Source organism: Saccoglossus kowalevskii, chromosome 3, assembly GCF_978046115.1.
Source record: "Saccoglossus kowalevskii chromosome 3, keSacKowa6.1, whole genome shotgun sequence".
Lineage (NCBI taxonomy): Eukaryota > Metazoa > Hemichordata > Enteropneusta > Harrimaniidae > Saccoglossus > Saccoglossus kowalevskii.
Window position 1 is genome coordinate 24,214,032 of NC_140643.1, and position 119,160 is coordinate 24,333,191.

At 34.3% G+C, this 119,160-nt stretch overlaps 7 protein-coding genes, 1 long non-coding RNA gene and 1 pseudogene across 8 annotated transcripts in view; 4 read left to right on the forward strand and 5 right to left on the reverse strand.

The window, feature by feature from the left end:
• Positions 1 to 1,152: 1,152 nt before the first annotated feature.
• On the reverse strand, positions 1,153 to 29,813 carry LOC146747581 (uncharacterized). The gene is made up of 3 exons (XM_085496527.1): positions 28,477 to 29,813; positions 2,922 to 3,197; positions 1,153 to 1,448 (listed from the first exon to the last, which is right to left on the reverse strand). The coding sequence occupies exons 1-2, from the start codon at positions 29,744 to 29,746 to the stop codon at positions 3,139 to 3,141; spliced, it is 1,329 nt and encodes a 442-aa protein (XP_085352653.1). The 5' UTR covers positions 29,747 to 29,813; the 3' UTR covers positions 1,153 to 1,448; positions 2,922 to 3,138.
• Positions 29,814 to 30,178: 365 nt separating this feature from the next.
• On the forward strand, positions 30,179 to 34,265 carry LOC102802738 (uncharacterized). Its single transcript, XM_006814732.3, has 2 exons — positions 30,179 to 30,470; positions 33,488 to 34,265. The coding sequence occupies exons 1-2, from the start codon at positions 30,464 to 30,466 to the stop codon at positions 34,210 to 34,212; spliced, it is 732 nt and encodes a 243-aa protein (XP_006814795.1). The 5' UTR covers positions 30,179 to 30,463; the 3' UTR covers positions 34,213 to 34,265.
• A 653-nt stretch (positions 34,266 to 34,918) lies between these two features.
• On the forward strand, positions 34,919 to 37,504 carry LOC144349495 (uncharacterized). The gene is made up of 2 exons (XR_013419976.2): positions 34,919 to 35,120; positions 35,348 to 37,504. It is a non-coding gene; the product is annotated as an uncharacterized LOC144349495 (long non-coding RNA).
• Positions 37,505 to 42,072: 4,568 nt separating this feature from the next.
• On the reverse strand, positions 42,073 to 47,552 carry LOC102802619 (monocarboxylate transporter 13-like). Its single transcript, XM_085497378.1, has 5 exons — positions 47,519 to 47,552; positions 44,897 to 45,141; positions 44,496 to 44,646; positions 43,279 to 44,160; positions 42,073 to 42,236 (listed from the first exon to the last, which is right to left on the reverse strand). The coding sequence occupies exons 1-5, from the start codon at positions 47,550 to 47,552 to the stop codon at positions 42,073 to 42,075; spliced, it is 1,476 nt and encodes a 491-aa protein (XP_085353504.1).
• A 2,100-nt stretch (positions 47,553 to 49,652) lies between these two features.
• Positions 49,653 to 58,775, reverse strand: Imp4 (U3 small nucleolar ribonucleoprotein protein IMP4). The gene is given in 9 exon segments (NM_001184929.1): positions 49,653 to 50,475; positions 51,648 to 51,724; positions 52,747 to 52,841; positions 53,284 to 53,438; positions 53,984 to 54,116; positions 54,267 to 54,373; positions 54,596 to 54,682; positions 54,827 to 54,935; positions 58,759 to 58,775. Coding segments are annotated over 9 exon segments (879 nt in total). The 5' UTR covers positions 58,762 to 58,775; the 3' UTR covers positions 49,653 to 50,362.
• Positions 58,776 to 58,884: 109 nt separating this feature from the next.
• Positions 58,885 to 71,627, forward strand: LOC100366433 (pre-mRNA-splicing factor ISY1 homolog). The gene is made up of 9 exons (XM_085496953.1): positions 58,885 to 58,987; positions 65,798 to 65,820; positions 68,311 to 68,471; positions 68,601 to 68,713; positions 68,954 to 69,071; positions 70,110 to 70,232; positions 70,362 to 70,483; positions 70,861 to 70,947; positions 71,376 to 71,627. Exons 1-9 carry the CDS (start codon positions 58,985 to 58,987, stop codon positions 71,481 to 71,483), a joined length of 858 nt encoding a protein of 285 aa, XP_085353079.1. The 5' UTR covers positions 58,885 to 58,984; the 3' UTR covers positions 71,484 to 71,627.
• Positions 71,628 to 81,589: 9,962 nt separating this feature from the next.
• On the reverse strand, positions 81,590 to 84,337 carry LOC146747582 (uncharacterized; annotated as a pseudogene).
• Positions 84,338 to 87,749: 3,412 nt separating this feature from the next.
• Positions 87,750 to 102,334, forward strand: LOC100366580 (haloacid dehalogenase-like hydrolase domain-containing 5). The gene is made up of 8 exons (XM_085496954.1): positions 87,750 to 87,941; positions 88,995 to 89,231; positions 95,973 to 96,085; positions 98,231 to 98,321; positions 98,781 to 98,992; positions 99,563 to 99,608; positions 99,795 to 99,937; positions 100,088 to 102,334. Exons 1-8 carry the CDS (start codon positions 87,825 to 87,827, stop codon positions 100,470 to 100,472), a joined length of 1,344 nt encoding a protein of 447 aa, XP_085353080.1. The 5' UTR covers positions 87,750 to 87,824; the 3' UTR covers positions 100,473 to 102,334.
• A 3,552-nt stretch (positions 102,335 to 105,886) lies between these two features.
• Positions 105,887 to 119,160, reverse strand: part of LOC100366735 (ras-related protein Rab-43-like) — a 20,309-nt gene continuing 7,035 nt past the window's right edge. The window contains exon 3 of the mRNA XM_002730394.4: positions 105,887 to 113,173. Coding sequence (XP_002730440.1) covers positions 112,917 to 113,173 — 257 coding nt within the window. The 3' untranslated portion in view covers positions 105,887 to 112,916. The remainder of the gene's footprint in view (positions 113,174 to 119,160) is intronic.

Here is a 119,160-nt window from a genome sequence, read left to right on the forward strand (position 1 = left end):
GTTCATGTGTTTTGAGTTATCTGCATGAGCTTATTTCTCATGATATAGTTTTTAAATAAAACAATTAAACAAAATATGTTTTAACATTTTCTTCTTTGCTATCGATAAAGAGCCATTGCTCGAAACGTCTAGCTATTTTTAATAGTTATTTAGGACTACGATTACCAAATATTATCTTCTATATATCATATTTATCAGTCCGAGCAGCATTTATTTATTTATATTCAAAATATGCGCTACCTGCAAAGAATTTGATGATGTGTGCTAACATTTTATTGCAAGCATTGTGGTAAAATTGAATTTGGCGCCCTCAATGCAGTTAATGATGGTCTTGCCACTGTGGGGTAGATTAATGGTATTTTGTGACAAACTTTTTGTGCAAATTATTCCCCTAAATGTAAAAATTGTCTGGCCAAAATATGTACCCTTACCTTTTTCTTTTTTAACTGACAAGTGTGTTTCTTTTTAAACATAGCATTATTTTTTTTACTTGTAATGTCTGTAATGTGATACCATGTTTGTATTTTATGTTATGGTATGTACCGCACGAAGACAGTACAGCGGGAGTATCGGCTAACGCGCAGGGCACAACGGTGTACTGTCTGAGTGCATACTTTGAGGTATACTCGTAATAACCTTATTATTATACATCTTTTCCATCCAAGGATAAATCATGAGAATGCCGAAATTCAAAATGTTTAGAACAGAATCAGCGAACTTCTTTGTGTGGAGTTCGGGCACACCCTGGTGGCAGCCATGTTTGTTTTTATTATTAGAGAACGCTTATGCGCGTAATCATTCCATATTTGAAATTTGCATTTCCAAATATGGTAGGATGAAAATATCCTGTAAAATACGGCCAAATTACAGCATGCTGTAACTTATGGGGTTATAGTGACAGATGTATAATACAGTATGTAAACTGAGAACAGACTTCTCAAGGTAGAGTGAACCAAGTGAGTATTGGTCACCAGATCCGGGAGGAGAATAACACACTGGAGAGGAGTACTTGTAGCCAAGGTGTTTATTGCTCAACTGCTAGGCCTGGAACTGAGTCTAAATAATCACGAGATGTTCCAAACAATGTATCAATATCATTATGCAAATAACTAAACTAAACGTCATAGCCTCAAATCATTACACAGTGTAATATTTAATATAGAATTACTTTAATGCAGCTATGAACAGTAAATAATTTACACTTTCACAATCTTAGCAATAAAATGCAGCAAAACTTTCAGCTTCTGTTTATTTCTGAATTCAGCAAAAATAATTTTATTTTTTCTGATATCTTTGTTTACATGTAAATAAGACAAAAAAATGACACTATTCATCTTTGAATTCAATTTCAATTTTGACCATCTTCTGTTTTGCCGTATTGGATGAATGGACAGGAATCCCTTGTTTGATTAAGTAATTGCATGCTAGCAACTACAACCCATCATCACCTAGGGAAGAAAAAAAGAAAGGAAAAATTATGTAAAATCACAAGTAATTGAGTACTCATCTACTGGTACAATAGTATACACAACTAAAACGAGTCGGCCATTTGGAATCAGAATTTCGTAAGGAATACAATTTGATATATAACACACATGTACATGCATGTTTAAAATTGATTGCAATTAGTCAATGTCATGTTCAATGTATGTACAAGGTCTGAATTTAATCTGTCCATGCCCGACTAAGTTCTGGTTCTAGAATGATAGAAATGCTTGATTTTTAAGCATTTTTTGGAACTAAAATGGCCACCATCCAGCAATCTTGAACAGTATCTTAAAACAAATGAATGAGCATATGTATCCCAAGATGTATGATGTATGTCAGATGTTTGAACTTGAATTAAGTCACGTTCAAGATACAGCACAGAAAGAGGTGAACCTATATTTCCTCATTTTCTAAATGAGGAGAGAGGAGGAGGAGACTGATAAAAACACAAACGTAATTACATCAACAGTTTTAGTGAAACTGTCTTTAGCACCAACAAAATTAAATATTTTAAACATATATTCAAGGTAAAGTGGTGATAGCTGTGATTCTGAACAGATTTTGTTATACAAGTATAACCACATAAAGATGTAATAAACAAAATATTGCATCAGCAAATGATCCTACACAATGCAAATATAACAGAAAATGTGATGAGAAAACTGAAGGTCGAGTATTCACTATTTTTTTGAAATCAATCATGTGTTGGAAACCAAAGAAAATTACGACACAAAACGCACACTATAGGAAGTAACACATAAAATCATCAGTGAGAAGCCGTAAGAGAGAGGCTTGTTGTAAATTGTCTTCTTGTACTGTAATCCCTCAGGTTCACTTGTGTGGATTTTCAATAGATGGTGCCTCAGCAGGCCTAGACACAACCCTGCGAACATCTTTTTTTCAATGGTTTACCGATAATGTACAATAACGTAATAGAGTGTATATGCACAAAAAATTGTATTTATTTAAAATAAAAATTGAAGAAAACGGATTAAGCTATGTATTCCTGAAAACGAGGATGACAAGTTCTACAACATGCTGTAAAAGGGTAGTCTTTACTGCAGAGAACACCTTTCTCTGCCTGCCATCACTTTGACACAAATTCATGTGTTTCTCGCATAGACCATATCACAATTCCACATTTTAGTGTATTACGGATCGTTAGGTCAGACTGCACAAATAGCCATACTTTGTGATCGGTGGAGTTGTGTTTGATCAGGGTTTAAAACAATCCCACAATTCACTATGATTTTAGATTGCTTTATGGTCTGTGCACGTTCATCATACTGTGCCAGCTCAAAGTTTAGTGGTCACATGAACAAATTCACAGAATAATTAAGTTATTTACAACTTGTATCACTAAGACTGTTTCCACGCCTAAAACTAAACTTCAGTTTGAAAAAAAAAATTGAAAGTTGAATAATAAAACTTACTTGTTCAATCATTTTTCAGCGTCTTCAATACATGTACATATCCCTCTTGAAGTTTTTAGTGTCTCTATCATCTCGATATTGTCATGGCAACAATATGAATGGCAGTGATTGGATGTTTTCCACACATCTATAGGATGTCATCATAGACCTTATCAGTTTACATGTCGCATCGTGACTGGCAGTGATCGGCTCGCTGATTATTCTGAGAAAACAGAATTCACTTCAGATCAAGTGATGGCAGGATTTCATCTTCATCATCGAAACAGTCGTCAAAATCTGTCAAAACAGAAAAAAAGTCTTATTTCATAAAATTAACCTGCATAATTTTGTTCATATTTGTCTTCAAGTAGAAAATTCTTATTGTTGATCAAAACAATATCACGAATGTGAGTGGGCTCAAAGTAAACATGCAAAGTTTTCACAAAAGAACATTCCATTGCTAATTTAACTGTTTCAACTGTCTGTATCTCCTGTAGTTTAAACATGACACATTGTTTTACTATCTTGAGTTTCAACAAAATTGAATGCGTAATGTTTTACTTGTCCTTCATGTATTAACCATTATTATGTAACATGTTATTTCAAAAATAGTGCATGACCCTAATTTTTGTTTTCACCAATGAATAATCTATTCACATGCATCAGCATACTCCAAAAATGTCATGAAACTGTACTAATCAACCTTAACAAAAAAAAAATCATGGTGTTAATAGTGGTGACAATAATCTTAAATGGCGCCCTCACAGAAGTGAAACAACAACAAAAAATGTTTGTGTCCATTACTGTGCACCACCCTGGCAGCAAAATTAATTATATCCATTTCAAAAATGACAGTGATAGATTCATAACCATTATGTATATATGAGTGAAATCACAAACCACTCAATAAATGACACAAAGCCCTTTAGGTATAGCAGTAATACACCAACTAAGCAATTAAGTAATGAGAATATGTTTTTATTTTATTTTTTCAGAATTATTTGTTGATATTTTTTAACAACATTAAATAAGGCAGTTCAATACTGGATGGAGACTGAATTTCGATCTGACGATATATCACTACGTCGCACATCCATACACACTTCAGATATGTTACCGGTATATGTCAATCAGAAAATCTGACTATACAAGTACGTCTTAAGGCTTGCAGGAGACTTTTAAAAGGAATATCAGATTTCATTACTAATAATTTTATTTTCATAGATTCTTTATATTATTACTTTTACACAACATGTATTCTCATATAGTTGACAACACAAACTGAAATATCAAGATGGCGAGATAACATTTCAGACCACCATTATTGCGAACGATATTCAGTAACCTTCAATGATTTTATTTTTGTATACAAATACTAGTTAAAAGATGATGGTGTGTCATTCACTCAATATGCATTGAGTATTTCTAATTATATTTGCCAAAATATTAATTATATTTCACACAATAAAAAAAATGGTTTTAACAGAGAGATACATCAGGAATGATAATTCACCCTTTATTGAAATTAAATTGGTGGAACACAAGAATAGATTGTCTGGAGGTCTGGAGTATGAAATATAATAGAAATCATATTTGTGCTATAATTTCGGCATTGACGAAAAAAAAAAAAAAAAATTTGATTAAAATTAATGAAAAAAGTAATGTAATCGATCTATTGAATTGGGGTAGGAAGGATTATTAAATTTGATTTTAATAGATATAATGATTTATTATCATTTTCATGGATGTTTGAGACATTTTTTCATATGACAAATGACTTGATTTGTTTTTTTTTTGAATACAACATAAAAGAAAACCTTCTTAATGTGATTTTCATCATCAGACATTCGATGCAAAATTTTTCACATTTTATATAATTTCTTCACTACATTTATGGAACTAAATAATTTTTCCATTGCATACTGATCCACTTCTGTCCCTATAAAAAAATTTGAAATCAACCTAATTTTCTGAAATTTGATCAAGAATTGTAGCCAGTAGGGAATTATATCCATTCGAACCAAAATTCTCAAAAAAAAAAAGAATAATACATGAACATTTTGGCACTTGAAAGATTAAAGAATTTGAAGGAACTATGCTTCAAGAAAACAATATGGTCGCCTTTTACAAAATAAACCCATGTACATAACCCACAGAAAATAGATAATGAATTTTTCTACCAAATTTAAACAAATCGCAAGCATCATCCCATGCGACTTAAACAACATATGTATAACATTCAATGATGTGTTATGCGACAGTGGCGTTTCAAACCCTTAACCGTCATAAACCATACTTTGCATCATTGGGGTCAAATCTCTTGAAATTTTACATATAAAATAAAATAATTACAAAATTGATTAGAAATGCTTGTTTTGCATGTGATACTGTCAGAAAAGCAATATTAATTTTATTAACACATAACAACCCTCGTAAGAAAAGAAAAGGGTTACAATAAAGAAGAATAAAAATAAAAGTACACAAAACGCAGTTTAAAAAACAAAAAATATGACCGATAAAGTACGTGTTGCTGTCTAAGCCGCATACATACAGTAGTAATCATAGATTATGTTTTACATTTTGTAATAAAACTGATAAAAGTGAATTATCCTCCTCCCCTCCATATGATAAAATATTTAATTTAAAATGATAGGAAGAGTCTATAGAGGATATTCTCTTTTGTTAACATTCAAAATACAGAAAGATAACAATATCTACAGTATTCCCAATATGGAAGTGGAAACAAGGGATTTGTATACTAATATATGTAGTAATAGGGAGTTAGGAGATTAAAACATTCATCATTCTCTGATATATCCCCCTTGTGAGTTGGTAATAGTTTCCTGTCATTGAAGTGGTATTGGAAACCAAACGTGTTATAACCTTGTAAAAAGATGCCTGAAGCAATAACTGCAAAGATTCACGAAGGTCAATACAAGATTATTATTTTATTATTTTTAATTTGATCGAAACTGCTTTTTGAACACCCATCAAGTGAACGTGCTCATGTCTGGCTTTTTGTGATTATATATTTGTTATTTTCATACAAAATGATGACATACTGTTTCATAATGTACCATGGTTTTGAGCCTAGTTAAACCTTATTCAGAGACATGGCCATGCAAAGGCATTGGCAAAAATACAATATTTTAAACAATATATACAGATCTAAAACAGTAATATCAGAATCATCGGGCTTTTGTGGTCAAGATTTTATACTTGTCAAAATATCAGATTTGAAAAAAAAACTTTAAATTGAAAGGTACCGATAGTAGCGGAAATGAGTATATTATACTAGAGAAACCATAAATGATCATATCCTTTTCATCAACCAGATAACTTATTCAAGAAATGTCGAATATATAACCATCTTGAGAGGCTAAGCTTTTCTCTGAAGGTGTTATTTACCATAATAGTGTGCCTCCGGCACCCTAATTTTCTGTGGTCCCCATCACATAAGATTTCAACAAAATGGCGACTATGTGACATGTGTAAGGTCACTTTGCCCATACAATTGTGTCTAAAACAATATTTCAGTAAGATGTGTTCATCTTTATGTGGTTTATATTTAAACAAGAAAATGTTCAAAATCATAGCTAATGCCGCTCTAAGCAATGCATCACAATCATAGTTGAGTTGTTTTACATGAGGTGTGTACAAGTAAAAAGTTTAGTCATGGCAAACTCCAGGAATATTAAACAAAAGGAAAAAATGCCATCGTACATCTGTGGTTTATCCCAGAGCACCTATGTATCAAGTTTAATTTAAATCTGATGAGTGGTTATTGTGAGATTAAAAAATTTACTAATTTAAGCAAATTAGATTATTAATATACCTGTACACGAATTTTAACCTAAAATCCATCAGGTCTGTGGATTATATAAGAACCTGTATAATAAGTTTGTTTTTATTTAATTTTTTCAGAATAATTTGTTTCTATTCTCATTCTAAAGATATCATGTTAATATGCAACAACATTAAATAAGGCAATACTGGATGGAGACAGAATTTCGGCCTGACGATATATCACTACGTCGCACATCAATACACACCTCAGATATGTTACCGGTATATGTCAATCAGAAAATCTGACTATACAAGTACGTCTTAAGGCTTGCAGGAGACTTTATATTTAAAAAGGAATATCAGATTTCATTACTAATAATTTTATTTTCATATATTCTTTATATTTTTACTATTTTACACAACATGCATTCTCATATAGTTGACAACACAAACTGAAAAATCAAGATGGCGAGATAACATTTCAGACCACCATTATTGCAAATGGTATTCAGTAACCTTCAATGATTTTATTTTTGTATACAAATACTAGTTATAAGATGATGGTGTGTCATTCACTCAATATGCAATACCCCAGTAAATATTTCTAATTATATAAGTTTGATAGAAATTAGATGAGTGGATCTTGAGAAATCTGTATAAGTTGAAAAATAGCATTTTTATGCTAATTAAAATTGTTTACCATTTACCGATATCAGCACTGTCTTGTCTTTGAACAAAATCAGTCAAGGTATATCTGAGAAATGGTTAAGAACCGAAACGCACATTTTTCATGTAATTTTCAATAATATTCTTGTTATAATAATTTTGGACCAACTACAATTTTCCAGTGGTTGCAGATTAAGATAATTTTTTTTTTAAATCATTAAAATATCTTACTGGTTAATTTTTTAAGAAAAGTTGATAGACTGAGGTATTCAAAGGATTGTTCACAGTGTTTGTATATATATATTTTGTGTTGCATGTAATATCTGTCATATTTAAGAGTGATCTTAGTATTTCAAACGATCACAGAATGGCAATTCAAAACACCAGTTAACCATTTTGAATCAAATTACAAAACAAACTGACATGCATCAATAACCAATCCATCATGTGTGATGTTCATACCAAGTTTAAATGCAATCGTATACCCGAGAAACGGTTGATATGATACAAAATGACCTGTATCAATAACCCAAGATATGAGTGATGTTGATATAAAATTTGAATAAAGTCGTCTCAGACATGCACTGAAAAATGAGTTGATGACATGTTCAAATGTAAATTTTTGGTGTTTTGTTTGACAAAAATGGTACACACGTATATCAAATCAATTGGAGTAGCGGTTTTTAAGAAAAAGTCAAAAATGGCATTTTCATCAAAAATATTCTTCAAAAATAGAGATTATTGAAGATATCGCACAAAATAAACAAATCTGACAGAGGTCAACCAAAGGTATCCAAGCAAACAGCAAAAGCAGGTATAATGAGTTTTTTAATGGAAATAGTCGTGAATCCTTTACGTAAAACAAATTATCAAAATAAGTATAATTACCGGTATGAAATTTTCAGATTTCTAAAGTGGCACAGCTGTGGTGTGATCAGAGTAGGCAATGGGTTGACCCCATGACACGCGCCGCGTGAAATTTGAACACGCAATGCTGTAGGCATGAGTCTGAAAACAGAATTAAGAAACAGACACCTCATTTGAAACAAACATGTCAATATCAGGTGACAATTACAGAAACAGTTTGGTCAGCTGCTGAAGTGTTTAACACTTAAATATCCGCTATACGGACATGTATACAACACTAATTGAATCTGCAATATTTTACTCCATTTACTATTATTATTACCGGTAGATATTTTTTTTTAATATTTTTTTTGTGCCAGGCGACAGTTCTGGACATTGAGTGTCACTGTTGTCTCTCCTGACTTTTTTATTTTGTATGTGCATATTGCAAGTACTGAAACATAGTGCATTTTATCATACCGGTATTCATGTTATTTGGGACTACATGACAGGGCTGTGTGTCCATCTCTCTGTCAAATGCAAGGAATTGGCCTTCCCATTGAGTCTGTGGCACACTCACCCAGGGTAGGGGTCGACCGACCCTTTGATGTTCAGCCCAAGGTAGGATTTGAACTTGGGTCTACCGGTCATGAGTCTGATGCGACAACCACTATGCTACCAGTGACCGTGTATTATTATTAGATATTAAAACAGGACTAAAAATAGATTTTTTTTTTAAATAAACAACAACAATGTCACGTTCCATGAATTGAAAAGTAAAACTCTGCAGATTTTCTGTAAATTGAAATTTGCTATTTATAAATATCTCCAATTTATGAATGTAGGTGTGACCTCAATGTTTTGTTTCATTGTCCACATACTTAAAATAAATAGAAAATAGTGTGGGAAACTAGGAGCAGCTAACATACTCACAGTTAAAAATGCTCAATACTGTGCGATACCATACTACTTGCTCAATCAGAGATGCATGCGCTTATGGAAATTACAAAGCTATTTCTGTGGTCAAATAAGTAGTATTTTAATGACTAGGTGATTAAAACAAATCAATATTTTGCTTAAATGTGCTTCTATTAAAGGAGCAAATATTGATGTAGTACAAGAATACAGTCGCTAAAGAACTCAGATATACTACCATAGATTTAGTAAATCATTGATTTGATTCATAATTCATATCTTGCAATTGAATAATTTAATACATAAGTTTAGAAGGGCAGAAAAGTTAAAGTTTGATAAAATTTCACGTTTAGGGGCTTTAGAGGCACATACACACACGTAATCCAAAGTCACAATGCAATTTAATCATAAGCTGAAATCGTGTAGTAACTAGGGTCCTGTTCCTTTTACTTCTTGCGTAGCAGCGTACTTCATTGACCGGGCAACAGCTATGAGACAATAATAGCAAGACACATCAAGTCTCCAGGCCATTCATTACGTATTTACCGACGGTATCCTACTTGGTCCAAACATGGAGGTAAAAAATAGCGCACCCTTGTAAGTTACCTATTGATATGCTAATTATGGTATATTTATCTACCGATTGTCTCTGAACTATGCTATCATTGATTATTTTTTTCACTGCCCAGCCCAACGCAACTTTTTCACACCTATGGTGGAAATGAACAGATAAATGTACCCCAAACCTGTGGGGGGATTAAGTTTTATATGGAACAAGTAGTATATCGTCAAGGTGGTTATAATGAAAGTCATACAAGTAATATATTGCACAAAAGGAATATTTAATTGCAGAAATATATTATTTGTTAAAGTTATCGCATACAAGTTGTTATAGATCAATTCATCATAGTAGTTAAATTTTTTTATTAAATGTTTTACCAAATGGAGAACAATTACAGTGCTATGGTTGATTATAATACTCAGTGACATAGGTAGCCCTGTTCTTTATCACTTCAATATGGCTGCGGCCACAGCAGAACATCTCCCCAAACAAAAGAAGAAAGTAATTAGTATACACCCACCAACATACCAATGTCATCAAACAAATGGTTGCCTAGCAACCTTTGTCTCTTATGTTGAATTTGGGTCGGTTGTACAATGAGGACACCAAAAATGAATGATTGAAAAAGTTGATAATTTATTCTTTAGGTTTTTATTTTAAAATCGGGTTGTTTATAATTCACCAATCCAGGCCATATCGCACAGAGCCTTGCGTTATGGAGAAAACTCCAGCCAAGCAGAGGTAATGCTATAAAAAAACTGTATGTCACATAGCCAATAATTAACCACCCCACCTCCCACCCCCTCCATAGAATATTCATGTTCCTGGGCAGCACATACCGGTATATCAATACGAATGTGAGCATTTATTAGATTTTCAGATGAAAAGACAAATTAAATTTTCATTAAGAATCATAATTAAAAAAAAGTTGTGTTTTATGACATTTTAAATGGAGAGCGTACTGTCTTCACTGATCTTGGGAAACAGAAACAATTTTTTTTCAGTCATTATATTTTATATGCTAAACCAGTACTGGATGTACCGAGTGAAACCCTGCAGTGTCTGAAGAACAGTTAACAAAAAATGAAAGAGAAGTGTTCCCAACAATCTTAATTAATGTCATTACCCAACTATAGTCTATTTATAATAAAACAACTTGAAGCTTGAAAAAACCCCAAAATTTGTGGTTTTGTTAAATAAAAAAAAAATTGTTGTATTGATGTTATGAACACAACTGATGTTGGAATCAATATAAAAATGAAGCCTAATGTTTCATCCAGTAGATAACAAATTATCGGAATAAATTGTATGTCGTGATAACATAAATAGTGTTTATTTGACATTTTACGCATGTTTCAGTAGATAGAGATATCAGAATCAAAATATATATATTTCAAGATGGCCATGCAGTATCGTAATATACGACCATAAAAGGTTTAAAAGATAGCAATTCTGTACAAATTCATGTCACATGACATCTGATATTGATTGGTTGTTATCTCGCGTGATGCATCGTTTGAACGCTTATCTGATTATGACCTTATAAACTCTTTTTGAACTTTGAGAAAGCACAAATAAAAATTAAATTTCCCTGAAGTATGAAATCTGGTATGCAGTGAGGAATTTATACGCATTAAAAGAATGAAAAATATTACATGAAAAGAATTTCATCAGTTGAAATTATATTCTGCATAAAAGAAAAAAAAAGATTTAAAATTCAATCGGCCATGCATGAATGCATGTGCATTGAAATTAAAATTGATGTCTCATTGCTATAACTCATTACCTCCAGATTTCCCAAGACTAGACAGTCTCCGTTTACTGAACAGTTTAGCATGTACAAAAACTCATAGCTGTTGACATAGAAAATAAACCTGAGTGGCTAAGTGGAAGTGGCAAGGTAGAAGGTAGCTGTAAACTGCTATATCTATGTATAAACTACTTGTAATAGAATCTATCCCATATATCATGATAGTTCAGTGTAATAAAGTTGTGTAATAATTTTCTAAAATAAAACTTGCTCAACACATGATTTATTTTTGACTTTCAACTATAATTGGCAAATCTATACCGAGAATGTCAGGATAAAAAAACATTTTCACAAATTTCATTTCTCCAGGGAAAATTGTGAATCTATTTATAATTTTACTGTGATTCTAATTAGAACAGGGAATCACAGTGAGTTGTTTAATTATGTGGTTCTCAGGAAAATAACTCCTTGTGAATGCCTGCGCAAATGGCTAGTGACGAAAATTTTATTTTGATGAAATTTTGCACATGTTTAGGTATTTTTCTTTAATATTCTTTTATTTTTAAAATCTTAAATTTTAATCAGCAAAAAGATTGTTCACAGTGTTTGTATATATATATTTTGAGTTGCATGTGATATCTGTCATATTTATGAGTGATCTTAGTATTTAAACCAATCACAAAGCAGCAAGTCAAATGACCAATATCATGACGCAAGTTGTCATGGAATGACCTCTTAATCTTACATGGTTTTATGATCAATATGCGCAGTGGGACGAAAAACAGACGATATTCCACAACAAATTTTGTTTTGAATTAGATGCTAGGGCCGCACGCATACAGCGAACACACAGACACAAGCGGTCATTGTCGAAGTTTGTGAAACACTACATAGTTGATGGCGGTACCATGTTATTGTAGATGCTCAATATAAAAGCCAAGTAATTTTGTTGATCGTGCTTATAACATTTATAAATATAATTTTTTTTACATTTTGGAAAAGTTTATGGAAGTAATGGAAGGTCTAGGTGAAAATGGATACAAAGTTGTAACAGTACGCTACATTTGATGCAGTAGTTTGCACTGCGCAATTTTCAACTTCTGCAAACTGTCGTCATTCTTGTTTGATCACTCGTGATTTCTCAACAGTGGGGTGGCACTAGCTTGAACATACATAAATGCACAAAATATACAGGTGTCAGCCAGTTGTAATTAGTTGTAGAAGCAACATTGTTACACAACGTGGTCAAGTTGTTAACGTGCATAGTTATAACAAATAAATAGCTTAGGCTGCAAAGTAAAAATATTTTGTGTATATATGTTGAGTCTTAAAATACAGGATCAGATATTTTACTTACTGTGGAATACTTTATTTTCGCTGGAATTAATTTTCGCTGAAGAGGCTTTTTGGGCGTTTTGTATAGAATTTATTTTCACTGATTTTTGATAAGTTTTATGTGAAATATGGAAAAAAAAGTATATTCGCTGGATTATATTTTCACGGAATCATACCTTCAGCGAAAATAGAGAAAATAAATTCCAAGCGAAAATAAAGTATTCTACAGTATAGGATCAACAGAAATGCACGTTCCATGAATGATAATATAAAATCAGAGGAGGAAATAGGGACATGTATGAACATTAGGGAAATATATTTCTCAGAAACGCAAGATGAGAGACCCCTGTGGGGATGCAAATGAGGCCATTATTGTATGGAGTACGAACCAAAGTATTATGTCACTAATCATGTCTCTTCTGCCTGTTGGTCTTTGTCACAGAGTCCTCGCTTTCACATTTTTTTTACAAAGAAAGCAACACATAATGGTGGTAAAAGGATCCTTCATGGCGCATTTGTTCGGCTAGCTTTAATGCATACGCATTCCTACCAGTAAGTCAGGAATTAGGGCTTGATATCTATACCTATACTCGTATAGCCATTAAAGAAATCAATCAAGGTATCAGTGTCCAAGTATGCAATTATTTCTCCATTTTAAAATCATTCACTTTACTAATTGATTCATGAATATTCATAAACTCATGCATGGTTAGAACATTGTTTCAGTTACGGTAGTAATTGTTTTTTTATTGTAGTAGCTATACGAGTTAAGTCTACCCACAATGCATCAGTCCATTTCTAAGCTGATTTTGTCAATTTGAGGAGGTTTGATTACAGTTCCACAGAATGTTCTTATTTTGTTGTATGCTAGGAGATTATTCTATTATAAGCTATTAGGAATAATAAAAAACCTCATTTTTGAAAAAAATTGTATGTTTATATAACACTGTAAAAAACACACACGCTATAAAGAAAAAATTAATATTAGCGGTTCAAATATACAAAAAAACAAAAACATTGTACATGTAATTTTTTCTAGACACAGGATATTGAGTAGGTTTCTGAAAAACATTTTCTAGAAATGAAAATATTGGGTCACCGAACTTTTTTGAATGATAAATACCGGTAATTCACAGCTAATACGTGTGCGATAAAACGGTTTCTCACATGAAACACTTCTGCAGCCATTTGAAAAAATAATGACCATACTCAAGTATATTCAAAGTATAGGTAAGATAATGTTTCCTGGATACATTGAGACGTTTTATCATTTTGCAAGTTATAGCTACCGGTAATAAACATGAGTAAAAAAAAATCCCAACAAATGAAATATTCTTGAGACATAAAACGGCATTATTCTTAAAGCGAGAGGGTCGTCACATGCGCACGCGTGGGAATTGAGTCCTAAGCGACGATAACAAAACACGCTAAAAATGCAAAGGCTCATGGATAGAAGCTTGTTTGTAAACAACGACACGCTATGCCCATCTGATGCATGCGCAGGTGACGACTCCCCCGCTTTAAATTCGTACAAGGCAGTCGAACTAGCTGCCTCCGTGCACATATCACAAAAATGAAAGTGTATCTAACGTGCAATTAACAATACGTTCATAATGCATCCCGGGAGGTGATGTGTATGCAGATTACAGCATATTGGCATTAAAAAAAATATTTGAGTGATGGATAGTATATGGAAGAGGGGGGGGGGAACCTAGATAACCATGGAATTGTTAATGATAAGGATTTCCATTATCAGTTGCCATGGTGAAATGTATCAGCTTACTCATTGCTTTGTTGGATGCTATAGAAAGCATATGTAAAGTCTACTGGGCTATCTTAGATTAAAAGATCTAATATTTATAAGGGTGTATTCCCACGGTAACAATAGAAATTGTTTGTTTGAGACATTAATATATGCAATGATGCAGTATTTATGTCAAGTGTAACAAAACTAATCAACTTTTACTGCGAGAAAGTTCATTTTCAGTTCAAATCACTCAATAAAATACGATGCACTATATATCATGTAATTGTTTGTTTCATTGCGCACGCATCATATTTTGATCTTTTACATGTTTTATTCATCCGGTTATGCTGTCAAGCGAATAAAGACGAATTTGCAGCACATTTTTCTGTTTTCTTTGTAAATTGTACTGAAAGAATACTTTGAATGGCAAACTAGCTGAATAATAGTCACGCTCATAGGCAGAACACTTAAATCAGCTTAAAACTGGAACTGATGCATTGTGGGTAGACTTAACTTCGATAGCTACCAAATTGTAAAACAATTACTACTTGAAAAAATGTGTAAGAGTTTATGAATATTCATGAAGTAAGTGAATGATTTCAAAATGGAGAAATAATGGCATGCTTGTACACTGATACCTTGATTGATTTCTATACGAGTATAGGTATACCGGTAGATATCAAGTCCTAATTCCCGACTTACCGGTGGTATATAGGGATGTAAATGTGTTAAAGCTAGCTGAACAAATGCCGACATTAGAACCCTTTTACCGGTATTATGTATTGCTTACTTTGTAAAAAAAACATGGAAGCGAGGAGCGTGACAAAGACCAACCGGCAGGAAGGAGATGGTTAGTGACAAACTATTTCGGCCTCCCTATTTCGAACAGCTATGCTTTTAGTGGGTAGTTGAAAATGCAAAATAATTCTGGGAAGCGATCTATCGAATTGCGATCTAGAAAAAATATTACAGTTATTTCCCCTAAAAATACAGCAACAAGGGTAGATAAAAAGATAAGGGTTTATGCCTTCACAATGTGTAAGATTCTATGTGATGAAAGATCTCACTGAAATCAAACAATATCATGTTCTCTGTGATGGTATGAAATTCTTACCTCTGCAGCATTATCAATCACACTCGTTTTGACCAATAGCATAATTAGAGATCGTCATGGACGCTCATCTGCAGCCATGGAAACCCAATATCATAATGCAAGCAAATAAGTGATGTTATCAGACATATTGTAACCAAATACTGTAGAATACTTTATTTTCGCTTGGAATTTATTTTCGCTATTTTCGCTGAAGGGATGATTCCGTGAAAATAAAATCCAGCGAATATACTTTTTTTCCTATATTTCACATTAAATTCATAAAAAATCAGTGAAAATAAATTCCAAGCAAAACGCCCAAAAAGCCTTTTCAGCGAAAATTAATTCCAGTGAAAATAAAGTATTCCACAGTAGATGTTTATAGTACTTGTGCATATGTAATGATGCTTGATAACAAAAAGCGACAAATGCAATCACCCTATTGCGAATCGTTTCACAAGCATAGCACACTGTATTTGTTATGGGTCCCATGCGATGTATATACGTTGTACACATCACGATTGTTGGGTTTCGATAAATCCGATCTCGCAATTTCTCATGATCAGCAAGACCTTTATATGTCACCCTAGTTACAAACCCTTATCTATTTATCTGCCCTTCCTATCGTAAACTAATACGTCAATACGTCAAAGGTTGAGGTGCCGGAGTATAATTGCTTCCTGTCAAGAAATTATAATACCGATTTAACAAAAGCTTTACGATGAAAATTCCGTCCAGTGAAAATGAAAGAGCGAGTTTAACATGAATTAATTTATTTTAACCATTGTCCTATTTTGGGGCAATTCCACTTCATGAGGACTTTTTGTCAATTACAGAAAGAGAGGTACGATAAACATAAATTGAAACTAAGGGCTGCGTATATATTTAAGTGGGAACAAATACACAAGAGCAGAGATCAGACTTAGGCCCATTAATTAAACAATCTCGGGTAAGAAAATAAAAAGACAAGTGAAAAGATATAATATACAGCAGTGGATCGTAAAGCATGCCGTTAGCAATCGTCTGAATTTCATGTAAACAATGTATGTAGAGTAAGGGATCGATGCTAAAGTGAAACAAGCATTACGTAAGTTTGTATTCAAATTTTATGTAAACAATGTATTATATATGCGTTGTAGACATATATCAAATATATGTGCAAATATGTGTGAAGATTGTGATGTTTTAAGGTAGCGAGAAGGGTTTGATGACGTTTTTGATTAAAGCATTCTCTGTCTATTGTCTCATTCAGAACCGTAATTTAGCATATATATTTCAAAAGCCTAAGTATAGAGGGACAAGTTCGCACAAACTGGAGAGTCAATGTTTACGTAATTACCACGTGACCACAAAAATGGCAAAACCTTGTAAAAAAGACTAAGTCCGCGATTGCGAGAGCGGAATGTGGAATTTCTGGGTGAAATTTGCGCAAGGCATTGTCTGTAATCAAGTCAATAAATGCCCAGAATGAATTCACGAATAATTCAGAATCTTTATATCCCTGTTAGTAATTCAGTACTATTTATCGATGTGGCAACGTAATCAGAGATGAATTAAGAACTATTTATTGACGTGGCAACGTAATCAGAGATGAATTAAGAACTATTTATTGACGTGGCAACGTAATCAGAGATGAATTAAGAACTATTTACCACTTTTCGTACAAGTCCTCCACAAATAATTTGTATGAGAATTTCATAAATTTTTGAAGAAAGACAAATTTTGTACTTTTAATATGTGTTTAATTGTTTTTTTTTAATTTTCTTTATTTTTGCCAAAATACATCGTACATTGAAGATTAGTTTATTCAGAGGCACATATAAATGTAGCGTTGAGGATAAATAATTTCTGCTATAACTGAGTTTTGTTGGGGGAGGGGCGTAAGGGGTTCAAGATATCTTTTATTTTGTTCTGAGCCATACTCAAAACAAAGCTCAAGACCGTATATTCTGGTAATGATGGGATGGGATGGAGTAGAGGACCATCAAAACCTATGATGTACTTTTTAATTCCTATAATTTCTGAACAAATTATGTAAAATACATTTTCAATAGAAGAGTTTTGAATTCTGCTGTTATGTTAGAAACTTGTACGCTTTGTTGTTAAAAACATTCCAAATTCATATACGTAGTTCATTTTGCATTGTAAAAATTCGATAACTCGTCAGAACGCCAGGAACCAAGGAAATCAGCAAATAAATATATATATGCATCTAATAATTATGCAAATTAGGATATATATATACTAGAAGTAGTAAAGTAGTTGATGTATAATGATGTGGATTATTGCTATTTTGGGTCAAATACAATTAATTATTCATACTCTTAAATTAAAATCTCCAAAATACAAACCCTTATTATATTTTGTTCTCACATTCCATTTGTGAATTACTGTAATGTACATATACCGGTAGTACATACAATCATTGTGAATACTGTAATGTACATATACCGGTAGTACATACAATCATTGTGAATACTGTAATGTACATATACCGGTAGTACATACAATCATTGTGAATACTGTAATGTATATATACCGGTAGTACATACAATCATTGTGAATACTGTAATGTACATATACCGGTAGTACATACAATCATTGTGAATACTGTAATGTACATATACCGGTAGTACATACAATCATTGTGAATACTGTAATGTACATATACCGGTAGTACATACAATCATTGTGAATACTGTAATGTACATATACCGGTAGTACATACAATCATTGTGAATACTGTAATGTACATATACCGGTAGTACATACAATCATTGTGAATACTGTAATGTACATATACCGGTAGTACATACAATCATTGTGAATACTGTAATGTACATATACCGGTAGTACATACAATCATTGTGATTACTGTAATGTACATATACCGGTAGTACATACAATCATTGTGAATACTGTAATGTACATATACCGGTAGTACATACAATCATTGCGAATACTGTAATGTACATATACCGGTAGTACATACAATCATTGTGAATACTGTAATGTACATATACCGGTAGTACATACAATCATTGTGAATACTGTAATGTACATATACCGGTAGTACATACAATCATTGTGAATACTGTAATGTACATATACCGGTAGTACAAACAATCATTGTGAATACTGTAATGTACATATACCGGTAGTACAAACAATCATTGTGAATACTGTAATGTACATATACCGGTAGTACATACAATCATTGTGAATACTGTAATGTACATATACCGGTAGTACATACAATCATTGTGAATACTGTAATGTACATATACCGGTAGTACATACAATCATTGTGAATACTGTAATGTACATATACCGGTAGTACATACAATCATTGTGAATACTGTAATGTACATATACCGGTAGTACATACAATCATTGTGAATACTGTAATGTACATATACCGGTAGTACATACAATCATTGTGAATACTGTAATGTACATATACCGGTAGTACATACAATCATTGTGAATACTGTAATGTACATATACCGGTAGTACATACAATCATTGTGAATACTGTAATGTACATATACCGGTAGTACATACAATCATTGTGAATACTGTAATGTACATATACCGGTAGTACATACAATCATTGTGAATACTGTAGCATAAATTTCACAAATAAAAAATAACCCAAGAAACCATAGTTACCACAATAACACGATAGAAGTCCCTAAGGCAAGTAATATTATTATAGTAATAATGTTACACATAATTTCATCAACTTGGCCATTAAATTATTATGTCACTTTCGACTTAGTTCAGAGGAAATTTAATTGTCATATCACTAATGGTTAATTATATGGCTAATTATAGGTATAATTGTCATATTACTCGTACCTATTGTTATGCATGATTATGTAATTATATAAACCCTGGATTATTCTTCAATTGATAGGTTTCTTTCTTGGTAATATGATTTTGTAAGTCATGAACAGAACAAAACAGTTGGTTTCGCAAACTAGCATTCATCTTCTAACCAAAAATATCTCTTATGTTTTTACTAACCTGAGATACCCTGGGAACCAAGCTAGAATTCAAACAGCAGCCTATCGGCTGAGATAGCTCCGCTGTTAGCAATGCACATTTCAATTAAAGAACTGAAGACATCATTAGAAAATGAACAATATGTATAGTATCAAAGCAATCGGACTTACACTTTTTAACAAGAAGTCGAAAATATCACTTTTTACCAAAAATGACAAAAATATTCACCAAAATTAGAGAATTGAAGATATCATCACAAAATGAACAAATCTGAGAGAGGTCCACATGTAGTACCTATATATGTAATATCAAAGCAATCAGACTATTGGTTTTTTACAAGAAGTCGAAAATATCACTTTTTACCAAAAATGACAAAAATATTCACCAAAATTAGAGAATCGAAGATATCATCACGAAAAGAACAAATCTGAAAAAGGTCTACATGTAGTATCTAAATATGTAATATCAAAGCAATTGAACTTTTGGTTTTTAACAAGAAGTCGAAAATATCACTTTTTACCAAAAATTACAAAAATATTCACCAAAATTAGAGAATTGAAGATACCATCACAAAATGAACAAATCTGAGAGAGGTCCACATGTAGTACCTGTATATGTAATATCAAAGCAATCAGACTATTGGTTTTTTACAAGAAGTCGAAAATATCACTTTTTACCAAAAATGACAAAAATATTCACCAAAATTATAGAATCGAAGATATCATCACGAAATGAACAAATCTGAGAAAGGTCCAAATGTAGTATCTAAATATGTAATATCAAAGCAATTGAACAATTGGTTTTTAACAAGAAGTCGAAAATATCACTTTTTACCAAAAATTACAAAAATATTCACCAAAATTAGAGAATTGAAGACATCATCACAAAATGAACAAATCTGAGAGAGGTCCACATGTAGTACCTATATATGTAATATCAAAGCAATCGGACTTGTGGTTTTTAACAAGAAGGCGAAAATATCACTTTTTACCAAAAATTACAAAAATATTCACCAAAATTAGAGAATTGAAGATATCATCACGAAATGAACAAATCTGAGAGAGGTTCACATGTAGTACCTATATATGTAGTATCAAAGCAATTGGACTTGCGGTTTTTAACAAGAAGTCAAAAATATCACTTTTTACCAAAAATGATAAAAATATTCACCAAAATTAGAGAATTAAAGATATCATTACAAAATGAACAAATCTGAGAGAGGTCCACATGTAGTACCTATATATGTAATATCAAAGCAATTGTACTTGCGGTTTTTAACAAGAAGTCGAAAATATCACTTTTTACCAAAAATGACAAAAATATTCACCAAAATTAGAGAATTGAAGATATCAACATGAAATGAACAAACCTAAGAGAGGTCTACCCAAGGAACATATACACCAAGTATCAAAGCATTCAGGCTTGTAGTTTTCAAGAAGAAGTCAAAAAGTAAAACATTGACACGGACGACGACGACGACGACGGACAATCACTCATATGATAAGCTCCGCTCGACAAAGTCGACAGCGGAGCTAAAAATAAGTATATACATTGAAGATTGCACGAGAAGCGAACTTGCGCACTTTGCGAACACTTGAAAGATAATGCGATTGTGTGTTCCTCATTTGAATGTATTTTTAACCATTAGCATCACAGGACTCAGTGGGTGTTAGGAAAGATTTGATTGCATAAAGTCCATAAACAAAAATGAAGACAAATTTATCACTGAATTTGAAAATGCCAAATGCATGTGTTAATTGTTTTTTGTATCATTACAAAAAAAACGATCTGAGATAAACACTAACCATTTCTATCGTAGACACTTGTATTTTTTAGAAATGTCTGTTCGTCTTGCATTTTTGTGATCATCTCGCAATAGGTGGTTTTCTGTTCACTGTGGGATCTTCAAATTGAAAGTCTGTTCCAAAAAATGGAATGATTTAATTTTCAACATTAATTTTTTTTGCTACAGCTCAATATAGAAATGTTGATCTTTGAGAGGGGAATATGGCATTGAGATACCCTTACTTTTTTCAAAACTGACCATCATCAAATGTGTCTATTATTAAGCGTGGAAATATCCCCAAAATACTTTCGCATTTGTCAAATCTCATGCGATGCTCTGACATCACTATGACCTTTGTTAGTCTTGTTTGTATGTTCGATTTCACGCATAACGCAGGATTCCACAGTGAAAGAAAAATGCTTTACGAAGCAATTTAGTCAATGAAAATAACTGCTGCTTTGAGAATATTGCCAGAGTTAATTAACAAACATGTAAAAAATATTAAATGTTTCATCAGACTATTCAAACAGCGTTGCCATGACATAGACATTCAAAATTGGAAAACTGAATTGAGGTTGAAATAAATATTGAACTGAGTATATACTAACAATTTAAGAATGTATTTGAACCTGAACCATAACCTTCATATAATACTATATATGAGGTATACTAGGCCAAAAACAAAACTGGAACACAGAATCTGCACAAGATGTGACAATAACTCAGTTGAGGATGAGTACCATTACATTATGGACTGCCCACAGCACAATAAAATGAGGCAGATACTTTTTACAGACTTACATAAGGATAATCCTAATTTTACATCAATGGATCATTCTGATAAATTTATTTACATTAAGACAAACTGCCACATTAAGCTTGGTGTGTTTATAATGCAAACAGGTGTGTATTAATAAAACACCTGATTCTGTACTACCTTGTAATTGCCTTTTAATTAATCTGTTATTTTAATTTTTTGATTATCCTCTTTACTTTTCTTTTATTTTACTTGACTATGTTCATCTTCTATAGAAAGAATAATGTCAATAAAGTTATTTTATCTTGTATCTTATCTTATAATATTAAAAAAATTGTATAGACAAGTATTTAGTTTAGAACGATATCCTCCCACAATTTAAAGGGCAGTGGTTGTCACACTGCACATGTGCAACATTTGTGTTGATAAACATTGATTTACCCACAATCCAATGCGCTCTTATAATGAAAATCACAAGTATGAGGTTTGACCTGGGCGTGACTTGCACTAATTACCACCGGTGACTCCTTCGATACCTTCCAATTACCTAATTAAGGCTTGGTAATGTCTCAGTTTGTACTCATTGATCTGCGCAACGGTCAAAGTCGCCATATTTGTTTATATGAGACCCATATATCTTGCGCATGCGTGGCACGACGACTACCACCCTTTAAGAATCAACAGTGAACTGACAGAATAACTGCGAAGTGTGTTTCGTGATCAATACTAACAATCTGGAAGATTAATATCATTTTAGTATTTTCTGTTTATTTGTGAAGTATATTCCTGTATATTATTGAACATTTGTCTCACTCAACATATTTTCTTTTAATAAAATCACAGTACTGTTATTTTGTGCAACTTTTCTGAATTTATTTTCCCCAAGTCCAAAAGTATATAGAGAAAATGAACAGATCATTGAAAGTGTGCCCTCAGAAACCTGTAATGTGTATACCTGGAGGCTGGTAGCCTAAATTGTTAGCATTGCATGGTTCTTTACTGAAAACATATGAAACACTGTAAGTAGCAATACTTTCATTATCGATAATGATTATGTGTATTCATAATACAAAATGACTAACAATGGCAAGGTTGCAGAAAAAATGAATATTATTTCTGGATTCAGAGCTGCAAACTGTGTCCTATTGTTATTATTTGACCAAAGGTAAAAAAATAACACAAGATGGATCAAATATCATAAAATATTGCCTGCAGCCAAAACAATAGAACACGGTGGATATCACAGTTACTTATATGATATTAAAATGTTATTGTTATCACTCTCGCTAATCTTGGGAAACAATTTCATTATGTCACTCTTTTCCATTGTAGTGTATAATTCAATTGTTATGTCATGCCTGTCCATTGTTGTGTATAATTCAATTGTTATGTCACTCATGTCCATTGTTGTGTATAATTCAATTGTTATTCCTGTCCATTGCTGTGTATAATTCAATTGTTATGTCACTCCTGTCCATTGTTGTGTATAATTCAATTGTTATGTCACTCATGTCCATTGTTGTGTATAATTCAATTGTTATGTCACTCCTGTCCATTGCTGTGTATAATTCAATTGTTATGTCACTCCTGTCCATTGTTGTGTATAATTCAATTGTTATGTCACTCATGTCCATTGTTGTGTATAATTCAATTGTTATGTCACTCATGTCCATTGTTGTGTATAATTCAATTGTTATGTCACTCATGTCCATTGTTGTGTATAATTCAATTGTTATGTCACTCCTGTCCATTGTTGTGTATAATTCAATTGTTATGTCACTCCTGTCCATTGTTGTGTATAATTCAATTGTTATGTCACTCCTGTCCATTGTTGTGTATAATTCAATTGTTATGTCACTCCTGTCCATTGTTGTGTATAACTCAATTGTTATGTCATGCCTGTCCATTGTTGTGTATAATTCAATTGTTATGTCACTCCTGTCCATTGTTGTGTATAATTCAATTGTTATGTCACTCATGTCCATTGTTGTGTATAATTCAATTGTTATGTCACTCATGTCCATTGTTGTGTATAATTCAATTGTTATGTCACTCCTGTCCATTGTTGTGTATAATTCAATTGTTATGTCACTCCTGTCCATTGTTGTGTATAACTCAATTGTTATGTCACTCCTGTCCATTGTTGTGTATAATTCAATTGTTATGTCACTCCTGTCCATTGTTGTGTATAATTCAATTGTTATGTCACTCCTGTCCATTGCTGTGTATAATTCAATTGTTATTTCTGTCCATTGTTGTGTATAACTCAATTGTTATGTCACTCCTGTCCATTGTTGTGTATAATTCAATTGTTATGTCACTCCTGTCCATTGTTGTGTATAATTCAATTGTTATGTCACTCCTGTCCATTGTTGTGTATAATTCAATTGTTATGTCACTCCTGTCCATTGTTGTGTATAATTCAATTGTTATGTCACTCCTGTCCATTGTTGTGTATAATTCAATTGTTATGTCACTCCTGTCCATTGCTGTGTATAATTCAATTGTTATTTCTGTCCATTGCTGTGTATAATTCAATTCAATGATTATTAAACACAAGCTCAGAACTAGGACGCAAACCTGTGTAAGTCATTCCTTTCATAACGCAAACTGTGTGAGCCTTTCAATCATAAAAGCATTCTTTTCACATGGTTTTAATTTCACATTTTAACATCTGAGTCATTGTATACACTTTGAGATATTATCACTGCATCTTCTGGGAGGAAATTAAAAAGATATCAAGCACATTGAGGTCAGGGTTCATATGATTACAGTTTGTACTACATTTTCATTATTACCATATTTTGCATCATCGGCTGACAAACAGCACGTGGTCTCTCTTCTTCGCTGCATGTTTTCGAATAATGTATAGAACATACTGGTCTCTTATGTGAAATTAATTAAACAAGTGGGGGGGGGGGGCATTTGTTGAATTGTTTAATCAGCTAATTCCTCATTTAGAAAGTCAGTCTATGCCATCCATCAGTTAGAATTGGAATCTTTCATAACATCATTTTTTTTTTAATGATAATTGACCCAAAATGTCCTAAGGTTTTGACTCGTATTCCTTTCCCTGCATGATGGGTTTGTAATGTTTATTAAAAAACATAGTGTAACTATTACAACCTTGCCCATTGCGATTCAAGATATTAAAGAATGAACAAGATGCACTTGCATGTTAGATATATAACTAAAAAATCAACCATATCATTTCACGCATAACACAAGATCTTATCTTGGTATTGATAGACATTTTAGGCCAGGAAAAAAAAATTCTCTGTTTCTCGTTTCATGGAAATTTTAAAATGAGGTGGCGAGGCGATTTTTTCTTTTTTTTTTTGAATACTGAGCTAAAATGGGGGAAATTTGAGACAAGTGCGAGTACAAGAGAAGGGAAAAAAACGTTTAAGGCGCATAGTTCAAAATGATGCGCACGGAAACGAGAAACAGAGATATTTTTTTCTCAGCCTTATTATGATTGATTAGATATTCAAGTTTTAAGATGATCACTTTAAAATTGTTTGGGTTATTGCAACCACGATTTTAAGTGAAATTTCACCAATATCTTGAAAAATATACGTACAACCATATTAAAATTTCACCAATATCTTGAAAAATATACGTACAACCCATATTAAAATTTCACCAATATCTTGAAAAATATATGTACAACCCATATTAAAATTTCACCAATATCTTGAAAAATATACGTACAACCCATACTAAAATTTCACCAATATCTTGAAAAATATACGTACAACCCATATTAAAATTTCACCAATATCTTGAAAAATATACGTACAACCCATATTAAAATTTCACCAATATCTTGAAAAATATACGTACAACCCATACTAAAATTTCACCAATATCTTGAAAAATATACGTACAACCCATACTAAAATTTCACCAATATCTTGAAAAATATACGTACAACCTATACTAAAATTTCACCAATATCTTGAAAAATATACGTACAACCCATACTAAAATTTCACCAATATCTTGAAAAATATACATACAACCCATACTAAAATGTCACCAATATCTTGAAAAATATACGTACAACCCATACTAAAATTTCACCAATATCTTGAAAAATATACGTACAACCCATACTAAAATTTCACCAATATCTTGAAAAATATACGTACAACCCATATTAAAATTTCACCAATATCTTGAAAAATATACGTACAACCCATACTAAAATTTCACCAATATCTTGAAAAATATACGTACAACCCATACTAAAATTTCACCAATATCTTGAAAAATATACATACAACCCATACTAAAATGTCACCAATATCTTGAAAAATATACGTACAACCCATATTAAAATTTCACCAATATCTTGAAAAATATACGTACAACCCATACTAAAATTTCACCAATATCTTGAAAAATATACGTACAACCCATACTAAAATTTCACCAATATCTTGAAAAATATACATACAACCCATACTAAAATGTCACCAATATCTTGAAAAATATACGTACAACCCATACTAAAATTTCACCAATATCTTGAAAAATATACGTACAACCCATACTAAAATTGAACTTGGCCAAGAGGGAATACTTGTGAATAAAATACCCAAAAAATATTTGAGTTATTGTAACCACAAGTTTACACGCGGGATGGACAAGCGCAAGCAGGCTTTTTCGACATATATACTTTTTCCATTCTAGCTAAGTAAAAAGTAATATTTTCTGGTATTATTGAGGATGGATATGATAAGAATTTAAAATCACTTTTTAATATTTTGTTCAACTCTATAGATGACAAAGAGCAAGTAAAAAGAGGCCAGAGGATACCCAAACTTGTTTCAATGGAACTACCGTAAAATCTCTATTAGAAGCCGCATCTCTAATAGAAGTCGCACCCATTTTTTTTTAACAATTGGGAACCAAAAATTCATTATTTCTCATATGTGTATATGCTCTAATAGAAGCCGCATCCCCTCTGTTGAATTGCACCCTTTTAATAGAAGCCGCAGCTTCAAATACAGATTTTACAGTAATGACTTTATTTTCTTCCCATAGCGTTAAAATCTATTCATTTTGAATTTAAAAGTTCATAACTCAAAAACAAGTCTGGGAAACCCAAAAGTTTAAGATTTGTTCAATTCATATACATGCTGCCAGATATGGTTTGTAAGGATTCTGCTTTATCTAGGCTTCTTCTATTACAATTTTGTAATTATTTTTACTTTGTACTATGAAATCATAGACGATTTGAGGAAAATAAAATCAGAAATATATTCCTCTTGGCTTACTAGCAGATGTGAGACAATCTTGTATCAAGGGTCAAAACACACCTTTCTATTTATTGAATTAAAATGAAAGGTCATCCCTGGAAAAGCCCTACAGTGAAATTTATTACAAATAAATGTTTTCTTGCAGTACTAACGAGTATCTGCACTCTACCAACAAGATGTGGGCGGTATTCTATTGTACAGCTGGTACCTCGAATTCGCTGTACTGCTGAGTAACATTTAACAATCGCTGTGGTTCGTATAACGCTCTTTTACGACACCATGCAGGAGTCAACCGAGTAACTTCATTTAGCTTGAAAAAAAATATCTAATTGTGTCAGGTGATTGAGTTCAGTACGGTCATATATCAGGTAACGTGCTGTTAGGGAATGTGCCATTAAATAGATCACACAATAACAATAAGGTACCTTCTGCGAAGCACTGTTTAAGTATAACCCTCAACGTTTAACTTCTAGAGACTTTAAAGAGGGCAATTTTATATTATAATAACTATGCTCATCTGTTCAACAATTTAAATGAAAAGGCACATTCATGTACTAATAGAAAGAACGGTATCTGTCCAACTGACCAATTATGACATGAAACTGACAATTCTATCTCTACAACGCCCACAGTCTTTTTTTATCTTATTCAAACAGGCAGTCAGCTTGGCGACGTTTTTTTTGTATAAACTGATAGATATCAAACGCAGTCCCTCTGTAGTCTATACAGGGACTGTGTCATAAACAATGAGTCTAAGTTTGAGTTGGATTTCCTGCTGAGCGCGCTCGCAGCTGAGTTAACACATCATGGTAGAAATATTATGTAACAAAACTTGTAGAATCACATTACAGTAACCAAGAATTTCAACAACAAAAATAGACAACACGACATAACGCGGTTTACTGCATTTTTGTTTTAATTTTCATCTGGGGAATGAATCTGTGGGACTAAAATCTAGTGAAGATAAAATTTCCCTATTATTGATTCAGGCGTCTGTGAAAATAAATTACATGCAACGCAAAGTACTTGTTGTTTGACAGTTACTGATAAAAGAAACTTACCATTGTAAAAATCCTGATGTACATGTACAACAACCAATCCAGGCCACAGTTCATCATCTATTAAATCATTATCAATGTGTTGGTGCTCAATAGAAGATGTTGTTGCCTTGGCAACTGGACCAAATGCTTCTTCATCTGCTACATCAGTAATCACCATAGCAGGAGAGGATTTTGCTACATTGTTTGTCATGACAACATCTTTGGCAGTTTCATAGATGATATTGTGTTCAACAGGATTAGAAATCATTTTCCCAACTTCTATTATTTGTTCTAAAGTATTAATGCCAATTGTCTGTTTTGGGCATTTACATAACGAGGACCTTCTCTCACTATCTATCGCCTGTACCCCGTTGCCACGAATGTCACCTGATGTGAGAGAATCCGCATCCTTTTCAAGATCACTCTGTACTTCGATTCCGGAGTCTTTATGAATGTAGCTTTTGGAAAATGTTACATTTGGTTTGGGTTTCATATTTTCTGGAGAGTTTGGTTCAGAGTCCGAGAAGAAAACTCCGTTTTGATTGTTTATGTTACGATGAACGTCGTCCTTAGATGGTTTGTAGTGACGGTCATTGTCACAAGTCATTGTCTTGCAATCATGGTCACCGTGGAGTTTTGGTAACCCCATTTCATCATTATCACATGCAATATCTTTTTCTGAAGCCAGTTTACTAGCGGTGTCGAGCGGTTGAAACCCGCTATCTAATGAATCTCTATCGTTGCACTTATCAACATACCCGCAAGTTCCACTGTCAGTCGAATTATTACAGGTCAAAATCGAAGATGAGAGCAAATCGTCGTTGTCAGATGACTGTGAATGTGAACTCTGTTTCGCATTCACAACTCCAACCTTTAATAATACAGCGTCATTTTTATGAAGATTTGTTCCGGTGTGCCTCACGGTTTCACCGGGAAGCTCCACTACCCTGTCTTCGTGTCTTCCCGAAGAAGACACACTACTGGCAGGAACAGATTGTCTTCGCGAAGGCGCTTCATTTCCAGGCTTGCTGGATAACGGCATAAAGGGAACAGCTGTTGCTGGCCCAACGGCGCTCGTGCTGGCAACTTCGTCAGATAAATTTTGTACCTTTCGTGAGTAAAACAACGACCCAATCGACCTAGTTCGGCGATTGCTACTCGTAGTTTTCGTATTGCTGAAGCGGGCATCGTCGCCTTCCGTCTCGCACAAGAATTCATGCTGGGTACTGTGTTCCGTAACGCTGACGGAAGGTCTCGCTCGTTTCAGGCGAGCGCTCATACCACATCCCATTGTAAATCCAAGTGTGGTAAATGACGATCTAGCGGATAATCTAAGTTCAGCATTCAGTAAACACTTGAAGACGTGACAGACTAGCAAAGAAAACACAGCAGACACACATCTACGGTGAACCGGAAGACGGTTGTTTCGTAACGAGCAGAAGAGTTTGGACTGAACCATTTTGGCATGGGGGTGATAATTATCTTGTTCAGAATAATGTTCCACATAATGCATACAGTCTTTGTGAACATTTTTTCTTCTACAGGATTACAATTTGTGTTTAAAACCTATGCTCTTCGGGACACTATCACATGTCACAGCCATTGCTTTAATTATAAATTTACGTCCATCACTATTATTCAGTAAATGAATTTCTTCTTTGCAGCTGTATGAGAATAATAAGTATTAGAATAAATGAGCTGACCCTCCATGTGTTTGTTTCCCGCGGTAAAAATATACCTTGTTGATCCCAGTGTCTTGGTAACCACGAAGCAAAACAAAGACCTCCCTTCATGAATAGTAAACATGACGTTGCAGCTAGGAGGTAAAGGTGAAACCTACTCAACCCTGCTCGTCTGTGGACGAACCAAGTCGTCGACAACGGTCTTCGGGAAGGGTTTTTTAGTCAAGCCGCCCACTAACTGGATTTTCCGGAGCGCCAATACACTGACTTATACCTCTGTGCGTCTACACACGGTTCGCTAGTATATTATTACAAGCATTGACCCAATGGACGGTTAGTACTTGCAAAATTACAATTCATTCCGCATTTAATTATTTAAAGTTTACGACAGTGACCATATGTTTATACGTACACTCGAGACCGACTCCTACATGTGCCATGGTTTCTTGTGACGAACCAATTAAACATTATCACGTTAAATTTCTATTTGGTGCGCTGACATTAACTCAATCTAATCTCATTGATTGAATTTAACCGGCATCTGTTATGTTGGAATAGTTAGCACTGTTTTAAAATATAAACATAATCCAAACTGCGAGAGTGAACGATTACGCAATACTATTGTTTCACACTTCGCTTGGTGCCGACATGCGTATTTGTCGCTGGTATTCACGGTGCCTCGATACGTGATCATTTTCATCGTAAATCGGGTCAGCGCATTTGATGCAGACTGTTTTGATAGCATTATTTATAACGCGTGCTACAGGCAATTGTCGTAAACGTGATGAACGAGACGATTTTTGGAGTCAGTGACGTTCAAAAGTCGAAATGTATTTGGAAGTTTTTAAATGCCATCATTGTTCCATATGTTCCGAGGAACCTAAGCTCACAACTTTATCATACGTGGGGAGGGGGCAACAAATTTACGATGTTTAGTTTGGACTTGTTTACTTTTTCAGGTTGCTTTACAACGGCTTCTAAAATCAACATTAAGTAGATGAGTTTTGATGGCATTGAATTTAAACATATGCTTGATTGCAGTGCTAAAGATGAATATAAAAGCAAATAGATTTTGTTGTCATATATCTATACACAGAGACTTGACATTGTTCGACATGCCATACTTTAGTGAAGCGGCGAGTAAGCGTCAAATTTTACAGAAAATGAATCCTTAATTTACATAATTATATGGAATATTTTACAACATAACAAATAATAATAGTCTTATAAATTCACAAAAACAAAAACTAAAAGATTCAGATTTTGTTGTACGTCTGTTGAAAACTTTAATTAATATATACTTAAAATAATTGGATTTATTATATTATTAAAGGTATGCATGTTTGTTATCACAGTGAATTATTTGTTATCAACTAAAAAGTGCATTTACATTAAATGGAAATAATCTACATCTTGGCACGGAGTGATGTTTAAAGTATTTAATTGAAATTTTATGTTTTATTCTGTTCAACGTAACTGTAGAATGCTTTATCTTTATGTGAAATTTAACTTTTGCTAATTTTGTGTAACAGGCAGTAAATCAGTGATATTGAATATCTGTAAAAATGACCCCTCCCCCCATGGTTGGCACATATTTTACTTTCAACCCAGTTTACAGTTTTCAGCCCAATTTACAATTTTCAAACCAATTCACAGTTTTCAGCCCAATTTATGGTTCTCAACACAATTAACATTTTTCAGACCAAATTACAATTCTCAACCCAGTTTTCAAACTAATTAACAGTTTTCACCCCAAATTGCAAAAACTGAGAAATAGACAACGTCTGTGTTTGTTTAGTGCCAAGAATACACCGTTACCTAAGTTTTTTTTCCTTTGACTATAATTGAAAATGGAATGTACCTACAGTAATTATTAAGTTATGTTAGACAAGTCAAGTAACCACACCATGGATCTGTTGTTCACTCACAAATATTTCTTTGCAGTTAAACATTAACAAACCGCTGTGGAAATACCTGCCGTTGTTGGGTATAACCTGATATTATTTCACATTGTACTAAAGTTACTGTAGGTATGAATGGGAGATAAAATGGTGTGAAAAAAAATATATATGCTTCCATGAACTATAATGCAATGAAATGCTTTTTGTTTATTAATTTTTTTTTTTTTATGTGAAATTCTTTTCTTTTTTTTAATAAATTTTACAATATTTTGGCATCCCCCAAATATGTTTTATATTAGATGATTAATTTCTTATTTTATTTTCTTGTACTGGATATGTGAATTGGCTTTGATTTTGGTGCAAAATGTGTGTGTTTGACCACAATTGGTTAAGAATATTATGATATAAGTGTTGGTAGTGATTAATAATGAAGCAATATTGACCTCTTATGGAGGGGTTATGAATTCATGCAGTCTCCCCCGCCAAATATGACTTAATTATTAAACAGCATAAATTTGAGTACATTCTTCCCAGACATGAGGTATTCTCTTTGTGGAAGTGGGTCTTATAAGATGAAGATGATAACAATTGTCAGTGCATGTAGTCGTGGCAACCACAGGCAATCAATAAAGTTCCCATACTGCTCACAGGCAATGTGTATATGTGCCTGCCGGTCAAATGTGTTGTGTATTCACACAAAAGTTGAACACATTCAACACATGTTGTTACGGCGACCAATCGCCCTTTAGGCAGTTTCTTATCAGTGTTATTCAATAATGAAACAAGTTGTCCTCTCTAATTGTTCTCTCATTGCTGATTTCTTAAATGAACATCTTGCAAAGCTTTCATTGTCACAGCAATTTATTGATAAACTTTGAAATAGTAAAAAAAATTCAATATTAATTTGCAATTCCAGTGATTTACTTCGTCTTCTTTAAATGTTATGCAGAAAGTTGGATTACATAATGTTATTAATAGGACAATTAAAAACTATTGTTTCATGTCAAAAATATTGAGCTTTCAAAACTACAGTCACTAGTGAAAACATGAAGAATTTCAAACAATCAAATTACAGAAAGTTGTACCTTACCTCATGAACATACTTATAGTCGTTTGTAAATACCAATCCTCAGCTTTCATTCAAATTTAAATATTGAATAATGATTGGCTCATGAAATTCAAATTGTCTACACTGATGATGTATGCACAAGCCTTAAAGTGACATAACAACTGTGACCACCCACTTATTCAAAATGAAGGACACGCTGATTGGATGATGTTGACTTTAAGTTAATATTAATATTAATTAGAACTTGCTATGATGTCACCATATCATTTCTGGATTGGTCAATTAGAATTCTGCCAGTCATTTTGATTTATAAAAAATTATGCTTTATGCCTTTCACTGTCTTTTTTCACTAAATTTTTATAAATTGTTTCCATAACCAGATACTAATATGCGCGGAGTTGCTGAAGACATGACTTTGGATGAAGCAGAGAAAATTAAAGAAAAAGAGGAATCTACGAAAGAAGATTCTGAGAAAACAGATGGTGACAAATTGAAAAAAAAGTATTCAAAGTTGAAGAAAAAATATGACCAATCAAAAAAAGAATTTGATACGCTAAAAGAAAAACACAGCATGGTACAGTCTGAACTCGAGGCACAGTCAGGAAAAATCACTGATCTGAACGTCACCATACAGAGACTGAAAGAGCAAATTGACGGAGGTGCATCAAAGTCAAGCAGTGGAACAGATTTGCGAGAGAAGGCGAAGCAAACAGACGGACTACAAATACAAGCAGAGTTTCTGACTCGACAGGTAGTTGACACACGGGAGAATGAAAGGTATCTACGGGAGCAGGTTTCTGAGGCGATGGAGGCTCGAGAAGAAAGCGAAAGGAAGATGAAGGATTTACAAGTTAGACTGAAACGATTTATCAAGGATGATCAGACAAAAGATGAGAGAATACTCAGGATGGAACTGGAGTTGAAAGAAATCACTCAACAAGTTGATGAACTTGAGAAATATGTTGACCAGGAACAACTGAAAAGGATACGGTCAGGCAGCCCAGTGTCCAATGGAGGACAAAAGTCAACTACATCTGAGAAGTCAAAAGAATTGAGTGAGAAACCATCTAGTTCTCAGCAATCCAAATCCTGCGAGATTCTGTAAATATGTAAAATTATATTTTATAAATAGATTTATTTTACACTACATTTCATGAACGTTATATAATTTATTATCTCTATAAATCTATGTTTCCAATCAACCATTCATGATTTTTAAAAAAAGCGCAGAGACGGTAAGGCAGGTGTGGTACCAATAACTTATTTTTGGCCAAATGTAAAAAAAATGGTGTGATATCAAACAAGAATCAAACTGACTCTAATATCCGTAATTTGTTAACAACATAAGGAAGACTGAAAACATCATTTAACGAAGTTTTGTTAACTGATCTGCTTGAAGCTAGATCAAAGAAAGTGATGTCTCATAAAGGGAAAAATATTAAAAATCTAACTTATCCTACCTTTTTTTAAAAGTACTATGCAATTTTTTTCTTTGGCCATATTGGCGTTATCAAAGGGCTTTTCTAGCCAATAATAACATTATTATTGGATTTAAATATAATGCCAAGGGTAAATATTTATAACTTGCTATGTTTATGAAAAGTATAGTATGAAGTTTAAAATCAATTTATTTACAGGAAGGAATGGCCGAATTTGTTGACAGAATATCAGGTACTTATAATGATAATACCATATCCACAGCTGGTGTACTACAAATAAGAAAAAAAAATGCCTTGTTTGAAATTGATCTTAAGAGCTGATGAATGTCTTGTTGGATAATTATCTAAAGCAGTCTTTGACGGGGGGGGGGGGGGGGGGGGGGGTCTGATGTACATTTCATGTAGTTGCCAAGGTTTAATAATATACATATTGAGAACTTTGATGTATGACTTTGAAATGACCATCTATTGATTGTACTGTTCAAAACTGGGTATGTTCAGGTCCTAATGTCTACGTCTACTTGGAGTTGTGGATCATTAGTGAATATATAATGACCAATTAAATGTATACAAGGTAAGGGGTGTTCTCAAATTGGCAAAATTTTGAAAAAAATAAGGAAAGGTTATTTCATGTTCGATGATATACCCCTACAACCAAAGTGAAATATTTTTGATGGACTGAAAACGCAAAATTTTTTTTCAACTACAGAAAAAATGATGGTCGCCAGCTGGGCAAAATAGCCCCCTACAAATGGAATACCTTTTTTTTTTTCGCAAACTTTTGAGAACACCCCTAAGAAGGTAAGATAATTTGATCAGCATGAATGATTACTTTGTGCCAAAGTGGTTCATGAAGGTGCATAAAGACCTGAAAAATACTTTTCATGAGGTTTCCATGGAAACAAACAATGTAGTATAATGACGAATAAGAAAAAAAATAATGCTCACTATGGAAGTTGAAAATTATTTGCAAAAACTTAAAAGGATGATCAATAACAACATCTGTTGGCTGATTATTTTCATTTATTGTGACCTTTTAGGTCAATGTACTTGAATCATGTTCCAATGCGTACGAAAATTCTCTATGTGATTACTGTGCTGCAATTAATTCAGATTGACGATGAATAATGACATATATCCTGCTATGTGCTGATAATCATCTTCTCAGACATGATATATTCTAATTAACATGACAAATCTAATTACAATTTCTTCAGAGAGCAATAAAATCACAGTTTAATACCTAGTATTAGGCATGTTGTATTAAAAAGTGAGATTTCATTATATACGTAATTAATATCTATGTACTTGAATACAGTGCACAAGTCTGGTTTGGATTGTTAATAAAAACACAAAAAAGCCAAAGATAGTCCAATACATGTTTTGCTGCTTACCTATATAGTTGATTTACGCATTCCAAGGCTGTATGTGTAGTATGATTTATCTACCAAATATAATTCTTTGTGACAAAAATCTTCTGTCGAGTTGACTTTATCTTTATAAAAAATGGTTTAGCTACAATACAGTGTAATTATTAAAGACATCTTTGAAATATTACAAATTATACATAAAATATGCAAGATTTGATTATTAATGTTTGAACAAGGTTTTTAAATTGTAAATTTATTCTTGCCATAACTGTGTGGTTGTTGAATCTTATTAAAACCTGACTAGCAACATTTTTATACTCAAAATATTTGATATCCTGCAACAAATTGTGACATGAATTGCGCGCCCTTACTTTAATCTACTCTTGATTGCGTCTGTAATTCATTTTGAATAATTAAAGTTTTGCTGCTACTGGTAAACTATACTATTATAAACTGTAAAAATATAAAGACATTTATAAGTTTAATGATGATGTGTTTTTTGTGTGTTATTTTTAACTATGCAATACATCTGTGTAACTTGCTAAAATGTTATATATGCCACCGTAACCATGGTGACTATGCATGTAGCTACTTGAATCAAGTGTATTTGTTTACCTTTTTTTCAACTATACACATTCCATCAAAATAAATATTTTATTCTATTTATTTATATAATTGTAGATTTTCTGTCAGTTATACAAATATGTATATATATTTTTAAGCTGTATTAAATTAGTTATAGATGTGGATCACCATTGGGGTTGGGGATGAGGTAATATACAGTCACTTGCTGATGTATACTGCCTCATATTGAACAGTACATTCTTCTTCAGCTGAAAAAAAATGTCAACACATAATAATATTTTTAATAGATTTTTTTTCTAGTACAGACTAACTCCCAAAGTGGCCTCCATTGTTAGTATAAACAATTATACATTCTAGAAGATAATGTTCTCTAGTGTGGTTAGGTTACATCTATGTCTGTTATATATATATATATCTATATCTATGTATATCTATATCTATGTATATATATATATATATATATATATATATATATATATATATATATATATATATCTAGAGAGAGAGAGAGAGAGAGAGAAAGAGAGAGAGATTCTAAATTGACTCAATGGTATACTAGAAAAGAAACACAATCTCTTTACTATGAAGTACTGACTTGCAGACGCTCTTTTGTTAGTGGGGTCACTGACCTGTATATCCCTGGTGTTGGTTTTCAGCTACTCTTTAGTCAGCACAGGTGACAAGCTAACAAACAAATAATTTTATGCGAATTGTTTGTGCTTGTAGTTGAATTATGCATTTGTTTGAAATGGAAATTTTTGCATAATGTTGCTTGATTTGGGAATTTGAATGACACATTTTGTTGTAATGAAATTATAAATTGAAATGAAATTTTATATATACCTGAATACAGGTAGAAATTATAGAGTTATTTCTTTGTTTTCAAAAAAAGACTTGTACAGTTTTTGAATTGTATATCATGTTCTTGCAAAACATGATTTAGAAATGAAAAAAAAAACTTATGCACTGTTAATATGAATAAAAATTATATTTGTTTATCAAATATGTGACAGCTGTCTTATTTCTACCAATAAATGAATGGCTCTAATTACAGAATCACATCTTGTTCAGTACACCTTACAGTTCAGTCTGTATTTCAGAGTATAATCGTGATGGTTGTCAGGGCGACGCTACTCTGAATTGATATACACTTTTGGATTACAGAAAGTTTGCATTTGGACTGATAAAGTTGAAGATCTAGAAAATGAAAAATAAATACAAAAAAACAACATTTTATTCTCTTACATTTGTGGAGCTTTTCATCCGGCAGCCTTATGTTGTTTTCCTGGTCTACTCCTTTAAAATCCTATGCCATTATTAGCTCAAAACGATTGCCACAATCACCCCATCTTAGATGAATGTGTGTGTTGTATACCCCATGTGTTGATCATAATCCTGAAAAAGACAACCATCCAAAACACACAATTCTGTTTTAAATGTGAGTGACTGAATGAATACTACTACGTATACAGATGTCTTTTTAGTCTTCTTTACCGTACAAGTCATATTTCAGTATTATTATTCAAGAACTATTCTCATTGATTTTTTTTCAGATACAAGTAATGAAAGTAGACCAATTTCGAGACCGAATGTAGTCACATATAATCCCCATGCCAAAGTTGATGTCAAACTCCTAATATACATATTTTTATATTTAATCGTTATTTGATGAGAGTGATCTAATTAGCAAAATGCCTATGCTCTTTGCGACCCTCTAAAACTAATAAACAAAAGCAAAAGTGTTGAGGCAAAACAATAAATCATATCAAAAAATGCACAAGAGATTAAACAAACAAACAACTGTAAATTCAGTAATATTAAAAGGAGATTCTGAAGTCATAATCTTTAAAAAAAAAAAATGTTCATGACCAGTGACAACTATTCTGGCGCAAGCAGAACAGTCTTAGATATCGGTTTATACAAATGATTATTATCAAGAGAACACGTGTTACAGAAATACAGATCGGAACAACATTTAAAATGATTTTTCATATATGTTAATACCAGCCAATTCGTAATTTAGTGTAATAAATTGATTTGTGAAGGACATTTCTTTAGGAGGCTGAACAAGACAAGCCGCCCAAAATTAAACGCAGATTTCATCCGGTCTTCCTGCATTCTGTCCTCCCTTCTCTGGAGCTGTTATATGTTTTCTATGAGACATGTTCCACAGTACAGTTACCAAACATTATCGAGAGTAGTTTAAGGTAGAGATGCAATTTTAATTTGTGAATTTCAACCAAAAATAATTTATCTTCGGTAATATATAGGACGTATAAAATAGTTCTCTCATGGAAAGTGATAGAATATGTCTTATCCTATGAAGGATATCCAATTTGAAATTTTTGTTTATGCACTTAGTTACCATATATGACCTTTCCAAGATAAAGTATTATCGATGACAACTCTCAACACTTTCTCCCAGGATACATTAGATAATTGTTCAACGTTGTTTGCATCACGTGAAAATGCGTTTAACTTTTTACCCAACCTTGACGACAAAAAAAAAAAACCCGACTTATTCGATCTTTATTAAAAAATCATTTTTGGTCATATTATTATATATTTATGTACAGAAAAACAAAATACGATAATTTCACCGACCTGAACATGTGACATGGGTATATTTGGCTGCTGTATATCTACAGGTTTCAAGAATTGAAAGATCGCGAATTTCAATTTGCCAAGCATTGAAGCATAGATTGAAGTAGTCATGTCATCCGTATACATATCTAATGAACAGGTGATAGGAATTTAATTCAAATCATTCATAAATGGATGAATAACAGGAATAACAATGGATCGATTATGGACCCCGGGAAACACCATTATAATGCTTACACCACCCCGAATTTGACCTGTTGTGATCTGTTTTTCAAATATGACGGGAGCCACCTATTAAATGAAGTATGAGAGTATTGATAGCATCCAAGCTTTCGTAATAGAACCATATGATCAACAATTCAAGAACTTATGACGAACGAGCTTCCCCCTACTCCCCCATCCACATAAGACCATTACTGCAACGGCTGGCTCCGTGATCACATTGACGTCATAATGAGAAACGGTACACATCGAGACCGTCGTGCCAGAAACACAAAACCTTTTGATAAATATTTTCCTCCTTTGAAATCTTTTGTGATCTACTACACAGTTTGTCTTGCCAAGAAATAACTCTAGGATTAACAAAACCGATCCTACAGTCAGTGTGGTAACTCAAGGGTCCGCAAATATATTCTATTATGACTTGAGAGGAACCATTGTTGTTTTTGTTTAATTTCTTCCAATACAGCGGAATATAGCTAGCCCTAGTTTGCAATCACACACGGCTTGGCGATCGGTCATTTCTATAGCATATATGTAGTCCGTTCTCTTTGAAAATCAGGACACCCCAACCCCCACTTTTTACTTAGTAAATACGCGTATCTGTGTGAATTAAGCTTGGATTTTATGTCTCACCACACGATTTTCTAGTAAGCGTTGCTTCGGAAAGTCTTACAAACCCAATATTGGTCCACTAATGTACCATCAAATGAACTACTAGTAAAGCCCAAACCAAAATAATTCTTAAATATTAAGAGCAAACGAGTTATTACGAATTAAAACGCTGAAAAGATAAAAGTTAAAACATCGTCATTTCCTAAGCTGTGGTAGTTAGGGCCACACAAAAAAAAACACATTAAAACACATTTTGTGTTTTATCATTTATCTTGAAAAAGTTGTTGTATTTTCTCTTTGAAAATATGAATACTGAAATATTAATAATTTATTAAATTCTAAGGCAAATAAAAACCATATACAAACACGTAACGTATTGTGTAATAACAAACAACGGCATTGGATGAGATGTATTGAAGTAGACACAGAGTGACATGAAACAACAAGATTGAACTAAATGACAAGTTGAAGATGTCTCATTTAAATTACAGATATTTAAAAACTTGAATCTGAGTAAATGTAACTGTTGTAAAGTTGACATAAAAGCAGTATAATGTAGATTATTCTCAATATGGTGAACAAGTGTGTACAACTATTTTAACGGTTGTTAAGAGTTCATAGGTGCAAAGTAGGCGCTGTTTAGCGATTTGTATTACAACAACGCTCTTTATTGTTGAAATAATAATAATTTAATTTACTAACTTATATCTACAATTTTACAATTGAACTGATCATTAGCGCAATACAACATATTAAAACAAAGATAAAGACAAGTGTCAACACTCATGACAATAATAACAATGAAATATATATAATAGACATTATTACGTCAAATATGTTTGTTTCGAGCAGATACGTTTTAAGCAGAGTCTCAGAGCAGTATGTGATGTTATGTGGTGAATCTTTCCATGAACGGAGCAGCACAACAGAAGATGCATAATCTCGCCAAGTTACCAAATTTGCCCTTGGTACGATTTGTAGCTTACGCAATGATTGCAGACACGTTTATTCAAAGAAGGCCGATCTGAAAAAACTACAGATGATAACCAATACAGTTATTATGTATTAAACTGTAATTGGAAAATCAGTCAATGCAATGCAACTTTCCTTTCTATGCTTATCAAATAAAATATTACTTCCGGCCACAAGAGGGCGCTCGTTCATTCCAAATAAACACGCCTGTTATCAGACATTATCAATATTATTGGTAAGACATTCTAAATCCCTTATAAAATAAATTGCAATTCCGTGTAAGATAAAAAAAAAAGTGCATGTTCATTAGCCAGGACACATTATTATACTACACCGACGTTACTCGCATTAATGTCCCTAAGTCAATGTCGATATTGATGAAACAGTTTAATGAACACGTGGTTTGAGTCGTCCTCGTTTCAAAACGTTAATTAGCACAATATGTTCTGATAATATGAAAATTAGCAGACATTACAAGTTTATTTCAACTAATAGATTAGGACTCTATTATAATATATTTGGGATATCTAATATAATGGGACTGCAACGAGTTTTGATAATAATGCAAATTGGAACTCTTTCCTAAATTTCAGATTTCTGGCTTCTCCAACGTTTCCAGGCTGTATGGCTTATATGCACAATTTATGTGTGTAGTTTCTTGTTAGCAGAAACATTCATATATATACAATCACCTCACATACATAATACGAACGAATAATTATTGACAATCGACAAAGCTATCGGATTCACGAGCGAGCCACTGCAGGCGACAATCAGTGCAGATGACACTGGACTCCAGACATTCATTTGTAGGTGTCGTTTGCGTAACTCTGAAAAAATGATGTTCTTATGTATGTTCTCGTTGCTCGTAGAGCATATTTATATTTCTGCCAACTTAGCTGACAGTAACTTGGAGTTGTCCCCGGTGTGTGCTATTCTCGTTTGTGCGTGCCGGTACTTCTGTACGCAAAACACGCAGTATATTGTTCAAACCATTCTATTGTGGCGTCATTTGCGAATATTGATCAGATATATGCAAATGTAAAAGTACAGATTGTTTTGTGTTTGTTGCTTTTTAATCCAGCTACAACAAACTTCGACGTGTTACTGTCACCGTCTGCATTAGACGTGTCCCGGGTACGTATAGGCATCTGTAATGACTCACAGGTAAATAGCTGTGTGTGGTTCGTGATTGCGAATGCGTAGTGTTTGAACGGTGACAATTCCACCAGTAGGATGCCACAGTAGGATGCCACTGAATATGACAGTCACTCCTGCAGTGTAGAAGGAAACGTCGTAACTTCCGGTGAAACCACGAATATACCCTGAAAGAAGAGTTAAATAAGGTCAGACTAAGTTTTAACTATAAAATGTTATTACATTGCCATTTGGTAGAGAGAGGGCCACACAACCCTGTCACGTAGTCCCCAAAATAATAAGGCTTCTGTGGCAAAAACATCAGCACTTGCACTTGCAATTTGCACATAAAAAGTCGAAAGAGACAACAGTGACATTCAACGTCCGGAACTATCAACTGGCACAAAAACTGTTTTGAAAAAAAAAGCTCCACCTAGGTCAATACCGAAACTTGTAACAGGTGGTCTTCTCATTATGTTTTATTATATTATTACTTTACTTATCATGCAATGAAATTACGGGTAGAGGTGAATGAATTGTCACATGTTTAAAAACTTAAGTTTGTAAAGTACTTGTGTAAATATTATGGGCCAATGCCTTTCTGATATTAAAAAAAGACCAATATTATGACTAACTGTGCGAAAACCGAGCGCGGGCTGATTGACTCGAGAGGGCGCCGCTGCCTCGGTGATTACTGCATACAACGCCCCTTTTACAAATAAATGACATCATTTCAGCGATTTCTTTACAAAATAATTCTCAACGAAACATTACATAGAAATATACAGGTCCTATAATAGTGTCTATTGCAAAATAACCCTGTGGTTACTTTCAGCAGTTTGCCGGAGTCTAGTCAAAAACGTCACGGTGTCTCAACTTGAATAACATGTTTACATCAGTTTTTGATCATTTTTTCAGCTCGTACTGATAGATTCAGTTAATTTACAACAACCATGTTGGCTATCGGAAATCAGTTTTACTGAAAAAACGGGTTTATTAATTAATGCAAACGAGACGATTTGTTTCAGCCAATCGTGTCATTACCATACGCAACTAACCTAGGAAAATGTCAAGTTGGTTCGGATGCCGTGGGAACATTATATTTCAACAACATTCGTAATATTGCCGACTATTTAACTTTAATAATGGGACTCTTTGTCTTGTACGCCAACCTGGGGGTCGTTCACCAGACCTGCACAACGCCGATGAATAAATTTAAATTAAACTTACCCGAAAGTACCCCTCCCACCATCTGACCAATCCCACCAAATAAAAGCCACCAGCCGAAAACATTCGTCATAGCGCCGTCACCGACGACTGCCCTGATATAAACCGAAGTTTGTGACGATATCCCGCCTCTTACAAACCCAATAATCACCATAGTTACCGATATTGCGGCCAAATGCGCCATAAATGGAACCATGAACATGACCACTCCAAACAGACATAACATACACGAATAGCAGTGCACAATTTTCAAACGATTGCGGGTGATTATAAACCCCCACATCAGAGATCCTACAAATGTTCCGATGCCTTGAAGAGACAGCACGAAGGCAGTTTTACTTCCGTGGGAACCGAACGAGTCGATCATTGGAGCAAGGTGTATAAACGATACGGCCATGCCGATGTTTTGTATTGTCGACACAAGCATGCATATCACGAAAACGACATCGCTGAAAAGATTGATGTCAAATAGATATCCCATTGAACCAAAACAACGGCATACTAGTAGTTTTGATGTAGTTCTTGATTCGTGCGTGTTTTTATCCGCCCCGCTTCGCATGTAACGTGGATCATCTGTACTTTCCAATGCTTCCGAATGTTCGGTATCGGTCATCATCATCATAGCGTCCAATTCCGTGGCACTTGCCGGACTTCTGACAGGCCTGAGTAGAGATGCGCTGACAAAAATGATCGCCGACATGCCGGCGAGTATCAACAACGCACCCCGCCATCCACGTCTTTCAATACACAACTGCATGACAGGGGGAAGTGATAATATACCTAATCCAACCCCACTGTAAGCCAATCCACTGGTAAGGGCGTGACGTTTGTTGAAGTAACAGCCAATGAAGGATGTTGCCGGTGTGAATAACGCATATCCTGTTCCTGTAATTCACAGACATAATGCACGTATAAGTTAATATACTATAAATTTGCCGAGTTGTGCTGGGCAGGGACATGTGTACTTAGAGAAAAGTTGACCAATGTTGGACTACTGTAGCCTTACGGTGAAAAGCGGAAAGGTGTGCCTTAGTTTATATATACACTTTTATAAAAATTTGTCAATACCGATCATCAGCTTTCATTCAAATTCAAATAAATTATGTAATAATGATTGGCTCGAGAGCTCCACGTTGTATCCCGGTGACTAAATTAGAACTTCATCGTACGTGTCTGTGCTGGAAGTCTACTAGTCAACCTTTAAATACACTTTCACCAACTTACCGTTAAAAATCCAAGCAAGATAGCTAACTGCCAAATACTCGTAGCAAATGAAATGAGGCTGAGAGAAACAACGCAGATGGCAGCCCCAACCATTACTACTTTTCGATGACCAAATCTCTCGGCAAGAGCCGATGCAAACGGTCCTGTAAAACACTCAAAAATTATTCATACAAAATATACATGTATATCATATAATGTCATATCATTAAAGGGCGGTGGTCGTCGCACCACACATGCGTGACATATGGGTCTTATGTAAACAGAGAAATAAGATAATTTCTTTTGTGATTGGTAAGGTAAAGAAGGAGACACCGGAGGTAATGATTATTGCTAGTTACGTTCAGGTCAATACTCAAAAGAGTGCATTGGATTGTGGCATAAAATCAATGTTTATCAGCAACCAACTCATGCTGAGAGTTAGCGTATGAATCCATGACGTCACACCAGCACTTCCCTCAAAGTGTTCGATAAATGCTATGTAAAACAACCCCATCGATACTACCGTCCCTCTTCCAAAAAACAAGTTTATAAACACGGATAATACGATAAACCAACCCCAGCCGCCATCGGGGATATTTTTACCTTGCGAGGAGTCTGCCTGCCACTTTCTCGGGGGGTTGGCATTTTGTTGATTTGACAAGTCTGCAAAATAATTACAAACAAATCAGATGCATATATATTATTATTATGGTCTACACCCCCTGTTACGGTAAAGCGCCGGGAACTTTGATGTAAAAAGTACTGAAATAAAGCACAAGTCTAGATGTGATAGCGCCCTCAACACAGTTGGGTCACTTAGTAGAATATATGTCAAACCATGGAGCTCTTTTGAGCTACGCTGTCAAACGTGCCAGTCTTACCATGAAAGTAAAAACTATGATTTTTAAATCGATAATGTGGTAAATTCTGGTGGTCATAAGAAATCAAATGTTATTTAAGTAGAGAAAGTATACGCCTGGAAACCTAACGCTCAAACCATAATTGTGAAACAGACAAAGTGTCAATGTTAACAAGTCATAGAAAGTTTCATCGAGAGGTGAAGGCCACGTTCTTTCAAAGCAAAGTTATTTCTCTGATGGTCTGATGTATTAACGGCTGGACATTCGACATTGACAATGACCCGAGGCACCATCGCAATGAATGCATGAATATGATGGAAAACATACACAATGAGATTATAGTCGTTGCCGCAACAGCACGGGAGTATGAATTTGAATGTGGAATTGAACATAGATGTTGTTTACCTGTCCGTGTGAGACGGGATGAGGAGATTTAAGCATTTATATACTCCGGAACTAGGTGGGGCTAAAATCTCATAGTTTTCAGGAACTAAAATCAACTGTACACCCAGCCTGTATGTTCGCCAAATCTGTGATAGTGATAGGGGTGGACATCGGCTGGTATCTCGTGTATAAAAATAGACAAGGAACGAAGACAAAAATAGCTGAATGAATAGTAAAAACATGACTTTAATTACGAACTCATCAGTGTGTGCGGTTTTACCGGCACAGTTGGAGGAGTGGCTTATTTATAATTTTGTCAAGTAGCAACCATGCACCAGACTGTTTACGAACCAGAGCGCGAAGCGAACTGATTTGTAACCCCACTTTGGTTTGGACGACCAGTTAATTGTTTCCCCCCACTAATTGGGGATTCAATTATCTGGAATGAAGGTCGCGAATTATATTACGTATTTGAATGACACTTCGTGTGTGTGTACTTCTACAAGTAGGATTGACATAATGGACGTAGACACTCCCTAAAATATTCAAACTGAAGATTTGAACCACTGTAGTATCATGTTATTCTTATATCTCAAGTATGGTACTATGATAGGGATTTGTGAGGATGTACCTGCAAACACGGTTGCTATAATCATGCAAAGTATTCCCCCAAAAATGTTCAAATGGAAGACTTTTGCCAATGTACCTTTATTACCAGTATGAATATGAGTACGCTGCAGTATCATATCGTTCACAAGATATAGCAGTGTATGGGTGTTTGCGGAAAATAAATAGGCGATTTTCCGTTCAACTGCGAGATCTCGCGGGATGCATGAAAGACGCACGTTGAACGTCTGCCGCAAAAATCGAACGATTTTATTTTGAACTCGAATTTCTTTATTTCGTAGCTCACATCGACCGGCCGATCTTCGACAGAGGAATATTAATTTCGAATACCCTCATCAAATTGTCTATCATCAAATGTGTACAGCACATTATTGAGCATGGAAATGCCCCCAAAATATTTTCGCGTTTGTCGAATCCCACGCGATGTTTGACGCCACTACGACGCTATGACCTTTGTTTGTCCTGTTTTTACGTTCGATTTCACGCATAACGCATGCTTCTCGCAGTGAACGGAAAATGGTCTATTGTGTGAAGTATACGTCCATTAGATGTCATTAGTGGTAGATTCGTAACTATCTTAGCAGCAGTGAAAATAATTAAAATGTAATACCTACGCCGACCTTTGCAATACACATAAATACTGTAAACCAGGTTTGTAGCGAACATGCTCTGAGAAAATTAACATAATAGTTCGTGCTTGCAATGTACAAGTTTTAAGAAAATTAATATGTATACATCTGCAATGTACAAGTGAATATGAATACGCCGTGTTTGTAACTTACCCAATCAGTCGAAATAGACTGAAAGTACTAGTTCTGAGGAAATAAAAATAAATTACGCCATCACTGTACTTATTATTAGAAAATACCTATGAATAAACTGTGCATGTAACGTACTATCTATGAGAACAGTAATGTAAATGTACTGCGCTTCACGGCAACAGACAAATCAATTATTAAAACGTGCTTGTTAAAAAAAATTATTATAAATATATTCATTTATTAATTTACTAATAAATCTACGTTGCAAGCATGGCGTATTTATCCATATTTCCTAATAACTGGTAAATGCAAACGCGGCATATTAATACTTGTTTACTGATATCTTGCACGCTACAGGCATGGTGTGTTTATTTATTTATTTATTTATTTATTTATTTACTTACTTACTTACTAATGCATCTACGTTGCTAGCACGACGCATCTTTGCTTTATTCACTCCTAAACTGTTCGTTACAAGCATATAGCGTGTGATATTTCTCTTAACTCGTATGCTGTGACGGCGTATAGGTATTTACATCTATTTGCTAATAAAACTACGTACGGTACATAGTATGTATGACGCAATAACTTCTATGTTGCAAACGCGTTAAATCACAGCGTATTTACATTTATTTATTGCGCACTAGTTAGCATGACATATTTATTCACAATGAATTCTCATTGTAAATACCGCATATTTATGTATAATTTTTTGACTAAACATACGTTATAGGCATATCGTATTTTTATTAGCTCCGCTGTCGACAAAGTCGACACAGCAGAGTTGTTCATATTACTGACTTCTTATTTAAAAACCGCAAGTCTGATTGCTTTGATACTATACATATAGGTACCTCAGGTAGACCTCTCTCAGAATTGTTCATTTCGTGATGATATCTTCAATTCTCTAATTTTGGTGAATATTTTTGTCATTTTTGGTAAAAAGTGATATTTTCGAATTTTTGTTGAAAACAGCAAGTCCCATTGCTTGATAGTATGCATATTGTTCATTTTCTAATGATATCTTCTGTTCTTTAATTGAAATGTGCATTAATAACAGCGGAGCTATCTCAGCCGAGAGGCTGCTTGTTTCATTTACTCATAATTTATAAGGTATAATTACATCATTTACATTTATTTACAATCTATGTTACATATTTGTTTTATTCATAATTTAGTCATGACTCTAACATTTACTGTAAGCTATACTAGTATCAGTAGATAACCACGAGATAAAACAATCGTGACACTTTACACAAAGGAATCTTGTATAGACCACACTTTACACAAAGGAATCTTGTATACACCATACTTTACACAAAGGAATCTTGTATATACCACACTTTACACAAAGAGAACTTGTATACACCACACTTTACACAAAGGGATCTTGTCTACACTACACTTTACACAAAGAGAACTTGTGTACACCACACTTTACACAAAGGAATCTTGTATACACCACACTTTACACAAAAGAATCTTGTATACACCACACTTTACACCAAGGAATCTTGTATACACCACACTTTACACAAAGGGGTCTTGTCTACACAATATTTTACACAAATGGATCTTGTATACACCACACTTTGCAGAAGGGAGTCTTATAGACACACTTTACACAAAGGGATAATTAGTCCCCGTTCAGGCGAAGCCTGAAAGGGGAGTACTAGTTTTATTTCCTTTCTCATTTTCAAGTTGCTGCAAGTTATCTCTCACATTTTCTCAGAGACTCTGTAGCAGACGTCAATGAAACTTGGCAGGTTGATGAACAAGTCTGTGTTGCATATGCACAGCACGTAATTTTTTTTCCAGATCTAAAAATCCTAAGTGGGTCTTTTTCAAGATTTTCATTCAAAATTACTACACTGACAGAGCAACCGAGCATGCTCAGAATAATTATTCTGTTAAATTCAGATTCATGAATTCCTGATTCACAAATTAGATCAATGCAGTTATTTGCTGCTATCTCTACCACCACTGTGTCGATTTTATTCATATTTGGTATGATTACACCTTGGCACGAGTAGATGTGTTTTTGGCAATAATGACCACACCCTCCGAAAAATATGCAAATTAGATCAATGCAGTTATTTGCTCTTATCCCAGGAACCATTGGGCCAATTTTGTTCATACTTGGTAGGATTACGCCTTGACACGAGTAGATGTGCTTCTGACAGTAATGACCAGACCCTCCCAAAAAATATGCAAATTAGATCAATAGTTATTTGCTCTTATCCCAGCAACCATTGGGCCAATTTTGTTCATACTTTGTAGGATCACACCTTGACACGAGTAGATGTGCTTCTGACAGTAATGACCACGCCCTCCCCAAAATATGCAAATTAGATCAATGCAGTTATTTGCTGCTATCTCTACCACCATCGTGTCAATTTTATTCATATTTGGTATGATTACACCTTGGCACGAGTACATGTGCTTCTGACAGTAATTAAAACAATGCAGTTATTTGATCTTTGATTTCACCCAGGTCCTGGTAATATACTAAGACCTTAATTAACAAAGAAGTCATGTACATCAAGGTTCACTCAGATTTATGAATGCAGTTTTCTTGAGCAAGTATATATGTATGACAAATAGTGGGTCAGTGGAAGTTTTTAGTCAGTACAAAACTAGATTATGGGAAATCACTTCAAGATGAGTTGTACCCACATAGAGTACATATTCATTCACCTGTTTGCAGATACTTTATAATCAAATAACGGGGACTGTGACATTCATGTCTTGTTAAATACAGGAATATTTAAAACAAGTCGGTAGGCTGATCCGCTCTGCTCAACACTAAAACCAGGCCCCGTTCAGTCTTCAGACGTTACTTCACTTTATTCACGTAAATTGATCTTGATTTCCAACGTTTTTGTGATTGTATTTTCTACTAGATTTTTAGAACACAGCATCTACCGGTACAGTTCATTCAATGTTCAAAGTTGCATGGGAACTTGATACAGTATAATAAAGTTGGCACAGGTGGTCTCTCGTTGATGTTGTCAAGACTAGGAAAGGATGAAATAATAATTTTTAATACAAATTGACTTGACATGATGCCAAATCTAACGTATCTCTGCAGTTTCTGGACGAGTTTAAACATACCATTTTCTCAATCATGTGATCACAACAAGAACTGGTTAAAACAATCGCAAACAAAATACATACATGTTTTGTCATCTTTACAAAGATTTATTTTTAACAATATATAAATACAAAGAATTCATATTTAATATAGTACTGTCAATCTTTAGTTAAATGTTTCCTTTTTTTTGCAGTGTTCATATATGGTTTCAATTTCCATTCAATATCTGCCGTGCTTGCTTCCTCTAGTGTTCCTAATTTGATTTCATATACTGTAAAAGGGAAATGTATAGGTTTCATTAAGAACATTCGGAGCAAGAAGTTTTTGACAACAATTCATTTTAACACATTTTAAAATCAATGAAATCTGAGAAAGAGCTCTGACATGCTGAAGCTATTGGATGACACAAATCAACATGCATCTCTGTTTAACATTGTTGGACAATGTACAATCGTGCAAAAACAGTTAAACTCAAATGGCTGCCAATCAATTGGATTGAGACATAAATCAACTTTCATTGATGTGAAAAAACACAATTGTACCAATTTTTGACATATTTGTGAAATAGAGAAATAAAGTAAAATTGTGCAAACAATGATTTTTGTCAATCAAAATGGCTGCCATTTGAGTAAAACAATACAAATTGTTTAAACATTTACACCAGTCAGTTAAAGAACTCCTGTGTGCTGTGAAGGTATTATGTATTCATAAAGATGTATATACACATGTGTGAGATTACCTGCCCCTACCTACCTTTAAACCTTTGGTTAATTAAAACATTTTCACCAAAAACTAATAACTGTGCATGGTACAAATGAACCAAGTTTCATTAAAATTAGTAGTACTTCTTGTGATATCAGTGGCACACATGGTACACTCAAGCCAACTGAATTGACAAGTGCAAATATTAAATGTTTTATAAAAAATGTTTTGTTTCAAGTTATTTTGAAGAAAAATATGGCCATCAGTCATCCATTTTGATAAAAAAAATGTACATGACTCACAGAACCTTGATGTTTTGCAAAGTCACAAGCTATCTCACTAAGTTTCTCTGAATAATTCTTAGAACCGCTGTGAAAGACAGGCATGCCAATGAACGACACATGAATAGTTAATGCAGTAGAAAATCAGATTTCATTTACTCAGCAAATGACAAAATCTATAGTGTAGCATTTTGTTCCAGCCTTCAATACACCCTTTACTGTAAGTAGCGGTCTCCAGCGACAAAGCTTTATGATGTTAAAATGACATAGATGGGTGAAAACAATGTTGTTGAAAGTGAAAACTGTGTTCGATTGTGTAGTCATTCATTTTTCAGATTTGTTTTCACCCATTTACTTCATCAAAGCATATAAGAACTAGAGGGCGCTACATATTTGTATATAAATATACACACTAAGTGTGCATCAGATATTGATGAATGAATTGAAGTGTTGTACTCACATTTCATTTCAAATCTTGGTCCTATTTCCTTTAATTCAATGTCTTTACCATTTTCTATTTTCTTGTAAACGTGATGCCTGGAAGACAACAAACACAGACAAATGACTTGACTGGCCTAGTCGTGACAATTTTAGAATTTGTTCTTAGTCTGATACAAAATTACCGCAACTGGTCTATTCTGAGGCATATTCACTGCTATTAGTTATTCATCATATGCAGTGACGTTATGGAACACAGAAGCGAAACACTTCCAAAAGACAAAAGTAGGCATGTGTGCATTATTAGTTGCATGGAACAGATTAGACCAATTAAAATTTTCTTATTGGTTGGCAGCTCACGAGTTAGGGACGACGTCAAAAGATCGATGTTGGACAAAAAACTTAATTCCTTTAGTTTTTTTCCAAACCCCCCTAACCCCCACTGAAACTTAATTGATAAATATTGGTCATGGCGTCAGACTACATTCACCATTAAATACAAATTGATAATCGGACAGTAGTATTGGATAGCAGTTGGTTGTCGGGTGGGTGTAAAAAGATTTTACAAATGCACCTCATTTGACGCACAGATTTACATTATTTCTGTCCATGATTGGATAGAAACAAAACGAACTACAAATACTCCAAGATTTTTTGACTTCATTAAAAAATAAAATCGTTTTTGTAGGATGGAAACTTTTTGAGATCAACCACCCCCCCCCCCCCACCCCCAAACTAAAGGAAATAAGTTTTTTATCCGACATCGATCTTTTGACGTCGTCCCTTATGCTACTCATTGTTATAAAAATTGGTGTAAACCCTGAAAATGTTTTCTGGATACTTGACACCACAAAACCCATTCATACTATATTGGTTAATGAAGCCACTGTCCCTCTATAGACATTGGATAAAACTAAAATTATTAACATGTGACTGTCACATGACATAGTCTCCTTTAATATTTGGTCACACGCAAGTGGGAAGGATGTCAAGAAAATTTGTGTGAAACAAAAAACAAACTGAATGTGAATTAAGACTGTATCTTGGTACAATCCAAGTAAATTTCTAGGAGATCCTTCATCAATTCCTATATCAGTAAATTACATAGAATCATACAGTACCTGAAAGAGATGTAATCTTCTTGATTGGCAAATGTAATCACTCGTTTACTCTCATCTTTTGGTACTGGAAACAAGTACTTCAGTATATTTTGTACCTGCATAGAAAGAATAAAATACTGGTTATATCAAATGTATGCAAACTGTCAGAGAGAGAGATTGGTTTTCAAGAGAAAAAAATGAAAAGCCTTTGTCTGTTTATATGTATGCATTTTTTGTTTTTGTTAAGGTGAATACAAAGCAAAAAAAACAAAAACAAAACTTGCTGGTATTTTTTTCAAAATACGTTGTCATTTTGAATGGTTGTTTTCTCCATCACCGAATCAGTGTTGCAAACATAATGCTCTTGTCCTATGCCAAAATGACAGAAATGCTTGATTTTGATGCATTTTAAGTTGAGCGTTAAAATAATCTTGAATCTGTAATGTATATTCGTTGCATGCGTGACATGGCATATCAGAGACGTGGGTCTGTTACAGCATTCTTCAAAACAAAATTTCACTAGTCGCAGTGCAATAGTGCCAGTGGTTATCTACATACCCTTTCACCTAGCTTAGAATTAAAATTATGGAATATAAGATGTGGATACGCTTCTGACATTGTGCCGATATCGGGTATATCGTGACGCATTACTGTGTTAGATAGTGTAAAATACGCTGTAGGTCCATACGGTAAATGACATATTATCATCCCATCTGTCGAAAGAAAACACATTCTTTGTATAAATATATGAACAGATAATTATGTGAGCAGGAATTTAAAAGATACAAAAAAAATCTATAGGCTATATTTTCGTACTTTCTGGGTAACAAATCAAGTATAATTTTAGAAGACAAAAAAACAAAAAACAGCAGTATTCTATGAAGTTTAAAAATAGCCCAATTAACATGATACCCCCCAAACAGCAGAATGTTGTGATTTTTGGATGCAGAGTGGTAGTAGACCATTTGTGGATTTCTGTGTCATGTATGTCATCGTATCTGACTTTGTGGGCAACAAATTAACTATAATTTATAGGACAAATATTATTATTAGTATTCTGTGAAGTTTAAAAATAGACATATTAACATGTCAAAAATTGAGGTAAGATGGTAAGATGTTGTGATCTTTGGGTGCACAGTGGTAGTAGGCCGATTGTGGATTTCTGTGTCATGTCATATTTTTGCCTAAGTACGTCATCATATCTTGGACTGACTTGCTATAAGATTGTCCTAACTCACAGCAATGACTCGGCACTTACCAGGTTCCCCTCTATGTTCATGTAATACAATGAGATCTGTGACATCATTAGCTCTGCATGCTTGCACTATGTGAGATACCTCGTAGTGACCACGATTCATTCTCTGTGCGGTAGGAAACGTCAGCTTCATTTCCTAGAATAAGGACAAATGAATGCCATAAAAATACAAATTTATTCTAAAATTCATTCATAGATGAATGTGTGACAAAAAATGGCCTGAATAAGAAATGGTATTCTCCTCTCAGAACAACACTGTCATAATACAAAACATGAATTCTGTTACCTTTGCAAAACGTTTAAGTTTCGAACTAGGTTCTCGGGATGTTGTTACCATAATTTTGGGATCTTCCACTCCAGCCCATCTGTACTCATCATCCACATGAGATGTAACTATGACAACGACATGAAAGTAATTATCGCACAAAAATGTAACACAGCACAGCATCAAGTAATATTTTAAATAAAAAATAAAAAATGTGTGATCATATCAAGTAAATTATTGGAAGATAAATTATCAGAGAATGTGGAAAGGGCAAATTATGTGTTGGGGTGATTCAACCACTATCCTTCAACATCGACATATTACCAAGGCAAAATAAATTAAATTCTCACCTCCTTCTCCACCTTCATCATCATATTCCAATGATTTCTGTAAATGAAGTGCTTCTCCTCTCAACTCAGTTGGAATTGGTTTATCAGCTGTAAGGAGTAATGAGAAGAAAATGAAGTTGTCAATGATAAAACATAAAATTCAATTCAATGAATTTAACATGGATGTTCAAAATGAATGAGAAAAAATGCTATCCACAGGTGATGCGTTATTTAATATGCACAAAAACATACCATCTAATGCATCTTTAATCTTTCTCTTTCTCTCAAGTGTCTGTCTCTCTTGGTCTTCAAGAGATTTTCTATACAGGTATTCCCTCCGTAGTCTTGCTTGCCTTCTTAACTGTGAATTCAGAATAGCATGCACAGGTTATGTTATCAATGACATATTCTCTGATTATTTGGGAACTTGTTAGAATCCAAAATAATATGCCATTAACAAGCGAAATCAATTAGTACAATTGAATTCTGGGTAATTTGTAGGGCTGTTCTTGTTCTTTTCTGAACAATCTGATAGCTTACTTCAGACATTTGAATCAAATGTAAGCAACATCAAACCACAAAAATAATCAAAAACATCAGGATATTGTCACAAAATTAATAAATATGAATGCAATCAACCCACACTAAAAAAACCTTTGTCACAAGATTTTACTTGAAAAGATCATCATAGAAGGCTGTTTAAGAAGTTAAAAATAGATCCAATTAATGCACAAACATTTAACAAAACAGGTTTGTGATTTTCAAAAAGGAAGTGAAACTAGCATTGAATGATACATTACACTGGAGAGTATAAAACAAACAAACTAACAAATCAACTCGCTACAATGTGTAAGATAGGACTAATTTCAGGACACCCAACTAGCTACATATACCTAAATTCTGTTTCACTGCACTGAACAAAATTACATTTAACTCTAAATGATAGTAGCATATGCTCAAATCTGTTATATCAAGGATATATCAGGTACGATAATATAATTTTCATACAGTGAATTTCAATGAATGTTTTTTATATAAAAAATTTATAAATGTTTTATAAAATTTGAAAATGACCAACTTGACCAGTCTCATTGAAAAATGCATAGCAGTAGATCAGCCAATGACTGAAAGAAACCTGCAAACACTCATGGGTAATAGCATTATCGAAAAGCTTCTAACGCTGATAAAAAAAACATACTTTTTTAATAAATTACCATAAAAAACATGCATGCCTTCATGAAATTCACTGTATCCATGTATGATAAAGTGTGAGTTGCATCACAAATCAGTCAAACTTGTTGCTGAACAATATCATCTCAGGATGGGCAGCTTGGAAAGGTTTGATTAAGAAATTAGCAAGGTTATTGCCATCTTTAAAAAGTGACAAAATACACATTCCGCAAATACGTAAACCTTGAGGTGATTTTCACAGACTCACTCGTTTACACAAGTACTTCTAGAAACATTCATTTGTTTTGCTATTTTGTGAACATTTCACAATTCTTGTTATCTGAATGGGAATTGCATAGCATATTATACAGCCATATGTTTGCATAGCTTACACCGACGGCATAAAATAATGTCAGTGTGTAAAAGGCACAGCAGTCTCTTACAAACACAACATCCACCACCCCAAACCATCCACAAACTGCCAGTGTGTAACAAGACTGATTTTGATGAGATTTTAATTCAAAATGAATCCTTGAAAATGCTGAAACATTCTGATCGAATATACTGATCGACACCTTGTTCTGTTGATCAAGTTATTTATTGTCGTTACTACAATAAATCCTGGGATGCATCACTGGTTGAATTTAGCTTTAGGAGCACCATAAACAAAACTAACCTAGTATACTATTTATTTACTTATTGACTCTTACACTATCTCCGGAAGGAAAGAAAATTGTCACAAAGTACAAGGAAAAAAAATATATAAAAACAATATACTAAATAACAAATACAATCACTAAATTACTAAATAATACAAAATCTCTAAAATACTAACTAATATGAAATTACTAAATTAACAGCAGGCATTAAGATGTCAGGTAAGACCCTGCTTCCTGACTTCAAAGCTTTTACTTATGAACTGTGCTACTGGTATAATAACGTTTTCATTCTGTAACAATTCCATGAATTTTTTCTCTGCAGGTTTATTTTCAAATGCTGGGATCATATCCTTAGCTTTATTGAACAGTTTGGTAGGCAACTCATTATATTTGTTGTATTCCAGCAGAAAATGCATTCATCCTCAATTAGACCTTTGTTACACATGTCACAAACCCTGTTGTTTAATCGGATTTTTTTTATGGCGACCCATTTCAATTATGAGACTATGGTCACTAAAACGAACTTCGGTAAGCACACTACGCAGTTCAAAGTTTTTTAGCTTGACTAAATATGGCTCAAGGTTTAAATCTGATTTGATTAGCCGATAAGTTCTCAGTTTGTTTTTCTCATTTGCTTTGGTGCGGTTATCATGACATGTATGAACCTCACCTTTCCATCTTGTTAGGAATAAATCCTTGATGCCCAAATCAATTTGTTTCACCTAGGACGTTTGACAAGCATCTATGCTATAATAGAGGCATTTGACAAAAGATATGACTAGCATATCAGATGACCATATATAGTCATGTGACCTCATTAATATGCATAACTGTAACATCTCAGGAACCGTCTTAGTCAGGGATGTGCACTCAGTTCTACAATGTATACTGAAGGCATCAGACAAGAGATGATCAACATATGTGGTCATGTGATCTGGCTAATATGCCTAACTGTAATAACTTGAGTACTGTTACAGATACGAGTAGGGACATCCATGTGCAGCTTGCACTAGTGTTGTTGGACAAGATAAATAACAACAATATCAAGCCATCATATATGATCATGATTTCATTAAATATTTATAATTGTTAAATCATATAGTAATTTTGAACCATTATTTATAGCTCACTGCTTTGAAGGGCGGTGGTCGTCGCGCCACACATGCACGAGATATATGGGTCTCATCACAGTCCCTCTATAGAGGGACTGCGGTCTCATATAAACAAAGATGGCGACTTTGACTGTTGTGCAGATCAACGAGTACAAACTGAGACATTACAAAGCTTTAATAGAGTACTGTAAAATATGTATTAAAAGCTGCGGCTTCTATTAAAATGGTACAATGCAACAGAGGAGATGCGGCTTCTATTAAATCATCTACACATATGCTACCTGGTGAATTTTTGGGTCTCAATTGTTCAAAAGAAATGGGTGCGGCTTCTATTGGGGATGCGGCTTCTAATACAGATTTTACGTTAGGTATTTTTTAGGTGGTTGGAAGGTATCGAAGGAGTCACAGACAGTAATTTATTAATAGTGCAAGTCGCACTCAGGTAAAACCTCATACTTTTGATTTCCATTAGAAGAGCGCATTGGATTGTGGGAAAATTAATGTTTATCAACACAAATGTCACATATGCGCAGCGTGACGACTGCCGCGCTTTAAACTTGACCACTGCTTGCAGTTATATTTTGGAATTTCGTATTTGTTCCATTAGAAGCACATCTGCTAAAATGTAAATGACAAAGGCAAGTCTGTGGTCAAAATAAGACAATGATTCTACATGCAAATACAAATTACATTCAATACAATTGTTACTTTATCATGTTTTATGTATATTGGAGATGTGCTTCTAACATAGGCCGGTAAATACAATATTCCTTATTTGTACCTCATGTCACAAATACCCTAGCTCACGGGACTTCTTTGTAAGCTTTTCTTTGAATTTATATTGTGTTCACTGGATTTGTCCACACTCCGTAAAATTTTAACATGACTGAATGACCGTGGTGTTGTTACACTAATGCTAACCCTAGATCCATGGCGTTGTTAGTGGGATTATTATATTTGGTCGCTGTAGAGCGGACAGACAAGCGACCAATGTAAATATCGTCCGCTCGACACAACGACATGGGTCCAGGGCTACACTAAGGCATGTTCACTGCGAGTGCACTGTACTCCAATCAACTACACTACACTGTCTGCCCTCAATACGCATAAACATATAGAAAGGATTTCGCTTAACTAAATACGAAGATGTCTGAACCTATTACACTTAACTGATATTATTAAAATATCCCGAAATATGAAAAAAACAGTGTTTGTAGTGCGAGAAAAAGTCACGTGTACTCACCATTTTTTAAAAACTCGTGAGCGCATGCGTTGTGACCTGCTATTTTATAACGCGACTTTTCATTCGTCACTTATGAAACGCAGTGAGTTTTTAGCCAATAAGAGCGGGTGTTACGAAAATAAAGCAAAAGTTACTCTGTTGCGTATTGCTTGCGTTCCGCTTGGCAGATCAGTGTTGTGTTTTGAAGTAGTATTATACGTTTTGGATAATTTAAAAAGCCTCCAAAATGGTGAGTATATTTTAATTGCGTTAATCAACAGGCCAGTCACTGATTCACTTACAAGTCGAAAGACTAGTCAGTCAAAGTTATTGTCAGTCCTTGATGAAATGTGTGGTAAGAGAAACACAGCTGATGAGGCAACAACATGCACTGTGAATGGGATGGAAAAGTTACATAAATTCCTTGTAGTCGAAAAAGCCTCGTTAACTTCAAAAAAGTCTGATTTTAAGTTTCCATGGTTTTGGCTTGGTGCATATTGCAGCACCCTTGTATGCTTTTGTATTGTATTGTTTGTTTTTTGTTTTTTGTTTTTTTTGGGGGGGGGGGTATCTCATCAGAATTAACGAGATCCTCTTGATATCGTATAGTGAAAACTGGGGCACAGATCTAGAAGCAGTACCTACACACGAATTGGTGACGTCATAAAATACATGACCTTCAATCGGGGTCGTTTCCTCGGTATATACGAATTGGTATATACAAATTACAATAAAGATACTTAAGACATTACACATAAGGTAAAACAAATCACGTGACAATATAATGATAATAACGGTAATAAATCCTACTAGCTTAACAGTTGAAGAGAACATCAGTCGGGTGACGCCGAGGGTCACGAACTGTGTTGCAAAATGGCCGTGTGGTTGAAACTGGGTCATGGCGTGACGCGTGAGGAAGACATCATTAAACACTCAAAATCACAATAAAACGGGGAAGTGGTTGCATATTACGGCGTAGCTAACATGGGAAATAAAAAAACGCCCAATACAAACGACATGGGTTCGAATCACACTAGATACACACTCACCAGAACCGAAGCAATCAGAAACCAGCAATCGTTTTGGCTTTTCCGTTCAACTCATCGGAACACTGGAGTAGTTAGAAAAATGAACACCACTTAACGACCAACGTCGTGGCGTGGTACACAAGCGTGCCATCAAAATAAAACAAAATTAGCTTGAAAAGACAGTGGGTTCGAGTCCCGCTCAGAGCTACCGTAAAAACGTAAATCAAATAAACTGAAATCTCTCAAACCGTAAACAAGTAAACAAAGAACGTCGCAAAAAAATAATAAACCTCACAAAACTCCACCATACAAAACTGAATGAATAAATAATAAAATAACTAACGTCTTAAACTGGACGACGCGCAATTTGTTCAACAGTTTCCAGATTGTGACAAGAGATAAACAAGACCCAAGTCAAGGTAAGTTTTGTTAAAGTGTCGATGGCGTTCCCTATATTACGAAAACAATTCAGGCAACAGACGAATATCTTCTGTGGTGTTGTTGAATTTATACCGTGTCTGCGGAATTGTTGATTGAGGGTTCGAAGCCAGCAGTTAACATTTTGTTAGAAAGTTTCACAATTAAATCAAATATCCAATGATACCAGTATATTTATTTCATTATTTTAACAACTTGCAATGGTGGAAGTTGGTCAAACTTGAGTTCTTACACCTAAATAAGTATCAAATATTTGTCGACACATTTATTCTCTCAACCTTGTAGAGGTGGAAATTAATTAAACAACAGGTATTTACTCACAAATATAATGGTCAATATTTGTCCATACATTCATTCTGTCAGTTTAAGAACTTGTAATTGTTGGAATTAATCAAATGAGAGTTGTCTACACCAAAATAAGTTTCAAATACTTGTCCATACATTTATTCTCTCAATTTAACAACTTGTAATGGTGTAAAATAATTAAACGAGAGTTGTCTACACCAAAATAAGTCTAAAATATTTGTCCGCACATTTATTCTCTCAATTTAACAACTTGTAATGGTGTAAAATAATTAAACGAGAGCTGTCTACACCAAAATAAGTCTAAAATATTTGTCTGCACATTTATTCTCTCAATTTAACAACTTGTAATGGTGTAAAATAATTAAACGAGAGTTGGCTACACCAAAATAAGTCTAAAATATTTGTCCGCACATTTATTCTCTCAATTTAACAACTTGTAATGGTGTAAAATAATTAAATGAGAGCTGTCTACACCAAAATAAGTCTAAAATATTTGTCTGCACATTTATTCTCTCAATTTAACAACTTGTAATGGTGTAAAATAATTAAACGAGAGCTGTCTACACCAAAATAAGTCTAAAATATTTGTCCATACATTTATTCTCTCAATTTAACAACTTGTAATGGTGTAAAATAATTAAACAAGAGTTGTCTACACCAAAATAAGTCTAAAATATTTGTCCGCACATTCATTCTCTCAATTTAACAACTTATAATGGTGTAAAATAATTAAACGAGAGCTGTCTACACCAAAATAAGTCTAAAATATTTGTCCGCACATTTATTCTCTCAATTTAACAACTTATAATGGTGTAAAATAATTAAACGAGAGCTGTCTACACCAAAATAAGTCTAAAATATTTGTCCGCACATTTATTCTCTCAATTTAACAACTTGTAATTGTGGGAATTAATCAAACGAGAGCTGTCTACACCAAAATAAGTCTAAAATATTTGTCCGCACACTTATTCTCTCAATTTAACAACTTGTAATGGTGTAAAATAATTAAACGAGAGCTGTCTACACCAAAATAAGTCTAAAATATTTGTCTGCACATTTATTCTCTCAATTTAACAACTTGTAATGGTGTAAAATAATTAAACGAGAGTTGTCTACACCAAAATAAGTCTAAAATATTTGTCCGCACATTTATTCTCTCAATTTAACAACTTGTAATGGTGTAAAATAATTAAATGAGAGCTGTCTACACCAAAATAAGTCTAAAATATTTGTCTGCACATTTATTCTCTCAATTTAACAACTTGTAATGGTGTAAAATAATTAAACGAGAGCTGTCTACACCAAAATAAGTCTAAAATATTTGTCCATACATTTATTCTCTCAATTTAACAACTTGTAATGGTGTAAAATAATTAAACGAGAGTTGTCTACACCAAAATAAGTCTAAAATATTTGTCCGCACATTTATTCTCTCAATTTAACAACTTATAATGGTGTAAAATAATTAAACGAGAGCTGTCTACACCAAAATAAGTCTAAAATATTTGTCCGCACATTTATTCTCTCAATTTAACAACTTATAATGGTGTAAAATAATTAAACGAGAGCTGTCTACACCAAAATAAGTCTAAAATATTTGTCCGCACATTTATTCTCTCAATTTAACAACTTGTAATTGTGGGAATTAATCAAACGAGAGCTGTCTACACCAAAATAAGTCTAAAATATTTGTCCGCACACTTATTCTCTCAATTTAACAACTTGTAATGGTGTAAAATAATTAAACGAGAGCTGTCTACACCAAAATAAGTCTAAAATATTTGTCCATACATTTATTCTCTCAATTTAACAACTTGGAATGGTGTAAAATAATTAAACGAGAGCTGTCTACACCAAAATAAGTCTAAAATATTTGTCCACACATTTATTGTCACAATTTAACCACTTGTTAATAGTGGAAATTACTTAAATGCGACTTGTTTAATCAGTTGACATCAATGCAACTTACCCGCAGACAGTGCACAACAGAGTATCATTATTGAGCAATTATAAACAAGAACGTGTCTTGGCATTAGGGTTCGGGTCGGGTCAGGTATGGGCAACGGAATTATTAACAGGAATGTGTCTTGACATTAGGGTTAGGGTCGGGTCAGGTATGGGCAACGCAAATGGCAAACACCCAATTGGCAAGATGTACACTAACGGGTTATGGCATGCATATAGTTTACACAAGTAAAAACACAAAATTGGCAATTTTTTGGACAATTGTAACTCAATAATAGAAATATGTTGTATTTCTATATATATACACACTATACAGTCTTATCAAATGCAAACATATCCAGTCAATCCATTGTGGTCTTGTGGGTCAGTTCTCTGCATAGTGATCCGGAGGACCCGGGTTCTATTCCCTTGCCTGCCCATCTTTTTCTCGCAAACGCCATTTGGCAATAAAGCTAAATATGACAACAAATTATTTAATTTGCATTACTACCCACATAGCTCAGTTGATTTGTACTATGTCAGCAATGTGAGCGATCGCTGGTTCGAATCCAGTATGTTTAGTTAGATTTTTGAATGCTAGTGAAGACAGTGCTCCTATGAATAGGACTTAAATCCTAACTCCTGTGTGAAGACACTCGTGGTACAGAGGACAAGACAGTGCGCTGGGAACTCAAAGATCGCAAGTTCGAATCACGGATTGGACACTCCTACAAAAGACATGAAAGACGTTAAAAACATAAACAGCGGATTCAAAAACTCAAGTCAAACAGAACACAAGAATACTACCCCACATGGAAGCCAGTCGAAGTCGTCGAAGAACGAACACAGTTGACAGCTGTAGGTTACGTGGAACAACAGACACGAGGAGCATGGCTGCACCCCAAATGGGTCCCTTCTTTTGTATTGACCCCCTAAGGATTGCTAATCCCCCTTTCTAACTCTTCCCCCAAAAATAATATATCGCCCCTTTAAAAATGTATTGACCCACAAATTAATGAATATTCATGAGCACAGAAACTGCTACATCATGAATAAATTAGCATAATTTTAAAAAAATTTGCATAAAGTGTAGGTACTCCTTCTGGAGCTCTGCCAAAACTTGTACACCTTCTACCTTGTAAGTGAATCAAAAATCACATTTTCACATGATTTCCTGTTCCTTGAGTCATCGCAAATCCTAGTGTGATTAAAAGCAGATGTAGAGGAGGGCTCTTGTTCAATGTACTGTGAATTAGCAAAATTGAAAACAAAGTTGAAGATGAAAAACAGTTTATTATGAATTTCCCAGCATACAGGTCGAATAGACTGCATTTATTTAACAAAGCAAAAATTCATATTAGTAATTTTGGAACCAGTAGTGAGAGTGATAAATTTATTTCCATTATAAGCAACAAACATATGTCACTTTTACAGCGAGCGCAAGATATTTACATACACCTAACTCCTGAACCCGGTAGGTAATTACCGAGGGACTTCGCAACAACCCCAGACACTTTCCTAGAAGATCCAGTGGCTGTTGTAGACACAAAACAGTTGCAGACACGCCGACGTGAAAGTTAATCAAAACAATGGCCCAGGGTTTTAGATGGGTTCAACTATTACGTACAACGTGTGAGCGTCCAGTCAAACAATCATGTTTTACTCATTTTTGATATCGGACACTTTATTATTTCATGCATACATTTGCTTGTTCATTTTAATAAATTCTATTTTGAACGTTTCGCGAAAATAATAAACCTAGTTGATACAAATATTTAAAAACGCCCTTAACATATAATGAAATTACCTAAATTGCCCTCGAGAGAAGAGTTTAGTTTTGAATGCAATTTCTGATTTTTAACAATTATTGCTATTATGTCAAAGCGTTTAGACGAAGACACTGAGATGGAGATTGTTCGCCTCTTGGACTAGCGAGGGCAACTGTTCAAGGGATTGTGCAGCATTCCTGTCACATCGGTTGGATACGTTCCGAGAGAAGTAGCAGATGTCGTTGACTGAATGTTAAACAGGAAATTGTTGAGTTGTATAGAATTTTGTCTGAGATCTGAAGGATATTTGAAACTGGTATATGGTGACGGTGTGTAGGTGAAACTAAGTAGAAGATTCCAGGGAAAGATTGACTGGGCGATCAGTGTTCTGGCAATGGGGCCAGCCATTATGCAAAAAATTGAATGGGTCACTCACAACACTAATATTATTAATATAAATCCATTGACAATATCTTAACAAACTACCAATCAAAAGAATTTACATTTATCATTTTCAGTTTTATGTTCGTATTATATTTCTCCCAAGTGTTACACAGCAATGATTTTTGTACCTACAAAGCAATGGAATATTCCAACTACCCCTTATAGCCACACATCAGTTGCATACCACACATGAGCGTGTATGCAACTTTGTTGCGTCTACAACGGTCATTGGAGTGGCAAGGAAAGTGCCTGGTAATTGCCTACCGCATGCAGGAGTTAGGTGTATGTGAATATCTTGCGCCCGCTGTAATAACTATTTAAAATGGGCAATTTGAATCACATGTTTTGCATGTCAGCAGAGAGTTGATCAAGCTGTTGCTCTCCCTGGCAAAGTAATGCACAATAAGACATGCTAAAAACAATGAACTCACAAAAACTCAGCTAGCATGGTGTCGCAATGGATGCAGTATATGCTCAATGAGTAAGGAGATTCTTTAGATTCTCAACCTGAATAGAAATTCAACTTAGCAGATCCAAATGAAAGTGATGGCTAAAAAGACTCTGACATCATTTAAACCACTGTGAACATTTTCTCCTATTTGCTAAATAAAGTTTTCTTATGTGCTTACTTTGAACGGAAACAGAAGTATTTGAAAATAATGTACAATGTAATAGAAGGTTGATAACTTTCTGGTACTTTGTGAGAAATTGTAATTAGCAAACTGAAAGTTTTTTTTTTCATGCTATTCTATTCAAGCCTGCAGAACAATCACTACAAATATGAAAGAACACCAGTAAAAACAATGTGGGAAATTCATCATAAGTGACATACTTTCTGACCCAATATTGTAATGTATCCTGTTAAGTGTACAGATCCTAGTATTCTGCCGATAATACAGATATTCACACTGAGATGAATATATCACCTCTACTTACAAAATTTAAAGCATGGTGGTCGTTGCGCAGCGTGTGTTCGAATTTCATGTAAATAAACAATCTATTTTACACATGTTGTATACCCCGCTATGAGTCCCATATTAAACAGGACGCGGCGTGACGACTGCCGCCCTTTAATATATCAATAAGTAACTTGACCTTGTAACTGACTGCACACTTACTTTATTTTTTCAGGCGAGAAATGCAGAAAAAGCAATGTAAGTATTTTATTTACTTTTTTTAGTAAACATCATGTATATTAATGAGCTCATGAATATTAATGAGCTGATAAATAATAATGTATGACTACACATATCAAAAATGTATCTGAGTTGTGAGGCACCTAGAAGCCTCAACAATGGTGTTTGTGTGTTGATCTGTGTTTATGTTCTGAGGGCATGCAGATGCCACACAAGTCAAGACTGTGTATTACTAACGATTTTTTTTGTATGTCCTCGCTTGACTATAAACAGGCTATATATTCGATAAAGAATAGATCTTTGTTGATAAAATTTTGCTTCCAATTATTGTCAAGCTGAATTGATTTCAACTGACAGTGATTGATTGATTGATTGATTGAGACAGACACTACGTTTTGTAGAAGCTGTGATGCTTTGTTTCATGTTCACTAAAGACAATGTACAAGATATTTAGAATCGAAAAATAAAGTTAGTTTTATGATATTTGATTTTGACCCTCATAGTACAATCGTCCCATCCACTTTGTCAACCAAGCATTACAAGATGGACCTGCTCAACTATTATTTAAACAATAATGAACGACCCACCAACCCATAATGGGCGAAAGCTCACTTTGTGCATCATATATGTGCAAGGTGTGAGCCGAGTACATATATGGAGCACAAAGTGGGCTTGAGTTCATTATGGGTTTGCAGGGAGTTCATTATTGTTATTACATATTTTGTAGCGTTGTTAAATGCCAGTGGATTTGCTGGCTCTAAAAAGCGGAAATTTTGGAAAAAATTCACAGTGAACGGAACAGTTTCAGTGACAGGTACGCTGCCTCAGTGTCCGCCACGGCCTTGCACTATGCTAAGCTAGATCACCATCGTGGACCGACTGGATCGACTGTGCATCCCTGAGTAAATATACCTAGTCGTATCGTTACGCCAGTGATTTTAAATCAGACTGTATAAATGAAAAAAAACACACCTAAAAACACGGATACTTTCATTTGTTTATGCAAACTGTGCCCCAGATTGTCACATTTATCAGAAGTCAACACTGAGGAAATACAACTTACAAGTCACACCAGTTTTTCGTCCCATCTTTTTTCGCAAATTGTGTAGTACTACTCACTACAAAAACAGAACAAATTCATCTCTCTGTACTCGTAGACATAGCGCCACTTCGTGTATTGCATTTGCTTGGATAAATCACATCCCGGTTAACCTTACTTCATCGACACGATAGGGCAAGAGCGCACGTACTAGATGGAACGCTTCAAACAGGCATGCTTAAGCGTACAGAACAGACAATGATGTCCTCACAAAATTGTATGATTTCGATATTGAAATCCACTGTTATTGGCAAAGGACCATTTTATTTGATGCATATTTTAGTATTAAATACAGAATAACGAATAATTTCTCTTTTTTTTAAATAGTTTCTCCTTTATTTTTTTTCAAATACAACATTGCATTCATATCCATGGCACAGGGTTTGATGGTCAATAATGGGATACATTTTCGTGAATAATCTGCAGCAATGACATTATAAAATCCACTGGTATTGATAATGCGATAATACTATACTCAACACAGATCTTCAGCCGAGAGAGTGACGTTAAGTGTTGATGTGGAACAGTGCTGCCTGACATCATTTAGACTGTGATGATTATGCCACTGAATGAAAGTGTACATATGGTTTTGACACTCTTGCCTGTCAATAACAAATTTCCAAAACTCCACAATACGATGTTTCAGCGACAATGATTAATACCAGTACCTGAATAGCACCATAAAAATTGCTTGATCGCAATCAAAGTTATTTAGATTTATATTCTCAGCATTGAATGAATACCTAACTATTGAGTCATTTCCAATCCTTCCATATCTCAGTAACCCAGTAAATATTGTGTGTTCGATCTTGGCCTTCAAAATATAGTTGATATACTGTGCAAAAAACGAAAATTGGACCCAGATAATTTTGAACCTGGGCTTATCTACTTGCTTAAGTTTTGTGTATTAACATCACCATATATTCTCCACTGAAAAGCAGTTTTACTGCTGGGTTAATTGATTTTATTTGTCATATTAAAATTAAAGAATCATAAGTACACGCAGTCTTGTTTTGTGTGTCATCTGCGTGCCCTCACATCATACACTTGAATCAACATGCACACACATCAGTGTTGTGGCTTCTGAGGCCCGCACAACTCACCCACAAATATGCTTTTGAGGTATCCATACTGTGCTGTACATGCTTTGAAATCATTTGCTCTATTAGTAATTATAATAAGTGAATTTGAGTGTTTTTTTTTGTGTCTCTATTCTACTAGAGTAAATACAGTAGTTGCAATATTCCATTCATCAATATTTAAGGATATACTGGTACATATACATGTAGCACCATTGTCTTTATGTAATCTTATTAGAATCAGATGTAGGTATCAATATGCAGGTTATCACACACATGGTAGTAATTTTACTGAATAATCAAGGTTGAATTTATTCTGCTATGTTTCAGGACCACCTTGGCACGTTTCCGTGCTTCACAGGTCGCAGACAGTAAAGTGAAAGAAAGGCGACCGTATTTAGCATCAGAATGTGAAGACTTGCAGAAGTCCGAGAAATGGAGGAGACAGATTATTGGGGAAGTATCGAGAAAGGTCGCACAAATTCAAAATGGTTAGTAATAATTTTTTTTCAATGATTTGATTAAAGGTTTCAATTCAACATCAGTCAGATTTCTGTGACGTGAAAAAAGAAAATTTCCCATTTATTAATAATATTTTATTATAAAATATTAATTTACAGCTGGTTTAGGAGAGTTTAAAATTAGGGATCTGAATGATGAAATTAACAAACTACTCCGGGAGAAGAGTCACTGGGAGACAAGAATAGTGGAGCTAGGGGGTCCAGATTATGCAGTGAGTATACTTAGTTGTATGAATATGATTTTACTTTCAGATTAATATATTGAGAAATACAAGGATAATTAATCATGTTTACCTGACCTGTTTTATTAAATGTTTTGATCTTGTTTCATGCTGTGTGGCACACTTTCAAATGTTGTGTACTTCCACATTCCATCATTAGGATGGAGTTTGTTGTTATAGTAATGATACTTCATATTTAAAGGGGAATATTTCTTATTCTTTTCATTGCAGAAAATTGGTCCAAAAATGCTTGACCATGAAGGAAAGGAAGTTCCGGGAAACAGAGGATATAAGTATTTTGGTGCTGCTAAAGATTTACCTGGAGTCAGGGAACTTTTTGAACATGAACGTAGGTGTCTTTTGCACTCCAACAGTTTCTTTTTGCATTTTGCTAATTCTTTTGTTTGTTTGTTTTTCCCTTCGTCTGTTCGTCCGTCCGTCCGTCCATTTATTTATTTATTTATTTATTTATTTATTCATTCATTTATTGAATTGAATTCATTCATTCATTGAATTGAATTCATTCATTTATTCGTTCGTTCATTCATTCGTTCATTTATTTATTTATTTATTTATTTATTTATTTATTCATTTATTCATTCATTTATTGAATTGAATTCATTCATTCATTGAATTGAATTCATTCATTTATTCATTCGTTCATTCATTCTTTCATTTATTTATTTATTTATTTATTTATTTATTTATTTATTTATTTATTTATTTATTTATTTATTTATTTATTTATTTATTTATTTATTTATTTATTTATTTATTTATTTATTTATTACTCATTGATCATTGCTGCTGGCAGCATAAATATTAGAGCACAGAAATAACACACTGATTACATGGCAAGGTAAATACTAGATTAAAATGCCTGTGAAATGCTCGCCTACACATTTACATGTTTGGTTTCTGTTGCCCTGAAATGAACATTTGTAAAAAAAAAAAAATTAAATAATAAATCGTCTTCAATTGAAATTAAAAAAACAAAAAATCTGAGCTAAAGCTTGTCAAATCTTCCATCATGACAGCATCCCCCAAATGCTTACTGTGGTTGCTTTGATCACCTAGCTAACAATATGATCAACTAACAACACAGCTGTATTTTCAGAAAGCCAGTAGATTGTAAACTGATTTTGAAGCTACACTCCTGGCAACACAGCTGTATTTTCAGAAAGCCAGTAGATTGTAAACTGATTTTGAAGCTACACTCCTGGCAACACAGCTGTATTTTCAGCTAATTAGCATACTAGGTGAACAAAACAAATTCCTGATCACAGTAATAACCAAATACATTACAGTACAAAGACAGTGAAACCAGCCCGCCTGAAACAATCCAGATACAGTACAGGTTTTATAATGGTTCCTACTATATTTGTAGCTGCCGCACCACCTAGAAAAACAAGGGGAGAGCTGATGAAGAATATTGATGCTGATTACTATGGTTACAGAGATGAAGATGATGGCGTGTTAGTACCGCTTGAAATGGAATACGAGAAAAAATGTAATAATACATTGCCAGAGCAGTACATGTTTTATAGATTATCTTCAATATAATCATCAAAAACCTAAAACTTAGAAACTAGCATAGTGAAACTGACTCAGTCAGAAATGTTATTTGTTTTCATTCTAGTAATAGCTGAAAGAGTAGGAGATTGGAAATCACAGAAAGAAGCTTTGTTGTCAGGGGATACAGGGATGAAAGATGTGGAAGAGGAGGAGGAAGATATTTATGCAGTTGCACCAGAACCAGATGTAAGTATTGTTTCCATCCCAGATGTAGAATATGTTTGTTTGTATTGGTTTAACTGCTCCATGGTTTAACAAATTGCACTCTCTAGGCATGTAATTATTTGCACATGTATAACGTAAGAAAACTAGAAGGACTCTGAGAATACAAGCCTATAGCACAAAAATTCTTATTCCATGGCAACCAGATTCAGATCTGTCCCCAAATCTGGTTGATGGCAGAAAATAAATAACCTTATTGGCAGTGGTAGAAACTTGCTCATCTTGTAAATTACAGACAAATGGAATTAAGGATAAGTATTAGACAGAAAACTGTAACCATGACAATGGAGAATCATTTGTACATTTTTCTCACCATGTTGTTAAATTTTTTGAACTTTCAGTCAGATGAGGAAAGTTCGACTGCCATGGAAACTGAAGATGGTCAACCAAGATATGTTGCTCATGTGCCAGTTCCTTCCCAAAAAGAGGTTAGTGTAACAATGATACATATGAGCTAATTTATATTTCTAATATAGAAATAATTATAAGTAATTTAGACCTTATGCATGACCTCTTAAAGGTCACACATCCTGGTACCCTAAAGGTCACACATCCTGCTATCTAAAGGACTCGCATTTTAGCACTTAGTACTGAGAAATTCACTATGGAGTTGTTCAATAGTTTTCCAAATGAAATGCAAACAGTTACCACAGAAGTTCAAAAACTGTTAAACCTAGCAAAATTCCCAATTCTCGAATTGTTCAAAAGATTTTTAAAAGTTGAATACTTGACAATATCCAGGTAAGGGCCAGGATGTGTGACCTTTAGGGGTCATGTATAAGGTCATTTCACAATGACAAATAAATATGATGAATTACATTTATTTTTCTGTGGTTTAATTTTGTTTTCCTTTCAGGTTGAAGAAGCGTTACTTCGGAGAAAGAAAATGGAACTCTTAGGAAAATATGCCAGTGATAGTCTCATTCAACAAAGTGACGAAGCAAAGGCACTGCTAGGACTCTGAAGATGTGTGTTGATCACAGTTTTTGTGTCCATTTGATGAAGATCTAACCAAAACCAACGAGTTGTTGTTTTACATGTGGTAAACCTCAAAGGTTCATAGCTGTACTCAGAACACTCCCTGATTTAATATATTGCCAAGGTTATCTAAGTAACTTATACAAAGTGGTATATTAATATACCGGTTTATTTAAGTGCAGTGGTTTATTATTATTATTATACCATCTTGGTGAATATCATCATTATTCTTGTATGATAGTTGGCATTGTAGTCATTCATAGCCAATGGAGAAAGCCGTCCATCATACAAGATTGAGAGAGTCTTACGGTGACCGAAATTTCACATTGACTACGCTCATTTCATGACATGTGACTGGAAGAATATACTGCATACGCTAGTATCATTACCAGTGTGTATATAAATATTCTGTAGTATATATGAGTTACCCTACTATATACTATATATATATAAAGTGGTGTACAGTATCGCATTAAGTGTGTAATAATCATGCTATAATAATACTCAGCACAGCATATCAATTCCTCCAAACCAAAGTGGTGTTTTTAAAATATACTATGTCCTGTATAGTTATAGTTATCCCTGCATCACATGGTCCTGTACAGTGTATATTTGAAATACACCATGGGCCCTGGTGGATCACTCCAACGGAACTAAGTGATGTGAAGAAGTTGTATCAACCACATTCCCTTTTAGGTGCTTGTATATGGCATAAGAATTAACTGAAGTCTTGGCATTAAAGTTATTTTAACTATGTCTTACACTGGGGTATTGCATGAATGCAATAATTCTTCATAATTGAATTATAAATGCTGGTGGTATATGCAGCAATCTAACGATACTTAACCAATGCATCCTTTTATATATTGGTATCTCTGCTCGGCTAGAATAAAATCCAGTGAAGGAAGTCGAAAATACAGTAAGCAGTAGGCATATCACTGAAATCTATGGGAATCTGGTATGACCTTTGTGGCTATTATATTTGGGCGGGGGGGCATATACTTTTTACAGAAGCAAGACATTTCATTTGTAATAAAAGATTTGTACATATATGTGTAATAAACTTTTTACTACCATTCTAGTATTTTGTACAAAGTGTGAATGTACATTACCTGTTGTTTCTGCTGGTTTATTTGTGTAAATCATTAAGGAATCAGAGTCCCCCTTTTACAGGATATTAAAGGGACTGTCATTGGAACAGATTCTCCATGATCTACATGCAGATATACTGTGGAATACTTTATTTTCGCTGGAATTAATTTTCGCTGAAAAGGCTTTTTGGGCATTTTGTATGGAATTTATTTTCACTGATTTTTGATGAGTTCAATGTGAAATATAGGAAAAAAAGTATATTCACTGGATTTTATTTTCACTGAATCATCCCTTCAGCGAAAATAGCGAAAATAAATTCCAAGCTAAAAATAAAGTATTCTACAGTACTATTACTGATAGTTTTGCTATGTTTACACCTTATGGTCACTTATGTACCAGATGTGCACTTTTATCATGTGATGCTTGATGACAGAATATAACAAAGGTCAAAATGTGGATGCAAAACACGGTATGGTTGATTGTACTACTAACTTGCCAAGAGCTTACACATGAAAAAGGAGCCTTGAATCTCAGAAACTAGCACTTTATATAAGTGCATTACGAAAGGGATAGATAAATACAAATTAGTAAATTGCGCAGGGAGAAAAAAGATGCAATCACCGTGGACGGCTAAGATGATTAGTGACAAATATCTAAGCACTCATTGGCTGAAAGTAAATAATTCTCATTAGTCAAGAGCTATTAAGTACCTATTGATAAACGAATTAACTATCATACCAGAAAGAAATGCAAATTAGAATAGTTATTGATAGTAATATTAAACGAATACAACTTTATTCGGAAATGTTGGACATTCATGAAATATACAAGACCCCGTCGGTTAACAAAGTTGTGTTTCAATCACCTGGTAAATCTTAATCAGTTTAATAACAAGTTTGTATGCTCTAAATCTGCATGAAGTGTGTGGTTTAATATATGCAGGATTTACGTTAAAGGGCGCAGTCTCCTCAAAGTTGTCGTGCGTTAGATAGTTCAGTTGTCACATACATTTTTTTCCACTTTTTGTAGTGCATGTTTTCAGGAGAAACAATTGCTGAAAATGACCATGCGTAGTGAGATAATTTAAGCCTAAATTTGAAGGTTGGTTGTGACAGGTATTATTGTGGGCAGGGATTAGGCGGCGTCGTCGTTGTAGTGTCAAATCATCGGCAGACACAAAGATATGTTAAGAGAATTTCCACGCTTAATAAATTAATGTGCAATGAACTTTCAATTTGGAAATCAAACATTTCTGTCATCAGAACCGTAATTCAGTCGTGTATTTTATTTTTGTTTTTCATATCGGATTCGAAATGGGCGAGTAATGAATGCTGTTTGGGAGCCATATCTCTGACATGCGTTGACCAACCATTTTCATGGCTTCATAAATACATGAATGTCACGCATATGTCATCCGTATTTATTTGACAATCGAATTCGAGATGTTAAAACGGCATCATAATCGAGCATTGTTGCCATCGAGGACAGCTACTGTTCGGACCTCAGACTAATATAATTCCATATTAGTCACGGTCTGAGTTCAGACTTGATACCGTGACCAAATGACCGATTCAAATTAAGAAATTTATCCCGAGTATATATACATGTGTGCAAACTAAATTCCATATTATATTAACCTTTCTCACATAGAATTAAAGGACACAAAGATGCCATTTAACACATTACATATTTAAAGGGTGGCGGTCGTCGCGCCGCACTTGCGACATTTGTGTTGATAAACATTGATTTCCCCGCAGACCAATACAATACGCTCTTCTAATGTAAATCACTTATACAAGTTTTGACCTGGTTATAATAATAATTGTTTATTGCATCTTTAAAATACACATTTCTTTCACCATATAGTAACAGAAATATTATTCAATATACTGTGATACGCATAAAGTAGAAGATAAAAAGCATTTACTCTGTTTGTCCAGTCGATAAGTATTGTTCATAACAAAAATATTGCTTGAATTTTTAGTATGCACGTAATTTGCTGTCATCCTTCATAATGTTTGATCGATATTGATCGGTGTATTTTTGTTTCATTTGACATTACACTTTGTTTTAGGAGTTTGAGTCTATTATACAATGAATTCTGATTAATTTCTGGCAACATGCCTTTTATTATTGGCATCCAAATATAATTTTTTTGTGGACTTTTTTTTTGTTCATTGTACATATGTATGCCCATTTTGTTATATTGTCTTCTGGAAGTCCCCGTAGTCTTAACCAATATTTAAACATGGAAATGAATAACTACCAATATCACTTCTACAAGCTGCATTGTTAAGCATATTTGTTTAGTCCTAGAATTTTTTTACAGTATTTAAGATACATTTTTTCAATATCACTGCCATATGCTTTTGTAAAATTTCCTGATGATGTCATCGATATTCCAAGGTAGGTGTAGCTTGTAACGCAATTAATGTTTTTATTTTCATAGTTGCATGTGTCTGATGTTTTCAGTGATGTTTTACTAAATATCCCGCCTTTCGTTTTAGACAAGTTAATTTCTAGTTTCCATTTATATATGAGACCCATGTCTCGCGCACGCATTTTAACAGACTCAGTTTTCGGCTGAGTTTTTGCAGCAGAATTTATTAGCATGTATGAGCCCATATTTTAGAGTGGTATACAATGACAATATCATGACAAACTATGTATATCATTTATAATCGTTCCAGTATCAGTCTACAATATTTGAGGATATTTTTGTTGACTGCCAAACTGTCAAATGATATCCTCAGCTCCATGCCAGTGGACAACTTTCAGTTGAAAACACACTACTAATTAAAAACTAAATACATGCCATATTACTAGTCAGAAACCTGTCATAAAATTGAATGGAAACATACTACCATCGACTTGGCATTTCATGGAGACGTTGGACGAAGTGACAGTGTTGTAAGAAGCGGCTTTGTGGTTTTCACGAACTGAACACGTGCCAGTGCGAAATGATTTGGAACGAAGTGGTACGAAATGACCAAGTGGTACGAAGTAACCTTTTACGTACTAGATTTGGTACGAATTGAATGCATCCCTTGTAAGCACTGCTTCGATGTAGTCTGGTTCCCTGCCCAAGTTTTCACCGCTGAGGGCTCAAAGAAAAACAAGGTCAGGTACGGGCCGACATCTTGGTCAGATTTCTGGCCAAAATGGATGACAGTCACATGATGGTCACATGGTTACTTCGCAACAAACAAAATGGCTGCCTCCACTGTGACATGTACGCCGGTCAAGATAAGTAATTCATCTCAAGCGTGTTTTGTTTGTAGTACAGTGGGGACACGAACAAAAAAAAATTACGAAGGTACCGGGAAACATAACTTGAAGTTGTTGTTGTCGAAATATGGCGAAGTAGAGGTGATTGAGGGTTTGATTTGTATAATAATGATAATAATAATATTTTATTAGCCTTTGGAGCGGCAAACAAAGAGAAGAAAACAACCAAATCATACATATTTGAAAAAGGAAAGAAGAAAAATCACATTAAATTCAAACTTTCTTTTCTATACTTATACAATTGAGTAATAAATACTCTAACTTCCTTGGATACAATATTCCCCAAATTATTGTTGACTTTCCACAATATGTCGCTAAAAAGTACATTAAACTTAAAATTAATTCCTCCAGAAAGTAAGTTATTAATAAGTGTTGGGTCTACTTCAAGGTTTTGAACTTTGTACATGAAATCTCCATAAAATTTGTGTCTTAAATGATAAGTTGCTTTGCATAAAAATAGAAAATGATAAATATCTTCTTTGTCGTTATTACATAGCTTGCACATTCCATTCCCTTTATATTTGTCCCATGTTATTTTATTACCCTCTAAATCCAGTGAGTTAGATCTGACTTTAAAATACAGTGATATGCCATGATGATCAAGGGGATCATTTATATAGTTTTCTTTTTCCTTATTTCTTTTAACCCAACTGTAATGTTCCAGTGATTTCATATTAGATATTTGATCTGCAAACGTTTTTACTTCATTTTGTTCACTTATTTTATAAAAGCTTTTGAGCCAGTTTATATTGTTAGGTATGTTTAACCCATAGACATGGTCTAATCCGTTAGTTTCAAGTACTTTGTGCACATATGTTGGCCAATTCCAAGTAAGCTTACGGTTGTTTACATACAACTTGTGCAATTCTGTGAAAACAATTTTGGTCCATCTGGTGTTATTCATTTCTTGTAATCTGTTCAAATATTTAATTCGAAAAGTATCAAGGGTGTAGCTCAAATCAGCCCATCCTAAATCCCCTAATACAGCAGAGCAAGCAACATTTCTGTTGACTTTAAAAAGGAATTTGCCAAACTGATATTGCAGACTTTTTAACTTTTTCCTATCATCGTTATTTTCTAAAAACCATACACCACATCCATAGCTAATAGATGGTAAAATTATACTCTTCCACAATACATCACCATACTCAAACCTATTGTAACTATTGTGTTGATTGATGATGGCTTTACAATATGCTATTAATTTCATCCCCTTCTTGTAAATTTCAGTAAATTGTGCATGGTCCTTTATAGTTTTAGAAATAACTATTCCCAAGTATTTATATGTGTTAGTCTCTTCTAGTAACAGATTTCCTAATTTCCAGAGTGTGCCTTTTCTATGCAATTTTTTGCCAAAATACATTACTTGGGATTTGTTGCTGTTGTAACTTAATTTCCAATTGTCTGCAAATTTTGCTGCTATGTCTAACATATTTTGTAATTCATCTGCATTATTTGCGATGAGGACAACATCATCTGCCCAAAATAGTCCAGGAATTATCTTTTTACCTATTTCTACCCCTAATTTTGAATCCTGCAGCATTTTTGCAAATTCATTTATGTAAATTGAAAATAGTAAAGGACTTAACACACATCCTTGTTTGACCCCTTCTGTAGTTTCAAAATAATCCGTTTCTATGTCGTTAAAGTTAACTTTGTTAAAAACATTTTCATACATATCATTAATTATATTCCACAATGTTCCTCTAATTCCTGCATTCCACAGTGAAACCCGAAGTCCATCTTTCCAAACTCGATCAAAAGCTTTAGAAAAATCTAGGAAAGCAACATATGTAGAATTGTGAACGCCATTTGTTGACACTAGATCGTCAGGTGAATGAATTTCGAGAGAAATGCCAAACTTCGAGCAGACTAAATTCGAATGTGAAGCGATGTGCGAGATCTCCATTGGTTGCTAAAGGAAAAAGCTTTTAAGAAACACTCCAATTTGTCAAGTTGTAAGATCACCGAAATCACTGACAGTGTTGAAATAAGATGTGCAGAAGAATGTCCAACTCCATGTTTGTTTACATTTACGGGGAGCGTGACATAAAACTGTCGTCTTCACGGCAACAAAACAGCAGGTGGCCTGGTTGCGTCAGATTTCTTGAACGCGCTCGTAGTTTGTTTTAAAATTGGGTCAAGTCTCAGACTAGTACGAAACCTTTACTCTAATCTCGGGAAAACGATATATTTATTCAGTTACCGGTGATACACACTTCGAACCCAGTTTTAAAACGTTGAAAAATTATTCAAACAAATCGACCACTTCGGAAACATATTTTCTATATTTATTCAATCAATTGGCCCACCCCCAAAAATATTTATTTTTACATGGCCGAATTGATTGAGTTTTTACGGTACAATGTAATTCCCAGGGGACACTTAATTATAATAACTTATTTTGGTGAATATTTGTTCATCCAAACAATTCATATTTCTCTTTTCAAAAGAATTTGATTTTATATATAATGGTCAGCACATTTTGTGTGGCAAAACCCCATCACAAATATGGGTTCCAGGTCTTCAAGCGAGTCAGATTCCAGGGTTTTAGTGGTCCTATGCTATGTTATGCCACCATAAATAGTCTTTAACCCCTATGCTTATCTGATATCACATATTTAGTGTAATGTTTATAATGGCACTAAATTTCCTCTATGATATACTCGACCTCAGAAAATAAATTTACAAGTAATTTGTGTACCATATGTGTATTTGCTACATTAGAAGCTCACCTAAACCAAAATTTGAATTGTTTGTATACTGTAGTGTTAGAGTATCAATTATTTTTGCCAGACAGACCTTGACATGTAGTTAAGAGTATGCGCTTCTAATGTAACAAATACAGTACATCTAAGTATGAGTGAGTGGTCATGTTCACTGGATTTATAAATTAGAAACTGCAACATTTATGCGCATCACAGCCATAGAGTGCCATGTAAAAATCAAAATGTTATTGGCCCAAATGACACTAATGCTGTGACACTGATTTAAATGCATCAGCAATTTTACAAATGTGGGCTTCATAGTGTGACAATTTCCAGGGTTACATCTTTCCACCACTGTGAATATTACATATGCAAGTAAGACAGCACAATGTTTTTTTTTAAGTTAAAGATAATCATTTATTATATACATGTTTCACTGCAAGTTTGGTACATACCACATAAAATATTTGTAAATAAACATCCCTGTCTCATCAATTTAGTAATTGTGTCATTGGTATTTTTCGACCCAAAGAAAGCTTCAAAAGGGCTCCCACATATTGTGAACAATCGTATTGGACAGACATCAAGAAATGTGTGCAGAGTTGCATGAACCTAATTGCACATTGCACAAGAGTTGTTACAAGAGTGAGGTTGACTTGATTGCATTAACAAACAAGTCATGCACCAGCACAGTCCTTGTGAATTACCAACTTGTATGCTGTGTATCAGCACTTAGATATGCATATGTATAGAAATTAATTGCTGCAGGCTGGCATATCCAAATTATATATACATTTGTAAAACAAGCAGTCTATCGGTTGATACAGCTCTGCTGTATTGTGAAATGTACCAGCTTAACACATTTGAAATATAGCTGCAAGCAGCGATCAACTAGTTTCGAACCTATGGCAGCATTGGTACAGGGCTGTAATACACCAAATTTAGTTCAAGGGGTCTTGAAAAAAACTATATCACACCACCCTCTTCTCCCCCTCCAAATATAAGTCCCTTTAAAAACTTTAAAACATTCGATTGGAACCCTTACTCATCACACCAATTTTGGTTCAAATCGGTCACATGGCCTTGGAGTTAAATGAATTCATACCCCCCCCCCACAAAAAAAAAAAAAACTGCTATTAGGACACCCGCAGGGGTACTCTTTGTCATCACACCAAATTTGGTCCAAATTGGTCAAGGGGTTTTGGAGTAAAACGCAAATATATAAAAATCACCCCCCCCCCTCCCCTCAAAATTGACCCTCTCAGAAAAGTAACACCATTATAACATTCACTAGGAGACTCTTTGTCACAACACCAAAATTGGTCAAGGAGTCTTGGAGTAAAACGCAAATATATAAAAATCACACCCCCCTCCCCTCAAAATTGACCCTCTCAGAAAAGTAACACCATTATAACATTCACTAGGAGACTCTTTGTCACAACACCAAAATTGGTCAAGGAGTCTTGGAGTAAAAGGCAAATATATAAAAACCACCCTCCGCCCCCTCAAAAATGCCCCTCTCAGAAAAGTAACATCATTATAACATTCACTGAGGGACTCTTTGTCATCACACCAAATTTGGTCCAAATCGGTCAAGGTGTCTAGAAGTAAGATGCAAATATATAATGTCTAATCCTTAAATTTGGTACAAATACACAATGTACGTTCAGACAATTCAAACGAAGTAACAAAAACCATATGAGAATTAGCTGGTTAATTCCCAAAACTGATAAACTGATAAGCTCCGAGGATTTTAATGGAAATACCATGAACAGTTTTTTTTAAATAAAGGATATCCTGGTAGATCAAAGCAAAAACATATCTCCTCTCACAGGATAGTGACATAAGTTTTTCCTTCTGATTATCTAAGCAATAGACCCCTTTCATAAATCTAGCATAGTTCCTTTCTAAATACACAGGAAACCTCATCCTTGAACTCTACAAAATATAAAAATACTAATTATTTCACAACCAAGGGAGTTTATTAGCTTTCAAAAGGACCGTCTGCACTGTACACTCTATGGTAAAAACACACTGCTAAGCATTCATTACCTACTGGCCTCACTCTGAGTTAAGGTCAACGGTTAATGAGTGAGGGCGCTTGATTTATGAAAGGGGTCTATGTGCCATGAATTTATTGCTGTGAATCCTGTGCATCCAGGATATCAAATGGTCTAGCCCTAATCTAAATTGCAGTTGAGAGCAAGCATACAAATTGATATATATATATATATAGGACTTCAAGACACACAGATTCAAAACTTAGGTGAAATATATTGTCAAAGTAAGGTGTATCACTGAAAACTGAGGGGGATTATGAACACTAAGGCACAGCGCTTAATTGATGTGTGTGATAAAATGTATCATACAAACACACATTTTTTTTCATGAACTAGAAATCATTGTCAAAGAGTATTGGACATCCAGTTGAAAACAGTATTGTTTTATCAATGTATTGTATGCCATTGTTTGAGCTCCCAATCAGTATATACATTGACAATATATAGAGTATCACTACATGCTAACAATAAGTGAGTTGCCATATTAAGGATAAATTAGTCTTTGGTCACTTTATTGAATATACGTAACAGTACTCCATCAACACATCCAACAAAGTGATCAACTTTCAGAATTTATCCTTATTTTTACAGCATGAAACCCTGCTCTAACAAAATGTCTCACTATTGTTTTGAATATGCATGTCTTGAAGCACCCATATATACATATATATTAATTTGTATGCTTTCAACTGGAAGCAAACACATGAGCAAATAACATTTCCCCTCAGTTTCCAGTGAAAATTTGAGGTACATAACTATAAAGATTCTCCTCTTTCTACACTTGCAAAATAAGAGAAATTATATTATCAACATATTGATCCTCCAAATAAAAATCAGAAATCAAAAACTTGCGATTGGAGTATCTTGTATATTTTGAAGATATCTTCTCCGCTAAAGATGGTGTCCATCCTGTGACAACTGAAGGAGAAGGTGCATTACAGATGTTATTTTCAGCTTCAAAATACTGTAATAACACATCACATATTACCTGTGCTTTGTGATCATCAAAATCACTTTCATCAGCATCTGACTGTACATCAGATTCTGCTCCTGATGGCTATCAGTTTCAGCTGGCTGCTAACAGCCCGCAACAATAGGATCTGATGTACAGCCTGATGATAATGAAACTGAGAATCACAGATGGTACAGTCACACAATAGCTTGCAATTGTCACAGCACTGATGTTTAATGATTTAGTCCTTGGGAAATTCCTGACCAAAATGTGAGGCTAGTGACACTCTACGACATTCATCTGTTGTACAGTATTTCCTCATTTCCTCAGTCATGCCTTTCACATTGTGTGCTTTGTCAGATGCGTTGTAGTACAAAATAGCCTCAGATTCTTCCCCATCTCTCCCACATCTGTCAACTTCCTGAATGTATGCTAATGAACAAATGAGAATTGTATTTAACATTTAAGTAGCTTTACTACAAGTTACAAAAATAGTGCAATATGGTACTGGACTGTATTTGCTGTATTACTAGAGCATATGCATAGGTAAATGACATGGTAATATATCTCTATACAGTACAGGAAAAGTTTAGTTTATTGTACACTTCTATTGAAGATGCACTTCTCATATTGAGCAAATGCGTATTTTCATGAGTTCTCTTGGGTGACTGACATCAATTGTTATATCCATTCTATGATGTAACCTGTGGCATTTCATCATAAAATAACTTTCCTAGCCATCATCGTCATCCAATAACTACACTCATGACAGGATTACAGGATTATTGGGACTTCAGATTCTCTTGAACCAACCAATTGCTTGTGGTCATTAAATAATCAAAACAAATAAAACATTCAAAATGTTGGCAACACTTACAAGCAGTATAATAATAAGATCATGCACACAATAAAGGAACTTGGTTTTACACATTGTATGTCAAATATGTACAATGCGCTCTGAAAATTCATGAATTTTGTGCGTAACATTGCATTACTACATTTAGACTGAACTACATGCATTTTAACATACTTTCCATTGTTCTTGGTACACCAGCATGGATAATTCGCCTGACTTGTTTTGGATCTGCACCCATCCCATATGCCTCAGTTGCAAATAACAATCTGATACCACAATTCATGGTCTGCATGCCATCGATCACCTCTTTCTTCATCTGCTTAATGATAAAAGTATGATATATAAATTGTCAATATGCAAGTTGATATGAAATAGCCAAATGGCTCAAGTTAATTGTTGTGGCAAAGGTAATGTAACAGAATATCATATGATAGTTAAATGACAGAGGTGCATTTATAGTAAAAAAAATGCACAAATTATTAATATACAGAACAGTATACAACAAATTTTGATGGCTTATCTGTTCTTGTGTTGGAGATAAACATCTAATATAGCAAATACAGTTAAAGGGGCACAGTCGCTATATCTTTTATACAAATTTGGCTTAAGTGTAAAGTGAACTGCATTCACCAATTTGATAAAGAACACACACTTATCACGTGTCTGATCTTTCAGTGTGTCATTTGATGAGGCAACAGCCACATTGTTTACCTAAATGTTATAGACAAAGCTGCTTATAAACCCGGAACAAATGATTTATATATATAACAATTAACAAATAAATATTCACTTTATTTTTTTATTGGTAAAACCATCAGAGGACCAATTTGTTATTTACTATACAACAACAAAAATAACATACCATACCATACAGAATATGGAAAACAATCGTTAAACAGTAGAAGTCATATCCAAGTTAGTATTTATAGTTAACAAAATAACTTAAATTTACCTTGTTAGTGCATGAGGCATGGAATTGAGCCACCAGACCAGATATATCATCTATATCACTGTCAAAAGTTGGCATTAAGGACAATTCGTGAGCAAATCCACACCATTTAAGTGATGAGTAAACAATTGTTTGTGGAAAACATTCCTGTTTACTGCGCAATTCATCAATAAGTGGTTTGAAGATCTCCTTAAAAGACTCTTCAATTCTGTTGTTTGGAAGTCTTTTTGTCACATGGAACATTATGTTTGGTCTATCTATGCTGGCAGCGATAATAACAGGATTGGTAAGCAGAAGATGTGATGATATTTCTTGCTGTGTTCTTTTCGTACCGGTGGCCATAGGTCTTTCAGATTTCGATATTCCGGACGGAAATCACTTCCCCATTGTACTACACAGTGTGCTTCGTCAACAACAATATGAGATACCTTGTGTTGCCAAATGTCGCCACGAAATACGGCGAAGAGTTTCTTGGTCATTATGTGTTCTGGGTGAGACAGTATATACAAATACTCACAACTAATGAAACTGGACAAACTACAGTCAAACTCCGGATTTAACCGCACTGACCTTGCGCCGAGTCTACGAGACTGTTCTTCTATAATAGCATTCAATGGCGAGATCAAGATCACTGTCCTGGGACTGTGTGAAGCTGACATGTAGGGAAGGCACTCAAAAATCAGTGATTTTCCATAACCGGTAGGCAACAAGCCTATACAATCACTATCAGTGGATGCCTTCAAACAATCAACTTGCTTTGGTCTTAAATATGTGTAACATGAATGACTGTTTGCGTTTACATGTGCTAAAGCAATCTTTGTTTTCATAACAAACTCCATGTCCATGGAAGCCGCCATGTTGAATTGTCTCAGTGACGAATCAGATGTTCCGTACGTAACTACCAATAACCGCCTTGGATGTAATACCCCGTACCTGACCCTTTTCTAAAACCGCCCTCAGCGTTGAAATGGGGCAGGGAACCAGACTATGCTTCGATGTGGAACTCACTGAACAGTGAGTCGGTTTATTGCATCATGCACCTTAGAATGATTGCATCAGCCACTATGTTGAAGGGTTTTTCTTTGCGTGGCGCGAAGACCACCGCCCTTTACCTGACCCAGTTTTGGCAACAGAATTTATCTAAATGACAAAACCGTGAATTTAAAACCCACTGAATACGCCTGAAATGATAAATCAGTGAAATTAAAACCCAGTGAAAATTAGTCATTTTACAGTATTAAAAACATAATACTAAAAATAAATACATGTCATATTGCTAGTCTGAAATTTTACATTCTTTCATCCACAGTTCCTTTATAGACTATAGAGGGGCTGTGTTTTATCATATAGTACCAGATGGAGGTATAACATTGAATGGGAGCATACTATCATCGGCATTTCATAGAAACCGTGACGTTGGACGAAGTGACCGTGTTCGTGGGTTTTCACGAGCTGAACACGTGGTGAGAAATGATTTGGGACGAAGTGACCACGTGATACGAAGTATCCTTGTATGTAACGGTTTTGTTACGAATTGACTGTACCCATTGTAAGCACTTTTTTGATGTGGAACTCACTGGACAGTGAGTCGGTTGATTGCATCATAGACCTTAGGATGATTGCATCAGCAACTATGTTAAGGAGTTTTTCTTTGCCTGAGTATAAATCAGTGAATACTGTCTTTTTTCCCGAACGAATTTCAGACTTCGCAACCTGTAATGGCAATGCACTAGCATTGCATCTCCTGTTGTTTCATCAGGGATCCAGAACTGAGTTCACGGTAACTTTACCAGTCACGAATTGTGATCCCAGTGGTTTCATCAATGAAATAAAAAGGCATTAAATCTAAAGTGATTTTTTCACCAGTAAACTAGAAAGACGTTGCCAGTTATTGAACCAGTAGACTTGAATACAAAATAGAACACGCAATACGTGAGATTGCAGTGAACGGAAAATCGACTGCTATTGTCTTTTCAGATGCTATTCCAAAATAGGGTCTCTTAGATCGATCTGTTTGTGTGTCTGCGTTCGTTCCCTGTACATCTGTGTCTCGGACATGCATGGGCCAACTTTCATATTCAGACTTTTTACAGGCCTCGTGCACCTTGGTATACATATGCCCATCGACCGTTTCACGATTCGATGCAAGATGGCCAAATACAAACCATTTTTGTACTAAAATTAGTAGTACAAATTATACATTTGTATCATACGGTATTTCAGTCGTGTATGTCATTTTGTTGTTCGTATCGGTCTAAAGATGGTCGATTGACAGTTATTATGTTTTAACGAATGCTGTTTAGGAGCTGTGTCTCTGACATGCTTCGACCAATCACTTTCAAACTTTATACGTACACCATACATCATGTCACACATATGAACACGTATTTATATGACAGTCCAATTCGAGAAGGCAGACATTTTAATTTAATGTCACAATCGAGCATCTTTGCCATTCCGAAATCTTGGTCACACGTGAACAGCTATCGTTCGGACTTGATACATTGAATATACTGGGAGCTTGTTACACATTAAAATGGCCGACTGATGAGCAGATAGTAGTAGCGAGTGCTGTTCCAGAGCCATAACTTTGAATGACATTATCATACCTGGATTGATTGAAAGCAAACTTTACACATATTAACATGTATTTATTTCAAGTTCTGATTCAAAATGGCTGACTCATTTCTGAGTTCTGTTTCCCAGTAAACAACGGAGACTGTGTCAGGACATATTGAACACTGTGTTTGAAATTCTGCAAAATGATTACCAGACAGCAGGGCTTTATATCTGCCAACTTAAAAAGGCTAATATTAAAAAAACAAAAAAAACAAAAAAAAAAAACGCTAATGTGTCCAATTATTAGATAATTTGCATATATGCATATTATATTTAGCAATGTCACACATTCTTTACTTTTCTCAAATAAAATTTAAGGGCACAAAGATACCATTGTAGTAAAATTACATAGTTAACAGACTCAGTTTTGGCAACAGAATTTACTGGCATGTGTGTGCGCATATTTTAGAGCGTATGCGCTAAGCAATGACAATATGTCGTATCAAACTATGTATATTATTTATAATCGTTCCAGCGTCAGTCAACGTTTTGAGGATGTTTTTTTTGTTCACCGTCAAAATGTCAAACAATAACTTGAGCTCAAAATGTGAGCATCGATTTCCATAGACAAGTGTTGAAAGACATTTCGTTAATAAAACTGTACTTAAACATGAATACATGATTAATTACCTCCAATGACGGTTATAAGTTTGAAACTTGCATTATTCTTTTATCACAAGTCATCAGGCAAAACTTGTAATAGACATAATATTGAATGGTATCGGGCCTTAAAAGTAACAAAACATGCTATCATCGACTTGGTGTTCTATTTTATATAAAGAGACTTTGGGCGAAGTATCATGTACGAAGTGACCGTGAGTCACTTAGTGAGTTGTTGTAGGGACGGTGTGATCACGTGATACGAAATTACTTGGAACGATGTGATCACGTGGAAGGAAATGACTTGGGACGATGTGATCACGTGGTACGGAGTACGGAGTAACTGCTTTTCTGTCCACCTCACTTGAGAGCGAGTCGATTGATTGCTTCATAGACCTTAGGATGATTGCATCAGCAACTACTGTAGAATACTTTATTTTCGCTTGGAATTATTTTTCGCTAGAGGAATGTTTCAGTAAAAATAAATTACAGCAAATATACCCATTTTCCTATATTGAACATTAAAATTGTCAGTGAAAATAAACTTCATACAAAACACTCAAAAAGTTTCAGCGAAGATTAATTCCAGCTAAAATAAAGTATTTTACAGTACGTAGAAAGTGTTTTCCTTGTCTGAGTATCAACTTATAGTCTGACTTTTTTGAAATGATATTTTTTCTGCCTGCATTATATGTATTATAAAAAAACTTACTGGCATATTTTTATTTAGCTCAAAATAATACTAAGGTTGTATGAATACCATTTTTTTGTCCAGAACTATGAATATACTTTGCAGGTCCATGGCCAGAATAAAAAAAGTAGGCCTACGACTTTCCTCTAAATATACTCATAGTTTATTTAGTAGTGCCCTCGTGTTTGCCTGATAGATGCATACATGGTCTGATATGAGAATGACAATATTTTAATGTGAAAAGGTTAAACGCGTCCACGGTATTTGTAGTGTGATTATCATGTCGGAGAACGGTCTACAGTAAACACTACGATAACCCAGAATTGGGGGCATGTTTACGTGCAGTGTGGATGGACTTATTTGACACCTGTGACGTCATACAGAGAATTTAGAACATCACGTGATAGCGACTCCGTTCGCTGATTGGTCACGCCCACCTGATTCCATATTCAATCGAACGACCGGTTCTGCTTCAGCTTTGTTAGAACGCCGATTTCGCCGCAATACCGATCATGGCGAACGTTTCGTCCTGTCTCTGTCAGAAAATACTACGCCAGTGTTTACATCTAGTACGGTCAAATCACAGTCTTTCAAACCAATGTGTCACAAGAGGAAATATATGGAGAAAGGTGAGTGAACCGGGTAGCGAAGACCGTTTTGTAGTTGATGACGAAATACCCGGCTTACAGTGAATTATGCATTTGTGTACGCGTAGAGAGAAAGCATCAGCTGATCCTGTTTACCAACTCATTTTTTTCACAATCGAATTTTTCTCAATTGTCGGTAGTAGACATTTACGCACATGATTTCTGGACTGTAAAATCATTTCCGCTATATTCAAAATTCATTGTTTCTTATCACCGAATGAAAAGTGTTCTCAGTTATTGTTTAGGCGCTTGACGAGCTTTATGAGTACCAGTTCATTGTATGCTAATTTGCCCTTTGTAAAATAAAAAAGTGACAAATGACCATCGATATTATCAATGAAAATAAACTCCGACTGAAAGCACTGTGACTAGATTTACATTTCTGTCTTTCGATGTTGAAATATTGTCGATTTAACCAGCATTCGTATCGCTGGGCATAAAAGTTAATTTTTACCGGCTGACTGAATTTAGGGGCTGCTGGTGAAACAGTTCCTTTTTTAGTACTTCGATTTTTTATGCACTCGACTACTGTACAGTAAAAGAAAACGAGGCATACACTACGTCTACCCGACAGGGGCTACAACAACCAACCATGGAGGAAAATATTTTATTTTAGCTCCATGAGCCAACTACTGTATATACTTAGATCGCCAAGCCCTTGTGATCTGCCCTCTTTGTTACTGCAAATGTCGTCTTGACCTTCGGAAAGTCCTTGGTCACGTGTGTTAAAAAAAAGGTTATTGACATCCTTTGAGTTTTAGCATGAATGTGCTATTTTTTTGTTGTCTTTCACAACTTGCAAGGTCGGACACTGAAAGAGAAAAAGGAAAAATTAACAACCCTCTTGGTTTACATCTAAGATAGTTTGTGAAACACTTGCTCTGTGTGTCCACTACATGCTATTTTTGCTGAATGGATTAATCTGTGGAAATAAAATCCAGTAAAAATATACTTCATACAAAACAGTGAAATTTATTTTACAGTATATAAATAATCATAATGTTCCAAAATTGAAGACGTAATTTTTTTTTTCAGCACATAAAAAGCTATTCAACAAGTTTGGCACCACAACCAAACTTTGGTATTCTCTTTGACATTGATGGCGTTCTTGTAAGGGGAAGAAAGGTGTTACCAGAAGCTGTTGCAGCATTCCGTGATTTTTTGATTGATGCTGACAATAAATTCAGGGTACCTGTAGTTTTTGTCACAAATGCTGGAAATTCACTTCGTCAAGTTAAAGCACAACAGTTGTCATCGTATTTGGGTGTACAGGTATGAGCTTTATAATTATTAAACGTTTGTTTTCATTGAAAGTGTAATCGCTACAGTAGTATTCATATGCAAATTGTAATCGCTACAGTTGTGTTCACAGGCAAAGTGTAATCGCTACAGTTGTATTCACATGCAAAGTATAAACGCTACAGTTGTGTTCACAGGCAAAGTATAATCGCTACAGTTGTGTTCACATGCAAAGTGTAAACGCTACAGTTGTGTTCACATGCAAAGTGTAATTGCTACAGTTGTGTTCACATGCAAAGTAAGTGTAAATGCTACAGTTGTGTTCACATGCAAATTGTAATCGCTACAGTTGTGTTCACATGCAAAGTAAGTGTAAATGCTACAGTTGTGTTCACAGGCAAAGTGTAATCGCTACAGTTGTATTCACATGCAAAGTATAATCGCTACAGTTGTATTCACATGCAAAGTGAAACGCTACAGTTGTGTTCACATGCAAAGTGTAATCGCTACAGTTGTGTTCACATGCAAAGTAAGTGTAAATGCTACAGTTGTGTTCACATGCAAAGTGTAATCGCTACAGTTGTGTTCACATGCAAAGTAAGTGTAAATGCTACAGTTGTGTTCACAGGCAAAGTGTAATCGCTACAGTTGTATTCACATGCAAAGTGTAATCGCAACAGTTGTATTCACATACAAAGTGTAATCGCTACAGTTGTATTCACATGCAAAGTGTAATCGCTACAGCTGTATTCACATGCAAAGTGTAATCGTGGTCTTTGCAATTAGAGGGAATGTACCATGATGTTGACATTAGCTACACAACTGCTATCGTAAATCACACTGTGCAGCTTTAGCCAAGGTGCAACATCAGAATATGATACTCACCTCATTAACCACATCAGGTAGAGCCTGATGACATGATAGTTCATGACATAATTGTGCATCAGAATGGTCATTTTAATGTCATGTGGTATGTATTGAATTATTAATAAGCATATAACAAACCATGCAATGGATTGTTATTTACATGAGTGATTACGTTCACCCCATATTCTTCTTCCCACTAGTTGCGTTTACGCACAGCTCCTTAGCACGGGCTAAGAGGTCAAATTCCTTAGCCCGTGCTAAGAAAACGTGCGTGAACGCTTAGCACGGGCTAAGGAATGCTAAGTACGGATTAAATCTGATCCGAATTTAAGATGCGGTCTAGACCTTAGCACGGGCTAATGAAGTATGCGCGAACGCTTAGCCCAGGGCTAAGCGCCCTCTGCGGCGACCTTTGGGTGTGAAAATTGTCCCATGTTCGTATAACAACTCTATTCCACCAGTCATTACTGTGCGCTTACTTCCACACTAATTGGGTCACTGTAGTAGAGCGTACAGCAGCTCCAATCGTAGACAAAATAACTTTGGTTCGCTGTCTACGACATGCATTAATAAAACGCTGTATTCTGTTACGCCCGTTGTATACTGTTTATGTGCATCCAAATAAGTGGTCCGTCTTCTCTTGCGTTCCTGTGCACGTCGCTTCAAAATTAGAACGAAACATGCCAGCAGCAGAAATAGAACCTCGCGCGTGTCATCCATTTTTCGTTCGTAAATAGCGGCTTACCAAAGGTCACCGACTAATGGCAGCCCTTAGCCCGTGCTAACAACTGGCCCTCCCTGTACATGGACGCAATTGGATCTAGTCGAAATGCAAATATGCTAGATAAGCCTAAATCAGCTTAAATCTTAGCCTGTACTTCGTGTAACGTGAACACACAACTACTATTAGAGTGACCCCCACTTTAGTACAGAAAGAGGTCTTATTTACATTGTCTATTTGGCACACAAAACAGCTTGTGCAATCCCTGTACATAAACTAAACTCTGTTCAGTGACGTGCACAAGCAATGGAACTGCTTGCTATATCTTTCAATTAGTTTGGTTATTGTTGTTGTATAACTTAAATCAGAAATTCAATCTCGGGGTTACTGGTTTACAGATGACACCTTAGTGTTGAGTCAACTGTAGGCAACAATGCTATGCTCATTGACACTTGTAAATCTACTACTGGGGGGGGGGGGGTATTCTCATCAGCCTTGCCAATTCACATTTACAATTCTCAATCCATGGACAAATTACCGGATGAATATAGCGTGGTGTCTTTAGATAGGCCGGTATACAAAGGTGATGCATATTGTTAGTGTCAGTATACATGAATATACAGTACATGGGTTTAGTGATTGTATTCGGTGTTTGTTTTGATATGATGTTTTGCTGTATTCCACATTCTCAGCTGTGCGTAAGTGTAGCAGGCTGTCTCTTGTATATTTGTACTAATACTGTAAATGCATTAATTATTTGCTAGGTTTAAAAATCACTATTTTTGCCAATAAGTGAAATTTGCTAAATTTAAATCAATGTGAACATTTAAAATAACAATAAAATTTGTTGTTTCTATGTCAGTTTTGTGAACATAAAACCCAGTGAAATTGTTCAAAACATCAAAATAGTGAAATTAAATGCCATTGAAAATAAATTGTTTTACAGTACTTCCAAGGACATCCAGATTGTAAACAGCACAGTTGTTGGCAACTTTCCTTTTTCAGGAATCAGATACATGTTTGCAAAAAATCATTTTTGGATAATTTAATTAAAAATCGATCAATAAATAACAATAATAACTGGCCTGCTTTCTTGATAATTTAAAGACTTGTTCATTATTTAATTATTGTTAATTATATCGCTTATTATCAAAATTATCATCAGATTATAGAAAAAAAAGTGCAACTTACAAAACCATCTACCGGGGTAATATCATGTTCTCGCTTATTCATTAGATGTTATTGTAATTTATTGTTGAATCATTCGTAAAGCGAAAAAAAATTTAAAGCAAATTACAGTACATCTATTATATTCTAATATCGATATATATTAAAGATAATATTATCTGATAATGCATATAATGCCAAATGTTGCACCTCCCTCTAGGTTTGTGACTCATTTTTTTTTTGGCAGACTTCACAAGTTCATGATACGATATTACTTATGACAGTAACTAGAAAGTCAAGAATTAGGTCCAAACTTGATGAAAGTTGATTTTGATTGCGATCTAATTTGAAACTGGCATCTCCTTTTGAAAAAAATGTTTATTTCTAGTTGCGTACATATTCACTGTACTTTGAATGGGTTCCCTCAAATTTGCTGACCAACAATATCTTTTTTTATTTGCATCATGTGATTCAGTGTTGACCTGACCTGACAATAGTTTATTTTGAATTATTTTTTGTTTACACATTGACCCAAATTCAACCTACATACCTATATATAACTACTCTTTATTTGTAATAGTAGTTTATAAATAAATAAACGCTGCTCGGACTGATAAATATGATATATAGAAGATAACATTTGGTAATCGTAGTCCTAAATAACTATTAAAAATAGCTAGACGTTTCGAGCAATGGTCGAAACGTCTAGCTATTTTTAATAGTTATTTAGGACTACGATTACCAAATATTATCTTCTATACTCTTTATTTGACCTGCCACTGATAAATGTAATTTGTAATCTTGTATCTCAAGGTGCATCTGCTGTGTGTTGACACGAAACAGCCTTGCCCTATATCTATCAGTGTCAAGCTCATCGTCAAGTTTTACTGTGCTTAGCTACTTAATAGCCATGCTTGAACTTTGAGAAAACATCAAGATCATTGTTATTTTTATTGTTACAAAATACAAATGCAAATTATATATTTCTATGAAAATGAGGTGCCATGTTTGGGTGTAAACTTCAAAAGAAAAGTTCCTATGGTATATCTGGAAAACTGTTATCTTCCTGTTCATCTCCCTTGTAAAATTGCCAGTGCTGTTTATTTTGACTACAGCACTTAGAATCCCAACAAGCTGAATCACCTAGACACAACAGTTTTCAAATCGCATTTATTGATTTGGATTCGAAACAAAGTCAGATCTTGAGTGTATAATTGCATGAAATATAAAAACTATGAAGATGGGAGTTTTCCTGATCAGTTTATTATGGCGTCCCATTGTAAATTTTTGTTTATTATTCCGCTAACAACAAAAAATCTAAGCGAGTCTGTTTGTCTATACATCATGTAAAATAGTTTTAGATATGCGTGTAAAATTTAGATTGTTGTGAAACAATGTGATTTTGTCACCTTTCACTTTACATGGTGAACTATTTTTAGCTCCGCTGTCGACTTTGTCGAGCGGAGCTTATCATATGAGTGATTGTCCGTCGTCCGTGTCAATGTTTTACTTTTTCGACTTCTTCTTGAAAACTACAAGCCTGAATGCTTTGATACTTGATGTATATGTACCTTGGGTAGACCTCTCTCAGATTTGTTCATTTCATGATCATATCTTCAATTCTCAAATTTTGGTGAATATTTTTGTCATTTTTGGTAAAAAGTGATATTTTCGACTTCTTGTTAAAAAACGCAAGTCCAATTGCTTTGATATTACATATATAGGTACTACATGTGAACCTCTTCCAGATTTGTTCATTTTGTAATCATATCTTCAATTCTCTAATTTTGGTGAATATTTTTGTCATTTTTGGTAAAAAGTGATATTTTCGACTTCTTGTTAAAAACCGCAAGTCCAATTGCTTTGATATTACATATATAGGTACTACATGTGGACCTATCTGAGATTTGTTCATTTTCTAATGATATCTTTAATTCTCTAATTTTGGTGAATATTTTTGTCATTTTTAGTAAAAAGTGATATTTTTGACTTCTTGTTAAAAACCAGAAGTCCAATTGCTTTGATATTACATATATATGTACTACATGTGGACCACTCTCAAATTTGTTTATTTCATGATGATATCTTCAATTCTCTAATTTTGATGAATATTTTTGTAATTTTTGGTAAAAAGTGATATTTTCGACTTCTTGTTAAAAACCACAATCATTTATAGTGAAAAATGATATTTTTGAAAACAGCAAGTCCCATAGCATTGATACTATGCATATTGTTCATTTTCTAATGATATCTACTGTTCTTTAATTGAAATGTGCATTGCTAACAGCGGAGATATCTCAGCCGAGAGGCTGCTTGTTTTGTGTTTTTCATGTTTGTCTTGTGTATCTATTGACATGCATTCTTACGTGAAGAATGTAAAAAGTTGCAGCATGAGGCCTTTTAATCATTTTGACTGCTGTACAAAGTTGGGACTGACCGATAATTTTTGTGATTTTGAACAAAATGTTGTTTAACTTTATTTGATTCTCAAGATATTATTAGCGGCATAACTCAAGACTTTAGTGTTCATTGCAGCAATCAATAGTTCAAATTTACCATATTTGTGAAAAGTTAGTCACAAAATTTTGTCTTGATTACTGTAATCTATTTGTATGGAGCAAAAAAGAACTGTTGGCATGGGTTAAATGATTACAATTTGTGAACCTCCAGCTGGTGCATGGTATTGTCTGATATGTTATTATGAAGCTGTTTGACATGATTTCAATGGTTTTTCAGTGTATAACTTGTTGTGACAATGAATTCACATTTAAAAATAAAATAAAATTTACATTTGCTGGTAAACACCTCACTACATGTGAGGTTTCTAAAAGCTACAAATATTTTGAAGTATTCAATGATGATTCCAGTGTAGATATACATGATATTGTATTTGCACGTCAAGCTGTCCTGTACTGTGACAATATCGATAATATGAGATTTTCGACATTCCAACAAAATTTCATAACAGTGTAGTAAGTGTATTTGCTAATTGTGTGACATGAATGTAACTTATTACAAGTCGCATGAAAATAGAAATTAAAAAAAGACTCATCATCACAAACTGAACAATGGGTAAAAGTGATATACTTTGTTGAGTGTAATCGATAAGAGTCTCATTATTTTTGAGGCAAAATGTATCTTGTTATTTTTCAAAAATAATTGGAGGATTTGAAAGTATTGCCGCATTATACACCCCCTCAACACTTGCACTTGGTGACTTTTTATTTGGTTATATTAATCGGGATAAAAATAGTAACAGAATATTGATTAGTAATATCCTGGCAACATCTGTACAGTAAGCGATTAAAAACTCTGCTCCATTTTCAGACAAGTTGGAGGGCCTTGTTTGTGCAGAACATAACCTCTAACTCATTTTTTTTTTACACGGAAATGCTATATTTTATAATCAATCATATAATAACTGTTATATTAAATAAACAACTAATATTCATTCAACTCCAAAGTCCAAACACTCAGAGAGACTTCTTTGATATCGTCACATTTTTGTGTTGGACCATATAATGTATTTTATCTACCGGGTATGTAAGGACATGTGCTTACATATCAGGTAACTTAGAGGCATTTCAATGGTTTTATTCAAGATGTGCCTCTAATATGATAGTCATTATCATAGTGTTTAATTTCTATAGGTGATTTCCTGTGCACTGTGAGATCACGCGTACTGTGAGATCACGCGTAATGCTTGAAAGACAAACACACTGCAAAAGTCAAGCGATTATGAACTTCAGTATTTTTTTTTAATACTTCAAAGTTAAATTGTCTATCTTTCAGAGAGGAACATGGCATTGCAATACCCTTACTTCATTAAAAAAAAAAAATTGATTACTGTTTGTTAAATCTTGCATGTTTTGACACCATTATGACGCTATGTCCTGCATTTACATTCAACTTCACACATAAAATGATATCTTGCAGTGAACAAAAAATGGTCTATTTGCTCTCATACCCTCATATTTGCAGAACATTAATTCTTGATTTCTCTACATTTGTTCTTATAGATTTCTGCAGAACAAGTTATCATGTCTCATAGTCCATTGAAGATGTTTCAGCAGTTCCAGGATAAACATGTACTTGTGTCTGGGCAGGGCCCGGTCAAAGATATTGGTAAATTGTATCCTTTTAAATACATGCAAGTACATGCGAAACGTCATCTTCAAAGCAGTTACTTTCTTTACAGCATTAGAACGCCACAGTTATCGCGTCGCATCGCTTCACATCATGTTGTGTTCAATACAGGTCCAATGTGTCTTGCACAACTTGTTTAAATTATATTGGTTGTTTATATGTACACAATGCAATTTGAAAGCTCCATGTTACAATGGCTGCGTGATATTGTCTTATTAGACGTACATACCTGGGGTGTATACTTGAATAAATAAAATGACAGGTGTACATTTTATTTAATTTTGATTTGTTATTACACTCATGAAACTGGGAGGATTATGGCCGACTAGCAGCCATTTCCATAACCGCTTTAGAGCCTACAAACGCAAGTTGATCAAAGAAGATAGACGACTGCCACAGTCATTGTACATTTAAATACAGTGGCCCCTCGCTAAGTCGCGCCTCGGTAAGTCGCGATTCGGCTAAGTCGCGAGTACTTGGATGGCTCCCAAAATTTCTATTGTGTTTTGACAGCAATTTTGAAGTACAAAGACAAATGTTTCGTGGCATAGTGTTTTTAACTAACCGTTAAAGAGACAACTTAACACCCACTGTCCGTCAATTGCTGAGACGCAATGAGCAACAGTGGCCTTACTCAAGGTGTCAACAGGGGTGTCGAGTAGTGACCGTACGTACTTCTTGGCCGGTCTCATTTTGGTATACCTCTACAAAAACTCGCTACAATGAGTTGAATTCATAGAATTCTGATCTCTATTTCTCAATTGAGCAGCATGTCAAAGCGAAAGCTATACAGCCTGTTCATACGCCATAAACTCACGGCGATCGACCGTGTCAAACCAAGTTAAGGGTTGCACGTGGTTGAGCCCACTATTCGTGGGTGGGTAAAAAATGAAAAGTAAATTTGTTTTCAAAGTTGACCAAGAGGCGGGACTGAACAGAAAAACAAGCGAAAGTGTCCGACAATGATGACACCGATAAAGCTGTTTACGTTTCTTTAAGAACGGTCTGCCGGAACTCCACTATCTGGTCCCATCACCCAATGCAAAGCATACAACTCAGATATGACGACTTTGAATTTAAGGCCAGTTCAGGGTGGTTCTTGCGATGGCAAAGAAGACACGCTATCGACACACGCAGTCTCAATCCAAGGCGAAGCTCGATCTGGGAACATTGACGCTGTCGGAACTTTTCCCGAAAAACTGAGAGAAATTATCTATGAAGGTGGTTATTTTGACGAACATGTTTATAATTGCGATGAAACTGGTTTATTTTGGAAGCTGTTACTGTCGAAGTCGCAGTCGCAAGCAACAGCAAGCGGCCCACATAATATCAGACACAAACAAAATAATCAACGCAATGTTTACAGCAAACATAATCATGACTTTATTTGAATACTGCCTGACACATGTGATGATACATCAATTAACTAAACCGAGGGTTTATATGTGCTTTTTATATGTTTTTCAATGCACGACTTTCCTCTTTCACGACGTCCCTCGGTAAGTCGCGGCCCTCGATAAGTCGCGGTTTTTGCTTGGATCCCAACACCCGCGACTTAGCGAGGGGCCACTGTAACACATGTTGTGAAAGTAATATCACAATTTGTTGCCATCCCAAGGGAACCAAAGGCATCAATATTATGGTTATGACTAACAGCCTGAGCTATACATTGCCATACATACATTGTTTGCTGAAAAAAACTGTGAAATACACACAGTAAATGTTACTTTCAGTTGATGTGACGTTTCAGTGGCGACTTCATTGTACATATTTGCTTAAAAAGCTGAGTATCTTACTTAATATCCATTTTGGCATATTTGCTGTCTATTTCAGATGGCTAAAATTTCTTCAAAATCTTTAAAGCAACCCTGAAAGCAACAGCAGCCAGGGCAGCACAGCGAACAACAATTTGTTATACGCAGTAACGCTGTGCAGTAGTTTCTGTGACGTTGTTCTTGTGATATATCATATAATATCCACTTGGCGGGCAATATACCATGTAATATTCATTTTTATCAAATGTCATGTGACAATCTCAACCAATCATAGCATGCATAACAACAGTGAGATGTGATAATCATCAGTCTGGCTGGAAATATTCTTTGATATTTACCTTAATATATTGCCACAGCTTAGGTTTTTCAAATATTACAACAGTTGATCAGTTCCGCGCACATTTTCCACTTCTCGATATGGTGGACCACAAAAGAAGGAAATCACCGGTAAGCATCTTCAACTTCTCTCTTAGTATCTTCATTGAGGCAAGCTGTGAGTCACTCTTCAGTTCTCTAAATGGCTATTTAACTTGTCCTGGACTACCGATGCATTACTACAGTTGTACTCTTTGTGTCTAGCTTTGGGAAAGTGATGTTCATTCCTTGTACCTGCACTTGTGTGTTATTTTCCATGCTAAACTAATGTGCAAATGTATGCATAAGCAATACTTTATTTTCACTGGAATTAATTTTCGCTGAAAAGGCTTTTTGGGCGTTTTGTGTAGAATTTATTTTCACTGATTTTTGATGAGTTTAATGTGAAATATAGGAAAAAAAGTATATTCGCTGGATTTTATTTTCACGGAATCATCCCTTCAGTGAAAATAGCGAAAATAAATTCCAAGCGAAAATAAAGTATTCTACGGTATATTGTAACATGTAATGGATTTTTTTTTACTGTTATAGCCCTGTGCATTTGAGCCTTATTTTCCAAAGGTTGATGCATTGGTACTATTTGGTGAACCTGTGAGGTGGGAAACAAGTCTACAACTGATATTAGACTGTTTATTAACTAACGGTCAGCCCTCTACATCTCCTAGTATTATACCTTATCCACATTTACCTATCTTAGCTTGCAACATGGATCTCCTATGGATGGCTGAAGCACCCATGCCCAGGTAGGTAGACAATGCTTTATTCAAATTTTCAATTTGATGAACTGGAAACAAAAAATTGTATGTCTTTTGTATGTTTTTCATATAAAGCTACCAATAGTTTTGAAAATAAAATTACCAGAATATTTCATTGAACCTCATTTTATTAACATTTTGCTAGTTATTGCTAGTTAACCATAAATTTGATTTGTGATCATTCTAAATCCTCTTGAAATATTATGATTATGGTAAAATTTCTTTAATAGAAGTGCACATATATAAAATGTCTTATTTTGACCATTACTTAGCTCATTTTTATACATGCTCTTAAAATGGAGCAAATTTTGACCACATCAGAGCTATAAGTACTTTTAAGTCAATTTCAGGCATTTTATCCTAATTTTTATTTTATTTCATTATTATGAAATTTGGACCCTTAAAATACCCAAGTTCTGGCCCTGCCATATATACACATCCCTTGTGAATTGCATGTTATTTTTAGAAAAAATATGATGAGTATTATTGAAATTTTTTGTTGGAGTCCTATGATTGTCTTGTTTCAACATTTGATTATTGAAGTTTTATTCCAAACAGACTTGGACATGGCTCATTCCTACTCTGCCTTGAAAGCCTCTATCAGGTAAGACCTAGATAATGCCTGCTTGAGCACAGTCCCAGAGGGACTGTGGCTTTAGTGACATTGTTGATATTGACCGTTTTTCCCTTCATTACATATTGAATAAAATAATGTTGAGAAAATTGTCTTGAAGTACAAGAAGAAACAAAAAAGTGGTATTTGTAACAACTTTTGTATATTTTATTATAGAAAATTACAGGTCGGCCGCTGAAATACACTGTTATAACTGGCAAACCTAGCGAGATCACCTACCATCATGCTGAACACGTCGCCACCCAGATAGCTAGCTCCATGGGGCTTGAAAGTACTCCCAGAACACTGTATGCAATTGGGTGAGTCTTCAACTTGCTATTGTAAAAAGCAAAATTATTTGCATTGATTACATGCACTTGCTTGTTAGTGTATACATGGGTGCATATTTGAATATCTGTTAATAATGTGAGGATTATTTTTTTAACTGGCTTTATATCGTTATGTTTCAGAGATAACCCAATGACAGATATTTATGGTGCTAATTTATACAACCGCTACCTGGCTAGTAAACCAATCAATGTCCTCAAAACAGGATTGAAGACCAAACTGACAGCATCACAGGGCAAGAAACCGACAACAGTTACAACATCACTTGCCACTCATCACCCAGGTGAAGTACCGGCGGATCACCTACTGGAGAAGTGTGCTGAGACCATGGAATCGGTGCTTGTGTGTACCGGTGTTTATTGCGAAACACGCCACAAACACATGGTGGGCGTAGATCACGGACATCGGGACTATTCCTACGATGTCGAGTTGGCTCGGCCTTCTCTCACAGTGGACAATGTTTATCAAGCTATTGAAAGCATATACGAAAGAGAAGGGTTTAAATAGATTTTCTTGGCAGATTTATTTTATTTGATTTGATTCATTTGATAACACAGATGCAATCTTTTTAAAAAAAAAAAAAATATTTTAACTTAAACGACGGAAGGGTTTTATGTAAATTTTATTTTTAAGTTCTACCAGTTTGCCAGGGCGGATGCCTGCTATTATCTATCATGCGTTGTTTGTTTGTAAAGGAGGGTAAACAGAATTAAGCTTGCACTGTGTGTGAAATCTGATTTGCTGAATTGTAAGGGCATTTTTTTTAGTACCTACATGCACATGGTTTTATCAGAAATTCTGTTACAGTTGCAGGCTTGGGGGAGGGAAGAGAGAGGGAGTGGTTAATGAGTAAAGTATGGTGCTCTGTTAGTTATTCTAATTATGTTTTGAAATTTTGCAATCAAGTTCAAATCTCGGGGTATGTTAATTAAATACCTTAAAAAAACTAAATTGTGTATAAGGTTAATCCCAGAGGTGTATGGAATATCAACTTTATTTAAAGCGAAGGACTTGTCACCTGCACATGTGGCAAGCAGTCATGATGTGTCGTCGTTTACAAACAAATTTACCCATGAGTCTTTGCGCTTTTAGCGTGTGTTATTGTCATTTGGGGCTCAATTTCCGCGCATGTGCAGGTGTGACCCTTTCTCTTGAAATGATTTATTTCATTACTCTTTGGTGTAAATCACATTTTGTGCAATGGAACGTTTGTGGTGGAAGACCCATTTGACCCTTCGTTGGTGGTTTTGTGATTATAGCAGGTGTTTACCCACACTGTTGATCAGACCAGTACTAGAATAAAAAACAAACTATCATCTTCTGGTAAAGTTTAGATAAATTGCCCGACTGGAGTGTGTTTTGGATCACAATACTTCAAACTTTCTAACATTGTTTTCCATCTGTCTATTTATTATGTGATTTGACCAACATTTGCAAGGTGCTGGCTTGCCTTGCACAAAGAGGGCAGGCTCTACTCAATTGCTCGATGATAAAATGAAGTAAAGTTGTTCCCAAAATACACCAGCATGTGAATTGCAAATCATGGTTAAAAGTTAAGATGTCCAGCAAGTCCAATTTAATAATTCTGAAATATACTTGAATTTTGTGAAAATCAGTAATCATAGGCAATATTCAGTGATATATCTTGAATTGAAAGATTGTTTTTTTTTTTTATACATAATTAAAAAACTAGTTTAACTACGCTTCTCCTTGTAAAAACCAAAGAAAAATGTTTCCGGTCCTGAAATATTTAAAAAAAAAAAAAAAAAAGTTGTGTGCTTTTATTTTTCCATTAACAACCCTGATAAAAAGTATGAAATTGTATATATCTTCCTAACTGACCAGAAACAAATGTTTTGGCCTGTCAAATTACATATACATGGACTTATTTCAGTGGGGGAATATTCATTTTAAGTTTATGCATTCCAGTGATAAAAAAAAAAATAGTTCCCTTTTGTGAATTTGTATGGGGGGAAATTTTATGATGTAATATTATAAACATTTTTCAGAACATTTCAGGTGAAAAGTGCAACAAATACATTATCTGAAATAGATGTCTTTTTTTCAAGTCAGGTATACCTGTTTATCTGTTCTTCACAGTTGAAGGCGCTTTCTTTGTTAAAAAATGTACAGGAGTAATAATAATTATAGTTTAAAATTTTCTTTCATTCTTTTGGGGGACATTGTTATGCATTGTTACAGTATAGTTTACACATAAAATTTATTGTAGAGTCACTGTTGTATATAAATATATATCTGAAATTTTGAGCTGGGTGAATTATTTGTATTTTATGTTTCTGTGAGAAGTCAAGCATTAGTTGCTGTGGTTTGCAGGTTGCAATAAATTAACTTCAAGTATTTCACTATTACTACCGTATGTTGTCTTGTGTGTAATATAATGTACCGTTTTGTGATCTACACTATTAAAGTTTATAACACTCAGAAAAATCTTATTAAAACTAAAGGAATACATTTGACTGTACATCCCTGGTTTGTAGTCTGATTTTTTCCTGGGCAATATGTTTAATTAAAATCTGATTTTTTTTGAGATATCAGAAATTTACTAATTTATGCAAATTAGGTAATCATTATAGGTGGCAGTGGTGTGTTCAAGCCTAAATTCTTCGCTCCCCAGGATTCATTGAAATGCAATAATTGGTTTTCTAGAAAAATCTGAAAATTGGCTAATTATGGCTACTGCAATAATTTATTATAGAAAAGCTAATTATCATGCAAATTAGTTAAAGTGCGGTGGTCGTCGCGCAGTGTGTGCTCGAATTTCATGTAAATAAACAATGTATTTTACATGCGTTGTATACGTAGCTATGAGTCCCATATCGAACAGGACGCGACGCGACGACTGCCGCTTTGAATATGTATGGGATTTTAACCCCAAACTAATTAGGTGTGTGTATTGTTTTCTGGCACCTATTTCATCAAACCAGGGGGGTCGATGATCAAACTTAATTGAAATTTAATGATATGTCTCTGAAACACAAACTATTATGCAAATCAGGTAGTTAAAATGCACAGATTCAAATCTAAAACTAATCAGGTCTTCAAATTGTCCAAGAGCATTTATGTACTTAATTTCATTGAAATGCAATGGTTAGTATTTAAATAACTATTATGCATATAAGGTAATTAATATGCACAGTCAGGTCTTCACATTATGATTTAGTGAAATGCAATGAGTGGTTCCTGAGATAATAGTAGAACAGACATACTTTATACAGACATGCATACATACAGACAGGGTAACTGCATAGACTCCATTAGAAAAAATTGCTATCTCAACTGAAGTCCAAAAAAAAACTTCTTATGGCAAAACAAATAATGTTCCGACACGCTCTAGGGAAATTATCCATGCAACAATATTGTGAAAATTGTGCAATTACTTTCTGTTCCTTCTGCTTAGATTACAAATGGGTCACCCCTAAGTAGGGGGGGGGGGGCAAGGGATTTGCTGGTATAGGTTACAGGAGATAAAAACAGCATTTTACGTTTTTACAGCAAATAAAATGAAAGTTCCATTTACAGTAAAAAAATAGGGTTTTACTCTTTACAGATAAAGTAAATTCCTAATTACATTTTACATTTTCATAATATTTTTCATAATTTGTGTTATTTTTGTACAAATTATTGACGAATAAAATAGTTGATTACATTTTACACCTTGCCCATGTCTACGAATTTACGTTTTTTATTTATTTAAACATAATTAACATTATTACAAAAATAAAAACAATTGATTATAGCTTACGAAAATACCCCTTGTCGACCCTCTAAGTACAAAATATAAAACTGGATTTGTACAAGCCTATTGTAGACAACCTTTTGGATGGAATCTCAGATAAAAAACTTGACAAGACTTGCTAGCTCTCTCCACTGTGATAATTGGTTCATCCCTTAACCCATCTCTGACAACGTTACAAAGTATTGGCTAGTTTGTGATTGATCGTATATGCCTGTACAAGTACACTTTGATTATGGAAGTAAAAATATATTTTAAGCTCCATGCCTTTATATACAAAATGCTGAATTTAAATAGCAAAAACTTGAATTTGAGTTCCATGAAGCATGCAGACATTTATCAATTTTGATCACTAGAGGGCGACATTGAGCAGTGCATTGATTCATAGACTGTTGACAGGCTTAATGTAATTGTGTATTCTAGACATTCAAATGCCCTCAGTGTTTGATGGGAAATGCCAATCATTTCTGTATTTCTGGTCCCGGCATTCACACGCCTATTACGTTTATACACAATATTTATTAATAATAATAGATAAATATAGGTATGACTGACCAAATTCTAGTTTAATCTGTATAATTTTAGTTGCGCAATAATCAATTTCTTTGTAATGTAACATAAGATAAACCTCTCATAAAATTAAAAATAAGGGCCACAGTCACATTTGGACTTTTTATAGTTAAAATGCTGACATACTAAAACATATTCAATCTCTGAGTGAATAATCTGCATACAAGTCTGTAGCCGATAATACAGCAGCAGGAAATAATTTTTGGGACGAAGGTGAAATTCAACAAAGCAAATTGTTTTACTGTTATTTTACATGACACACTCAAATCAATTTCAGTGACAAATAAACAAATACTAGACTCCAGATGGCGCTGTTTACATCACAACATAATATTCATGCTTAAGGTAGAAGCCTAGTCATAAATTGACAAACCCAGAATTTATTCATTTTGCAATAAATTGTACTCAATTAGGATATTGACCTAAAAAAAGTTTAGGGTCACCAGCCTTTTTTCGGGAAAATGATGGTTGTATTTTAGTGGAAAGTCGCCATTTTGACATTATTATAACACTTTTACCACATGTTCCTATGGCAGAGATATTATGCAATATCTCAAAATCTAGCCTGGTGACATAGGCTGAAAAAAATCATATATTGTTAATGATGGAGTACTTTTTGTTGTTCTGAATTATTTAAAAAATCTGGGTTTTATTGTGTTCTATGGAATTGTTCTAAAAATAGCATTTTTCAAGAAATATTAGGACACGTTTCTCAAAAAGCTTAACCGTAACACACAAAATAATGCTATTTCATTGTACCGTAGGGCATTAGCTTCATGATTGTACATAATAAACTAATGAACATTGTCATGCGATTTATGACCAATTTTGTCCAAAATTATAACTAGGCTTCTACCTTAAAGCGTGATGGTCGTCGTGCAGTGTGTGATCGAATTTTATGTAAATAAACAATGTATTTTACACACGTTGTATATGTCGCTATGAGTCCCGTATTGAACAGGACGTGGCGCGACGACTGCCTCCCTTTAATATATTGTGACATACAAGTCATTATAAATTGGAGTATAATTTCAATATTCAAGTTGCTGTATGTGTCCAGTTTACAACTTATTAATGCTCCCATTTTTAGACACCAGTGATACTTCAAACACAAATCCATATTTTGTAATGAAAGACAATATTATCATTGTGCAGTGCAGATATCGTCTCAACAAAAATACAGTATTTGTTTCATTAATTTAACATTAATAGAGGTATTCATTGTGAATCGAACAACATGTCGACTGTAACATCTTTGAATGGTGGTGATCATTACATTGCATTAACATTTTTAGTTTGGATTTTGAGGAAACACTAGTTTTTTATGAAGCGGGGGAGTCGTCACCTACGCATGCGTCAGGTGGCCATAGCGTGTCATTGTTTATAAACAAGCGTTTACCCATGAGCCTTTGTGTTCTTAATGTGTGTTGTTATCATCTCTTGGAACTCAATTCCCGCACGTGCGCAGGTGACGAACGACCCTCTCGCTTTAAGTGTACTCGTTGCTATACCCAGTACATAGTATAGGACTCGCATCAATTGCACACATTTACATCAACTACTGCTACTACCCTGTAAAATCAGAAACTAACGAGAATAAATTGAAATCAGAGCACCTTTTTATTAAACAGCATATATATGTACAATAATAACAGCACACTTTCTCTCCCCTTCCCCTATATGTTGTGCTATCTCAATATGTAAGCGACTGACTTAAAACGACAGACATCTCAACATAAAGTTTTAATACTTTATAGTATGAAAATACAATTACATGGCAGCAGACTCAGTTTCAAAGATTACACTCCCAATCTTATCGTGCACTAACTGAAGAATAATATTACACTGATTAAACAAAAAATTAAAATTCACACACAAGAAGAAGCAGTTCTATTTCCAAGAAAATATTTTAAAGTTGAGTTCTGTTGTAAATACATGTATACAGTGGCAAAAATAATAATAAAAAGAAGATACAGTTAGATTTGACTAATATATAAATTATTCAACTGCTACAGTACTACAGAAATAATTTACAAGAATATTATATCTGGGGTACCCAGAAGGCTAGGTGGGTGTACAACCAGTCTAAAATTGAAATAAGTGCTAGAACTACAATGGTGAGAGTAGCTAAAAACTTGCACTTTATGAGTAAAAATTTAAATAATACAGGTATACTTCCCCAATAGTTGTGCAACCATCAACATATTTTTGCTATTCTCGGTAGCAAAGTTTTTCTTTTTTTTATGTATAAACAAACTACATGTACTAAAATTCGTGAAGGAAGTAACAGTCACATTTATTCTTAAACTCATAATGACTGTTGACATAGGAAGTAAAGTAAGTAAATAACACCAAATAAACGGCAAGGTAAATACTACGTCAAATTATAGTAAACACGTACTGCGTGCGTGACTCGAACCGGCTCTCGCGTACGGCACCAAATCGCCTAGCTTCACGCCACTACACGCCACTACACGTCTTCTCCTCGGTCACCGGGCATCCCCAAAAAAGGATGCTTAATAACCGAGCTATAATTATTACTATAATTTGACGTAGTATTTACCTTGCCGTTTATTCGGTGTTATTTGCTTACATTTATTCTTAGAATTTTTTAACATTTATTCAAAATATTAATCAGCGTTAAGATGATTGAAATTGTGGAAGTCAAACACTACTGCAACGTACAAACTGTAAAATGGGCTTTTAAAGCAGAAGACAAAATACGAATGGTAAATTTATTTTAAATAACAGTGGTCATTGTAGCCTCATACGTTCATATATCAGCCCCATATACTGTATATCGCAACATTTACGCACTTGTTGATTATTTAAAGCACATATAAACATTAAAACCACAGTTTAATTTATAGGTGCATTAACAGTGTAAAACAAGCAGAAAGGCAGAGGTGGGTATAATGTATTTTTAAAATCTGAATATCAAACCCTGTAACAATGAGATACACACAAGTGACAACAAACTGGGGAGGAAAGTCTATAAATAATTGAGAATATAGCCTTGCAATTTATACATATATCGCGTAAGTTTTTTTTTATTGTTTATTTTTCGAACCAGCAAAAAATATTGATGTACAAACAGCCTGTACATTCTTGTCAATACACGCCATCAACACATATGTCAGTTAGACAATATGATGGTTAGAGCAAAGGTCTATGATCAGAGATACAACATAGAGACAATATACATTACATTATAGTTCTAAACACTGACACCAAAACAAAAGTGGGTACAATATGTTGTAAATCCCATCCCAAGTTGTCAACATATTTTAACACTGAATACAAAAGTCAAATTCTGCCAGTTGAGTTTAAGTCTATCAACAAACAAGCAGATCTCTGATTGGTCAGACTGTTATGTGTTAGGGTTGGGTAGCCAATCAGGTACAATCTTCCAAGTAGCTTTGCATTTACTCACTTCTACCACCTTTCACCTGTTTCTGTATTTTTGCCAACAATTACGATTATTTTTGTAAATAATTGTATGCATTCAGACCAGATTAGAAAATATGGAAAAAAAAAAAAAAAGCGAACTATTGCCGTGAACAGTTAGGGCGTCCAAAGGGCTAACCATAGCTCTAGAATTTTCCGAGCATACAAATAAAAACTCGCAATGTAAACAAAATTATCGCTGAACACTACATTTGACCCTACACAGATACCCACATCTATGGATGGTATAAATATAGCACATACTTTAATAACAGAGCTACACACACATGGATGTCACGTTAAAAATAATTTAATCATATGTTGACTACCAATACCCTTTCATTTAATCACCATAGTGAATCAGAATTAAAAATAACACTAATATCACAATCTGTTCACTTTACATCAGAACTGACAGAAAAATTTACTTTGACCTTCATCTAAAAAGATGGTCAAATCAAAAAGATTCCATAAAAAGATTTTTAAATAAATAAACAATTAATACTATATTACAATAATCCATAGTTTATAATTTTTGAAATATGTTTCTGTACAGAAATGTTCGGATCTGCAAATTATAATATTTGTATTGTATCCTGACTCTCTCATGTGTATTGTATAATGAGTGTTGGAAAAGCAAATAAATAAGCAAAGAGTTCATCACTACATAATGCAGTTACGTCAGCCAGTGTGTTCCATTACACAGGTATAGAGGTGACAGTACACTCTTGTGGAGTTCAAAGATCAAATGTTTATAAAACGTTCAACATTCAAGGTTTTTATGCTAAATAAATAAATATATATATATCTAACCAGTAATCTTTTAAGCTGATTATACCAAAGACAATAGAAAAGATGTCTTTGATTATACATATATATGTACCCCATAACTCTATCCAGAACATCATGGAGAGCTCGCATCATTAAATTGATATAAACATAAACTTTTTGCTAATTGGAAGGTCTAAAATGTAATCAATATCATCACCTAGTGTGGTTTGGCTAACAATAGATGCCACTTAGATTGTAAGTGAGCTATTTCCATACATTTAGTGTAACACACTGATTAAAAATCAAATTTGCATACAATGCTCACTGATGGTGAGATCTAATGCAGTGAGAAAACAAAATTGTTTTCAACCACATACTCTTATTACATTTAATGTTAAAATGAGCACAGTTGCTTACAGTACAGTCCAAGCATAACTTAAAGTTAATTTTAGCTAGGTTTTATCTAGGTTAATGCATCGCCTGACTACGCCATGTTTACCCATTTATTTTGACTATCTCTGAAGGCAATGTGTTAACTTGATTGTATGATTTTATAAAACGATAAAACGAGCTCAGACTGTACTGTAGGTAAATACCATATTACAAAGTTTGGCTTACTTAATAATCACACCAAAACAAACTTCTAGGTGGCTAAATGTGCTTCTAATAGAGAAAATATGTCACATAACGCATAAAACAAAACAAAATAAATAAAACATATATAATCTTTTATTTAGTAGGCTGTGTATATGGTAACACTAGGATTGATATATTGGACTTGATCATAAAATAAATTTATGTTTACATGTAGACAAGTATATTATTTATATTCTTACTGGAGAAAATCAAACGTGTTGACAAGGGAAAATAGGAACTTCTGTGACAGGAACCTGAGGGTAACATGGTGTGGTGTTTAAACATGGTATCTATAATGTATATTAGAGAAATCAGAATCTAAGGAATATTGTCTATGAAACTTAAAGCACGGTCGTCGGTGGACATCGCGCAGCGCATGTTCGAATTTCATGTAAATAAACAATGTATTTTACATGCGTTGTATACGTTGCTATGAGTCCCATATCGAACAGGACGCAGCGCAACGACTGTCGCCCTTTAAAGTGTACTCAGAAGACAATATGTGTCAATTTACATGTTCTCACCAGTGTGCACATTTATCAAGTGACAGCCATATTTACGCTCCCTTGTATAAAACTATATCTGAAAGCAAACTTATGAAATTTTTATTTTTGTTATTACCGAGAGAAACTTGTGCCAACATAACTTTTTCTGAAGAGAACAACATAAAGCCTACAAAATTATAGTGAATATAATTAGGCTTATAAAGTTCATGGTCTATTCATTTTAGCAAAATCTATGCAATTTTAAAATTATCATTAAATTTTATTTTTTTCATATTTCCCAATATTCTGACGAGAAATAAAAAAATAAAATGCAATTCATACATTTTTGAGAAACAAGTGTGAAGACCAGAGACAAGAATAATTGTGTCTTGTAACTTACATGCGAAGTGAAAATGATATAGTCATTGTGTTTTTCCATCTTACGAATGCGTACAGGTACAAAACATGAGGTTGATATTTTGTTTAAACTGTTGTGTAATTCTCTCCAAACATTGTGCATTTCGAGCAAATCAAGAATCATGGCACACTTAAAAAGCAAAACAGAATACACAATATTATAGAATCAAAGAGTAAAATAGATATACATAAACAAAAATAAATAAAATGTTTCATATTTTTTTCGTATACAGAATAATATTGGATGCCAATGTTTAAGATGTTAAACCACATCAACATTTTTAGATATACTAAGTAATTTCCAAAAAATATTAACGAGAGGGAACATTTTTTATAACTCTTGAATCGAGGCGATTCATGTCATAGTTTTGACATGGGGGTGGGGAAAAAAACGAGGTCAGTAACCCACTGAGTTAATGGATTAGAAAGAAGATAACGAGCAGTCCTTCATAAATGTTAATTTCTAATCGGGATTGCAAGACTAGCGTACAATATCATATAATAATTATTTTATTATTAGTAAAGATAACCAGTCTCTAGAAACAACTGTATTCTATTAGTGTACAGTCAGTTAAATACATACATGTTATGTTCATTGAGTTAAAGGGTGCAGAGATATTAATAATAATATAATGTATTTTATTATATTGGAGAAAACAACAGATACATTATTGTTGTGGCGACTTGATGTAGCATTAAGATTTGTGACTTACATAAAGTGCAGAAAAGAAATGACCCTATCAGCCTTTCAGCTTTGCAATATATAAAATTGATGTGTCCATCGGTGCTGGAAGAAAGCTGAAATTTGGAAGCAAATTCTTTTAATTTGCTCCAATTTCAATGTTGATTTGATTGAACAACAAAGTTTGAGACACATTTTTGATCAGAAATGTTTTTGGTGGAATGTGACAACAATTGAGAATGGCGATGAACAGATTTCACTTGAGTTATCGAAATATAAGAAATAATACAGCCTAACCTTGTCTACACCCTGATATCTTATCTAATGTAAATGGCATATAGACCACAAGCCACCTGTTTGCAATCTTATTTCATATACATGTACAACAAGTATATACAAAGAAAAATACAAAATTTGAAGAAAAACCTCAGGTAGAAATTGTTTTGAGTTATTATAACCGCAAGACAAAACTTACGGACAAGGACAAAAACAATGACACAGCCACCAAAGGGTGAATAACTAATAACTAGAGTGATGATAAAAGTACATACCAGGATAAGAAATACGAAAAAAATAAGGAATATAATTAGCTGCGGTGGTAAAAATAAAAATCGCAGTATCATAGATGGAAGAAACAGTCGAATAGCTGTCACTTTGATCACGCAATTTGTATGCGACTCAAAGTTGTAAAACCAGTATGAAATTTAGAATGTCCTCGAAAATGCAAATGACTATGTACTACGACGAATTATAATGTCTTAGAAGTAACACTCACGGAATACAATCAAGGTAAAATTGCATCAGTTAAAAACAAAAACAAAATGTTTTTGTTTTTTTCTAGCCAAAATATTTGTAAAACAGAAAGAAATTGCACTTTTGAATATGAGAAATAAAACAGGCAGCATTTTATCTGTATGGGAATATAAACCTACAAATGTAAATGTAAGATCACATATTTTTTTTCATTTTCTTGACAACTGCTATTGTTTTGAACAGAACATGCAGTGTTATTTTATTTGCAGACATGTTTACTGTTGACCAGATATAAAACTAAACTTGTAGACAGTATGGTGTCTCATACCAGTCTTTCGACGAGTACAATGAACCCTATCAAAATAAACAGGTCATTCGAACCATCTATAAATTATGGCATCCATATTCCTAATGCTTTCTGTATTGCGAGATTTGTAAAAATGTGAGCGTGTTTAACTTTGGCAACAGTGGGTTTTCTTGATGAACTACTTGGGTCTTAATATAAACCTTGGTTCATATTACACTGTGTGTGGTCAGGGTACTGTTTTAGGTACTAGTTGCATGGAGAATGGCCATTTTTTCGTAACTTATTTGATGTTGAACAATTTTGCTTTATGCGATATACCATAGTTTCTCTATTTAGTAGTGCTACACTTGCGTAAGCGACAGAGGTGTGTCTAAGGTCAAAATAATTCATATTATAATGACTTTTGGTTCATGTACGCTATTGAACATACGCTTCCATTGAGCTGATAAGGTACATAATACTTTTACACTTTCCAGCACTGCATAGTAATGACTTTAGACCCCTTTTTTTCTTATGAAAACATCACACTGGATACCAGTGAAATAGAAACAAAAATAGAACACAGCATGACGGATAGATGCAGTTAGCAATGAGAGACTTTTCTAATTTTGTCTTCAACATTCTATGATGCATTAAGTATTATATAGTCTATTTATATTAAAGATTTTAAACTTTTAAATGAAGTATTTTGTTGCCAACAATTTGCAGATGTTTATGTAGTTTTCCAAATAGCAATAGTTTCCCAATGCTTACACAATTTTATAAAATTTTTGAAAGAAATATTGAAAAAAATTATGCGTTTTATTTGATGAAAAAACAACAAAAGTTGACCTTGGCATTCAAAGAGTTGATAACAAGCCACAAAGCATCCAATATTATGACTACTGTATTTACTTTATTATAAGTGCATCTCCAATAGAAGCGCATATCCCGGTAAATCAAAAATCGCATTGGCATTGACCATAGAAAAATCTCTAATTTATATGCACTACTAATAGACCAAATACGGTAAATATACACAGGTAGTAGTATAAAATAAAAGGAAGACATCATCCAAGACATGATGACTAAAACACCCACAAAACCAAGATCCGAATGTCAATATCAAGTTTTATAAGTCAGTTTCATTCTACCTACAGCAACCCCAACTACCGTCAACTCGCCTTGAGTCAAGTGAGATATTTGGCGATTCGTCTCCGGCTTCAAGCGACATGCTGCCTCCGTGCCTTTTCTTCAGTTCTTTGGCGAGTTTCCCAAAAGCTTCTTCAACATTTGTAGAATCTTTGGCGGAAGTCTCTAGACTTTCAAGCATCCCGTGGTGGTGGGCTAAAGCTTTCGCGTCTGAAACTGTGACCTCTCGAAGGCTTTCCAGATCACGTTTGTTACCTGAAAAACAAGCAAATTGGTTAAATGAATGTTTTAAAATAGATTTTCATTTTAGAACAATCAAATCTAGCACTGAAGCTTTTTAATTAAGGTAGCGAGAAGGGTTTTGTGACGTTTTTAAATAAAACATTCTCTGTCTGTTGTCTCGTTCAGAACAGTAATTTAGGTTATATATATCAAAAGACTAAGTATAGAGGTACAAGTTCGCACAAACTGGACAGTCATTGTTTACATAATTATCACGTGACATCAAAAATGGCGAACCTTGTAAAAATGACTAAGTACGCGATTGCGAGAGCACACTGCGGAATTTCCTGGTGAAATTTACGTCATGCATTGTCCGTAATCAAGCCCATTGAAATGCGTCTCCGATAATCAAAAGAGCTATTATTCCGATTTCTATGCAGGTTTGTTTTTTTGTCCTTAAATTATTTCATACTTGGCACCTTTAACAGACTATTATTCTGTGACAAAGCATTTTCTTTAAAAACCCAGACATATTTCGCACCATCATTATCTTTTGAACGATAACTGCGAGTTTGAATGTCCTAGTCCGAACGCACTTGATTTGGCGGCGTTCCCAATGAGTCGTACTCGATCAAAACTTCAACTCGAGAAAAACGCGAAAAACAGTTTTGGTTAATAAAACACTGTAAAATTGCTGCATTATTATAAATATACACTTAAAATGGCCAAACATATTAACCACTGATATCATAGAACTCATAAAGAGTGTCAGATAATGAATAATTTCAAGCTCGAGTGTGAAAAATGAAGAAAACTGCTGGCATTTGAGTCCGTACTCAGGAACGTTCGGGTTTTCCATTGTTATGCAAACGAACAACGAAGGATAATCCTCTGACAAACATTACTGCCCCACTGTACACGCTGACAGTTTACAAACAAGCTAATCCTTCAAGTGTCTCTGATAAGACATCTAATAAAACGGTTTTCATGGTGAAACAAAATGGCCGATGTTTGAAAAAAATTGCTGTGTCAGAGCGCGACACTGAGTGGCAGATTTTTCTTTGCCTCGTCTGTCAACGCTTTCTTTCTTTTCTTCGCCATTGCGTTAGAAAAAAAATGTATTAGTAAAATAGAATATTGACTTGGGAAATAAAACGATTTACTGTAGAATACTTTATTTTCGCTTGGAATTTATTTTCGCTATTTTCGCTGAAGGGATGATTCCGTGAAAATAAAATCCAGCGAATATACTTTTTTTCCTATATTTCACATTAAACTCATCAAAAATCAGTGAAAATAAATTCTAAGCAAAATGCCCAAAAAGCCTTTTCAGCGAAAATTAATTCCAGCGAAAATAAAGTATTCCACAGTAAAAGAAAGTTGTGCAAAGTTACAGTACTCCTTTCGCACAACCTCCCGCCCGCTTCCGCTTTCCAATCACCTTTTTCTCTCGCTTTTGCGACCGCTTGTTGAATTCGACCAGACAATTTCCGCTTTATTTTCGACCGCGCAAACCCTGAAATATCACCGCCCACCTGCTCGCTCGCGCGCATTTAAAATTCGGACTAACAGAATAATTTCCGAGGTTCACATTGTCTTATAATTGTCTTTCTGTTTTTTATAGATGTTGAACACCTGACAAAAGTTCAAATACTTTTTTGTTTTAACTATATATAATTATATGCACGCAACATGACCCTTTGACTTCGATTTGGCTTGGACTGAATATTTTATTTTAAACAATATTCTGATGTAAAATACAAAAAGTATTTCAACACAAGTACGACATGGTTGTCTGGGGTTTCTTTCCTGATTGTTGAGTTGTCGCAATGTGTTTTGTATAATTATTGTTGTTTTCCCCCGATGCTGAAGGACCATAAAGCTAAATGGCAGTTACATGCATGGGCTGAGTGAAAGAAAATATTTCTAAGCCTAAAATAAAACCTAATATTACACCTCTTTGTGTATTTGTTAATTTTACATATGTTTGTCATGACAGTATGTTTGTAAATATCTAGAAAAATCTCGTCTTTCGTTGATAATTTCGATTGTTTGTTTGGAATGTCGATCCCGGTTGGTTTCTCCATACTGAGTTTAGGAAGGGCGTCGATCAACACCGTGACAATCAGCCGACAGAAGACAAACATTGACCGTAATTCATGGAGATCATGTCCGTAATTTGTGGGCTGAAACCCCAAATAATTAATCAAGTATTATTATTTTAATATATATATTATTTTACATCGCAAACTAAACCATGCCCAAAACAGAGCTAGAGTTGTTCGCGGTGAAACAACCGCATTGAAGACGATGCAACTTCAACTAGCCATTTCTTACCTTGAAATAAAAAAAATTAAAATTCGAAGAGCATCGGAGAAAATATTAATAATCATCCTTATCAATCGCTTGCTTTTTTTTATTCGAATCCATGAAATTCACGATTTTTTTTTACATTTGTTGGCAACTTCCGCGCTAAAAAGATTGAAAATGTGGGTGTGGTTATTTTGCAAAGTCCTGTTGATAATACGGACAAATATGGTTCTGTGACCCAGTTCGTGCTCCGCTCAGGTGACTCTCAGCCAGTCAATGATGTTGTAACAAAGCATATTTGACGCTAATTGAAGGGTCGTCGTACAATCCAATCACTGGTGTCGATTCACATAGTTTTTTGTGCTGTGACAGGCTTCAAAATTATTCGCTGAAAAACATATATTTTGACAAACTGATGGAATTTGACCTTAGTTCAAAAAGAAAATACTAGGCTAAGATACATTAGAGCTCACGCGAATCAGTTTTCTCTGCAAGTTGTGAAATAAAGTAAACCAGAGTAGCGTCGATGATTTTCAGCCCTGAAGGACTTCCGTGTGAATCCTGAGTTTTGAATTGTTCATCGACTGGCCACCAAATAGTTATGGCTATAACTAAATTTGACACGTTTTTCTTTTAAGCCCAATAAATTATTCATACATGTCAAGCTCTGTTCGATTTTTTCAGGGCATGTGGCCGTTTTTAGTCGAAAATATTTTTTGTGGGAACACTTTTGCGGTACGTATACGGTATAGACCGAGCTCATTCAATGATCGTGACTTAATTTTAAAAAATGAATGTCAAATTTTACCAGACGTGGATCGATGTGGATTCGATATCGTTATTTTTGGAATTAATCACTAACATTTCCTCGTTTCTCTGCTCTGTCAAAAGGAGTTACCTAGGATTTTTTCACGTAACTGTCTCATTAAAATAAAAAATAAATAAATATTACATCTAGAACAAGCACCCAAAACACGTAACAAGAGGTCCCAGTTCAGTTGCTTTCACGATACAAGTGTAATACAACTATTAGATTTGAAGTGTCGTTCAGAATGTAATAATAGTTAATACTAGTTGTATGTTCACACTTTACTATCAAAACCACCATTTCGACCACCCATGTGCCAGTTTTCAGTGTTTGGGCGAGCGGTCAATGTTTTCAATGAGCGAGCGAGCGAAAAAAAAAAACGCGATTAAAATGCGGTTGGTTTCCGGTCGGACAAGACCGCGTGGTCGTAAATTAAGCGATAAGCGGTCGATGTAAAAGCGGAAGGTTGGGCGAAATGAGTACTGTATGACCATGTTTCAGTCTCCGACGAAGTCTCGACTGACAACAATGCTGACAATGGACGTTAATTAAAACACGCATTGTTTGCAACTGGAAGCTTACCACCCGTTATATCAGAATCGTCAACAACAGAGTATACAGATAAGATGTTATCATTTAATTCCTTCCAAAGATAAACACTATGCAAATATCCACCAAACTGCAGTTGTAGTCTTTTCTGCTAGTGTTTTAAAACACTAATTTGAGCAACGTTATTTCGCAATTTCGATCTTTTGTAAACCCGGGGTGATGTATCAAGGTCTAAAGTAACCGTTTTATCAATTTTTGAAAAATCAAGAAAAAAGTAAAAATTTCCCTTCTCGCTACCTTAAGACATCATTAATGCACTTAAACCGCACCTCTGGGTGTATAAAAAGAAAGATGGCGACAGGATTACAGTATGCAAATCACACTCCATGGTAATGTATCTGGCCAGAGTGCATCGCAAAATCGCTCATTTTGATAAAGTTTTGAGAAATTTATTTTGTTATTGTATACAATCAGTAATAAATGCCACAACATGATTTTGACATAAGTCTGAGTTAGAAAAAAATTGAAGGGTAATTTTTGCCTGAAAATTGATGAGAAGACATATTTTGAGCAGCATCAAACATTTTTAAAATGACTGTCAATCACTGAAACATTGGTAACAATATGTCTTTTCCTTTCAAGACAGTGAATGACATACGAAAGATACTAGCACATAGACACAGTAAATAATTGAATCCCTGGGATTGAGAAGCCGTGCTTTAAATCTTTCAATCAAAAAAAAAATCATAGTATTTGGTATCTAAGCATCTATTTTTGAATAAACTGTTTTTCTTTTTCTAGGATAACTTCAAGATCATATCAAATATAATTTTGTTAACAAGCTCTTGATAAAAAACTCATCTTGTGACAGTTATATTATTTTGTTTGACTCCTTTTCATATCGGTTGCCATGCAACCAATAAATGTTTCGAGTTCACAGGCTAGATTGTTTTATGTAGCATAATTCCACACACAATTCATCTGTCAATACGGTAATGCATAAATAACCTTTGATTATGATTTGTGAGCTCTGAAATAAAAATATTAAATATAAGTTACCATGTTGTTAGTAATTTGCAGTTATATTTAAATTATTACAATAATTCAGAAGAATTTAATCTCCAGTTGGAGGAATTTTTAAGTTAATTGATCTAATATGTGATTGAAAAAGACATTAAATGGTAGAAATGTCCTCTTTAATTTATCATGTTAATATACAGGTACTTGTCATATAGTCAGACATTTGTAAAGTCAGTCACCTCATTTGTCAACATATTTGTGGTTCTCTCAATACATTTAAACTAATTCAAAACATGATTGTTAATTCTAATAATATTATTACTCTCATTGAAAAAGTCAAAGCAAATTTAATCCTCAATTTATCATAAATGTTTTTCAGAAAGTGTTTTAACAAAAAAAATGAAACAATAAAGTTGAAATATAGTAAAGAGACGTTCTATATGGGATTTTTCTTACAACACTGAGTGATCAACTACGCAGTGTTTCAACTCCGTTACCACACGGTTCTCATTTACCTTTCCTAGATTGACACTTTTATGAAAGCCTTATTAATCAAAGCCCAAGGATTGCTGATAAAATAAAATGAAAATGTCTGATCAGAATGATACATTCAGTGTTATACATATAGTTTGTTGTACCTTACTTGACTGTGAGTACATACAGAGGGTCCCAGAATTTTGATTTTGCCAACAACTACTCAACAACATGTGGAAAACATCTGTTAACTGTCAAAATAGATTTTTTTTTTCAGAAAAAAACTGTCAAATAATATATATAACATAATACGTGTATGTCAATTTAAATGCAAATTCCATAGGTCAATTGAAACACTAGCCCGATGACCTGATATTTTTTTTATTTTATTTACTTCATTGTGTAATAGCATGAAATGTCACGCATGTAAAAAAATGAAAATTACATTATTTTTTAAAAACTCTTAAGGAAATTTGGGCCTAATTCAAGTATAGCACTAGTCAGCAGGTAACAGTGCATATGTGCAATGCATTATGGGAGAGTTATTCTAGTTTTGCACTAGTCAGCATGTAACAGTGCATATGTGCAATGCATTATGGGAGAGTTATTCTAGTTTTGCACTACTGAGCATGTAACCCTGCATATGTGCAATGCATTATGGGAGAGTTATTCTAGTTTTGCACTACTGAGCATGTAACAGTGCATATGTGCAATGCATTATGGGAGAGTTATTCTAGTTTTGCACTACTGAGCATGTAACAGTGCATATGTGCAATGCATTATGGGAGAGTTATTCTAGTTTTGCACTACTGAGCATTGAACTGGGTTTCTAAGGTATATTTCTAACACGGCTATGCAC

Coding starts and splice junctions, on each gene's coding strand:
- LOC100366433 (XM_085496953.1), top strand. Junction 69,072..70,109: donor GGAACTTTTTGAACATGAAC/GTAGGTGTCTTT, acceptor CTATATTTGTAG/CTGCCGCACCACCTAGAAAA. Junction 70,233..70,361: donor AATGGAATACGAGAAAAAAT/GTAATAATACAT, acceptor TTTTCATTCTAG/TAATAGCTGAAAGAGTAGGA.
- LOC100366580 (XM_085496954.1), top strand. CDS start 87,825: ATGGCGAACGTTTCGTCCTGTCTCTGTCAGAAAATACTACGCCAGTGT. Junction 87,942..88,994: donor GAGGAAATATATGGAGAAAG/GTGAGTGAACCG, acceptor TTTTTTTTTCAG/CACATAAAAAGCTATTCAAC. Junction 98,993..99,562: donor GCTGAAGCACCCATGCCCAG/GTAGGTAGACAA, acceptor TATTCCAAACAG/ACTTGGACATGGCTCATTCC.
- LOC146747581 (XM_085496527.1), bottom strand. CDS start 29,746: ATGGGATGTGGTATGAGCGCTCGCCTGAAACGAGCGAGACCTTCCGTC. Junction 3,198..28,476: donor ACATCAGGATTTTTACAATG/GTAAGTTTCTTT, acceptor CTGTTTTGACAG/ATTTTGACGACTGTTTCGAT.
- LOC102802619 (XM_085497378.1), bottom strand. CDS start 47,552: ATGCGTCGTGCTAGCAACGTAGATGCATTAGTAA. Junction 45,142..47,518: donor CAACGTAGATGCATTAGTAA/GTAAGTAAGTAA, acceptor ATTATTTTGCAG/ACTTGTCAAATCAACAAAAT. Junction 42,237..43,278: donor GGTGGGAGGGGTACTTTCGG/GTAAGTTTAATT, acceptor CTCTTCTTTCAG/GGTATATTCGTGGTTTCACC.